The sequence below is a fragment of the Equus caballus genome, chromosome 10, assembly GCF_041296265.1.
Source record: "Equus caballus isolate H_3958 breed thoroughbred chromosome 10, TB-T2T, whole genome shotgun sequence".
NCBI lineage: Eukaryota > Metazoa > Chordata > Mammalia > Perissodactyla > Equidae > Equus > Equus caballus.
Genome location: NC_091693.1, coordinates 43,447,687 through 43,591,865, shown reverse-complemented (window position 1 = coordinate 43,591,865; position 144,179 = coordinate 43,447,687). Strand labels below are relative to the sequence as shown.

Below are 144,179 nucleotides of genomic sequence, written 5' to 3'. Positions count from 1 at the left end.
ATCCATTTTGAGTTAATTTTTGTATATGCTATAACATAAGAGTCCAGCTGCAATCTTTTGCATGTGAATATCCAGTTTTCCCAGCACCATTTATTGAAGAGACTGTTTCGCATTGAGTATTCTTGATACTTTTTGTCAAAGATCATTTTACCATATATTCAAGGGTTTATTTCTGGGCTCCAGTTTATTTTTGAATGAACTCAAGTTTACCATGATCAGGCTACTTTTTGTATATAGATTAAATGCATGGCTTCTTGTATCAGTCTGCATGAGCACAAGTACTCCACCATTACTAACTGTGTGGTATCAGACAATTTATCTTTCTGTGCCTCATTTTCCATCAAATCTTCAGATCATAGCAATTCCCTCTAGATGCCAACCCTGTTCATGCCTACTAACCACTCCCATTAATGTTTCAACACCTGGGGAGTTATTTTTCATCTTGTCTTAACCCCACAAGACCACTTAGCTTTCCATATTCAAAGATCATCCCACACTTTCCCTAATTGTAGGAAATAAAGAATGATCAATATTTTGGAAAATATAAAGGAAGATAAAGCTCTTTGTAGTTTCTCAAGGTTAGTGTTTAGTATGTATTGATCCATGCACCTAAAATAGATTTGAAAAAGATCAACGACTTTCCTCCCTTTTCTGTGGCCAATTGTGAAGTGACTGAGGTCAGGTGGAAAAGGTGAGGGGGTTGAGGAAAACTAAGCTCTTTGGTACAGCTTAGTTTGAAATTGGCAGGCAGCTGTCGCAAAAGTCTACCTGGTAGATTTAAAGAGCTGCACTGCCCAGTTCCTTACCTGACTGATACTCCTGCTCGAACAAGGATAGAAGAAACTTATGGTAAACAAAAATGAGTGTGTTAACCATCCTAGCAGCAGAATAAATTAGAGCAACTAGGAAAGTTGCATACATCTAAGCAAAGGGGAGAGTTAGCATTTGTTCTAACCAATGTGGTTTGGTGCAGCTGGGGTTAACCACGTCTCTGTACTTTCAGTCCTTTTCAGATGAATTCTTTCTGACAGAACTCATGCTCTTTCCATCACTTTTTGACCTCCTTCTCTTTCCATATTAAAAGACCTCTGGAAAACCAGAAGTATAAGTGTTGTTTATAAAAAGTTTTTTTGTCCCAATATTAATGTAAATTAACCACCTATGCCTGAAATATCAATGTCCAAGTAATCTCAATATAAAAAAACTCAGCCATAGTGCAATTTTAATTAAATTGATAGCTATCCTTAGTTCACATTATTTCATCTCAGAAAAGACAAAAATGTCAAAAGTGGATATTAAACATGAAGAAAGCTTTTATTCTTAATATACTTAATACAGTATATATCAGTATATAATTATCAAATATAGAAGGTTAATAACTTTTAAGAACCTTGGAACATAATGATTGCAATGTCAGAGAAAACTTTCATGGAAATTCTTAAAGGCAAAGACTCTAAATATAATTGAATATTGCTTTTGAAATGAACAAAACTTCCAAAATTATTCTAGAGACCAGAAGGCTGAGATGTTTCCTTCACCTTTCAAAAGTTCTTCTTATAGAAATAAAGAACATGTATTCTATGGTATTGAATCAAAATCTATAATCTTAGTTATAGGCTTCCTTTGTTTCTCTGATTAAAATGAATTCAAAAGTAGGAGAATCGCATGTTATTTCAAATCAAATTCTTATGCGCATGTGTGTGTGTGTGAGACATCATAATTCACTTTTGGGTTTCCTTGCATTTGCTAAATCCAATTCTCGGTCATACAGCCAGCAAGATGCATGGTGAGCATATCTAAGAGACTTCTTAAATATTTAAATAAGTGAATTATTTTGTTTGAATGTGTTTTCTGGAAAAAAAGTTTTCCTATTCTTTTTTCGTTTTAAGATTGTCTTTAGATTGGATCTAGTAAACATGTCACATAGTCATTGATCCAAGGATGTCAGTTTTAAAGTTTTATTTTTATATGCAATAAGGATAATATTTTACTGCTGTTTGGTCCTCAGTTTCCTGTTTCCAAGTTACAACAAGGCTCCCATAATAAGAGATATACTTGGCCCACTCAAATCAGAGTTTCTTTCAAGGCTTGGAAAGGACAACTCATCTGCAATTAGGGCTGAGCCGCTGTGCTTAGTGCTATGAGGAAAAGGAAGGATACGATGCAGAGGAAGTCCCTTCTAGGGAGGAAGAAAAAGAAATAAGTCTCCTCCTTTCCAGAGGAAGATACTCAAGTTGGATGTGCAACTCTTGCGGTGGAGCTTTGTGGGAGGATGCTGGTGGAAACAGCTAGAGAGCACAATGGACTTTCTAGGAATATTTTGTGGATGCTAGTCCAGAGACTACTTCAGACTATCCACCAGGTGGCGAAGACCAGTAGAAAATAATTCATGAATGCCAAGTACCCACATTGTCAAGAATACTTTCCCCTACGGACACTATCTTGAGTAGAAAAACAAAGAAGGAAGAACATCCCCAATAGGGAGCTAACCTTTAAATTGACAAAATATTTACCTGAACACAACTGTTCAATACAGAAGTTATTTTAATGGGCAAGTTAAAGTGTCTCTTGTTCTGCCACTGAATTGTACGCTTAAAAAATAGTTAAAATATTATGTGTATTTCACCACAATTGTTAAAAATCAAAAATTAAATTCAAAAAGAATGTCTCTTGTTCCTTTACCTACTTCCCACCCCAGTTATAGGAAGTAAAGAAGCTATATTTCTTTGCATATCTAATTACAACACAACTAAAATTTAACCCTGAATACTAGCCCCCCCACACACAGAAGCATATGCTTTCTATTAAAATTTATAAGGCGTTCAGTCTTTAAAAGACTGACCCTTTCACACACTCCCTTATTTTAAGGGTTTTCCTTTTCATAAGTGGAATTCCTCTGTGGTTTTGGGTTCCAGGTGTGATCTGAGACTGTTTTTTTTTTTCTTTTGAGTCCCTACAGATCACATAATCATATTCACTCATATCTCACTAATAAATATAAAAAGCAAAATTAGGCTCAGGCCTGTACACTAGCCTGTCATCCCTATAAATCTCAAAATCGAGAGTATTTGAGGAAGTGAGAGCTTTGGAGAAATCATGCCTACATATTACATTCCAAAGGGAATTTTGGGGGTGGTTGGTTCCACAACTCTTTTAATAATAATATGTACCCTTCTCAGTACTTCCTATCCCTCTGCATCTCTAATATATACTGGGAGCTCTTTTTCCCAGCTCCTGCTTTCTCCGTCTGTGGTACTATCACTGTGCATGTCAGAATGGATGAACGCAAGTCAAATGAAATGGAATGTGAAGCCAGAGTGGACTATACCACTCATGAACTATGTGACTTTGGGAATTACTTAATCTCTCTGACCTGTAATTTTCTCCTTCATACAATGGGGATAATTCAAACTTCATGAGGTTTGTTGTGAGAATTAAATGAAACAATGAATACAGAGTGCTTACTCAAAAATCTCTTTCTATTATGAGTATCTCCACTTTAACTTTACCCCTCTCATTTCTATTTCTGTCTTAGGAAACACTTGTGAAAAAACTCTTCTGTACTTTCAACATTTTCTTTTATTCCTTGATTGAGCACCTTCTATGGACCAGATGCCATACTAGCCTCTAGTAACCCCAAAATAAATAAGATACAGATAGTTCAAGATGCCCTCTGAGTAGCAGAGAAGACAAACAAATGCCATAGAAGCCCAGATTGGGAAGCCACTGAGTCTCCCCAGAGTGGGAGGAGGGTGAAAGAAGGCTTTTTGAAAAAGAAAACAGTGGAGTTTCACAAAAGAGAGAGTGAGCAGCTCGTGGCGTTCTCCTTGGGCCTCTCCCTTATGAAGAGGATGCCAGAGTTATCCATGAGTCTCTGAGTTGCAGTTGAAACCGTGCTTTCTTCTGATGGCCTATATCTCTGAAAACCCTCTACAATAGGATTGAGACACAGAAAAGATAAGTTTCTCCTCCTCGTGGAGAAATAAAGAGAATTATTGTTGTCCCTTCCTTCTCCTTCACGCATATATTCCTCTATTCTTTTATGCTCTCAACAAACACTTATAGAATATCAATTAAGTACCAGGCGCTCTGCTAGATGCTAGGTATACAGAGAGACAAGAAACTCAGTTTAGTAAGAGAGACAAACAAGAAAATCAAAGATTATTTTTAAATTTTATTATAAATTTATTACTTTATATTTTAACATCTCATAAATATTAATTTATTTTTGAGAGCTGTATCAGAAGTATACTTGGGGGATTGGGAGAGCAGCATTAGGGTAACCAACCATCCCTGTGTACCTGCTACTGTCCCCATTTTAGCACTGAAAATCTTGCATCTTAGGAACCCCCTCAGTCCTGCACAAACTAGAGTGGTGGCTCACCCTAGCTCCAGGCACAGAGCAGGCTCTCCTAATGCAGCCTGGGATGGAGGTGGGAGCATGGTCATGTTAGAATTGATGTCCACTATAAACTTAATGAAATGCTATTTGGACGAGGACATCGGACATTTATTAAGCGGATGAATTTAGCACATGGGAACTAGATTACGTTGAATGCTTAGGAAAATCCCAGCAAGGTGCCCATGGTTCATGTTCAACGCTATTCCTAGAGCTGTCTGGAGATGAGGTGATTTAAATATTTTTGAGCATCCATTATCTGAAAAGATAATTCTGACAAAGTCACAGCTTGCAAGAAGCTAACAGTTCAGTAAAGGATAAAGCTATATATGCAAATCGTGATAAAATAAGCTAGAAAAATTACATGAAACTTTATCTGAAATTCAGTGAGTGTCTTAGAGGGCTCAAGGATGACTTCCTGGAATGACAGGGTAGGAGAACAAAGGAGAATCGCAGAGAGGATGGGAGAGAAGGCTCTCCGGTGGAGAAGCGAGAGCTCCTCCGTAGAAGCAAAGCAAAAGATCCACCTGACACCTCGGGCACAACTGAATGTGTGGGACAGAGGCTCATCCCACAGTTTCTTTCAAGCTTGATTTTCTTGCCCTCGAAATGTCACTCCTGCAAAAGATTTCCCAGGAACTCCACAAAAATGTGCTCATTTGGAGTTAGCTCGACCATGGTTATGCTTTTTTTTGTAGAGTCAATATACCAATATTTTGTCACCCGAAAGCCTCTGTCAGAGCGCTAATGGGAGCTCAGATGAGCAGGCTGTGGACTCTCTACTAAGTGTTCCCAGCGTGTGTTTATTAACTACAGAGTTTACTTTTCAAGCAAACTCTGAATGATAATTGATGGCAAAATCCAAGTTTTGGGATTTGTTTTTCCCAGTTGCTGGTGCCTCCCACTTTCTTGCTCTGAACTCCCGTAAATCTGACCATACTGTTCATCCTGTTCCTCTCTCTCCTCCCCTCCTCCCACTTTGCTACCATAAAACACAGTGCTCACCATCTCATTTCTCAGCAAAATTATGAGATGTGTTGAGTGAATTCACATTAATAATATTTTAGCTAACAACACTTGGAAGGGTCTACGGACTGTGTACCAAGGAAACTAAATTATTTCAAGTAGTTGTGTCAAAGGAAATGAACCAAGTTTTTCCTGATGGAGTGGCCTAACATTTTATTGTGGCTATAAACACAACTTCCAGATCTCCAAAATTCAGTACTCCTTTGTAGGTTCTTTCTTCATTAGCGAGGGTAAAAAATGTTCCCCTATAGATTTTTCCATAACTTTTAGTGGTGAAATAGGGCATTTCTTTCCTAAAGTAATTCAAACTAATATGAAACTCTTTTCTAATATAAAAGTGTCTTTAGAACACCTTAAAGTTATTGCAAACGATAAGTAGAATTTATTAAGGTCATGAATCAAAGAGGAATGTTGTATGTTCTTATTGTCGTTTAAAAAAAAATTAGAGGTTAATCTTTTCCCCATTTTTGGGCTTAGCAATGAGTCTCTTTTCTGGTGGTTTTTTTTCTCTCCTAATATGTTCACTTTGGTTCCAAAGTATTCCCCGCTGCTGGGAGTCACAAATTCTGTCTGAATGGCAGGGTGACCTTTTCAGAGAGGAGCTAATGTTTGTAAGCTAAAATACAAAGGAAGAAGAAAAGTTTACTGAATGTGTGCTGGAAGACGAGAGCTCATTCAGAGCCGCCCTCCTCCACCCTCACTACGGCCACCAGTGTTCCAGCTCCTTCATCTCTCTGTTCCACCCGACCTTACCGGACTAGTAGAACTGCCCGCTACAAACATGGTAGTCCACTCAGGCTCTCTGATGTCTTTAAAATTCTGCCTCAGTGTCCGCTTGTCTCTTGCAGGGAGGAAGCAGCATCTGACATCTCAGTTCTGTGGGACATAGCTGACTGCTCCTGGGAAGGGGAGTCAAGCCACAGCCGACCTGCCTTAGGAAGGCAGGTGACCTGGGTTACTCCTACCCACTGCCAGTCACACAGATTACATTTTGTCTGGATATGACCAGATGTCGTCAATTCCCCAGGCCTGAATACGCTTAACCTTGCTTCTCCAAACTGCTTTGCATTCCTTACCCACCTCCTCCTCACCTCTATTCTGAGCTCTTAAAAAAATATCACAGACACTGCAGTTATCACTCGTCTTCTGACTCTTCATCATAGCTTTTCATACACCTTTCAAATATTTTTTTCCTTTCTCTCTCTTCTTTTTAACCTCATAATGTTGCTTTTTAGCAGCAAGCCAAAGATTTCTCCGTGTGACTTAAAAGAACTATTACAAGACAAACCCTCTCCTGGTACAACAACTACAGAATTATTTGCATATATAATCTCTTCCTATGCCTCCTGCTAGCATGGGCCTTTTTGTCTCCAATAGTCATGGTGTAACAAAAGAATAAATTATGGTACTACCGATAGAACATTAAACTGACAATCTTCTGAGGCACTAGCAGTTTTAATGGAAATCAAAGAAAACTCAAGATTACACATTTTCTTGTAAATGTATTTCTTTTCCTGTCTCTCCTCTCGCATATTATCAATTTCCTTGCCGCCTTATTATTCTGTTTCCTTGCCGCCTTATTGTTCCGTTTCCTATCTGCCGAGTAACAAACCTAAAGCTGTCTTGGAGCCAATCTCTCATCAATGGAACTGCACTTGCTGATAGAGAATTAAAGTATTGGCAAATTGATTACAATGTGTTTAGGCTTATAATTTAAAGATTTAGTTAAATTAACAAACTATAGCAATTTAAAAAAGACTAAATGGGTTACCTTGTCTAGTATTTTGCCTAACTACTTTGGGAAAAAGTGAAAGTAAAGGTGTTTATATAGTGCCATCTAGTGGCAGATACGTTGAAAGCTCTGTTTCATTTAGGTTCGGTTTAGATAAGCCCGGAAAAAAATCGCTGCTCTTAGGGTCTGGTTTGGAATCTCCAGGTTTAATTCCAGTTTTGTTTTACCTCCTATGGGGATAATCCATTCTGGGGGCTGTTTTTGGTGTCATTGAGAGTTTTAAGCTTTAATATGCTTTGTGGAGAACCAAAAAAGATGAAAATCCAGAGGAATTACTGCTTTGGTATTTTAACAAACTTAGACTTTTCCTTGCCACTCCACCTCCGTCTTGCTAAAATAAAATGCTAATTCTGCTGAGAATAGAAAAATGTTAATAATCTAAGAAAACTGCAATGATCATGCCGCTTAAAAAGTAACCCTGCTCCCCTCTTTCAACTCTTCCCACTTAAATCTATTGTTCTTGAGTTTTAAATATGTGAATATGCAGAAAGAAAGGTTTCTTAAATTATATTTATTAAAGAGACATATGTCTGTGAGGACAGGGCCAGAGTTTTAGAAGTAGGCCCACTGTTAGCAAAGTTTGAAATCAACAAATAGCCCTCCCCCTACACATATAGAAGGAAAAAAATGAGAAAAATAAGAGCCAAATCAGAAACTGCTGTCTAATTTGTTCGTGTTTCCAAGGATCAGCTTGCCCTTTCAAAGACTCATCTCTCACCCGTAGCGGAGCAGGCTTTGCTTTGACTGTGAGATGCTGCTGGGACCGAGTATCCATCCTGACCCCTGCTGACCAGCTCCTGCTTCCAAAGCACTTCCTCCTTTCTCAGCAGGGCTCTCCTCCCACACCAGCACTGAGAGGCTGATCAAATCTTCATGCATCCATCACCGCCTGCTTCCCAGCTGGCAACAGAAATGAGTTCTTACCATGTTTGCCTCGAGTTTCTCAGGACCTATTCCTGTTGTGCAGTCTTTCATTCCGTCGTGATCTTGTGGATAAACTAATAGACTGAAAGTGAATTGAAATATAAAACACACTGGGCAAGTCTAAAATGCTTTGAATAATAAGTGATAGTTAAAAGGATGACTCTCAGACCTCATATGATGCTTGCTGAGACATATCTGCTAAGTCAGGAGGCCAGAGCCCTAATTCCCCAGCACAACCCATCATCTGGAAATTTCTCCTTAAATAAATTTGATCTTCCTCCCATGGTTCCCTGACACTTGTGAAAGGGTTTCTTTGACCTTAATTTTTTCTTCATTAAGATACTCATAGTTGTGAAATGAACATAATTTTTCAGGCTGGCAGATTTTAGGATACTGTACTTTTATTGTGTTAATTAGAATGAAAGTAACCGAATGAGGTACATCTGTCTAAATCAGTTTCAATTAAAAAAACTCAAAATCTCTGTTCTGAATTTCAGCTAAACTACTGTAGAATTTTTCTTTCAGAAACAGGATAGTGATCTCTTGATCTCTGTGGCCTCAGTCTCCCCCACCCTGCTAATTCAGATGTTCCCACTTTATTGATGGCATTACCAGCGATTTCATCATTGGCATTAGAATTGACACGCAGTGAAGTTTAAATGGTTGTTGGGATCTTTATTGATTAAAGATTTTTAATTAAATACCAGTTTAGTATCTGGTGTTTTTTGAAAGGGCCAATCTTCCACAGCAGGAATCTTAGTGGAAGAATGCCAGAGCATGCTCGCTTCCCGTCTCACTTCCAACCCTCTCTAGTGGTGCCAAGTTTATTATGGGTTAGAAACTGGACAGGATCAGGGGGCCCGTCTCTAAAATGTAATCATTTAAGTTTCATAGAATTTTATGAAGGCAGTTTAATTATTTTATAATTATATAACCAGAACATGAAGTGATGCAAAATCATGATGAATATACTATCTTGAAACCGTAAATACAGCCCCCAAAAAATTTTAATCAAATCATATATCGAGATTCAATTAAAGTAATACATAGTCTGTGTTGGTATCTCTTTCTTTTCTTTCGTGGTGACATTAACTCAGAGTTTTTCTGGGGGTATAGTAAGAAAAGCTTTCCTTCTGTGTTATCTGTTTTCTCTTAGATCATGAGCTTTCTAGTAAGCTATAGGACACTATTTTGTGCTCTTCTTAAAAGTAGAATAATGAGACCCAATAATAAGATAGAATAGCAACCACACATGAGGGGACCCTCCTCTCACACTCTGCCTGCTCCTCTCTGCTCCACCCTCGTCAACAACGTGCAAATAGAGCAGCACAGATGCTGGGCCATGGGCTTCATGCCCTCATTTCAAAATGACCAATAAAGCACGTCTGTGATTTCAAAAAATATTTCCAGAACATCTAGTTTTCTTATGAAAATTTTATGGGGTTTCTGGACATAATTAAGAGGCAAAAGGACATTTCATCTTATGAGACAAACTCATACTCTGAGAACTCTAAGTTACCAATGACCCCTTGTATTACAGCTCTTCTTATCCTTAGAGGGATTCTTATGCTTCAGGTAGTAAGGAGAAGGTGACTGATAGGGATGAATGTAAACAAATATTTGTATCTTTATGGTCTAGAATCCACACTAAAGAGGCAATATAACTATATATTCCAAAAAAAGGGACAGGTGATTCCCATGTGTTAAAGAAGAGGCCTCCATGGGAGAGGCAGTGGAAGCGCGGCTGACAGCCTGGGCACCAGGGCTGTGGCACCAGGAGTCTACCTGAGGTGTCTGCGCTGAACACAGGTAGTGGGGAGGGGCTATACACCGACAGCAGACAGATTTGCATGTCTATGAACAGGAGTTAGCTGTGTTGCTTCTAGTTACCTACAAATTATAGAGTTGTAAAATAGTTCAAAGACAATGAAAGGCCCAGTGACCCTACAAAATCAGCTAATTCACCTAGTTTTCCATTGAAGTCACCCAGTAATCTTTTTGATCTATTTCAAAGTCTTTCACAATTTTTCCCTACGTTGGCAATCATGAAAAGATAGATTGCTTTCAGATGCTCCACAAAATCCTATTCATCCCCAAATTCCTTCACAAATAACTCTATTTAGAAGTTTTTTCTGATCCCCTCAACCAATCTCTCTCTTGTGTAGCTCCATGATTCCCTTGTCTCTCTTCTGTGGCACTATTTCGTTTTACCATCAGTAGGAATTCTGTATCTATCTTGTTCCCCAAACTGGATTTCAAGTTTCTTTTTCTTTTAATCCTCTGCAGTAGCTACCAGAGTGCCTATATATGTAGTGTGCTCATAGATTCGTTTCACTGAATTTAATGTAATTCTTACATCCATTCAGCTAGTCCTGATTAACTTTGCTTCTAGGTAAAGATGGAGTCTTCCTGCAAAGATCCAAGGAGCTGATCTTTACATGGAGTCATCTTCCACAGCATTAAGACAAATTGAATAACTCCACACCTTGCTTGCTTTAGATCCAGTCTATTCCTAACTCTCTCCCTCTTGAACTGCTATGAGTGCCTAAAAACATTTCCACCATTGGGTTTACTAGTGAATTTATGAATTAAAGCATCACCTCTAAAAGTCTATTTCAGTGCCCCACTAACCATTAGCTCCCATTAATAGGTCAGCCCGGAGTAGTTTACCAACTTGACAGGTCTCAAAAGAATGGTAAAGAAAAAGAAGGGTTTTCCCCCCTTCCTTTTAAATGGTAAATGAAGAAATAGAGTACTTAGAAGTGGGCATATGCTAGGTCTACACTTATTGAAGATGAACAGATGTCCTTCCTGGTCATCCTTATGAGAACACTTTAACGCTATTTTCTCCAGTGAGATTAGAAGTTTAGAGAAATATTTTCATGAAAAGTGTGAATAAATTTTTTTTTTAACATTTTGAAGGATACCTCTTATTTTTTGAAGTGCAGGTTAGATCATGATCACCAGCTAATATTTGTGGGTTATTATTACACTGAAATCTTCTTTATGTCAGATTGAGGAAGTTTAAAACACTGCCTTCAAAACTAGAAATGATTGCATTGGGACCCAGAAAGAGTTGGCATCCTTGCATAAAAGACACTTGGGGGGCCAGTCCGGTGGCACAGTGGTTAAGTGAGCACATTCCACTTCTCAGCGGCCCGGGATTCGCCGGTTTGGATCCTGGGTACGGACATGGCACCGCTTGACACGCCATGCTGTGGTAGGTGTCCCACATATAAAGTAGAGGAAGATGGGCATGGATGTTAGCTCAGGGCCAGTCTTCCTCAGCAAAAAGAGGAGGATATGGCAGTAGTTAGCTCAGGGCTCATCTTCCTCAAAAAAAAAAAAAAAAAAAAAAACACTTGGTACCAATTATTTATCCACTAAATGAGTCCAGAACCTCAGATTAAATTACCTACAGTTTTGATTCAATTACCTTTTGATTCAGTGCCTATGTCTTTAATGACAAAGTTATTCCAGGAAAAGTTGAGCCCTGAAAAAGTTTTACCCAGCTGAGAGTCCCCTGAAGGGAGGATGTGAGTCACACAGTACTTACACTGGCAGATAAAACCACAGTGCATGTCTGCTCCCTGTGGATTTTAATTTGCAGCAACAATAAACTCAAAGTAATGGGCCTTAGGTTAAATGGTTGACTACAAAGTTCAAATCAGAATTGGGAGGTGTTGTCTTGAAAAGGTGAGATAAATGTCATAGGTCAAACGGTCTGAGAAGCCTTACATAAATGCCTCCCCTCTCACACCTAGCCTGGTTTTATCTCCCACTGCAGATATCTTCATATGAATATATTAGTTGTTTCAACTCAGGTTGCACCTTGCACTCACAACCCCAGGAGAAAGGGACACTGCATATGACTAGGAGAAAATTTTAAGCTGTCAAAGAATGAATTTCCCAATCAATACCTGCCCCTCAGGCACACTTTCATCTCCAAATATAAGGCTCACTGCTTTTGTCCCTTTTCATTTATTCATTAATTTATTCTTTCATTTTTACATTATTTTACTTATTCATTCATGTTTATTTATTTATCCCTTCAATAAACAAATACCTATTGAGAACCTATGGTGTTTCTCAATGGAGATGCTATTGGCATTTGGGGGAGATAATTCTTTGTGCAGTACTCTCCAGTATATTGCAAAAGACTTATTACCTCTAGGCCCCATCCACAAAGCAGTTCTCAATCTCTGAACAACCTAACTCCACTCTTCACTTCCATTTCCAAACATTACAGGAGAAGAACCCTGGGTATCACCCACTGCCAGACGATATCAGGATGAATGAGACAAGGTTGTGGACCTCAGGAAGTTGGTAGCCTCATAAAGAAAACAGGTAAGTAAATACAGTACCATGTGATATGTGCTATGAGAGAAATAAACACAAACTAATGACACCCGGAGATACTCAAGAAGGCTTCTCAGAGGACCAAATGCTTGAGCTAAGTCTTTAAGAACAAGTAAAAATTAATTAGATGAAGAAGATTTCCAGGCATCGGAAGAGGTCCAAAGGCCATGCCAGAGTTCCAAAAAATACTTTGGAAGAGCAGCAAGCACATTCATCAAGGCTGGCACATGGAATTGGAGTTGGGGAGGTGGTGACTAATAAGACAGGAGGTCTGACTGTAAGGCTAGGCTAAGATATTTAGACTTTATTTTTACAAATAGGGAGGCATGGAAGTGACGTGAGCAGATCTGAATTTTAAAAAGATCACTCTGGAAAGGACCCTGGGATGTAGATTAGAGGAAATAAGACTGAGGACAGGGAAAACCATTTTTGAGGATGTTGAAGTAATTCAGAAGAGAAATGAAGGATGCTTCAACGGATACAGTAAGGACTGCTAACACTGTCCAGCCAAAGACCACCAGGAATACAGCTTTAGTGGAACAAGTTGGTTTTATTACTCATTGCAAGGGCCTTGAGGAACTGAGGAGTGTTTCCCTAAGACGGTGTTAGGAAGAAGCTATTTACTGAATTTGAGCTTTACTTGGGCAATTTTGGGGAGAGATAGGGAAACAGGATTTACTCATGATGAGAAAGTGACAGCAATTGTATAATTGGGCATCTCAATAAATCTTATATAAAGGGAGGGCAGACTAGATGGAGGATTGGTAAAGAAGTAGTAATCTTTCATATTAGCTAAGTGAGGGTCAGGGTTGATATTTTCTGGTTTGCAGTGACCCTGTTTTTGTCACTTAATTATGGTTTACATTGTGTGTAGACTTCAAGTACTTGGCTATGAGGGAAGATAAAGAAGGTAATAACTAAGTGGCATTGGTTTGAGCGAGCTTTGTTCATTTTTATGAAGAGAAATATTTGATCAACTTAATAAACTGAGGAAAAGCATTTAGTAGAGAGTGAAATATAAGAGGGGAGAATAATTAATGTGACAAGAATCCTGCAGACATTGGAGATCACAAATTTTCATTTGTGCATTATACATGGTTTTTTAAAATTTCTTCTATTATTGCCCCTCAGCCAAGATAAAGGAAAGTAGAGAACATGTGTTAGTTATTTCTATAATACCTATTTCCTTCTTTCCAGTAGCTACTAATTTCCTTTTGAGATCCATTTGATCCCAGAGAAATTGATTTCATTTCCAGTTCTAATATGAGAACACAGAACAAAATTTAAGCTTATGAGTTTATCCAATTTACCTGCCCAGAGTGATTGGTTCAATGGTGGGCACATGACCTAGGACTTTTATTGTGAATACTGGAACATATGTTTGCTTTTCACTACTGGATATGAATGAAAAAGGATTATTTTGAAATTTTAGAACTCTAAGTTTTCTAAGAGAGAAAAATAGGTCACATACCAAGGACTGAGAATGAGAATGGCATCAGAATTCTCAATAGCGCTGCTGAAAAGCAGAAGGCGATGGAGCGATGCCTGGCCTGAGCATGAAGCCAACCTTGAGGAAGGCAGAGTAAAAAGACAAAAAGAAACAGTCTTGTTCACATCATTTGAGCTGCAAGATCAAGTCTCATTTGAAATCAGTTTTCACCTTTGGGTTTTTCAGTCCAAATCCACTTTATTATTTAAGCAAGTGTATGTTAATCTTTCTGTTGCTTGAAACCTGTGTCTAGCCTAACCAAGGTAAGGAGAGAAGAAGGCTGACTTGTAGGTTGATCCAGGGTTATGATTGAGGTGGGCACGTACAACCGCAAGGTCAAGGGAATTAAATGTCTTGGCAAAAGAATGATTAAAATGATGGTGATGGATGAAAGTACCTGGTCTACCTCCACTAAAATTTTCCTTTTCTCTATCTTATCTTCTTAATGTCAACGTCTGTATTTTCCATCCTGGCTATTATCTAATCTAATTAAATTCAAATAAAAAAATTTCTAAGCATTGCACTGTGCTAAATTTTGTGAGAATACAAAATTCTAGGTTCCTGTTTCTAATACTTATACTATATAATTAGAAAATTAAAACACACACACACACCATTCACCTATTCACTTATTAAACTCTTAAAAGTGAGACAAGGCAAAATATAAGGAGGAGCTCCAGCAAGTTTTACAGATGGCAAGTGCAATGGGATTTGAGAGGAAGTAAAAGGCAATCTGTGCTATTCAGCTAATGTGGGGTGATTAAAGGAAATTCCCCAGGGCTCTCCTTTCTCTCTTTTAATCTGTGAGCAACAGAGAAGGCAGTGGGCTTACTCTCTGTTTCTGATGTGAGTGGGGAGGGATCTTTTTACTTAGCTCTGTAAACTTGAGCAAGTCACTTAACCTCTTTGAGCATCATCTTCTTCAATTTAAACGTTTTTATAATAATTTAAGTCCCTATGTCTTCTCAGAATTGTTGTAGAGATTCAGAATCATAATGGGAAATGAAGGATGTTAAAGTACCTTCCAAACTGGAAACCACCAAAGAAAAGTAGACAATAATAATGGTAATATATGGTGGCCCTTGGTAGACCCAGAACTACTCCATCTTCCTTGTTTTTTGTCAAAAATCGAAATATCTAATGGTGGGAATTTTAGAAGCCGTAGAAAGAGCAATCCAACAAAGCTGTGAAGAAGAAGTTGTTACACAAGTCATCGCATATGTACCTCTGATGATCTTCTCTATCGTCTCCATTTTGGGGCAGCCCCATTGGGCAATTACATAAAATTTTGGAAAGTGCTATTCAACTACATTTTACCCACAAACATAAAATTGGGATCAAGAGGCAGATGTACTTTAAGACTGGCCTTTTCTCTTTGGGACCAAAGAAAAATTGCATTCAAATGTAGTTGTTCATGTGGTTCTGCTCTTGTACACTTTGTAAAATAATTACTTCATATTTAAACCTGAGGAAATTAGGTACAAAGTCCCAACACCAGCAAGGATCCAAACCCACATACACATTTAATAAAAAGCAGTAATAAGGGTAACGGGAACTATTGACTATAGGGTCTTTCAAGACCCTGCCCTGGCTTTTCCTCCTTCTTCTTTTACTCAGGCCGAGATAATTTCTGTGAGCCTTCGTCCTTTTTTCTGAACTACATGTTTCATTCTTTTCTCTTACTTTCTTCTCTAGTCCTTTGCCTGTCCTCTTGGCCAGTCCTGATCTTCTCACAATCTCGGGTAATTGTAAAGCTCTCAACATCCCCCTTTCAGAGCCCTCATTTAAGCTGTACTGAAAAGCAGGAGGATTTTCCAGATACAGTCTTCCCTCCGTCAAGGACCCAGGGTGGGCCACCCTTGGGGGTTTAGGGAGAGCAGTGTTGCATATCGTTAGTGAGGTGCAGAAGAAAAATCCATGTTCTGGGCACAGAACGACACACAAGAGTTCTGGTTTTGCAGGGATTTCAAAATATCAAAAACCTCAGGAAGTGAGGGCCATCTGTAATCGCAGAGCGGCATCAGCTCCAGCTCTCCCTGCTTTTAGAGGTAACCAAGCAGCTACAATCAGGCTCATAACAAAGAAATTCTTCAGGAGTATTGCTTATCTATTTATTACTTTCTAGCCTGATATCAATTTCTCAGTGGCTTCAGTGTGTAGAGTTATGTTTTAGGTTTACTCATCACTCCTTAAAATCCCTCAGAAAATTAAGATATGCAATTGAAACTATCAGAATAAATATCAGCCAGCATTCAAAGCTGCAAACAACAGAGCCCACATTCTCTAGTTTAAGCAGAAAAGAAGGAATGTATTAAGATGTTGGGCACCTTACCAATCTCTGAAAGGACCTTATAATCAGGATTACTGGCTTCATGGCCTGTAATAACTAGGCTCCTGGGATTTCCAGGGAAGACCCTATCCCTCTCACTTCTGGATGGAGGAACAGAAGCTTGAACTTCTGCATGGTCAGCACTGGATATGGGACTCAACTGCTAGGACCTTCACCCTAGCTAACTTTGAAATCTGCAGGCCTTTTTATTTTTAACATTATTTCCATTTCTTTACTCTTTAGAAAAACTTATTTTGCAATAATTATAGATTCCCAGGAAGTTACAAAAATAGTTGAGAGATACCTTGCACCCTACACCCAGTTTTCCTTAATAGTTTCATGTTACATAACTATAGCACAAATTCAAAACAAGGAAATTGATATTGGTACAATCCATAGACCTTATTCAGATTTCACTACTTTCACAAGAACTCATCTGTGTGTGTGCGTGTGTATCAGTGTGTACAGGTCTATGCAAATGTATAGATTCATGTAACTGCCATTACAATCAAGATACAAAACTGGTCCAGCACCACAAAGATCTTCTTTGTGCTACCCTTTTATAGTTATACCACTTCCTCCTGTCGCTAATCCCTGGCAACCATTAATCTATCTCCATTTCTATACTTTTGTCATTTCAAGAATGTTCTATGAATGGAATCATATATGATCTTTTGAGATCGGCTTTTTCACTCAGTATATTGTCCTTCAGATCCATCCAGGTTATCATGTGTATCAATAGTTAGTCCCTTTTCACTGTTGAGTAGTATTCCAAGGTATGGATATACCATAGCTGTTTAACTGTTCACCCATGGAAGGACATTCTGGTTGTTTCTAGTTTTGCTCTATTACAAATAAAGTTGATATGAATATTCATGTGCAGTTTCTCTTGTCAACTTTTAAACCAATGTCTCCCTCAGGTAGGTCTGCTTGACAGAGCCCAGGCCAGAGTTTGTGCCCAAGCCTCCTAACAGATCTCCTTTTATCATCGTTAGCCCCTACAGGTCATTTTCAGTATAATTTCTAATGTATACAAAGTAGACAGAAGTGTATAATGAACATGCATGTCCATCACTGAGCTTTAGCAATTATCATCATTCTGCCATTTTTTTCACCCATACCTCCACCTACACTCCCTCCCAACACTTAATTATTTTGAAACAAATTTTAGCCAGGCGATATAACTTTATTGGTGGATATTTGAATATGTATCTCTAAAAATTAAGAACTTTAAAAAAAAGACATAATTAAAATGCCATTATCCCAATGTCGTACTTTGTATTCCTCCAGAAGCTGATACTAAAACAAAGACTTGAATGAAAATATTCTATTTGACAGGGAAGACACCAATAGGGAAGTGGGAGGAGTGAGACAGAAAAGGGAAGGTTGTTAGTTAGACGTTGGCAGAAGGCTGCTCTGGCAAGCATTAACTCCTCAGCACTTGCAGATAAGCACATGAGCAGGAATTTCTGCAGGCAGAGAAAGCCCTTAGGCAAAGAAATGCAGGTGCTGGCAGCTGAATTCTGGGTAGCATGCCCTGAAGTGGTAGAGGTGAGGGACTATGGGGCGTGGGAACTGACAGCATCTCCTACACAGGCCTGAAAACAATTAACAAGTAAACAGTGCTCAGATTTCTCCTAGTGTCTCATAATGTTTTTTCATTTTTACAGTTTATGTGTCCAAACGTGATCCAAATAAAGTTCATACCTTGTAATTGATTTGTGTATTTTTTGTTGTTGTTGTTTGCTGAGGAAGATTCACCCTGAACTAATATCTGTGCCCAGTCTTCCTCTGTTGTGTATGTGGGTCACCGCCACAGCATGGCTGGTGAGTGGGGTAGGTCTATGCTTGGGGACTGAACTTGGGCCACTGAAGCAGAGCACACTGAACTTAACCACTAGCCCACTGGCCCCTTGAATTATACGTTTTTTAAGTCTCTTTTTCCTCCAACTTTTTATTTTGAAAATTTTAAACATACAACACATTTCGAAGAATTTTACTATGAATAATTATATATCCACCAAGATTATATCATTAACATTTTTAATATACTTGCTTCATCACATATCTACTATTCATCTATCCAAATTATGTTTCTTGATGAATTTCATAGTAAATTGCAGGTATCAATTTACACAAACACTGCAGCATAAAAATCATTGCTAAACTCGTATTGTTTACTGTTTTTTTTCTTTTGAGGTAATTCACATACAACAAAATACACAAATTTTGAGTGTACATTTGTTAAGTTTTGACAATGCATACACCTATGTAACCCATGCCCCTGTCAAGATACAAAATATTTGTACCACCTCAGAAAGTTTCCTCATACCCTTTCCCAGTCAATCCCTATCCCCAACTCCTCAAAGGCAACCCACTGTTCTGATTTTTTAACCTGATGTTGTTTACAACGTTCTCTTATTTTTCCTTCTAATGTCTGTAGGATCTGTAGTGATGACTACTCTTTCATTCCTGATATTGGTAATTGAGGTTCTCAACATTACCAATTGAGGTAATTGAGAGACAATTTTCCATGAGTCTCTTCATATTTCCGCACATCTTGTGAGCAGGCAACTGACAGCCTTTGTCCTCAACTATTTCTCAAGGATGTTGGTACAACAAATAGCTTTGGTATAGATAGTGGCTCCCTCCAGAGTAGAGGACAGGTTTGGTCATTGTCTAGCATAATAGATAATTTCTACCTCAGGGGTAAAAGTCAGACAAATTTGATTGCAGACTATTTTAAAATGTTAAGTTTCCTTAAGCTTGGTGTTCCTTAGCTGGGATGCCAACCCACTACATCTATAACACCTACCTGGTGACTCTGTCATTCTTGAGGGACTTTGGGGCCAAAAGGAAGTGATGCAAATGTAAAGCTCATGCTGCTTGCTGTGTCATGAGTAATAAAGTCCTGTCTCTGACCCAGGAATCTCATTTAGTCTGCCAGCATCCAAGAAACTGTGGCAGGCTGACTTGTTAGCTTTGCAAGTCGGGTATAATGTCAAACTCTTGAAACTCGTGACAAGTCTCAATTTTTATTTTTTTCTTGACAACTTACTCTATCAATTATAGTTTATCAGTTTTGTTGATCTTTTCAAAGAACAACTTTCAGCCTTGCTAATTTTCTTTATTGTTTGTCTATATTTGATTCAATTGATTTTTGCTCATCTTTATTATTTTCTCCCTTCTGCCCATTTTGAATTTACTTTGCTTTTTTTCCCTAACTTCTTAATGTGGAACTTTAAGTCATTGATTTTAGATCTCTCTTCTTTACTAACATAAGTATTTAAAGCTATAAATTTCTGTATATACGCACTGCTTTAGCTGCATCATACAAATGTTGATATGCTATATTTTAATTTTCATTCAGCATGAAATACTAACTTCCTTTGTGATTGCAATTTATTAAAACTTGTTTTAAGATCATATATGGTCTATCTTGCTGAATAGACCATGTGCACTTGAAAAGAATATGTATTCTGCAGTCATTGGATGTGGGGACCTATAAACATTAGTGAGGTTGTATTAGTGTTCTCTAGAGAAACAACCAGTAGAACAGAATATATATATATATGTATGTATTTAGAATATATATAATTTATTTTTATATATATGTATTTAGAATATATATATATAACTTATTTATATATATATATTTATTTATTATGAGGAATTGGCTCATGTGATTATTGAGGCTGATAAGTCCCAACATCTGCAACCAGCAAGCTGGAGACCCAGGAAAGCCAGTGGTATAGTTCCAGGTTCAGGCCCTGTCTGAAGGCCTAAGAATCAGGAGAGCAGATGGTGTAAGTTTAGATTGAAAGGAAGTAGGCCTGAGACTCAGGAAGAGCTGATGTTTCAGTTCAAGTCCAAAGGCAGGAAAAAAATCAATACCCCAGCTGTAAGGCAGTCAGGCAGGAGGAGTTCCCTCTTACTCAGCCTTTTTTGTTTTAGTCCTCCCTTCAAAGGATTAAATGAGGCCCACCCACATTAGAGATGACAATCTTTACTCAGTCTACTGGTCCAAATATTAATCTCATCCGGAAACACCCTCATAAACACACCCACAACGTTTGACCAAATGTCTGGGCACCCTATGGCCCAGTCAAGTTGACATGAAGTTAACCATCACAGAAGTCAAGGTGGTTGATTGTACTGTTCAAATCACCTAGGGGTTTCCTAATTTTTTTCTTTAATTGTTCAATCTATTGCTGAGAGATGGGTGTTAAAATCTCCTGCTATGATTATAAAACTGTCTATTTCTTCTTTTAGTGCTGTCAATTGTTTTTCATATCTTTTCAAGTTCTGTTATCAGGCACATAATATACATGATTAGGCACATATACATTCTTCCTGATAAATTGACCCTTTTATCATTGATAAATATCCTTCTTTATCTCTGATAATACTCTTTGTCTCAAAGTCTATTTGTTTGCTGTTACAGTAGCCACTCCTGCTTTATTATGCTTACAGTTTATCTTTTCCCATCCATTTCCTTTCAATCTGCCTCTTTATATTTAAAGTGAGTCTATTTTAGACAACATTTACTTGGGTCTTTTTTAAAATTAATTCTGAGAATCTCTGCCTTTCGGTTGGAGTGTTTAGTACTTAATCATTTAACGTAATTATTGATAAGGTTGGACTTATTTCTATCATTTTATTATTTATTTTCTATTTGATTTTTGTTATACTGTTTCTAGTTTCTTGCCCTTTTTTGATTATTTGAATATTTTTATGATTCCATTTTAATTCATGTATGGCTTTTTAGCTATACTTCTTTGCATTATTATTTATTTTTTTAAAAGCTGATTTAGAGATTACAATATGCATCACTAACTTTCCATGATCTACTTAAGTTTGTATTATACCAACTCATATGAAATGTAGAAAATTTGGCTTTGATTAGGTCCATGTACCTCCTTCATCCTGTCCTTTAAGCTATAGTTGTCATTTGTACTATGTCTACATACATAGTTTGTAGACATACAATGCAATATCATAGTTTTGCTTTGAAGCCATATGTATTTAAAGGCATTGGTAGGAAAATATAAACTTTTATATGCAGTGATTCTCATTATTTACAGTAGTTATAGTCTACAAAGTTGCCACAAACACAAAATTAGTGAATACTGAACCACCACTCCTCGGGGAAGTACAGGGTTAGTTTCCTGGGAGCCTGTGGTCACAGTATTTTTGGCAACTAATCAATATACAACCTTGTTTTATGTATATTTCTGTTTAAAGACAGCTTATTTAATGTATGTTGTTGATTCATTAACATTGAACTGATGGCCAATAGCACTGTAACTGATGCTTGAACTAAACTTATGTAACACACGTATTTTTCTCCATAAAGCATATTATAGCCTTCTCGGACTTCGGAACATAGACAGCACTTCAGCACTACATTTGGGGGCCATTTTAAAGAGTGAAATCATCAAGAAAAAGCACAAAAATAAAAAACTTTGGCAATAGATAGACCATGAAAAGACACCTGTTTGCATTATGAGAGCTGAAACAAGAAGGCAGAGCATTGCCTTGTTTGTACTCAGCTGGGAGCATGCTGGGGATATGTGTACTGGGCGACTCAAATTTTTCGCTGTTCTGCATACGTCCCTGAATGACTGTGAAAGCACTCTGAGTACTGATTTTGGGGTTACCAATACATTTTAGTGAGTAGGCAAATTCACAACAATGGAATCTGTGAATAATGAGAACTGACTGTATTTCCTTGAATGTTTTCCATTTCTTGTGTTCCTCCTTCCCTCCTGAAATTTTGAGTTTCCATCTGGCAGCATTTCCTTCAGGCTGAAGAACTTTCTTTAGCATTTCTTGTGAGGTAGTTCTGATGGCGACCTCTTCTCTTAGTTTTCGTTTCTCTGAAAATGTCTTCATGTGCCTTTATTATTGAGGGATATTTTCTGAGTTGACAGTTTCTTCTGCTCTTTAAAGATAGTGACCTACTATCATCTTCAGTCTCTGATGTGAAATCCATGGTGATTCAAATCATTCTTCCTTTTATGTAATATTCCATTTTTCTCTGAATGCTTTTATATTCTCCTTATCTTTGGTTTTCAGCAATTTTCCTATGATGTTTTCAAGCATAGTTATCTTTGTATTTATCCTGCCTGGGGTTTACTGATTCTCTTTGGATCTGTAAATTTATGTCTCTCAAGATATAGGCTTTCCTCAAATATTTGTTGATTCTTGGTTTTGTGCTCGTGTGTGTACTTGAGATTCTTTTCTTAAAATTGTTTATGCAAGAGGCTGTGTTTGTTGTATACTCACCCTGGGGGGGAGAAATAAGACCTGTGGCCACTGCCTGAATACCTCTTTCTTCAGGGGCATGAGGAAGTGGTGGGCATGCTGCTGAACAGGAAGAGCTAGTAGCGAGTGTTCTGAGTGTAGGAGTTTCCTGATTGTTCTAGGTTTCACCAGTCACATGGACACTGTCCTATCTATTAAACCAAAAGTCCATATTCCACCTAGAGACAGATACCCCTATTGCTATCATGCATACTGTAATCTCTAAAGCACCTGGTAAAAAAAAAAAAAATAATGCAAAGAAGTATAGCTAAAAAGCCATACATAAATTAAAATGGAGTCATAAAAAATATTCAAATAATAAAAAAAAGAAGGCAAGAAACCAGAAACAGTGCATGCATCTTTAACTTTCCACATTCTACTTAAGTTTGTATTATACCAACTCACCTGCTCCTGTTGTGATACTCCAATAATTACTTCATGATTTAGTCTGGACTCCTCCCTGCTGCTGATAGCCAACTCCAGATGTGCAACACTTTTGGTGCTGTTACTACCTTCTGCAGCAGCCCTGTCTTCTTGTTGTTTGGGGCTGTCACTCCTTTCTTCTGTCCAATCCAGCCTCCTATCCATCTTTCAGGGAATCCTCATGAGTTCTGGACCATCAATAGCTAAACTTCTTGTTTTCCAACGCATTTGTGAATTTGATTATTTTAAATATGTCTTTTCTGCCAGGTCTAGGGATTTGTGGCATTAAGAGAAGGCTGAAGTATGTGCCCAAGCTGCCATTTTAAATCAAACTTGCTTTTCTTCTTCTTCTTCATTTTTTTTTTAAGGAAGTATTGGTGACAACAGCCTACATTAATTATGTAGTTAGGTAAAGAAGGAACACAAGCAATTCTAAGTAAGATGGTCTGAGAAAGGAGCACCACAAATTCTCAGTCATAGTAAAGGGGAGAGAGAGTTTGGGAAGTTCAGATTGTTCTGATTATAAAACAACGCTAAGCTTGCAAAATTCATAGGTTTGATTTCTCACAAGTTTTGCTTGTTTCATGTAGGCTTTGAATTTGCCGTGAATGTCTCCAGCATTTTCCTTGAATATTTAGAATTGTTGGTAGCTTCTGCTTTCCAGCTTATCCGATTCTAAAGTTATATTCAAACACTATCTTGTGGGTCATTCCTTGCGTCTCCCCATCCCACCCCTCAAACTCTCTCATGGAAATATACCCATCCAGAAGAGTTCCAGTATGTTAACTTTTATTAAGCGCTAACAGCTGTACTAAGAGTTTTACATATATCATCTCTCTTAAACTTCATAAGGACTTGAAGGAAGTACTATTAATTCTGTGTTAGAGATGAGTAAAACTGAGGCCTAGAGGGTTTATAGAACTTGGTCTGAGGTCTCACTAGTAAGAATAGGAGTAAATTTTTATATCCCAAAAGGTTGCCTTCAGAGCCCTTGCTTTAACTGCATCCACATGTAAAACTAATAAATCTGAAAACAATACAGTGTGACACAAAGTCTGAATAAGTCACAGAAGCAGTAGAGAAGAGGGGATAACTGTTAGGAAAGGGCATTAGGGAAGGCTTCACAGATATGTGAGAAAGTGGTCTCCTCTGACTGAGGATTTGAAGGATAATCATTCCATAAGACAAATGCAGCTGGGACCGTATGCCCGAATCTAATAGTATAGGAACAACCTATAGTTGTCTATTGTTTGCCCGGCACCCTACCTTCTTTTGCGGAGCTACTCATCACTCTGCTGCAACCATATGACTCTAATAGAGGTTATCAATCATGGTGCCCTTGACTCCTCACCTACTCTAAGCCAATACGAGCACATGGGGGCCCCTGGAATTTTTGTGCTTGAAGCAGAGGGCTCAGTGCTATCTTCCCTAATGACAAAGCTGAGGTGTATATCCGAATGCTGCTTCTAGCCACTTGTTCTCACCTGGAAGACAGTTTGGAGTAGAAGAGAATAAGGCCAAACAATGAGGTTCCAGTCCTCTCTAGGCCAGCTGCACTGCTGATCTTCTTGTAGTCATAACCATTCTTGCAGAGCTTGCAGGTTTGGGTTTTAACCCATTGCAATCACACAAGTTCTAATATTCTCTCTTCTGTCACCAACTGAAGAAGGGGCAGCACTGGCCTTCCTTATCTCTACACAACTTGAACGACAGCATGATACATTTTCATTACGAAGGATAGCACTATTAATTTATTTTGGAAAAATGGCATCTAGGGGGTTTATTGCAAATAGTGTGGCTTAAAAACCTTTCTGCAGTGTTCTCTTCTTACTTCATCTTAAACTCTATTCCTGATGTCTAGTCTATTCTCCTATATCCCCTCATTTAAATCACTGCAGTCTTCTAAAGCAATCTCTAGATTTATTTCTTCCTTTAAGTTTACTTGAGGAATCCAGTCAATTATTTTTCTGAACTTTGATTTTTTTAATCAATCAAGTAACTTTTAATTATTGCAAAGGAAAAAAAAGGACAAAATTCAAAATGATAGAAATTAAGAATCACCCATAATCTCACTACACAGAGAGTATCATTGTTATTGATATATTTCTATCTCTTCTTTCTTGTATGTGCAAACACAAAATTTTTTAAAAAACCAAACAAAATGGCTTATTTGACCTCTTCCTCTCCCAGCCGTATCTACAATGCCTTTTTCATTTAATTGTATTTCATTTGTACTATTTCCTAATCACTTCAATATTCTGTCCTGCAAATAACCAGTATCTTCGAAGCTGCCTAATTTTCCAGTGAAATGGGGAGCAATTCCACATCCCTTGGCCTGGAATGTTCTTTCTGTCCTGGTTCATCTACTTATCTCCTACCATTCTTTCGATCTTAGTTCAAGAGTCACCTCTTTGGGAAATTAGATTAAATTTGTGGTAGTATTATTTGCAGTAGTTGTAAAAGTTATAATCCCTTCCTATGTTTGGGATAATCTGAGTCTATATGTGTTTTTGTTTACTACTGGATTCCCACTACTTACCTGAAGTGCCTGGCACTTAGCAATTGTTAAAATGAATGAATGACTACTTGGAATAATTCTGCTGCTTAGAAAATACTTCCTTAATTATAAAAAGTAACATCTACTATTTAAGAAGTATTATTGCATGCTAGGCACTCTGCTAAGTGCTATATATCTCTATATAATTACATTTTCACAATCCTAAAATGCATTATTGCTCCTATTTTACAAATAAGGAAACTGAGGCTTCAGAAAAGCTAATTAACTTGTCCAGAGACAGAAAAAAGATTTGAACTCAGGTCAGTGCACTCATTTCCATTATTAGCTTCACTTGCGATTCCTGTCTTCTTTGTTCATGAATATAAAAGTCATCATATATAGTTTATTTTCACAATCACTCAAGTTTTACATTACAAACTTCTTTTTGTTACTACTTTTTCTCAAAGTAGGAAGCAGAGCACCTAGAATAAGGGGCAAAGAGACAGCATATTCTATTGGGAAGGGCAGCAGGAAAGGTAGGTATTCTCCCTTCCCCCTTCACTGACCAGCTGTGTGGCTCTGGGCTTCCACAAGGAAGGCTACAAAAAAAAAGAGTGAAGCTGAAGGGACCGCCCTTAAGAAAACATCTAGTCCAACTCTGGTTTCATAGCTGAGAGAGACTGAGTGGCTTGTATAACTGACAACGTGGCAGAGCTGCACAGCCAACTCCTGACTGCTCCTGTTGTTTGTTCTGAGTCACACGACCTCTCCTTGAACAAACATTTACTGAATGCCTGCTGTAGTAGGCATTCATCAGCAGCATGTTTCCCATTTGGTATTCTAGCATCGATTATCGGCTACTTTCGTTCCTCCCTAATTTTTTTCACTTGATCTCTTTTAAAACGGCCCTTGGATGAAGAGTTAAAAGGGGAAAAAGCGTAGTGCAAGCCTGGCATCAGGCACTGAGTGGCGTGACCTGGTGAGTGGCGTGACCGGCCGGCAGCTGGTCCCACAGTAGCGACCTAAGAAGGCAGTGACACCTTCCCAGGAAGGGAGGGACTCCCAGATAATCCGGGTGCAGGGGGCAGGGGAAGGGTGAGGCTGCGTCTCCGCGAGACAACGCCTGTGCCTTTCCAGTGACCCTACTGGTAGGGCGACGGGAGGAAACTCTCTTCTGTGCGAGTAGCCTAAGCATTTGGCTTCTGCTGCGTGGTGACCGGCTGCCCAAGGCATCCGGCCAGGTCTCCTGAGCTCTGTCTCGGCACCCGGGTTTATCCTGAATTCGTCTCCTGCTGCCAGGAGAGCGACGTTTCTACCTGGGCCACGGCTGACGCCAAAAGGGGCATTTCCACCACAGCTGGTGGCCTACAGTCCCCGGCCTCTGCCTTTCCCCGCCCCCGGCTCGCGCAGCCTGCCCCAAGGCCGGCAGGGTCGTGCTCCCTTCGTGCGCCAGGCTAACGCCACAGTTTAGGCGCTGCCACGCGAGGCCCGCTGGGCAGACAGCAGCCAATCGTCGTGAGGCATACACGAGCCCCAGCCAATCCACGCCCGCCTTCTTCCTGGGTACCGCCCGGGCCGGCCTCTCTCCAGCCCCTCTCCGGCGCGCATAGTCGCGGCTGTCGCTGCAGCCGCCTCCGGAGCTGACCCGTGTCTGGGGACCGGCCCCTCGTGGCGCCGCTCGTTTTCTCCTGTGGCCTTCACTAAGGATGAGTCCCTGCGCGCCTGTGTGCCCACCCCGCGGAGACTACTGGCGCACTTTCATCTAGCGACTGGTGAGGGAGGGCTCGGCGCGGCGGACCGTGCGGAGCGGGCGGAGACGACAGCGTCCCTTCAGCCCGGGGGCGACCGGACCGAATTCGCTTTCTGGAGGGTGCGGGTGACCGCGGCCGCCGGTGGCGCGTGTGGACGGCCCGGCGGCGCCTAGGCTGCCAGGCTTCGCGCGGGGCGGCGCGGGCCGGCCGAGTGGCCAGGTCCCCGCGGCCGCCTGCCCGCTGCCTCCCTCCGCTAATGAATGGTCTGTGCAGGCGACGTGCTGCGTCGCGGTCCTGCCTGACACGCCCTCCAGCGATGGCTCAGCTACTTTCAGAGTTGCCGGGTGTCGCTTCCCTTCGAGCCTTGAATCTGAAACCGTTTCTCGAGGCGTTATCCCCTTCGTGGGGTCACATAGTTTTAGTTCACTCCGGAGATGCTAACTGTGAAGTTTAGCGTGAATTGACTATTATGTGAAAAGGGACCGCTTCGTTTTGGGGGGATGGGGGAGATAGAAAGGATAGAGGACTTTTGTTCTTGCATCATGTCAGGTTCTAAAAAAGTTTAGTTCAGCAGTGAAATGGGTAAGCCTGGACATCCTTGACTCCTGTTTAAAGACGTACTTAAGAAAACTTAGTGTGTTAGTCAGACAAGAGGTTTTTCAGGAAGTAGAGACTGAAGAGGCATCTTTATTTTTTTCCTTCTCTCGAAGTAGGGTGTTGAAAATTGAAATTTATCAGAAATGCTGAAAGACTGTGACTTTTATGACTAGTAGTGTTTCTGGGCCCATGATGTATAAATTCACATCCTTGCATAGCCCCTTCTTGATTTTTTCACTTCTTTTACTATTTTGAGTTTCTTGATTTTTATTGGTTTTAGAAACTGATACTAGGGTAGATGAGAGCAGAAGGAGCTGTTTTCTAAAAATAATTTATTGCACACATTTGCAGGAACTTTAGTCAAAGTGGAGTTTACTTCAAGAAGTTTTAAAAAATGGCTGTTCCATTATTTAAAAAAATGTTTGAAAAACTTTTACTGAGGGCTTTCGGTATGCTAAATTCTATATAAGGAATTTATTACGTCTTTAACTGTCATTACGCTTCAGGACGGTGAATTTCAATAGACCGTGAATGAAGGTACCTGTTACATAAAGGAGCTCAGGATTACTTGGTTAATTACTATAAATGATATCAGAGTTAGTTTACTGTCCTTGGTAGGGCAATAATTCTCTGCTCCATCTAGAGATGTGCTTGCCCCCTAAAATTTGGGAAATTTTTCTATTGTGAAACTGGGTATTGTACCCATTAAGTTTTGAATTGAAGATTCTGTCTCTTATACCAAGAGAATATTTGAGGAGACATTAGAATAGCATACAGTATTGACAAAGGCTAAATCATTAATTTTCTAAAGTAGTAAGTGCTATGCTTATGTTTTAAAATTATGTGAACTATTTTTAAGACTTACAGAAGGAATTTAAAATTTTTAAAAATTCTTTCATTACGAGTCACTATAATTTGTAGCTTTGTAACAGTTATTGAATTTAATATAGATACAAATTTATAGGGAAGATATTTTGGTTTTAGAGAGCACTTAAAAAAAAAAACCTACTTATTGGATACATGTTATATTTTGTGAGAAATATGAAGCAGTATAGAATTCACCCCTCTCTTGTCCCTTAAAGAGCTTGCAATCTTTATGTGTAGGCAAGGTACACACTTGCAAGGCAGGTTATCATTTTGTAGATGAAGAAATTGAAGATTAGGGAAATTAAGTTACTTGGCCAAAGTTTTGGATAGTAGGAACCCAATTCTTATGACTACAAATAAGGGTGCTTTTTTTTTTTCTACTACACTATTCTACTTCTTGTTGAAGATTTCCCCACTGCATTTTGAGAGAGCAGTTTGGGCAGAGTAGACTGGGTAGAATCTAGAGTACACTTTTCTATCTGTGTGGTTTTGGATAGGCTAAACTTGCACATCAGCTTCCTTGTGTAAATTGAAGGTAGTGGTATATACAGGGGCAATAATGAGGCTGAAAAGAGGATTAAATTAGTTAATTTATGTAAAGCACTTTACTTATTCATATGAAAGTTCAAAAGATGGTAGATATTATGGTTGTAAGTGCTGGACAAGTTAGCCGCCTTGTAAAGTTTTAGGTGAAAAGCATTCCAAGCAGAAAGGACTCTAATACAGTTATACCATTCTCTGATCTTTATACCAGTATGTCCCTTTTCCTCCCTTTTTAACATTTGTTGGATGCTTACATATGAATGAATTGTCTCACTTATTTTTTAGAACTATTCAGGAGATAAATAGTTGTTATCCCCTTTGTACAAGTGAGGGAATTGAAGCTTAGGAAATTAAATGATATGTCCAGGGTCATTTAGTTGTTAGTGGTGTACCTGGGTTACTAGCTCAGGTGTTCTGAATTTAGAGTCTGAATTTGATATGCCACATGGTCACCAGGCCTAACTGGCATCCTTTTCCTGAGGTCACAAAGCTATTCTTAACACATGAAATATAGATACTGGTTCATTTTGGGCTTGGATATGTCAGAGAATAGCACGATCAGATTTGTGTTTAGGAAGAAAACTCTTAACCAAGGATAAGTAGAAGGATTTGAGCCATTTTTGAGGTTTGCACTCTACTGGCTGACACCTTTGTGGTGGGCCAGTTTTCAAGGTTGAACAGTTGCCACTCTAGCTACACTCCTGCAAATCAGTTTCCCATTATCACTTAATATAGTCATCACATAAAACAAATTTTCACCTTTAATTTTTATTTGTTCCTTAAAGTTTGTTTTGCTTTTTGTGATTTTCAAATTGTTTACCCCTTATTCTTCTTCCCAGCTGCCCTATCTGTAATCAAGCCAAAAACCTGGGAGTTACCACCACATCTTGTCCATTCAAGATTCTAGATAGAACTCTGAATTGCCCACTTTCTTTATCCCTAAAGGACGACACGTAAGACTGTCAATAATCTAGTCTGTCCTTCCGTATCTATTAGGCTTCACTCATTTCCGTCTTCTGAATTACTTGGAATTTTCAAAATAGACCAAGATGATTTTAGCACTTTTATATTTACCGTTCCTTCTGCCGCGAATCCCCACCTACCCTGAATTTGTCGGGCAAACATATACTCATCTTAAGTCTTAGTTTATACATCTCCTGTGGGAAATCTTCCCTATATCCCTCTTTTCATTCTCCATTCCTGTAAGTCACTTGTTCTATCTTTTCCATTGGTTTATAATCATGATATGTTTTTATTACTTGCTTAGATAAAATCAGTCTCCTGTACCTAATTGTGACCCTTTGATGGTAAAGACTGTGTAATAGATAAGTTTTTTTTCATTCAATACAGTTGATAAACATGCTATTTTTTCACTTAAGTATTATCCATGAACTTTTACTTTATCCTTTTATCTAAAATCTTTAAGTCCTGTTTATTTTTGTATCTCCAGCATCTTATGACCTATTGTGGATGCACTGGAGAGGCAGTGTAGTATAGTAGACATAGCTTGGACTTTGCTGTTAAACAGATTTGTGTTTGAATTCTAACTCCTCTTTTATTGGTGCTATGATTTGGGTGGCTTACTTAACCCTCTCTATGATGTAAAATATACAGTATGTACTATGTGCTTAATAAATATTTATTTCCTTTGCTTTCTTTGCCTTCAGTAAGCATTAGTTGAATGCATAAATAAGGTTTACACTGGGCATTGGAAATATGGGTCTGGAATTTGGGAGAGATGTGGGGGCAAGAGACAGATTTGGGTATTATGAGCATGTAGGTTAAAGTTAAAAACATGCAAGAGATTGAAATTATCTGGGGAGAATATGAAGTAGAGAAGAAAAGAAGACTGAAGATGGACTGAGGGAAGCCCAACATTTGAATGTCAGGAGAAGGGATAATGTCTTTGGAAGAAGGGGTGGGAGAGAGAGCCCATGCTTAAATGCTTCAGTAGCTCCCTACTCTTCTTTTTTTCTTTTAGATTCCTTAGGAGAATGTGGTGTTAATGACTCAAAAGCAGGGAAGTCAAGTAAGATAAGAACTGGCAATTTGGAAGTTATTGGTAACAGTATATGTAGTTTAATTGGAGAAGTATGTATGGAAACTAGGGAGCAGAGACTTTGAAGCTCAACTTGAATTTTGGGATAAAAGTTTGTTACGTTTTTTGTTAACTGAAAAATAATAGTAATAAAAGCTGGTATTTGTTGAATGTGTATTTGCTGCCAGGCACCATGCTAAGCAGTTTCGTTTTATTGTTACAGTAATCCTGTGAGGTTGGTGGGATTGTCTCCATTTTCAGATGAAGAAATGAGAGTTTGGAGAGATTATGTAATTTTTAGAGTTACGTAACTGGTAACAGCTGGCATTGCTATATTTGAATCCAAATATGTAGGACTCTAAAAAACACTAGCTTCTAGTCACTTCAATATTTATGTTCAGTATTCCCTTGTGCTTCTCCATATATTATAGTGTGGTATCACTTTTATATTTAATATTGCCTTTTTTTCTCTTTAAATGTTTAAATATAGTAACAAATTAGAGAATTCTATTGTACCTTAATTCTTTCATGAATAGTTTGAGTGAGTCACCAGTAAGCAGTTCCTTTCAGGTATTATGAATACATTGAAAATACAAAGGTGGCAAAATTTTAGAGCCTCAAAAGAATGAAATTTACTGCATGTGACTATTTTGCCATATATCATGTTTTCCAGTTTTAACATTTTAAACTACTTGCGGCTTTGGTACCTTTTTCTTTGTGTCAGCTAATTACCAAACTCTTTGTTTGTTTTTTGGTTCAAATCAGTATTTTAAGGTGGGGATGATTTTTGTAAGGACTGTATCAAATCATAAAATGTATAGACTAGTAGAAACAGAACTGGAGCTAGAAAAGATTAGGAATCATCTAGTTCTGTGCTTCATTTCCAGATGGGGAAATCAGAATAGTTAAGAACTAGTTTAGGTTTAGGACTTCTGACTCTTAATGTGTTTGAAATGGAAGTGGAAAATGCAGATTTGGAATGTTTCATGTCTAGGTCTGGTGCCCAGAAGTTTCCCCTATGTATAATAAACTCATGTATGTTCCTCTGAATAGTTTTCTTATAACTGTTTTTATCTATCATTCAAAGTATATATTTTAAAAATGAAATTAAAAAATATTTTGGGGAATTTAAATATTTTAAAAAAATTTATTCAATTTACTTAAAGCAAGGAAAACAAACAGTTCACCCATTCCCCGCACCCCCCTTCTACCTCTGGCAACTACTAATCTGTTCTCTGTATCTGTGAGCTTGGTTTTTCTTTTAGATTCCACATATAAGAGAGATCATACGGTATTTGTCTTTCTCTGTCTGACTTATTTCACTTAGCATAATGCCCTCAAGGTCTATCCATGTTGTTGCAAATGGCAGGATTTCCTTCTTTTTTATGGTTGAATAATATTTCATTGTATATATATACCACCATTTCTTTATCCATTCATCCCTCGATGGGCACTTAGGTTGTTTCCACATCTGGGCTCTTGTAAGTAATGCTGCAAAGAACATAGGGGTACATATATCTTTTTGAATTAGTGTTTTCATTTTCTTTGGATAAATACCCAGAAGTGGAATTGCTGGATGTGGTAGTTCTATTTTTAATTTTTTGAGGAACTTCCATATTGTTTTCCATAGTGGCTGCACCAGTTTACATTCCCAGCAACAGTGCACAAGGATTCCCTTTTCTCCCATGTGCTTGCCAATGCTCATGTGTTGTCTTTTTAGTAATGGCCGTTCTAACAGATGTAAGGTGATATCTCATTGTGGTTTTGATTTGCGTTTCCCTGATGGTTAATGATGTAGAGCATCTTTTCATGTACCTGTTGCCCATCTGTAAGTCTTTTTTGGAAAAATGTCTATTTGGATCTTCTGCCCTTTTTTTTTTTTGAGGAAGATTATACTTGAGCTAACATCTGCTGCCAATCCTCCTCTTTTTGCTAAGGAAGACTGGCCCTGAGCTAACATCCGTGCCCATGTTCCCCTACTTTATATGTAGGGCACCTGCCACAACATGGCTTGACAAGTGGTGCGTAGGTCTGCACCTGGGATCCAAACCGGCGATCCTTGGGCTGCTGAACCGGAACGTGTGAACTTAACTGCTGTGCCACCAGGGTGGCCCCTGCCCATTTTTTGATTGTGGTTTTTTTTGTTATTGTGTGAGTTCTTTATATATTTTGGATGTTAGCCCCTTATCGTATATATGATTTGCAAATATTTTCTTCCATTCAGTAGGCTGCCTTTTCATTTTCTTGTTTGTTTCTTTTGCTGTGCTGAGGCTTTTTAGTTTGATATAATCCCACTTGTTTTTGCATTTGTTGCCTTTGCTTTTGGTGTCAGATTCAAAAAGTCATTGCTAACACCTGTGTTAAGGAGCTTACTGCCTGTGTTTTTTTCTAGGATTTTTATGGTTTCTGGTCTTACATTCAAGTCTTTAATCCATTTTGAATTAATTTTTGTGTATGGTGTAAGAGAGTGGTCCAGTTTCCTTCTTTTGTATATGGCTGTCCAATTTTCCCAGCACCATGTATTGAAGAGGCTGTCCTTTCCCCATTATATATTCTTGGCTCCTTTGTCATAAATTAATTGACCACATCTATGTGGGTTTATTTCTGGAATCTCTCTTCTGTTCCATTGTTCTATGTATCTGTTTTTATGCCAATACATACTGTTATAGTTATGTAGCTTTGTAATATAGTTTGAAGTCAGGGAGCATGATGCCTCCAGTTTTGTTCTTCTTTCTCAAGATTCCTTTGGCTATTCAGGGTCTTTTGTGGTTCCATATAAATTTTAGGATTATTTGTTCTATTAAGTATTTGTGATAGTTTGATACCTGGGAGAAGGGAATTTACGTAGAATGTCTACTATAATAAAAGCTTTAGAATCTAGATATTATGAATGGATTGACTACTCATTTTAAATCCAGAGGACAAAAATACTGAAGGAAGATAAATAATTAGGAGACAGTAAATAAAAAGATGATGGAGAAATGCTTGGTGTAAAGTAGTCTGCTCTAGATGTAAGATTTCGAATATATTGGTGGTTAGTTTTCTAACAGGAGGTGAAAAAACAGAAGAATAGTAGCTGATCAAATAGTTGACAAATGATATTTCATTTCTCTAGATCTGAATGCGGCAAAGCAGACAAGGTAGCCTATTGGAAAAAAGGAAGCTAGAGGCTCATATATAATGGTTGCATTTTCTATATTTTCTTACAGCCTCTCTAATAAATGTTAGTATTTATTTATAGTTTTTAGACATTTATTTTTGAATAGGTATGCATGCACATGGTAAAGCATGCAGAAGGGGTTTGTAGTAAAAAGTAAGTCTGCCTTCCATTCCTGTCTCCAACTATTGGTGCCCTTCCTCAGAGCAACCACTGTTAACCATTTTCTTGTGTATTATTCTAGAATCTTTCATGCATAGTCAAGCATAAACCTGTACATACATATGTATTTTTCTCAAATTGTATTACAAATGCATCTCATTTTAAAAGACATTTTATAATATATCTTGCAGATTATTTCCAATCAGAAAATATATAGCTATTTTATTCCTTTTGATACATGAATAATATTCTGTTGCATGGACATACCATAATTACTTTTAACTAGATTTTTTCCATTCTTTACTTTTGCAAACAGTGATGCAGTGAATGTTCTTGTACTTATGCTGTTTCACACATAGATTTATTTTTACAGGATAAATTCCCAGAAGTAAAATTGGGTCTTAAAGGAATGTGTATTTTACATTTTGATAAATACTACTAAATTGCTCTCCATGGAGGTTGTACTAATTTATACTCTCACCACCGATGGAGTAGAGTTCCTATTTCCCTACAACCTTGTCCATATATAATAATATCAACCTTTTTGCTATTCTGATAGATAAAAAATGGTATCTCATTATAGTTATAATTTGCATTTCTTTTGAGTGATGTGAGCCCCCTTTCTTTTCAAAAGTCCAATTTCATTTTCTTACTTTTTGAGAAATGTCATATTCTTTGACTTTTATTTTGTCGATCTCTTAATGATTTGTAGAGACTTTATTAAGGAAGATTTTTCTCCTTTTTTGTCTTTGAAATTTTTTTTCATGTAGGTTTTAAACTGATTGAATTTATTATTCTTTTATAACTTTCGGATTTCAGATCATACTTAGAAAGAAAGGCCTTTTGTGCTTTGAGATTATAAAAGAGTCTTCTGTGTTTTCATTTAGTGCTTTTATGGTGTCATTTTTATGTTTGTCCTTGACTCATCTGGAATTTATATTGATGTAAGGTATAAAATAAGTATTTAAAGTTATTATTTTCCAGACAGCTGTCTAGTTGTTTTGATACCTGTTGTTTAATTATCATCTCCTCCTATGGTGAAGGACTGTCCAGACAGAGAGAACAATGTTAGCATAGTGCCTGGCTCTTAGTGAAAACTAAATGGTGAGAGTGTTGGTTACTGTGGTGGTCGTGGTGGGTGGTGGTCATGATGATGACGATGTAGTTTTAAGGAGTAAAGATTTGGGATGGGATTCCTGTAAATACGATAGATTTAAGTGTGTCTATAGTTTGTGGGGACATAGCTAGCAGAGTGTAAAAATACAGGGGGGAAGGAATGAAGGCTCTGGAAGGAAAGGTGGATTCCAGAGTACAGACACAGAGGTTACCCTTAAACATGAGACTGGAAAAAAAGAGGTGAGGATAACTAATGTAGATATAGAAAACTATAGATGTGAAGGTAAAAAGTTGACAGACTTTTTTTTGAAATAGGAATTGAGGAGACTTAAATATGGAGGTAGTTGTCTTCTAAGGTACTTGAGGAGAGTGAGAGATAAATTTTGTATTTTTTACTTTGTCTTCCTTTCCCCTTCTTTTGTAGGTCACCCTTGCAATTATGGATATTTAAAAGGAGCAGACAGTGTGGAGGGGGAGTTCCCCTCCTCACTCCCCCTTGGTGCTTGACTCCAGGAATAATTTATAAACTGTGGATAGTTTTTTTTTTTAAATAAAGAACTTGTATTTGATATAGACTTTATAGAGCTATTTATAATTTTTTGATTTAAGTGCCAAAATAAATTGTACAAAGATATATAGTTTTATATTATTGCCGTGAGGATTTAAATTATAATCCTAAACAGGCCATTTATTCTCTATAAATCTTTCTGAATAGCACCTTTGTGTCCTGGCTTTTTCATTTTTTAAAATTAGTCTTAACTGACTCTTCTGAAGAAGTAAGCGTATAAAAACAATCAGGATGAATTCTTCCATCCCTGACTGCACATCGAAGTGTCAATCCCTGAAGCATGCTTTGGATGTCCTTTCTGTGGTAACAAAGGGGAGTGAAAACCAAATTAAGGCCTTTCTCTCCAGTCACTGTTACAATGCTGCAACTATCAAGGATGCCTTTGGCAGAAATGCCCTCCACCTTGTTTCCTCCTGTGGAAAGAAAGGAGTCTTAGATTGGCTTATTGAGAAGGGAGTGGATCTGTTGGTGAAAGACAAGGAGTCAGGATGGACAGCTTTGCACAGAAGCATTTTTTATGGACACATTGATTGTGTTTGGTCTCTATTGAAGGTAAGTGTCATATGTTTGTCTAAAACTATTTGGTCTGAGAAACATATGTTTCTCTTAATCTTTTTCATACACCTCACTTAACTTGCCAAAAAAGGTTTGACTTTGTTCTTATCGATTGATACGTTTTACTATTGTAACTCATCTTTAGAATTCAAATCCTGTATTTTCTTTATGATGTAAAATTTTATACGTATACCAGTTTACAATATATGATGAATTATTAACCAGTTTTGTGTTATGTGTGTCCCCACTGACTTTCTCCATCTCTTATTATTTTGAAGTAAATCCTAGACATTTTATCATTTAATGAGCACTATGTATCTTTTAGTATTTTTAAGAAATATGGTTTACTTTTATGTAACTGTTATTAGCTACTTTAGAAGGACCCTTGTTATTGAAATACATCACTTAGGGACTATGTTTTTGAGTAGTGTGTTTATTTCTTGTTTGGCTAGGATAAAGTGTTTGTAGTTCTAAAAAAATTTATTAATTAGAATCAGCTTAATTTATTTGAAATTTCCCCATCAAGTAGATTAAATCTAGGTTTGTTGTACTGTATAGCCAAATAATGAAGTGTTTTGAGATATGCCCCAATGTCATTTCACTAATGAATGCAAATTAAAAACTCACTGTCAGAAGTCATGAGTTTTAAACTGAACAATTTTCTTTTGTATAGGCATTTTGTCATGTTTGTGGAGGACCCAGAAAAGAAGAAAATAGTTCCCATCTTCAAGGAACTTGTGGTCACATTAGGGAGCTTATCTTTGGTGTCTTCATCTATTTTTGACTTTTAAAAATTATTTACATAGTGGTCTTTACATAGTAATATTAACTGATGAAAATAATTTTCAATATATGTTAATGTAAAATATCCTTTTTGGAACTAAACTAGGTTTGTTGCTTAATGAGTTGTCTTGGACAAGTTGTTAAATCTTGAACCTCGGTTTCATTGATAAAAAGAGAATAATAATAGTACCTTCCTCATTTTTTTTTAGGGAGTTTCAGTGAAGAAAAAGCTTTTCTTAAGTTTAGTAGTTGTACTAGTAGTTCCTCTTATATCTAAAACCTTTGGGTATTGGTTTAATTCCCTGACTGTAATCTTTTTTATAGAGAAAGCTTGGTTAGCATAAGTTAAAGCATTTATCAGCTCTCACCCTTTCCCACCTCTAAAACTTCAGCTTTTTTCCAGTTTCCTGGAAAATTAGATGGCTGCCAATCCTGTCAAGCTTGAGAGGGTCCTTGGATTTTCTGCTATCCTAGGGGTTGCCATTCTGGTGTCAGGATTTGGGGCTTCAGTTTGAAATAGGGTCTGGCCTGAATTTTGGACCTTCTCTCACTTCTGAGTTTCATTTCCCTTTAGAAATCCTCAAGCATTCTTACCACTTTGACTAAGAGAAGCCAGGAAATTGTGCCTTGGGCCACCTTGCCCTTGGCTTGACTGTGTTTTATTACCATCAGAGTCCTACTGATTAATGAAAGATACCTAACATTGGATGTATTCCACTGATAAAATTTTCCCGCAGGAACCTCTTTGGTCCATTTAGTATTCACTTGTCATAAGCTATCTTCATTTGTTTGGCACATCCTTTTGTCCTTTGGCCTTTCAACACTCCTTTAATTGGAAGGGCTGCAGTGATAGAGGTGTTCATGTCAGTTCTACTTCTCATGAGAACTATAGCACTTAAAGTATTATGGATTGGCAGGAAGAGACCATACACAAATACACATTTTAAATGAATTGCATTTGATAAAAACTTTATAGCTATAACATTTTTAATTAAGTGCCAAAATATACACTAAATATGCACCCAAACTATCAGTTCCTGATAGCTAAAGATGAAAAAACCTTAACAGAAACTTGTTGTCTACCAAAAGCTGGAGTAGAGACAACATATCTTATGCAGCTTCTTTTTGGCTCCTTGATTCCATGACTGTGCATGCCTGGCAAAGACTTTTTATGCTTGTAGGGTCTTGCTGTATCTGTTATCACTATATCATTTTTTTTATTTTTGAGGAAGATTAGCCCTGAGCTAACTCTGCCAATCCTCCTCTTTTTGCTGAGGAAGACTGGCCCTGAGCTAACATCTGTGCCCATCTTCCTCTACTTTATATGTGGGATGCCTACCACAGCATGGCTTGCCAAGCGGTGCCATGTCCGCACCCAGGATCCAAACTGATGAAACCCGGGCTGTCGAAGCGGAATGTGCTCACTTAACCATTGTGCCACTGGGCCGGCCCCTATACCATTGTTCTTTAATACTGGTTTACTCACGTTAGTATTCTGGAAGAACTTACTTTCATTTTCCTCATTCCTTTAGAGTTTAAGGTGAGCATATTAGAAGGCATCTGAACCCACCATATCCAGGGAGCTCTAAAGGGAAAAAAAATGTCCATAGTCCTTTATGGAGTTGTGGCTACCTAGGATGATGCAAATGAATGTAGTCTTACTAGGGTCTAGTTGGTATATATAAAGTTTAGGGACAAATTTATAAAACTGGCAAAATAAACTTTCCAGGGATCTAAATTTCTGGGATCTCGTTTGTCAAATTTATAGCTTGGAACACTCTGCCCTGGGATCTGCCCTTCTTATTTCTTCTTATAAATGCCAAGTTCAGGTCTTCCCACATAGATTTATTATATCTAACTTTTTAAAAGTAGTAGGCAACATACAATTTTAAATTTGTTAAGATCTTAGATCACTTTAGATTTTTGTTTTACTTGGTAGCTCACTAAGTTGAGCATTTTTTGTCCTTTGACAGTCCTTGTGAAATCAAGTATTATAACCATGTGGAACATACTGAAGTTAGAATTGATTTTAGTTTATTAGGAATCCATTGTTACAAGATAAGAGGAGATTTCTCTTTCCTGAGTAACCCAAAACAGAGTATTCCAGCATATCACAGTTAGAATTTAAACTTTATGGTCCATCTCAGCCTGTAACTACTTAGGTAAAATATGTGTCGAGACAGGCAGTGATGACTTGTGCCAGTTAAAATAGAGATAAATATAAATAATTGTTGAGTGTCTTATTAAACTATCAGCAAATACTAAAAGTTATTCTTGAAAAGGAGTACATTTTGTATTTAAAAAACTTTAGTGAAGTAACAATAATATGAATTGAATATTGCTCTCTGTCCACCCCTGCACCCCATTATATTTTAAAAAACAAAAAATGTGGTGGTAGGGGTAGGGTGTGCGCACTGCCTTCAATAAATGAGACATGTCTGAATTTAAATTGTGGAGATATAAAATTACAGATGACTTTAAATTCATCCTTGAAATAGACATACACACATTCTCAGATTTTTTTAAGATAACTATATGTGATTTATAAGAGGCCACAATTACACAGTGCTATAAAAATTTAAAGATGAAAAAAATATATATCACAAATAGAAATAAAAGAATAGGGACCTGGCCCCATGGCTGAGTGATTAAGTTTGCGTACTCTGCTTTGGCGGCCCAGGGTTTCGCCAGGTCAGATCCTGGGCATGGACATGGCACCGCTCATCAGGCCATGCTGAGGTGGCAGCCCACATAGCACAACCAGAAGGACCTACAGCTGGAATATATAGCTATGTACTGGCGGGCTTTGGGGAGAAGAAGTAAAAGAAAAAAAAAATAAAAGAATATAATTGTCTTAATATCAGTAATAGGTATAATAAAATTCAAGTCAGAAAGTGATGGGGCATAGGTGATCACATTATATTCATAAACAGTAAATCCCAGTAAAAGTTTTGTTTTGCCCTTGCCTTGAAATCTTTATGGCCCTTACCTGGACATGGAGTATGGCTCTTTAAATACAAAGAGTGTGTGGGTGTACACACGCACAATGTACACAGAACCAGAGCTAGGGCCTTCTAGGCAACCAGACCTGCCTTACCATGGAGAACTTTCACATCTAATTCATTTTGATTTTTTTAAAATTTTTTTTTATTAAGGTTATGAAAGTTAACATCCTTGTGAAATTACAGTTGTACGTCATTATTAGTTATGTTGTAGGTACACCACTTCGCCCCTAGTGCCCTCCCCCCACCCCCCTTTCCCCTGGCAACCACCGATCAGTTCTCTTTGTCCATATGTTAACTACCACCTATGAGTGGAATCATACAGAGTTCGTCTTTCTCTGTCTGGCTTATTTCACTCAACATAATACCCTCAAGGTCTATCCATGTTGTTGTGAATGGGACGACTTTGTCCTTTTTTATGGCTGAATAGTATTCCATTGTGTGTATGTATATATATATATATATATATATACACCACATCTTCTTTATCCAGTCATCAGTTGCTGGGCACTTAGGTTGGTTCCATGACTTGGCTGTTGTGAATAATGCTGCGATGAACATAGGGGTGCATGGAACTTTTGGAATTGCTGATTTCAGGTTCTTAGGATAGATACCCAGTAGTGGGATGGCTGGGTCATAAGGTATTTCTATTCTTAACTTTTTGAGGAATTTCCATACTGTTTTCCATAGTGGCTGCACCAGTTTGCATTCCCACCAACAGTGTATGAGGGTTCCCTTTTCTCCACAGCCTCTCCAACATTTGTCACTTTTGGTTTTGGATATTTTTGCCATTCTAACAGGTGTAAGGGTGTATCTTACTGTGGTTTTGATTTGTGTTTCCCTGATGATTAATGATGATGAGCATCTTTTCATGTGTCTATTGGCCATCCGTATATCTTCTTTGGAGAAATGTCTATTCATGTCCCCTGCCCATTTTGTAATTGGGTTGTTTGATTTTTTATTGTTGTGTGACTTCTTTGTATATTATGGAGATTAACCCTTTGTCAGATAAATAACTTGTGGATATTTTTTCCCAATTAGTGGGCTGTTTTTTTGTTTCAATCCTGTTTTCCCTTGCCTTGAGGAAGCTCTTTAGTCTGATGAAGTCCCATTTGTTTATTCTTTCTGTTGTTTCCCTCATGTGAGGGGTTATGGTGTCCAAAAAGATTCTTTTGAAGCTGATGTCAAAGAGTGTGCTGCCGATATTCTCTTCTAGAAGACTTATTGTTTCAGGCCTAATCTTTAGGTCTTTGATCCATTTTGAGTTTATTTTAGTAAATGGTGAAAAAGAATGGTTGATTTTCATTCTTTTACATGTGGCTGTCCAGTTTTCCCAGCACCATTTGTTGAAGAGACTTTCTTTCCTTCATTGTAGGCCCTCAGCTCCTTTGTCAAAGATTAGCTGTCCATAGATGTGTGGTTTTATTTCTGGGCTTTCAATTCTGTTCCATTGATCTGTGCACCTGTTTTTGTACCAGTACCATGCTGTTTTGATTACTGTAGCTTTATAGTATGTTTTGAAGACAGGGATTGTGATGCCTCCAGCTTTCTTCTTCTTTCTCAGGATTGCTTTAGCAATTCGGGGTCTTTTATTGCCCCATATGAATTTAGGATTCTTTGTTCAATTTCTGTAAAGAATGACATTGGAATTCTGATTGGGATAGCGTTGAATCTGTAGATTGCTTTAGGTAGTATGGACATTTTAACTATGTTTATTCTTCCAATCCATGTGCATGGAATGTCTTTCCATCTCTTTATGTTGTCTATTTCTTTCAAGAAGGTCTTGTAGTTTTCGTTGTATAGATCTTTCACTTCCTTGGTTAAATTTATCCCAAGGTATTTTATTCTTTTTGTTGTGATCGTGAATGGGATTGAGTTCTTGAGATCTTTTTCTGTTAGTTCATTGTTAGCATATAGAAATGCTACTGATTTATGTATGTTGATTTTATATTCTGCAACTTTGCTGTAGTTGTTGGTTGTTTCTAATAGTTTTTCTATGGATTCTTTGGGGTTTTCTATATATAAGATCATGTCATCTGCAAACACCAAGAGTTTTACTTCTTCGTTGCCTATTTGGATTCCTTTTATTTCTTTTTCCTGCCAAATTGCTCTGGCCAAAACCTCCAGTACTATGTTGAATAAGAGTGGTGAAAGTGGGCACCCTTGTCTTGTTCTGTTCTGAGAGGGATGGGTTTCAGCTTTTGTCTGTTGAGTATGATGTTGGCTGTGGGTTTGTCATATATGGCCTTTATTATGTTGAGGTACTTTCCTATTTTATTGTGGGTTTTTATCATAAATGGATGTTGGATCTTGTTGCATGCTTTCTCTGCATTTATTGAGGTGATCATGTGGTTTTTGTTTCTCATTTTGTTAATGTAGTGAATCACGTTGATTGACTTGCGGATGTTGAACCATCCCTGTGTCCCTGGTATAAATCCCACTTGATCATGGTGTATAGTCTTTTTGATATATTGCTGTGTTCGGTTTGCCAAAATTTTGTTGAAGATTTTTGCATCTATGTTTAATTCATTTTGATTTTAAATGTTATTTATTTTATTTTCTTATATTTTCTGGTCCTTCCTTATTCCACCAAGAATTGGATATTTGATTTCTCTTATTTGTTCTCTTCTGTCTGTGAGCATGGGAGATAATTATTATTAAATGTTTATTTTTTTTAATGTGTGTATTGGCTTGATCATCTGACTTTTTGATATATAAAAATAAGAAATTACTGATTATAGGTATATGGTTAAAATACACATGTATACACATACATGTTTTGTTTTTCTTTCTTTTTTTTTTTAGCATGGTGTTAGTCTGTATATTCAAGATAAAGAAGGCTTGACAGCTTTAGATCTTGTAATGAAGGATAGACCAACTCATGTAGTATTCAAAAATACTGGTAAGAAAATTCCACAAATATATTCCATTAAGGTACAGCTTAGAAAGTTTTAATGAAGTTTCATTCTTATTAAAATACCTGAGAAAATTTATTTGTGTGTGAATATCTGCAAATAACTTTTATTTTCGTATATGTTGGTTGATAATTTTGGTTTTCTATTCAGAACACTTTATTTTGTATTTTTCAGTTTCAATCTATAGTGTGTCTATAAGAGTAAATACACAGCCTAGGGAAGGCAGTTAGAATTGTACCTACTGTAAAGTAATTAGTGTGCATCCAGAAAGTAACATCAGCATTTGAGGTAGAGGGATAGAGGAAGTGATTCTTCTACCCACACATTCCTCTAATTTCACTTATCCCTCCAATTTGTTTGCCCTTTGGACTTTGGAAATGGAAATTGGTTAAAAGTAGAAGAGATTTAAATGGGGGCACTGTATAATTTGAGTTTACCTAGTGAGCAAGCTAAGTAAGGACACATTCTTCATTGTTATTTCTAATTTGGACCCTGTATTGCAGGTTACCATTATAATTCCATTCAAGAACTTTATAAGCCTTCCAAAATAAAAATGAAAATTTATATCATAGACTTAGCTGTGATTAAGTTTTATCCCAGTTTAGTGGGTGTTACCCTAATCACTAGTGTGATTTGCATCTATAGTTTGCAAGAGTGAACTATTGAAAGTTAACGTTTCTATAAGAACAGTAACCAATATCATGTTTGCTTCATTTAGAACTTTTATATGTATATATTAATAACATATTTAAATAACTATATTATTTTCATGAAAACTAAGAGGATATGGCTGGTGGTATTTACTCATTTGGCAGTTAAACTTTAGCTGCTAAAGAAACAAGGGACAAATGTTAGATTGCTTACATTGAGACAGGTGCTAATTTGGATTTTCTGATTTCTATTCCTAGAATTATGTAATATATTAATAGATTCATAATTTAAAAAACAACGTTGGTCTTAAACCAATAGACAGCCAGTTATTTCCCCAGCAAAATTGGTTTATTTGGGATTAGTAAAGAATTGCAGTTTGGGGGCTCTACAACCATGGTAAGCCACGTGTGTGAGTCCCCCACAACACAAGGAGGAGAAACTTTTATAGAGGAGGAGAGGAAGTTGAGAGGGCATTTGTAAACAAAGAGTTTGAGGTGTAGTGACTTTTTATTGGCTGAGTTGTGACAGTCTCTCATTGGCCAAGCTTTTTGCCAGTCAAGAAGAGGAAGTCTTTCTTTTTCCTGTTGGGATGTACTGTTGACTTGGGGCATGAGATCTACCCTGTTTGGCCCCCTGACTCCAGTTCATCAAAGTTTCTGTTTATTAATTTTCACGTTTTCCCTTTTTGATTGAGATCTTTCTCTGAAAATATCACTGATCAAGAGTCAGATTTTTCTTATTTCAGCAGCCTTTTGTCCCTCGATGCCAGGAAGGACCATTCTTGGGTGTTGTGTCTCACATTGGAGGGAAAGTGCACAGATTGGAAACCTGTTGTGGCCACATTTGAGTAACAAGGAGGGGTAGGCGGGAGAAGTCTCAGGCACTTTTTATGTAAATTCCATATGTTATCAAGATCATAGGCAGTAGAGATCATCTGGGGTGTTATATCATTAAAGGTTTGGCAGACAAACTTCCAATAGGCCTGGTCTGAACAGCTTAGGAAAGCTGTCTCAGCAGATATCTTCTGCTTCAGTTTTGGGAAATCTCTGCTTTCAGGTCACCAGATGATGTGCATGTCCAGTCAGGGTTTGGTGCTTTCCTTAAGTGTGTCACATGAATCCAAGAAACTATTCCCTGGAGTTTTGCGGCACAAGAGTTGGTTAACAGTACATGATAGGGGCCTTTTCAGTGAGGTTGAAGAGTCCTTCTGGAGGTGTCTTTTCCAATAGCTGAAATCTCCAGGTTGCAAAGTCTGATGCTTAAGGTCTTTGTCTTCCTGGAGCACACTGAGAAGATTGTTCTACCAAAACATGGTTATTTTTAATTGAAGCACTTGGGCCTTTGCAATTTTGGAATATATCTCCTTTTATCAGCTGTAGATCAGAAGAGGCAGGAGCCAAGTGCACTGGGCATCCTGTGACTGTCTCAGAGGGTGAGAGTTTGTGAATTCCAAAGGGAGTGGATGTGAGGTTTGGTAGGACTGATAGTAATGCTTTTGGCCAAGGTATTTGAAGGGTCTCTACAAATTTTCCCAATTGAGTATTAATAATGCCATTAATGCATTCGACTAAACCAGAGGATTAAGGGTGGTAAGCACAGTGAAAATGTTGTAAAACTGGCCAGACAGTGCAGACTTGTCAAAGTCCCTGACCAGTAAAATGGATTCTTTGATCACTGTCAAGTTTGAGAGGAGTTTCCCAGGTAGGGATAGTCCTTCCCAAAAGGACTTCAGCCACGGTGAGGCAGTAGCCTGTCTGCAAGAGAAGGCTTCAGTTGAGTGAAAAAACATACAAACCACGACTAAAACATATTTTTATCCATGAGATGGGGGAAGTTGTATGAAATTCATTTACCAAACCTTGAATGGTCCATTGGGCAGTTAAAATGTTCAGGAGCAATACAAACAGGCTTCCCTGGATTGTATTTTGGACAAGTGAAGTAGGTACTTTTTGTGGCCTTGTTAATAATTCCCCACCAGTATTGATTCATGAATGTTATCATTTTGTCAGTAGATGAATGGTTAAATGCATGTACCGTGGTTAAGAGTGGAAATTTTAGAGTCTCTGGTAGGACTGGGTTATTTGGTCCATACCAGAGCTTTCGTTTTTTATCAAACCAACAATTGTTGAATTTCCAGTCTTGTTTTTCCTTTTCTGAGGCCCATTGTTGGGCTTCTTTAGTCAGTTTTTCTAAGTTATCGTCTGGAGAAATATCCCTTTGGAGCATGACAGAGGCTTGGCTGTTGTTGGTTGCTTTAAGGGCTGCATTTCTTGCGGAAATGTCAGCAAGGTGATTTTCTTGAGCTTCCTGAGAGTCAAGTTTAGAATGCCCCAGAATCTTAATAATAGCTAAAGCAACAGGTAAAAGTATAGCATCCAGGGGGCCAGCCCAGTTACATAGTGGTTAAGTTTGTGCGCTTTGCTTCTATGGCCTAGGGTTCACTGGTTCGGATCCTGGGTGCAGACCTATGTGCCACTCATCAAGCCCTGCTGTGGCAGGCATCCCACATATAAAATAGAGGAAGTTTTGCATGGATGTTAGCTCTGGGCTGATCTTGCTTAAAAAAAAAAAAAGAAAAGAAAAAAGAAGAAAGTATGGCATCCAATAATTCCTGGATACAGGACTCATTTTTGATTTTATTTCTGCTGGAAGTAAGGAAGTCATGTTGCTTCCACAGCATTCCAAAATCATGAGCAATTCCTAAAGCATATCTACTATCAGTATTGGCAGTTTTGCCCTTGGCTAAAGTACAAGCCTGTGTAAGAGTGTACAGTTTATCGGTTGGGCTGAAGTAGCCGTAGGTAAAAAGTGCTGCCTCAGTGACATCAAAAGCAATTGTAATAGCACACACAATATAGATTTGCCATGGTCACTTTTTATATAAGGACCATCAGTGAACCATAAAAGTTGCCATTAGCCAGAGGAGTTTCCTGCAGATCATCATGAGGAGTCAGGAGGTGATCTCTCCTTAAGCAGTCATGAGGGACTTCGTCAGTAACAGAGGGAAGAAGAATAGCAGGGTTATGGTTATTATAACATAAAAGAGTTATGTGAGTAGCAGTTAACAAAAGGATTTTGTAGGAGGCGAAGTGGCTGGCTGAAATATATTGAGTAGGATGAGAATTCAGGAGGGCTTCCACTGCATAAGGTACAAAAATGGTTAAAGGGAATCCCACAGTGATTTTCTCGGTGGGCTTAACCAAAAAGGCAGTAATGGCTCTAAGGCAAGGGGGTATCCCTGTGCCACAGGGTCCAGCTGCTGACTGTAATTGTGGGTCAATGGTGGTCCCCGTGTTTTTGGATGAGTACCCCAAAGGCATTCTTTTCCTTTTCATATACAAAAAGGAAAAAGGGAATCTGATAATTGGGATGTCGAAGGGCATGTGGGTTCATCAAACTCTCGTTTAAGGCCTTAAAGGCTGTGTTGTCTGGTTCTTCCCGTAAAGTTGGGTCAGGGTTATTGTTCTTTAGTAAAATGTAGAGGTTTGGCTATAAGAGAGAAATTTGGAATCCAGTTTAGGCAATAATCAGCTAGCCCGAGAAAACCTGGCAGCTGGCACTTAGTTTTGGGTTTTGGGAAACTTAGGATACCATGAAGCCTATCTGGATCTAGGTATAGCCGTTGTTGTGATATCAGATCCCCTAAATATTGAAGCTGGGTTTGGGCAAACTTCAGTTTTCTTTGGCGACCTTATGTCCCTTTAAGGCTAAAAGTTTTAGAAAGTGGATGCTGTCTTCCTGTGAGGAGGCTTGGGAAAGAGAGCAAAGAAGCAAATTGTCCACAAGTTGCAACAAAGTAGAACCTCTAGGAAACTTTATATCATCCAGAGCCACCTTCAGGACTTGTGAAAAATAAGGGCTCTGAGTAAAACCTGGAGGCATTACTGTCCAGGTGAGTTGTTTTCTTTCCCAAGTGAAAGCAAAAAGGTATTGACTAGCTTCTTCAACTGGAATGCTAAAGAATGTACTGCATATATCAATTACTGTAAAGAATTTGCTTCCAATGGGAATTGATGCTAGTAGCACATGAGGGATAGGAACCAACAGGGTGTTGAGGGATAACAATGTTGTTTATTGCTTGGAGGTCCTGGACAGTCCTCTACCCTCGGCCCTTGGGTTTTCTCACAGGTAAAATAGGAATATTTCAGGGACTAGTACAAAGGATAATGAGGCCTTGAGCCTTGTAATCCTCTACTATGGGCTTTATACCTTGAAGGACTTCTTTATTTGTAGGGTATTGACTAATTCTGGGGAGGGGTTTTGAAGGATCTATTTGAATCTTGGTGAGAGGTGTGCTGTGAATTTTACCAGCATCAGTTGAAGATTTTGCCTAGAAGGAAGGTGGTAGTTGATTCAGTAGGGACAAATGATCAGTGTTTAGAGAATCAGCTCTAGTACCGTCAGAGACTGAGCAAATAAAAAGTGTAAGAGAGTCATTTAGTTCATCTGGTTGGCTGTTTTGATGGCTACTGTCAAATTCTAGAAGTGTTTTCCCTTTCAGGAGAAAGAAATTCAGGCATGATAGTTTTCCAAGCAGTCTTGGCCTAATAAGTGAATAGTGGCGGAGGAACTGAGGAGAAAAGGGTATGTGTCTCTCAAAGGGCCTAAACAAAAGGGAGTAGGTTCAGAGACAGGAACCTTTCGAGGTTTATTAGAAATCCCCACTATTTGAACTGTTTTAGTACTCCAGGGTAGGGGCTGCTTTATAGTAGTGGAGTTGAGTACTGAGTGTGTGGCTCCGGTGTCAATTAGGACAGAAAAAGATTCATCTTCAATCTAGAGAAATGTTTCTCCGAGCCAACAGAGAGGATTGGGTAAAGCTCGTGTAGTTTCTCAGAGCCCCGTCATTGAGAATTTGGAGGACATTTGGAAAGGCTGGTTACAGGGCTGAAGGTGCTTGAATTGCCTAAATTTTTAGCAGTCTCTTCTCCAATGTCCTGGCTTTTTGCAGTAACAGCAGAAACCAGGAGTTTTTTGGTTTCGTTTAGGGCCTTCATATGCTAGAGTTGAAGATTAAGAATTTTAGCGGTCTTTCTTTTAGGTGACTCGTCTGGAATGCGAGAGCGTTGGTTTGCCAGATTAACTAAATCTGGAGTGGATATACTTTTCCATTCCATCCTTATCCTTTTTACTAGAAGGGAAAGGTCCTGGTTCAGCCCATTAATAAACATAAGGTTAAAAGATATCTGGGTGGAATCAACATCTGAAAGAAGACCAGAATTTTTTTTTAAAAAAATCAGAAGTAAATTATAATAGTCATGAACAGGTTCATTGGGTTTTTGTGTACAAGCCCGAATTTTGTTCCAATTGACAGATTTTGGGAAATCCCTGTGGAATTGCCCAGGGAAGTCATCTGGTGATTGCCCAAGCCTGATCATACAGCAGGTCTGCAGCTTGGTCTCCTAGTTGTAATTCTAGAGACCTTTTAGGATTATCTCAGTTAGCAGTTTTTATCCAATGCTGGGTCTGGCCTTCACTGACAAGCATATGAACTAGTTGATATAAGTCAGAAACCAGGTTGATAAGTTTGAATCACTATGTTAAATTCTTGAGCAAATCTGTGAGGATCTTTGGTTTCTTTGGGGCAGTCTTTGACTGTGGCTCAAAGTTCAACTTTAGACCAGAGAGTATAAGAAATTAAGGGTTTAGCCTGCGGATCCTCAGAAGGCTTAATTTAAAGGGACAGGTTCTGATAGGTTCAGAGGAAGTGGGAGTGGGGAAAGGTTCAGGGAAAAGGGAGAAGTTTGGCAAGAAAGTTAGAACGGGGGAACTGAGAATATAGAGGAGGTGTAGGCAGTACAGGAAGGAAGGAGGAAGATGGTGCTGGAGGTAGGGCCTGAGCATGAGGAGCTGAGAGAGGAACACGATGGCGCCAGAGGCTGAGCCTGAGGCAAAGCCGGTAAAGAGGGACAGGAGGCTTCAGAAGCCATTTTATCTTTCTTTACTTCTTTGCCTCAGTTAACCTTAAAATTTTACTTTGCAAAGAAGCAATTTTAGACTCCTGATAACCTTTGGGAGCCTCAAAATACCAATTGAAATAGGTGTTCCATTCAGTTTTGGAAATTACAGAGTTATGGTTGTCCAATTTGGTTTTAAGAAAAGTTCCCCACAATGGCCATGATATTTTAAATTATTTTTGGTTAAATAGGTCCATTTATTTAAAAATGAGCATCAGGAATAACCTTGATTTTCAAACATAAAGTCAACTGGGGTCCCTGTAGGGGGGGCACTCTCAAAATATTTAGATAACTGGGATTCCATTTCTTAGAGATTTTTTCCTAGAGCGAAAGAATCCTCCTCAAATATCCTAAACAGCTCAAACAGCTTAAACAGCTTGAATAGCTCAAACAGCTAGCCCACAGGTGTAATACCAGCCAGTTCCAATAGAACAGTCCTATTTCAGCAAGGTGGACCGCAGGTTGACAACGTAGTTCCAAGGAACAGTGTGCTCCCGTGGGAGTCAGGCCAAAGGCTGGACCAGCACAGTTCCATCGAAAGAGTCCACAAGTTGGACCAAAACCTAGCACAGTTTCAGTAGAAACAGTCTGGTTCCAAAAAGAATCAGACCGAAGGCTAGCGCAGTTCCAAGAAACAGCCTGATTCAAAAAATCAGGCTGAAGTCCCGCCTGAGTACTTGCAGACAAACAAGACCTTAACTAGAAAAGGATGAAGCCTTAACATAGTGAATAAAGCCTGGAGAGCTTCAAAACACAAAGAGGGTGGAAGCTCCTCTGGCAGAAGCTTGGATTCAGGAGAAAGACTTAACCCTTAAAGTCCAGGGTTGGCGAGAAAAATAGCTAGCTCAATGGGCTCTGCTATGGGTCCTGTGCCTGTTTTGCTCACCAGCCTTGGAGTTGTTAGGGGTTTTTTCTGGATTCCCATATGGGCCACCAAAATGTTCATGTTAAGTAGACAGCCAGTTATTTCTCCCACAAAAATGGGTTTATTTGGAATCAGCAAAGAATTGCAATTTGAGGTCTGTAACCATGGCAAGCCCCCACAACAAAGAGAGGAGAAACTCTTTTATGGAGGGCAACAGGAAGTTGGGAGGGCTACTGTAAACGAAGAGTTGGAGGTGTAGTGGCTTTCCATTGGCTGAGTTGTGACAGTCTGTCATTGGCTGAGCTTCTTGCCAGTCAAGAAGAGGAAGTCTTTCTTTTTCCTGTTGGATTCTGCTATAGATATAGGCTCTGAAACCTCCCCCTTTTTGGTCTCCCAACTCTGATTTAATGAGGTTTGTGTTTATTAACTCTTCACAAGGGTGTTGGCATTATCTTTCTACATATGATAGTTAAATTAGTTCCAGTAAAGAGTTATATTTGAGGTAAACTACTTTATGGAGTATATCTGTAATTGATCTAAGCTGATATTTGTTTTAAAATATAAGAGTCTAAAAACTAATTTTCATTTTAGATCCTACAGATGTCTACACTTGGGGAGATAATACAAATTTCACCCTGGGTCATGGAAGCCAGAATAGCAAACATCATCCAGAGTTGGTGGATCTGTTCTCCAGGAGTGGGGTTTATATCAAGCAGGTATTTTGAAAGTACAATCTGAGTACTTTTAGAGATTAAAAAGAACTTTTGTGTTTAATAGCTCGTCTTTTCATTTGGATTATGTTAACTTTGTTGAAGGTATGATAACATATTTTAGTGAAGAAATTGATCAACAGAACTTTACTAATTTTGTTTTAGATTTTGTTAGCCTTAGTCATATTTAGATTGTGTAAAATACCATAAAAATATGAGGTATTTGTTTGCAAATAGAAATTAGAGGCACTATACAGATACTAAGTTAATTTTTGAAAGGTAGAACTTCTTTTGATTTTCTAGCTTTTGTTGCCATTTAACAAAAATTAGAGTTCTTCAGATTGTTTCTCAAGTGAATTTGTTTTGAAACTCAGTATTCTTAGTTTTAGGTAAGTAAACTTGAGCTCTTAAGTATAAGTAATTGTAAAATTTTAATTTATGTAATTGTAAAGGTTTGGTCTTTGGTCTTATATCATTATGCTGGATGATTATCTTCCACTGTCATGGATTTTGCTATTGTTGACCTACTCATATTTCTCTGTAATGCTTTGTGTGTGTGTGTATAATTTATATCTCTAGCCTCAGCCTTTCTCTTGAGCTTCCTTACAGTTGTACTCTGGACGTTCTTTCAAAGTATTTAAATTTAACATGTCTGAAGTGTTATTTTTGCCATTTGTAAACTTTCTTTACTTAATTTTTAAAGCTATAAATCTCAGTTTGTGACTCCTGAGAATGATACCTCAGAACACATCTTCTGAGTTCATCTTTGTCTGATTATTTTCCTGGTATAATGGTTAATATCATTTCCTTTCATTTCCAAAAATATTTCGATGATATTATATGGCCACTGTATTTAAGGCCTTGTAGAACACTATTTTTCCCACAAAAAGGTCATTACTAATGGATCACAACTAGCAGTTTTTAAAAAGTGAAATAAAAGAGTTAAACTCTAGAGAATATTCCATTTTGAGAGGCCAGGAACAAGAGCCCACATGGGAATGAAGAGTGACTAGAGAAGTAGGGAGTAGAGTGATGTGAAAGCCAGGAATCTGGTGGGCCATTTACACAGACCTGGAGGGAACTCAGGATAATGGAAGGACTTGGGATGGACAGGAGTCTCTAGCCCGATCTCCGAGTCTCTAGTACATGTAAGGGAGATGAGCAGCATGGTAAGCAGTTAGAGCAGGATGGCAAACATATGTGCTGCTCCTGCCCTCACCTAGTGCAGAGACGTTCATAGATATTGCTAATCAATCACAGCATGCTCACACACTCAGTTGTTCTTTCTTTCTCTCTGTATGTGTGTTTGTGGATGTGTGTTTTAAACTGAGCTTGAACAGGTCCTCAAAATCCTCCTTAAAGTGGTATTCTACCCATCGGCAGCCACTAATGATTGATTAGAGTTGGGGCACTTAAGAAAGATACCTCTTTTTCTTTTCTGAGTTAGTACTTGATATAGTCAGATTTCATGAGCTGAGATTTTTCAGGAGCAAGGATTTTTACACAAGAGTGAAGGAATAAATGGTGACATTAGGAAACAAGCGGCTGATTATACTTTTGGATCCTAAGATATAAGTGCTATAGAAGAATAGAGCTTATTTCACTTAGTAGGGTTATAGATGAAACAATACCCTCAAAGAGAAAGGTATATTTCAGTTAAGGCAAGAAAGTGAGTGTATTTTGTGAAGAGATTAAGGATGAAGGATTTTATGTACTACCCAATGAAGGTTGAAGCTAGCACTGTGTACAGGTTTGAGAGGAAGGAAATCAGTGTAAATTTGAGTCAGAAAAGAGGAAGCAAATTTATGGGAATATTTACTGAGCACCAGTTATAGAGAGTGCCTCATTAGTCACTGAAAAAGGGCTGATTTAGTACCAAATGAATTTACTACAGGACAGAGATTATTAATATTAGCATAATATATTCCAAAGAACTAAGATGAAAATCCATGATCAGTTATCTCCTTAAAAAATTCAGAGATTTCAAGTTGGTGGACTTAAACTATGGTGTTGGTTGTTTTATAGTAGAAGTCAGAAATTGTAGAGTGGTATTTTAGTATTGAATATAAAATTGAACAAAGTATATTATTTCTGGTTTTATAAAATGATTGTTCCCTTATAGATTCTTACTTTGTATTACAAACTAGAATATAATTTTGAGGGTTATTTTTGAGTTTTCAGGTATTTGTGGTACAGCTAAATGAGATAATGGCTTCTTGCATTACTTATGATAGGCACATGTATTCGCAGGACTTGGCAAGTGGTTTAAGGATATGTATAAATAGAGCTTGCAGTTCAACTTATAATTGTCTTATTTTCCAAAGGACCTCGACTTTCTGGAAAATAACTCTAGGATTTCTTTATTTCTTAATCATCTTTTTATATCCTAAGTTAGAAATATTCGTAGATGACATAAGAAATATAAATGCAAATAATGTTTAAAAGTAAGAAAAAAGAATTTTTAAGTAGTACAAGGGTAAAATGATATATTGAATGTTAGATGCATTGAAAAATAGCAAAATGTGGCCTGGGGATTTGGTATATAAATACATGTATAATTAAAACTGCTCTTCATTTCCTGTTATTGTCTTCTGCTGATGCAGTGAACCGTTTCAGTACCTTTGTCTTCTGGTAAGAGTCTATATGTGGCAGAAGGCAAGGAGGTAGTTGGGAAGGAGGCAGATAAGAAAGGAAGTGGGGAAGAGAAAAAAACTTGATAATAAATATGAAACTATTTAAAGACATATCATGATATTAAAGATGTATTAGGTAAATTCAGATTTATAAAAAGGACATACTATCTACCCCTCACTCCTCATGGATAGGTGATGTTATTTTTAAAAAATACTTGTAAGGCATTTCCACTATTTTCTTTAATAACATATCACTATTTTTAATCTTTATGTTTCATATTGCACTCTACTCAATTCTTGCTATTTGGATTTTGTGAAATTAGAAAACAACTGGCTACTACTTTTTGCAGTTGAAGACTTAAGATTTGCATTTTCTTTTCTTTACTCTTTTCTGTGGTAACACATACTTAATTCTTTCTTTGTTCTTTTTCCCACAGGTCAGTGTTTTTAGATATACTTTTAAAATAAAGCATAAATAGTTTTAATTTTTATTACAGAAAACTTCAAACATGTACAGTGTAGAGAGAATAGTATAATGAATCCCCATGTAAACATCATTCAGCTTAGACACTTGGCAATATCCTGTTATTTCTTTTTATAAAACAGGGTATTTTATTCAGAGCACTTTAATGATATTCTCTTCTTTCCTTTAGGTGGTGCTCTGTAAATTTCACTCAGTGTTCCTGTCTCAGAAAGGGCAGGTTTATACGTGTGGTCATGGTCTTGGAGGACGTTTAGGCCATGGAGATGAACAGACATGCTTGGTAATTGAAATGTCATTGCATAGTTTAGGTAACTGCAGTAAACTTTTGATGAACTGGAAGCTTCAGTTGACTAAAAGAAAAATTTTTTAACTAACTATAAAGAGAAAATAATATACTAATTAATAATAGATTTTAAAAAATTGATTTCTTTTGTGGTATATCATGTTTAAAGAATTTAGATATGCAAAATTCTGAAGCATCAAAGAAAAGTTATTTTTGCTTATATCAAATATTGAGTCAGGAGGGTCTATAAATAAACTTTAAAATATTTCCATAGTTGAAATAAAAAAAGTCAGACTAATTGTAAAACCCTTTTGCTGAGGCAGTCTAGGTTTTTATTTGCTTTTAATTTTTTGTTAAAGTATTTGTGGTCTAAAAATTGAGCCAGTGTTTTCATAGTATAATCACAAAATTAACTCTCATGCTGCTGAAAGCTAGTGCTAATTGGAAGAAACCTAGTAATCAATACATATAAGAAAATTGCCTCACTAGGTTATTTTTAAAGTAATTTTTCTTTGAAGGGACTACTGGTATATTTATCTTCTATTGAAAGATGCTTTAAAAAGGAGAGAGAGCTATGAAAATAGCTTCCATTTTCTGAGGGTTTATTATGTTCTAGGCTTTGTTCATGCTTTTCATGCAATATCATTACCTTATTTTAAGCCTCACAACAGCCCTAGGAGGTTAGAGGCATTACTATCCTCATTTTATACACAGTGACTAGTAATATCAGCAATCAGTTATTGATTGCTTACTCTGTGCTGGAGACTATGTTTTATACTTACCAGCTCATTTACTCCTTACACCAATCCTGTTATCATCTAAAATACTATTATTATTTTGTATTTAGGTGAAGAAAATGAGGTACAGAGAGGTTAAGAAGTTTGATTGAGATCAAATAGCTAGTAAGTGGCAGAATTAAGATTTGAACTCAGGACAGGTGACTCCAAAGGAATATGATATCATATGTTGGGTTATTCACTGAAGGATACATCGATTTCTGTATTTTTATTTATTTCTTCATTACACCAATGAATGCTTTGGCTGAAGAGTTTCCTTTATTCATACCAAACAACTTTATACTTGGTATTTGATAAGGACTCAGAAATCATTTGAATTGAGTTATTTTATTGCAATGTCTTATGTTTTTGTTATTTTACTCATAAACCAGAGTCCATATGCTATTAAACTCATTTGCCCCTTGCTGAATTGTAGAGTTTAGATGTGACACATACAGCCATATGTCAGTCATGTCATATTGGGTGTAGCATCATCAGATTCTATTTGCATTTCTAGGTAGATGGTAAATATATTATACTAAAGTTAATTTTATTTTGTAGGTCCCTAGGCTTGTGGAAGGACTGAGTGGTCATAATTGTTCCCAAGTGGCAGCTGCTAAGGATCATACTGTTGTATTAACTGAAGATGGATGTGTTTATACGTTTGGTCTAAATATTTTTCATCAATTAGGAATTGTTCCTCCACCTTCCAGTTGTAATGTACCCAGACAGGTAAACTTTGCTTTTTTAAACAATGAGGTTACTGTTTTCTATAAAACCTGTATGGACAAAGAGATAGAAAGTATTAACAGCAACTTATTTTACTTATATTCAGTGGTATGTATTTATTCATTGGTATATGCTTTATTTTTCACAGGAGAAATTAAGCATAGTACAAATGAACATTTGTTTGGAGTAAGAAAGAAAGCGTTTGGGAAATGAGGCACCAAACTGCCTTAGATCCAACTTTTAAGCATTCATAACCAGAGAGGAGGGATCCAGATTTTTTAGGTTTAGAACTTAAATGATTTTGAGGCCCTCCTTAAGAAAACGTATGAAGTTTATAAACACAAAATGGACCATGCAGGTGAGGTACCCAGAAGCCTAAACGTATTAACTTCATGGTAAATCTGCCTCTACACAGAAATCACACCTGGTGAGTTGATGTGAGGGGACATAGGTCCAAAAGCCACTGTTCTTTGTTCTACTTTCCCCCTTCCATTTGCACAGCTACCATCACAAGGTACCCTTTCCTCAATATCAGGGACCTAGTACACAGAACTGAGACTGGTGCTCTAAATTAATATATTAGGATCATTACCCATAACAAATGTGTTTTCAGCTCATAAAGTTTTACATTTCAGATACTAAATTTCTTCACTGGTTTAATCCTCTGCATTTAAAATTATTGTTAGATGTATGCTTTTTATTAATAAGCTTTTAAATCCAATGCTTTTCCATTATGGATGACTAATGAATCAATAGGAATTACCCAAAAATGATTAGAGGTAGTCTCCAGTCTGTGGTGCTTTTTAGAAGAGCTGTGTTCTCCAACCAACTGTGGAATCTGTGAATATTTAATCATTTTGTAGACTTCTATAGGAATGGTAGATTTTACTCGTGTTTTTATTCTCACAGGGTGGCTACCTTGGAGCTCTGGGTTGTTGTGGACATACCCAGTATTCTCAACTAGGGATCGTTTTGCCCTCCTCCCTCCCCCCCTGAACTATTTTGCAATGTGCAGAGACATTTTTAGTTGTCACAACTGAGGGTAGGAGTGGGAATGGTGCTATTGACATCTGGTGGATAGAGTTCAGGGATGCTGCTAGACCTCCTACAGTGTACGAGACAATCCCTCACATCAAAGAATCATCTGGCCCAAAATGTCAATAGTGCCAGTGTTGGGAGACTCTGGATATATCAAACTTAAAAGTACCATATTTTATAGTAAGAATGAGAATGCCTGTTTTGCATATTGCTTGTTAACAAAAGTTTAATGGTTTGGTTTTTATACTGTGTCAGTTTTTTATATGTTAAAATTTAATTTAAAGTGGCTGTGTCAAAATGTCTTGTGTCCTGAGAAGAGGCGGAGTCTCAGTATTAGTGCTGAGATCTGTTAGTGATGACTGGCATTAGCACTTGAGGAGGCCCTGCCGGCAAGTGTGCCATGTATTTGCTACCCTGGTCTACTGGATCTTTGTAAAATTGTACTAGTTCGTAGATTTATAATAAACTGCAGTCTTATTTGTGTGTTTTAATAGATGCAAGCAAAATATCTGAAAGGAAGGACAGTCATTGGAGTAGCAGCAGGCAGGTTTCATACAGTGCTATGGACTAGAGAAGCTGTTTACACTATGGGACTAAATGGTGGACAACTGGGTAAGAAATCTTTGATGACAATATCTGAAAAATAAATTGGATTCTTTAAACAGATATTTTGTGGTTTGCTTATTTGTGTAATCTTTTAGGTTATTTACTAGATCCCAATGGAGAAAAGTTTGTAACTGCTCCTCGTCAAGTCTCTGCTCTTCATCATAAGGACATCACTCTGTCTTTGGTTGCTGCAAGTGATGGGGCCACAGTCTGTGTTACCACAAGGGGAGATATTTACTTACTTGCAGACTATCAGTGCAAGAAGATGGCTTCAAAGTATGTGTATTTCTGAGAAAGAAACATAACTTTAATAATGGTTTAACTCTTCCAGCAAATATCTGAGTATCAGCTTTATGCTATGCTCTGAAATGTCAAAGGGAGAAAACTGAATGGAGGGGAAGGTCAGAAGTTTTTGCCTTTGATGATCTTAGTCTTTTGGCAAGCATCCAGTGGAATATATGTGAAAGTTCTTTGTAAGTTGTAAAGCAATATTTCTGAATTATGTTTAGCATATAGTTAAATATAGCTTGTATGTTTCCTTATTTTGTGCTTCAGGTGCACAGAACCAAATTAATCATAATTCTTGGTTTGTGACACAATCATCATTGGTTCATGTGTAGCCTTTTTTATATTATGCACTTATGTATTTAAAAAAATAGTTACTCATGTACTGTGGACTCTCTACTCAGTCCACGTTTTCATACCTACTGGTAATTTTTTAATCTTTGTGTTTGTGTAGCCTGTTGTTATCTGAAACATGTTAAAGTAGCATGCAGTAAACTGGCAGTTGGTTGGCTAATCAAAAAGTCACTTAAAACTGGGAATCATAAAACTAAACTTTAACTATGGTTAAGTCCACCAGTTGGAGTTCCCTGTCTTGCGTATAATCTCTACTCATAGTGTGTCACCTATGATTTCATTTTGAATGATTTAAGGAGCAAGTGCTTAAAAATAATTGTGAAGTGTGGAATCCTATATTTTTCATATTTTCAATCTTTTATAGTTAATCCATATCTGATTTGATAGCAATTTTTTTTTCTGCTTTATCTCCCCAAACCCCCCGTGTACACAATTGTATATCTTAGTTGCAGCTCCTTCTAATTGTGGGGATAGCAATTTTTTGCTACTCGTGTTTATTGTGTCATTCCAAAGTATTCGACTTTTATAGAAAAACATTCTTTTTAGACTAATATTTCATTGGTTATTTCATTATATAATATAATTATGGTAATGAATACAAGTAGAGAAATAGACCTTTGAACAAATACCGTGATTCCTCATTTAGAGGAAGCAGTAGTATGTAGGAATTTTTGAGAGTGCCATCCAACTTTTAAAGCAATCAAGGATTTAAATTGAAATGCAATGGATGTGCATTTGCAAATGTGGGACTTAAGTAACTTCATGAACAAGTACCATCCATGAGGTTAGCTCATGAGCAGAAAATGTCAACCATCAATTTGTCACAACTTATCTTTTGTGTGTAGCAGTTGTGAGGTTATCAGTCGTAGGTCATCTTTCAGTTTTAAACATATGAAAATGTGAACATGTTTCTTAGACCTGACTAAATAGGGTTTTTACTGAGTATGAGGTGATTTCTAGGATGTTAGGTTTTATTTTTAGTTATTTGTAAAACTTGCTGTGATAACATTGTTACATAAATATCAATTACATCCAAGTTTTCACTAAGAAAATTCTTTTGTTACAGTTTGTTACAACATAGTTTTGAAAAGGAAAACGATTTTTTTTTTTTAATGCGGGCAAAATCTCTGAAGGGGAGTATCATTGGAATATCAGCGAGCAGGTTTCACATAATGCTATAGGCGAATCACATACGCAGATATAATGAAATGTGTAATGAAATGGGTAGTGGATGAGTTATTAGCAATACTGGTCATTTTCGTGGTAGCTATCTATTTAGGGTTGTCCCTATTTGAAATTAAGGATTTCTATTTCATTTACAGATTTAAAATTTTTCTTTTCTGTTAAAATGCAAATACACTTAGGAGGTTTTAGCCTTATCAGTTGTTTAAACTAGAGTGAACGTATGCATTAGCAAGTGGGGCTTTAGGTATTTAATGTGTGTGTCTGTGTGGGTAGAGACATTTGGGAGTGATGGACTTGCCGTAGAAAGAAACAGCCATCATGTAGGGGGAACTTATGGAAAGGGATTATGGATACCAAAGACCAAATCTTCTTACTTCGTCTTTCACAGTAATTGCCCTGGGTTATTGTTTGAATAGTAATTTCTTTAAAATTGAGCATGTGTATTTTAGAGAACATATTAATCTAGAATTTTTTTTCACTCAGACAACTAAACTTGAAAAAGGTTCTTGTATCTGGGGGGCGTATGGATTACAAGGTTTATCCTGAACATTTGAAAGAAAATGGGGGTCGAAATATTTGCATTCTTGCAATGGATGGAGCTGGAAGGGTGAGTACATGTTTATGCAAAATTGTAGTAATCTTGTTGTAGGGGACCTAATAACATGAAAATGCTGTGATAGTGACGATTCTTAGTGACTTTGTTTTCCTACTTATTTTAGACATCTAATACTAACTTGTATGGAGCTATTGTTTCAAAGAAAGTATGATGACATTTAACTGATGTTGCACAGTACTGCTTTGTGAAACTGTGGTTTAAAATTGCATTTACTCTGCTTAAAATAGAAATAAGTAAGGGATTGTGATGGGTTATTTGATATGTACAGCTAGTACTGATTGAATCGCTTAGATATGAGATATCTTATATAACCACTCTTAAAAAAAGTAAAAGCTGTGCAGGCAATGTTAAAAATTTGATGCGTAATTGGAAAAATTTCCCCAAATTTAGTTTTAAACAAATGTACACATAATATATACATGCAGAGATGATAGCTATCATATATGAGAGAATGTATTTCCAGATCGCTGCATAAAGAATCCTTTACCTCTTTTCATTTAAGTAAATCGATTTCTAATTTTAGTTCCCTCTGCAAACATACATTTCGCTAATAAAATTGTCAATTTAAAAATACACATTAGTAGCACTGAAAAATTTTACACTGGCTAGAAAATTTTACTCTGTGCTTTTTACCTTTTGCTTATAAAATAAAAACAGTAAGAATATTTTCTGAGGTTTATAAAGTGCTATAAAATTTCATGTTTTAGAAATAGAAGAATTAATCATAAAGCTCCCCCTACTGGTATATTATGGGGTAAATCTACTGTAGTTCATCATTTTAACACAGGGAGCTATATTTAAGAATTAGAGCTGGAATTTGTACTAATGGAAGGAAACAGAAGCGTAGGATTGCATAAAAAAGTTGAGTATAAAAAACTTATCTGACTTTGGGATGTATTTCATTTATCTTAATATGGACCTCGCTTATATCTCTAGTTATTTACAGCCCACAAAATTAGAATCTTAAATGTGAAAACCAAGCTCTGAAGGAAACAATCAGTACAGTCTTTTTTTTGTTTACATTAACTTTTGAGTGACTTTGACAGATACCCTTTTGTGCTTTAGTTTTCTTAATTATAAGGGGATTGAACTTTTGAAAATCAACAGTATTAATTTTTCAAGTGAAATCTTACTTGAAATGCCGATATGTGAAGGAGACAAAAGGGATTCTGCTCCAGATAAGGTGGATTGGGAAACCTAGCACCCCATGTGTCATTCTCTCCATCCCAGAGCAGCAGCCCCGAGCCATTTCCCAGAACACTAAGGTTTGCAGACCCACTTGGAAGCCTTTGAACTCTCTGATGATCCTTCTATCTCGAAGCCTTTGTTTTAGTTATATAATAGAGTTATGCATAGATCTTGTTTTTTTCTTTAGAGTAAAATTTGGATTTTCCTAGAGTGATTTTCATTCTCTTCTAAGTAAGTGGTACTACAACAAATCTAACGTCTAAGTTTTAGCTTTCACATTTTTGGTTTTTTGTAGTGTTGTAGCAAATCTATTTGCCCAAAACAAGTAGTATTGAAAATAACTTTTTCTTAAGAGGAGTGTCTTTGGAGCATTTTTAATGCTTCATGTTTGCTTGATGTACTTTTTCTGAAAGATAGTTATTTAAAACCAAATTGACTTTTATGATTATCAGTCTTTTTCTGTGGAAGAATAAACATTGAAGCATAATCAGAGCTTTTATTTTAGAGACATTATCTCGATTTCAGTTTTTGGTTGCTCAGATGCCATAAGCTTTATATTCCAATGTAATTTGATTTTATTTTAGGTATTTTGCTGGAGATCAGTAAGCAGTTCTCTGAAGCAGTGTCGATGGGCCTATCCACGCCAAGTCTTTATTTCTGACATTGCTTTAAACAGAAATGAAATTTTATTTGTCTCACAAGATGGAGAAGGATTTAGAGGGAAATGGTTTGAAGAGAAAAGAAAGAGTTCTGAAAAGAAAGGTCAGTTCATATATGTAAATGGCTTATCAAAGTACTTTTCGGTTAACCTTTAATTTCACAAGTGTTTATTATTAGGTTTAATTGACATGTTTAGTTTACATCTCTTCTTTTGATTTTGGTTTGTGTATGTGCAGGTAAACAGGGAGTTCAACCTGCTTAAATCTGAAGTTTTCAACCTTTTGTCTGTCTTAATATACCCTGAGGTCATGGTACCTTTCCATCAGTAAAGATGGCTCTCTATTAATGCTAGCCTTGATTCTATGGAATAGTAAAGTTTAAAAAAAAAAATCCTCCCAGATGGTTTTGAACCATCTTCCAAGCTCCCGTTTTCTTTTTGTCCTTCAAATGGGTAATTGAGTGGCTTATGCTATATTTTTGTTTTATTTTTTACATACTTATGTTTATAAAATTAAAGTTTTAAAAGGTACGTCTCATGACTTAAAGAAAAAAATCACAGGAAGAATAAAGTTGTGTTCATTGAGAATATTAAAAAATACAAGTAGTTTTATTAAACAATTGCTGGTAATTGGAGAAGATTTCATTCCTTGATGAATATAAAGGATAGCTTTCATTAAAATGCCACCAGTAAAAATAGAAGTTATTTATTATTTACTTCATTCTTAATTATCTGATTATAAATTTATAAACTTGTGTATTACTTACCTTGTTTTTTGACTTGGGTTAGTGACTTTTTTCTTTCATTCATAATTAGTAATCTGTTTATTTTTTTCCAGAAAAACTAGAATTCCCTTACCTCTACATCTCATTGCTCCCACTTTAGCTCAAATCACATAGACTGCAATAAAAAAGGTTTTCTTATTTCCACTGTTGTTTCTTTTTATCTATTCACCACTGATTACCAGAGTGAGCTTTTAAGACCTCATTCTAATATTTCATGTTTAAAAACTCTTTAATGATTTCCTCCCTTCCTAAACAAAGCCTGTGAGGCCTTTCTCTGAGCCCTGTCTATGTCTTGGAATTCATCCTGAGTTCTCTTCCTTTCACTTACCACTCTCCAGTCACGTTGACCTTCAGGTTTTTCGACCTTGTCTAGCTGTGATTAGTCCCAGGGCCTTTCCTAACTTTTCACATCTCAGCTTAATTTATACTTCATCAGAGGTGTTTTCACTGATCCCTCATTCTAAACTGAGTTACCCTGTTTCACTTCTAATATTCCCTTTGTATTTCATCATGTAACTTATTTTTACTTATCTTTGTGATTTTTTTATTGCTTGTTTCCTATTAGACTATAAGATGGCGAGGCCCATGACTGTTCACTATATCCTTAGCTTTCAGCATGTTTCCTGGCTCATAGTAGTCCTTCATGAAGTCATTGGTTGAATGAATTAAATCAGTTATTTTATGCTAAAAATATATAAAAATTTATAATTACTCAAAAAATTATAAACATATTCTTCAAAATCATGAAGCCCACAAAGGAATGATTTTTGCATAATTGATTTGTTGTATTTCTTTCATTTCTTTATAGATTATTCAAGTCTGTAAACATTGAAGGTATATTTACTGTGTGCCAGATGTAGGGTTAGGTTATAATACAAAAATATATAAGATGGGCCTCTGTTCTCAGACACTCAGAAGTCTGTAGGGGAAATAGACATGTATTTAAATATTTGTAGTTCATCAAGACAAATACTAGTAAGCACGTAGTAAGTTTTTTGAGAGCACAGCAGTTGGAATAACTGTCAGAGGAGGATTAGCAAAGCTCCCTAAGACTGAAATAGAGTAAATTTGAGACAGTAACCAGAATGCAGGTTCAACTTGTAAATATTGTAAGTCCTCAGAATTGTGTCTTAGTCATATTTAGTGCTCTAAAATTGAATTCATGATGTCATGCTCCCACATCTGCTTTTAGTGTTTTCCATCGAAATAAATGGTTATCTTTGACACTCCGCATTTTCTCACCCCCTACATCCAATCAGCCACCAAGTTTTGTCACATCTGTCTCAAGTATTTCTGAAATCTTTCCATTTTTCTCCAGTTTCATTGCTACAGCCTCAATCTATGTTATTTATTCTTTTTCTGGACTATTAAAGTAGTTTCCTAGATGATCTCTTTGTCATTATTTTTATTTAAGCATTCTTTGTATAGGGGCCAGAATTATTTCTTTGCATGCAAATTTTATACGTTTCTTTTGTGGCCTTGATCTGACTTGTAAAGATATAATCATTTGTTTAACGTATCTCTTCTCTGTTAGATTTGGTACTCCAAGATGGTAGAGACATGCCTATCTTGTTCACTATGGTATCACTAGGAATAGACTGGTGATCACTATCACAGCACAGTGTGGTCACTCAGATATTTTCTGTGTAAATGGAAGAAAGGGGGAGGGGGGGCAGGGAGTAAATAAACAAGCAAGCAGATTATGAAGATGCTCAGTTTATATATTTTTAATGCAAGTTGAGGAATTTTAGAAGCTAGTATAAAACTAGATTTGGTTTTCAGAAACATAACTTCGGTTGTAGTGTAGAGGATGTGTTTGTTGAAAGGGATAAAATGACGGATGATTGAGAATTTATCCACCAAAATTTCCTGTATAATACAACCAATATTTAGTGTGCATATTGTCTTGAAGAGAGAGAGGATGTAGTTCTTCAAAAGGACTTAATACTTACGAAAGATATTTCCATATTCTCCTAATTGTTTTTCTATTCCATTTACTCCTAAATCATTTTAATAGCTTCAGTAAAGCCTTGAATAATGGAAGTTTATTTTTTTCTTTTTAGCAGAGATTTTATCAAACCTTCATAATTCCTCATCAGATGTGTCTTGTGTCTCTGATATAAATAGTGTATATGAAAGAATTCGACTTGAGAAACTTACTTTTGCCCATAGAGCCGTTAGTGTCAGCACAGATCCAAGTGGATGTAACTTTGCAATCCTGCAGTCAGATCCTAAAACAAGGTACATTTGTATGTATTAAATTTTATTTTTAGAAGGAACAATCACTGGGTTTTCTTTTGTTTTCATAAGCTCCTGGAGCAAATTTAATTGAGCTGTTGCCAAGTCTTGTAGAGACTTTAGACATGTTATCATGTTACGTGGATAACTCAAGGTGGAATTTGTTGTACTTAAATGATGACTGTTCCTTTTAGTTTGTAAACTGATATTTATTGAAAATACTGAAGATATATCTGTATCTCTACGCACACAGACAAAATGTATTTATATCTTTAGTACTTTATGATGTACTCTAAGTTCTCAGATTCTGAGAAATGTAAATGTTTGTTATGTAGTTTGCAAAAATTTCTGACCCTTGAATATGATGAGAATTGACAAAAAACAAGGTAGTATAGTCTGTACCATAGTGTGAATCTCAGTGCAAATCTTCTAAGTCATATTAGTAGAGAGATCACAGGTTAAGATAAACATCAAGGGTTGTATTGAAGAGGAAAGAAGTCATAGAAACAGGGTGACCATCCATCCTGGTTTGCCCAGGTCTGTCTCATATTTAGCACTAAAAGTCTCACCTCCTGGGAAACCCCTCAGTCCCAGCCAAACCAGGAGGGTTGGTCTCTCTACCTGGTAGGATGAAATGTAGGTTGGTGAAAGAACCATAGTTACAGACTGTTTGTATATCTTTGTATGTATTTATTTTTACTTCCTTAAGTTTCTGACCTATTCTGGGATCTGACTCGAAGTATTTGTGCAGTTTTCTGTGTGTTTGTTTTTCTGTACTTGTAAAATAAAAGGATATAAAAGAGAAAAAAGTTGAGTACTGTACTCTTTTTTGAATGTTTTTACTTATACGTTTAGTCATTTAAAAAATTTCTATGAAACAGTCGTTTGAATTTATGTTCTGGTGTTTCCTTAGAGAAATAGAAAACTGATTTCAAAGGAAAACTTAATTCTTGTCATTTTAGTTTAGGAGAAAAGACAAATATAAAAAGGAATACAAAAAATGCAAAGGGTAATACAGTATCCAAGACTGTGCAGTATTTTTATATTTTAAGAAATGCCAAATTTAAAATGTTCTACGTTTAATAAATAAAAAAGAAATTGCACTTTAAAAGAAGAATTGGCTAGGGATGCTTTTGTTTTTTTTGTCATTTTCTTGAAAGTAAAAATGATCTTTTTCATTTCTAGCCTTTATGAAATTCCAACTGTGTCCTCCTCATCTTTTTTTGAAGAGTTTGGGAAATTGTTGAGGGAAACGGATGAAATGGACAATATTCATGATGTGACATTTCAAGTTGGCAATAGAATCTTCCCTGCACATAAATACATTTTGGCAGTGCGTTCTGACTTTTTTCAGAAATTGTTTCTTTCAAACGGTACTACTTTAGACTTTACAGATGTTTACCGGAAAGATGAAGATTCTGCAGGATGCCATCTCTTTGTGTTAGAGAAGGTTCATCCTGACTTGTTTGAATACCTTTTACAATTTATATACACAGATACTTGTGACTTTTTAACTCATGGCTTCAAACCAAGAATAAACTTAAACAAAAAACCAGAAGAATATCAGGGCACTCTGAATTCTCATTTGAATAAAATGAATTGCCATGAAGATAATCAGAAGTCAGCATTTGAAGTTTACAAAAGTAATCAAGCTCATACAATTAATGAAAAGCAGAAAAGCAAACCCAAATCTTCCAAAAAAGGAAAAAGTGTTGGAGAAGATGATCCTGTAAAAATGTTGCAAAATATTGCAAAGAAATTTGGTTTCAGTAATTTGAGTAGTAGGTATGCAGTAGGTATCCTCCTTAATATCTATTCTCCTACCTTATTAGTGTTCTCCTTTTAAAAATTCTTCTTGTTTCTGTTCCTTTGCGTGGCTGCTCCTCCCCTCCCCTCCCATCCTCTCTGTCTGACGCTCCCCCTCTTTGGGCAGGGAGGTACATGGATACATTCTTCCTCCATTTTCTGCTAAAGCTATCTCTGTGGTACTCTCAGGATTAAAACATTAAAGGGTGGGAAGGCTGTTAGTGTATTTGAACTCTATGGTATTTCTGTAACAGGGATCTGAAATGGCAGGCAGTATGGTATGCTAGAAAGAGTACTATCTTTGAAGTTAGAAAGACCTGTTTATGCCTCTTTGCTCTAATATGACTAGCTGGTGCAAATTTCTTAGTTTTCTTGAACCTCAGTTTTTCAATATATAAAATGAGAGGGGTAATATTGATCTCATATTGTTGGTGTAGTTTTGTCATATAGCATATATAAAAATGCCTAACAATATTTGTCATATTATAAATCAGATTCTTTGGAATTTTCTCTTTTTATAGGGTATTTATATTGCTTGTGGCGGTATAACTTTAGTTGTAGGTTGGGAGCAGAGGAGGGTGTGTCATGTTTTCTAATTAAAAACAATGAAGGGCTTTATGTCATGGCTTTGATTTGCTTTTGTCAGTAATGATTTTTAATATATTTTGAATTCTAGGTAAAATGGAAGGCGAATGTATGGTGTTTCTTTATCACAGAGTGAGGGGTTTGTCAAGATACTTTTCTAGATGATATAAATAATATAATTATGTTCAGATGTAAGCTGATTTGTTGGAGTTTTGTTGTTATTTGTCTGTTGGTTTTGGTAGGGGAATATATCCACCAATTGTTAATTTTTTTTTCTCTCCTTGATAGGTTAGATGGAGTCAGATTTGAAAATGAAGAAATTAATGTTATTGCCAAGAATACTGGTAATAAACAAAAGCTAAATCAGAAAAAATGGTAAGTTAGGAAATGACGATAAATGTTTTATCTTTAGATTATGTGCCTTGTGTGGAAATGGAGCTCTTTTACTCACATCTGAAGCAAAATGTGTAGATAGATACCCTCTTACCTTTACTAGTCTTCATTTCTGGAAATGTTGGAGAGCTCTTCAGGTAAATGGATAAAATAATAATTGCTCAATAAGACACTGAAACAGTTCATTTTTTTCTGATTCCTTTCTAATCAAGAAAGGAATTTTTAATTTTTATTTTTCTCTGACTGAATTTTGTATTTTTTTAAGTAGGAAATGATGTTAACCCAGAAGCCAAACTAATTATACCTCTTCATCATGATGATTATTTAGTATAAATTTTTTCAATAATAACTATGCTATTCTAAATATGTTATTAAAAGTTTTACTTTTAGATATTTGCTTTGTAGGTGAAATGTTTTGGAGAAAGAGACTGTGGAGGTGTCTAGACTGTGCTTAGCACAGGATAGATTGTACAAATAAGTAAATTAAAGACCTTCGAATATAATGTCACTTACTTTATATTACTAACACCTGGCCTGTAATGAAAAAGGAAAATTAGAAGAAAGATTTTCTTTTCAAGATTGGCACCTGAGCTAACATCCGTTGCCAATCTCTTTTACTTTTTTCTTCTTCTCCCCAAAGTCCCCCAGTACATACCTCTACACTCTAGCTGTGAGTGCCTCTAGTTGTGCTCTGTGGGACGCTGCCTCAGCATGGCTTGATGAGTGGTGCTTGGTCCGTGCCCAGGATCTGAACCGGCGAAACCCTAGGCCACTGAAGTGGCGTGTGTGAACCCAACCACTGGGCCACCAGGCTGGCCCCAAGAAAGACTTTTTTTGAATATTTATCTGTATTCAGTTCCCTTTTCAAATACTATCTTTGTGGTAAGGCCCTTATTTAATTTTCCTTAGAGTGGGAGGAAATGAAGTACTTTATTTGTGTGTATATTTTCAATTTGTTTATTCTCTGCTACCTTTAAGAAAAATCAAAAGTTAAGCAATCCTATAATGTATTTTCTTACTTGCTAAACACTTTTTTTTTTTTCTTTTTTCAGTTCTTTTCTATGTGATGTGACCATGAAATCAGTGGATGGAAAGGAATTTCCTTGTCATAAATGTGTTCTTTGTGCTAGACTTGGTATGTACACTTTGCGTTAGTTCCTGATTTATTTGTGTTTAGTATTGTTTCGCTATTTGTACTAAACTGAACTTTTTTCTTTCAGAATACTTTCGTAGTATGCTGAGTAGCTCATGGATTGAGGTAAGATTTAAGTAGAAACCGTGTAGGCTAGTAACCATACTTTCTGTTTTTGGGAAATTATAGACTAAAGAAATTCAAAATGAGAACCTGATATTTTAACTCAGTTTTTCTTTTGTATTGAACTTTATTTATGCTTAAGCCTGTTGGAAAATAGCAATATTCAGAAATCAAAATCGTTGCAAAATCCTACTTAAATCAAAATATCCCCAGTATTATTTGGACATGTATTTAGAATACCAATGTGTTTCATTTTTCATCAAGTTTTCTTGATCCCTTTTCATGTTATAAGATGTATTAAAATTAATGTATGTCATTTTAGCTTTGTGTTTTGTAAATGTTAGGTTCTTTTGCATTTGATGTGATTTCTGTTCAGAGTTTTTTGTACCAATAACCTAAACTATAATACAGTAGTATTTTATAGTTTAAAATTATTTTGCTTTATTTCATTTTATTAAGGCTACCAGTTGTGCAGCTCTGGAGATGCCAATACATTCTGACATATTGAAAGTTATTTTGGACTACCTCTATACTGATGAAGCTGTGGTGATAAAAGGTATTAATAAGAGGATACTTTAGATATAATTGAATAATGGTAAAATCAACATGAATTTTAATTTCTGTTCTAATTTTAATAAGCCATAAACAGGCTTAATTTGGAATAAGTGATAGGGATAATTACTAACAATAAAGGAGTGGAAAATTTTCATTACCTATTGAAAAATGAATTGTGTATAATGGTTAAGATTAGATTTAACAGTTTCGTACTCATCTGCTTCTGTGATTGAGATGAAGAATTGACAGCAAGGAATATAGTTTTGACAAATACTCTGCAAAAATTCTTTCTTATCTATTTTTACGCTTGTGATAACATATCTAAAATGAAAGAAATAGATTAAGAATTGGACCAAAATTTATGAAGAGTATGCATTAATATACTTGTCAGACAGCATACCCATGTGTTAGTTACCAATTGTCTTTAGTTAAGGGAGTGGTGTATTTCCATGTTCCATTGTATGTATACACCACATTTTTTTTATCCATTTGTCTTACAATGGACTTTTAAGCTGTTTCCATATCTTGACTATTATGAATAATCCTGCAGTGAACATGGGAGTGGAAGTATGTCTTCAAGATCCTTATTTCAGTTCCTTTGACAAAATACCCAGAAGTGGGATTGCTGTATCAAATGGTGGTTTTATTTTTAATTTTTTGAGGCATCTCCATGCTGTTTTCCATAGTTAGTATATCAATTTACGCTTCCACTGGCAAGGCACAAGGGTTCCCTTTCTTCACATCCTTGCCAACACTTGTTATCTTGTTTTTTTGATAGTAGTCATTCTAACAAGTCTAAGGTGACATCCCATTGTGGTTTTGATTTGCATTTCCCTGCTGATTAGTGACATTGAGCACTTTTTTGTATACCTAGGAGTTTTAGGGTTTCAGGTCTGTCTTTCAAGTGTTTTATCCATTTTGAGTTAATTTTTGTGTGTGGCAAAAGATAATGGTCTACTTTCATTCTTTTGTATGTGGCTGTCCAGTTTTGCTAACACCATTTATTGAAGAGACTTTCCTTTGTTTATTGTATGTTCTTAGCTCCTTTATTGAAGATTAGCTGTCCATAGGTGTGTGGTTTTATTTCTGGGCTTTCAGTTCTGTTCCATTGATCTGTCTGTTTTTGTACCAGTACCATGCTGTTTTGCTTACTTCAGCTTTGTAGTATATTTTGAAGTCAGGAATTGTGATGCCTCCAGCTTTGTTCTTTTTCCTCTGGATTGCCTTAGCTATTCGGGGTCTCTTCTTACCCCATGTGAATTTTAGGGTTCTTTGTTCTATTTCTGTGAAGAATGTCATTGGGATTCTGATTGGGACTGCCTTGAATCTGTAGATTGCTTTAGGTAGTATGGACATTTTAATTATATTTATTCTTCCAATCCATGTGCATGGAATATCTTTCCATTTCTTTATGTCATCATCGATTTCTTTCAGTAATGTCTTAGAGTTTTCATTGTATAGGTCTTTCACCTCCTTGGTTAAATTTATTCCTGAATATTTTATTTTTGTTGCAATTATAAATGGGATTATATTTTTGAGTTCTCTTTCTGTTAGTTCGTTATTAGAGTATAGAAATCAACTTACAAAGTTGCATTTTGTACCCTGCAACTTTGCTGTAGTTGTTGATTATTTCTAATAGTTTTCTGATGGATTCTGATGCAGTTTGTGTCTGCAAACAATGAGAGTTTTGTTTCTTCATTACCTATTTGGAATCCTTTTGTTTCTTTTTTCTTGCCTAATTGCTCTGGCCAAAACCTCCAGTACTATGTTGAATAAGAGTAGTGAGAGTGGGCCACCCTTGTCATGTTCTTGTTCTCAGAGGAATGTCTTTCAGTTTTTCCCCATTGAGTATGATGTTAGCTGTAGGTTTGTCATATATGGCCTTTACTATGTTGAGATACTTTCCTTCTATACCCATTTTACTGAGAGTTTTTATCATAAATGGATGTTGGATCCTGTCAAATGCTCTCTGCCTCTATTGAGATGATCATGTGGTTTTTATTCCACATTTTATTAATGTCGTGCATCACATTGATTGATTTGTGGATGTTGAACCATCCCTTGTGTCCCTGGTATAAATCCCATTTGATCATGATGCATGATCTTTTTAATCTATTGCTGTATTCGCTTTGCCAATATTTTCTTGAGGATTTTTGTATCTACATTCATCAGCAATATTGGCTGGTAATTTACCTTCTTTGTGTTGTCCTTATTTGGCTTTGCTATCAAGGTTATGTTGGCCTCCTAGAATGTGTTGGGAAGTGTTCTGCCTTTCTTAACTTTTTGGAATATTTGAGAAGGATGGGCATTGTATCTTCTTTGAATGTTCTTTGAATTCTCCAGAGAAGCCATCTGGTCCTGGACTTTTATTGTTTGGGAGGTTTTTGATTACTGTTTGAATCTCTTTACTTGTGATTAGTCTGTTCAGATTCTTTGTTTCTTCTTGGTTCAGTTTTGTGAGGCTGTATGAATCTAAGAATTTATCCATTTCTTGTAGATTGTCCAATTTGTTGGCATATAATTTTTCATAGTATTCTCTTATAATCCTTTGTATATTTCTCCTGGTTCATTGCTAATTTTATTTATTTAAGCCTTCTCTTTTTTTTCTTAGTCTGGCTAAGAGTTTGTCAGTTTTGTTTATCTTTTCAAAGAACCAGCTCTTTGTTTCATTGATCCTTTCTACTGTTTTTTTTAAATTTCAATTTCATTTATTTCTGCTCTAATTTTTATTATTCTCTCCTTCTGCTGACTTTGGGCTGTATTTTTGTTTTGCTAATTCTGTTAGGTGTAGTTTAAGATTGCTTATTTGAGATTTTTCTTGTTAGCATGCACCTGTATTGCTATGAATTTCCTTCTTATGACCATTGTAGCTGCATCCCATATGAGTTGGTATGGTGTATTTTCATTCTCCTTTGTCTCCAGATATTTTTTGATATCTCGTTTAATTTCTTCAGTGATCCATTGGTTGTTCAGTAGCATGTTATTTAGTCCCCACATGTTTGTCACTTTCCCAGCTTTTTTTTGTAGTTGATCTAGTTTCATAGCATTATGGTGAGAAAAGCTATTTGATATGATTTCAATCTTCTTAAATTTATTGAGGCTTGCCTTGTTTCCAAACATATGGTCTATCCTTGAGAATGTTCCATGTGCACTTGAGAAGAATGTGTATTGTGTTGTTTTTGGAGGGAGTGTTCTATATATATTAAGTCCATCTGGTCTAGTTTTTTGTTTAAATCCAGTATTTCCTTGTTGACTTTTTGTGTGGATGATCTATCCATTGATGTAAGTGGTATGTTAAGGTCCCCTACTATTATTGTATTGTTAGTATCACCTTTTAGGTTTGTTAGTAGTTGCTTTATGTACTTTGGTGCTCTTGTGTTGGATGCATATGTATTTATAAGTGTTATGTCTTCTTGGTGGAGTGTCCCTTTTATCATTATTTATTGCCTGTCTTTGTCTCTCATTATCTGTTTTGTCTTGAAGTCTCCTTTGTCTGATATCAAAGTATGGCAATACCTGCTTTCTTTTGTTTGCCATTAACTTGCAGTATCATCTTCCATCCCTTCACCCTGAACCTGTGTTTGTCTTTAGAGTTGAGGTGTGTTTCCTGCAGGCAGCATATTGTTGGCTCTTGTTTTTTAAAAATCTGTCCCACCACTCTGTCTCTTTTGATTGGAGAATTCAATCCATTTACGTTTACAGTGATTATTGATGTATGAGGGCTTAATGTTGCCATTTTATTACTCATTTTCTGGTTCTTCTACATTTCCCTTGTTTCTCATCCCGTGTACTTCAGACTACCCATTCAATTTGTTAGTTCTCTGATGGTTTTCTTAGTTTTCTCTATTGTTTGTGTCTCTGTTCTGATGATTTGTTTAGTGGTTACCATGAGGCTTGTATAAAAAAATCCCGTAGATGAGATAAGTCCATTTTCTGATAGCCTTTTATTTCCTTAGACTGAGCTGATTCCATCCCTTGCCTCTTCCCCTTTTAAGTCATTATTTTTCCAACTTATTCCACCTTGTAGTGTAAGTTCGTGGTTAAAATGATGAGATTATATTTTTGATGTTTTACTTCACTTTATCTTTAGTGTTATAACTGTTTGCTAACATGTTCTGATAAAGAGCTGTAATTTTCTGATTTTGTCTACGTATTTATCTCTTTGCTCAAGACTTTATAACCCCCTTTTTTTTTTTCAGATATGAGGGCCTGCTTGAGTGTTTCTTGTAGTGGGGGTCTTGTGGCATTGAACTCCCTTAGTTTTTGTTTATTTTGGAAGGTTTTTATTTCTCCATCATATTTGAAGGATGATTTCTCTGGATACAGTATTCTTGGCTGAAAATTTTTGTCTTTCAGAATTTTGAATATATCATTCCTCTCTTTCCTAGCCTGTAAGGTTTCTGCTGAGAAATCTGCTGAAAGCTTGATGGGGGTTCCTTTGTAAGTTATTTTCTTCTGCCTTGCTGCCCTTAATATTGTTTCTTTGTCATTGACTTCTGTCAGCTTTCCTACTGAAAGGCTTGGAGAATGTCTTTTTACATTTGTATTAATTAGGAGATCTTTTAGCTTCTTTCACTTGTATGTTTAGCTTCTTACCCAGGTTTGGGAATTTCTCAGCTATTATTTCTTTGGACAAGCTTTCTGCTCCATTCTCCTTCTCTTCTTCCTCTGGAATACCTATAGTCCTTATGATACATTTCCTAATGGAGTCGGAAATTTCTCGGAGAATTTCTTCATTTCTTTTAAGTCGTAGTTCTCTCTCCTCCTCCATCTGAAGCACTTCTATAGAAAAGTTCTCTAGACTGCTGATTCTCTCCTCCATAATATCAGCTCTGTTGTGCAGGAAGTACAGATTTTTCTTATCATTGTGTTTTTTATCTCTAACATTTCTGATTGTTTTTTCTTTATAGTTTCTGTCTCTTTTTTGAAGAAGTTCCTGATATTGATTGAACTATCTGTTTTTTCTTGTAACTTGTTTGAGTTTTTTTATGATAGCTATTTTGAATTCTCTGTCATTTAGATTATAAATGTCTGTGTCTGCAGGATTGAATTCTGGGTGCTTGTTGTTTTCCTTCTGGTCTAGAGTATTAAAATATTTTTTCATATTGTTTGATGGCGTGGATTTGTGCCTCTGCATAGTGATATTATTTGGTCACAGGGTCCACCTGCTGCCACTGGCTGGGGGTCAAGACCTATATATTCTGAGCCCGCTGCAACCCTGGCTTGCTGGCTTGTAGCTGCTACTCTTCTACCCTAGGCACAGGTGCTCTGGCTGACTGGCAGAGCTGGGAGCACTGGATGGGAGGAGGGGCACTTTCTTTTGCCTGTGCTGTCCTGGGGGCATTTTCCCTCTGCCCTCACTATCTGCTCTCCTGGGGTGCTGGCTTGATGAAGACACCCTGGAAATAGCTTAGCCACCTCCGTATGGGGTTTTCCCACAGTCTATGAGGGAACTTGGAGAGCAAAGATGTTCCTGTGGAGGGCCTCCCCTACCCCCTCTCCTCTCAGAGCTGTGCCTGGTTCTGTGCCCTGGTTTGCTGCCATTCCGGGAGGGAGAAGAGATCCACTTACCTCCTTCCACTTCCTGTGGGATGTTCAGCACCTTCACCTGCAGACGTATGGCAGCCTAAGTCTCTGAGACGTCTTTTGTGTTGTGTGAAAGTTCTCTGTTGGTATATGAGTGTCCTTTCCGTTATATCTTAGGAGGGAGAGTCTAAGGTAATGAATCACTGCCACGATGCAGACGTCACTCGTCTCCTGTTTTCTCTTAGGAGTTTTACGGTTTTAGGTCTTAATGTTTAAGTTGTTAATCTATTTTGAGTTGATTTTTGTGTATGGTGTAAGATATGAATCTAGTTTCATTCTCCTGCATGTAGATATTCAGTTTTGCTAACATCTTTGTTGAAGAGGCTGTCCTTTCCCCATTTTGTATTCTTGACGCTATTGCTGAAGATTAATTGACTGAGAGTTTATTTCTGGATTCTCTATTCCATTTCATTGGTCTCTGTGTCCTTTTCATGCAAATATGTTAGTATTTTCATTACCTGTAGTTTTGTAACATTGTTCAAAATCAGAAACTGTGATGCCTCCCCCTTTGTTCTTCTTTGTCAAGATTTCTTTGACTATTCACTCCTTTTGTGGTTCCATATGAATTTTAGGATTACTTTTTCTATTTCCGTGTAAAATGTTGTTGGAATTTTGATAAGATTTCCCTTAAACTGTAGATTGCTTGGGTAAAATGGTCATTTTAACAATATCGCTTCTTCCAGTCCATGAACATGGAATATCTTTCCATTTATTTGGGCCCTCAATTTCTTTCAGCCACGTTATATAGTTTTCAGTGTACATATCTTTCATCGACTTGTTTAAATTTATTCCTAAGTGTTTTATTCTTTTTGATGCAGTTGTAAATAGGATTCTTTTCTTAATTTTTTTTTGGATAGTTCATTGTTGATGCATAGAAAAACAACTGATTTTTGGTTTTGGTTTTGTATCCTGCAACTTTATTGAATTTGTTTATTACTTCTAATAGTTTTTTGGTGGAGTCTTTAGTGTTTTCTATGTATAAGATCTGTCATCTGCAAACAGACAATTTTACTTCTTCCTTTCCAATTTGGATGCTGTTTATTTCTCTTTCTTGCCTAATTGCTCTGGCTAGAACTTCTTGTACTATGTTGAATAAAAGTGGTGAGAGGACACATCCTTGTCTTGTTCCTGATCTTAGATGAACAGCTTTGAGGTTTTTAATGTTGAGTTTGATGGTAGCTGTGGGCTTGTCATATATAGCTTTTGTTATGTTGAGGTACTTTCCTTCTGTACCTAGTTTGTTGAGAGTTTTTATCATGAATGGATGTTGAATTTTATTATATGCTCCTTCTGCATCTCTTGAAATGATCGTATGATTTTTATTCTTCGTTCTGTTAATGTGATGTGTCATGTTTATTTATTTGCATATATGAACCATCCTTGCATCCTAGTCGTAAATTCTACTTGATTGTGGGGTATATATGATGTTGAATATAAACTTCCTTGTTAGAACTTCTTTTGCTGCATCCCATAAATTTTGATAATTTGTGTTTCTAGTTTTATTTGTCTCAAGATGTTTTTTTCTTTCTGTTTGATTTCTTTGACTTTTTGGTTGTTCAGGACTATGTTGTTTAATTTCCACTTATTTGTGAATTTTCCAATTTTCTGCATGTTATTCTAGGTTTATACCATTGTAGTTGTAGAATATATTTTGTATCATTTCAGTCCTCTTAGATTGTTAAGACTTGTTTGGTGGCCTAACATTTGATCTTTCCTGGAGAATGTTTTTCATGCGCTTGAGAAGAATGTGTATTTTGCTGCTGTTGGATGGAATGTCCTATATTTGTCTGTTAGGTCCATTTGGTCTATAGTGTTGGTCAAGTCTGATGTTTCCTTACTGATTTTTCTGTCTGAATGATTTATCCCTATTTGAATATGGGTTATTGAAGTCTTGCATTATTATTATATTGTTGTCTGTTTCTGCTTTCAGTTATGTTAACATTTCCTTTATATATGCGAGTGCTTTGGTACTGTATGCATATATGTTTATGATTTTTATATCCTATTGATATATTGACCCCTTTATTATTATATAATGACATCGTTGTCTCTTGAGACTGATTTTGACTTAAAGCTTATTTTGTCTGATATAAGGATAGCCACTCCTGCTCTTCTTTGGTTACCATTTGCATGGAATATCCTTTTCCATCCTTTCACTTTCAGACTGTATGTGTCTGTAAACGTAAAATGAGGCTTTTGTAGGCAGCATATAGTTGGATCTTATTTTTTATCTGTTTAGCCACTTTTTCTGATTGTTGAATTTAATCCATTTACATTTAATTATTGATAGGTAAGGACTTACTATTGTCATTTTTTTCAGTTGTTTTCTGATTGTTTTGTGGTTTCTTTGTTCCTTTCTTCCTATCTTGCTGTCTTCCTTTGTGATTTAATGATCTTTTGTAGTGGTATGCTTTGATTATTTTCTGTTTATCTTTTGTGTATCTACTATAGGTTTTTCTTTTGTGGATACCATGAGGCTTACATACAGCATCTTCTATATAGTCATGCATTAGTTAACGATGGGGATACATTCTGAGAAATGTGTCGTTAGGCAATTTTATCATTCTTTGAATATTGTAGTGTGTCCTTACACAAATCTAGAAGGTATAGCTTATTACATACCTATACTCTATGGTGCTAGTCTTATGGGACCACTGTCATATTTGCTGTCTGTTCTTGACCAAAATATCATTCTGTGTCACATGACTGTAGTTCTAACAGTCTATTTTAAACTAATCACAACTCAACTTCAATTGCATACAAAAACCTCTACACTTTTACATCACCTCTCCCTGCCATTATTTCTTCAAATATTCTTTGTGCCTTTTCTTCTTTTTCTTCTTCTGGGACTCTCATTTGTATCTTGTTATGCTTGATGGTGTTCCACAGGTCTCATTGCTCTGTTTATTTTTTATTCTTTTTTCTTTCTGTTCTTCAGATTGGATAGTCTCTATTGACCTATAATTTTTGTCTTTTTATTGATATTCTTAATTTTATGAGACATTATCCTCATACTTTCTTTCAGTTCTTTAGGAATGATTTCCTGTAGTTCTTTGGACATATTTATTTATTTTTTTTTTGTGAGGAATATTTGCCCTGAGCTAACATCTGTGCCAATCTTCCCCTATTTTGTATGTTGGTCGCCACCTCAGCATGGCTGACAAGTGGTATAGGTCCACGCCTGGGAACTGTACCGGCAAACCTGGGCCACTGAAGTGGAGTGCACTAGACTTAACCACTGCCTCTTTGGACATATTTAAAATAACTGTCTGATAGTTCAGCAACTTGGCTTCCTCAGGGACAATTTCTCTTACCTGTTTTTTTCCTGTATTTGGGCCAGACTTCTTTCTTTGCATCTTTTATATTTTTTTTTTGGTTCAAAACTGGATATTTTAAATAGTATAATATGGCAGCTCTTCAAATTTGACTCTCCTCTCTCCCCAGGGTTTGTTATTTTTGCTGTTTGTTATTGACTTTTCTGAACTAATTCTGTAAAATCTGTATTCTTTGTCATATGTGACCAGTGAAGTCTCTGCTTGGTTAGCTTAATCATCAGCTAGTAATTAGACAGAAATTTCCTTAAATGCTTAAAGCCAGTAAATCTCTCAGCCTTTGCAGGAGCTCTTTGCGTATTTTGAGGCATGCCTTAATTTTTAGGCAGGCAGTTTACAACTCTTCCTTAGATTTTATTTCCTGCTTTTGCAGAGCTTCATCTTCAGCCAGAGGTAAGTGTTTTGGGCCTTCTTAAGTTTTTCCTGGGCATGTGTACAGCCCTCCATGTGTGTGGCCTTTTAGAGTCACAGGAATTGTTGGAACTTTTCATAACTCCTGTGGATATCTGTATTAGTCTGCTCAGGCTGCCATAACAAAATACCATGTACTGGGTGACTTAAACAACAGAAATCTATTTTTTTACGTTTCTGGAGTCTAGAAATCCCAGATCAGGGTCTGGTAAGGCTGGTTTCTGGTGAGGATTCTCTTTCTGGCTTGTACATGGCTGCCTCCTTCTTCTGTCCTCACATGGCCTTCCCTCCATGCTTGTGTAGTTGTATGTGTGTGGAGAGAGTGAAGGAGAGAGAGATATCTCTCTTTGATGTCTCTTAGAAGGACACTAATTCTGTTGGATCAGGGCCCTACCCTTATGACTTGATTTATCCTTAATTACTTCCTTACAGGCCCCATCTCCAAATACACAGACACCAAAAATAAGGGCTTCAACATGTAAATTTTCAGGGTTCATTAACATTCAGTCATAAAACCCTCTCTTTCCTCACTTATTTTTTTTGTTTTTTTTCCATCTACTTTTTTACCCCATCTGTTATCATTGTCTCAGTCAGTTTCAGTGTTAAACAATTGCTCCTGATCATTTTTAACAAATTCCCCTAGCATAGAGGCTGTTCACACTCGGCAAGCTTTGAGTCAGGTCAAAAAAAGACAAGCCATGCTAGTGGTGTTTCCAGGGAACTGCCAGACATGACAAATAATGACAGTTCTTTGCTAATGTTGCTCCACAACTGCTCTGTCTCCTGCAGTGGCTGTAGCTGCTTGTTTCCACTGTGATTGCAGAGTAGTTGTTTTCTAAGATTCCTATGGAGGAAGGGAGAGGAGGATCTAAATAAGAAAAACTACAGTGTCCCAAAGCTCTGTGTTCTTATCAAGATTCATCTGTTTTTCTTGAGTCAACACTCCCCAGATTGTTGTAAGTCTTTGGTTAATTTCTAGAATACCAAAAAAGTTGATTTTGACAATTTTTTGTAGTATTCTCATTGCTTTTGTGGAGGAGAGGAATTTTGGAATAGTCTTTATTCTGCCATTCCCAGTGACTTCACCTGTCTTTATTTTTTTCCTCCCCAAAGCCCCAATACATGGTTGTATATCCTAGTTGTAATTCATTCTAGTTCTTCTATGTGGGATACTGCCACACCATGGCTTGGTGAGCAATGTGTAGGTCTGTGCCCAGGATCCAAATCGGCATACCCCCAGGCCACCAAAGTGGAACATGCACACTTAACCACTCAGCCACAGGGCCAGCCCCCTCTCTCACTTTTTAAAATGTTTTTTCTATTTCATTTTTTCTTCTTAACTGTCTTTTCTTTCTTTCTTCTTATGGTGGTGTTATTTTATTTTTTGTGTGTTATTGTTCTGGCAGTGGCTCAGAGGCATTGCTTAATAGGCCATTAGTAGTACTCAGGACCAAGAAGCTTATTTTAAATCAAAGAACTTTTGTGATTAAAAAACAAAAATGTAGTCTTAGATGACTAATTTTGTTTTAAATAAGGAAGCCTAGGAGCATTATTCACCCCTCCATCCCTTTCTCTATGTTCTTAACATATATATGTTTTATGTATTTAACATATACTTATGTATTGTTTGGTTATGAGATTTGACTTTCTATTTATTAGTTTGAGAAATGTTTGTCTAACAACATGGGAGATTCTAAATAAGTCAGGCATTCTTGTAGCCCTCTAGACTAAAAGTATCAACTCAAGTTCCTTTTTTATTGTCCTAGTGTGAACCAGGGTATTTTGGTGTGTTTCTTTCCATACCAGATAGTGGTACCTTTCTAACCTAAAGGTAGAAATATTTTCATGTTATTACTATTTTTCCTAGTTGCCATTCTAACATCAAAAAAATAATCATTATAATTTTCTCTTTTAATTAGTTGAACTTTTCCCCTTAGGTATAATGTTTATCAAGTAATAAAGAGAGATACTTGTTTTTCTTCTTTTTAGAATCTCAAAATGTGGACTTTGTTTGTAGTGTTCTTGTGGTGGCTGATCAGCTTCTCATAACTCGACTGAAAGAGATTTGTGAAGTAGCATTAACTGAAAAACGTGAGTATTTTTGAATTAGAATATTAGTATTTTTTCACGTTGATCCAGGATCACTGTGTTTTATTGACTGTGATGCCATTTATAGTAAAATGCACCATTATTTTTTTGTATCATGAAAAATGTCAAAACATTTCAATTATTTTGTGTCATCATTTGTAAGCATATTCTTATTTCCGAGATGTTAATATGTAAAAATACATCTTAGAATTGAAATATTTTAATTTTTTTGAAATGTCAAGACTGAATAATAGAGATGGTGTGAAATTTATTTTGGAATTTCAAGGATGAGTGTTTGAAAGCATGAGGTGTTTGAAAGATGAGAGTTTTTTTACCCTTGCCAAGGGCTTGGCTGTAAATCTGTGTTTAGCTACCCATTCCTAATAGTTGCTGGAATTTTTTTTTTCCCCTGAGCAAGATTTGCCCTGAGCTAACATCCATTGCCAGTCTTCCTCTTCTTTTCTTTCATGTAAGCCACGGCCACAGGTTGGCCACTAACTTAGTGGTGTAGGTCTGTGCCTGGGATCTGAACCTGGGCTGCCAAAGTGGAGTGTGCCGAACTTAACCATTAGGCCACCAGGGCTGGCCCTGAAATTTTTATGTAACTGTTCCATTAATATGTTTGATCAAAACATCTCCCTTCTCAAACTCTGCTTTCTTTCTCTGTTCTTCATTTCAGTTAATTGTATGGCTGTCCTCCTGAACATTCAACTTTTTGAAACCCAGTTATTTTTTATTCGTTATTTTGTTCCTTATACCCACATTCCTTCAGTTGTCAAAATGGGTTCATCTAAGCTATGTTGGTCACATTTCCCCCACCTTTCTATTCTGTGACTATGCTAGTTGAGATACCTGTTTTCCATCCCTTCTGTGTAACATGACAGTAGTCTTTTAAGTCCTCTTTCTTTTCTTCTTCTCTTTTTTTAATCTTTCTATAGGAGAAGTAACTATGTTTTCCCCTGTTTAGCTATTTTTAATTGTTTACTCTCGGGTAAATGTTAAATTTCTTTAGTCTGTTATAAAAGTTTCTTTCTAATCTTACCTTTGTTCTCCTTCATTGCTACATTGCTGCTTCAGGAACTGTGAAGGCATTTCCTATCAATTTTTTCTTATTTGTACTTGCAAGTAGTTTGTCTTAGCTCTAGTGTCTTATTTAGTTACTTTTCTTGAGCTCTGTGGATATCTTCTCCTTGGTTTTCAAAAAGAACAACAGCTCTGATCTTTTAAGCAAGAAAAGGGAAATACATTAAAATAAAGGACATAACATATATAGGTATAAAGTATACGTATAGGTAATGTTTTCAGTTGTTTACGTGACTCTTCTGGCATTCCTTGGATTTTCTTTCTTGGCCCCTGCCTTTATTAATGAATTTCTTGTTCTTCCTAGAACATAGCAGGAGAAGGGTTCAACAGAAGTGTGGCCTCTGATTATTCGGCAATCCTTGTTCCCAGCTGAACACCTCTAAAGCTTTTATATGATCCATTTTTCTTTCTTTATAATGGGAGACTTTGGGTTCATCATTAGTTGAAACTCCAGGTTAGTCAGGAGTGAGGCAGAGACCATTATTGGCTGCAGTTCTAACTTTTGACAGAGTTACAAGGGAGAGAAAAAAAAAAGAAATGAAGGAAGCCACATGTAGAAAACAGTTGTATTTGTCTGTTGGTTGTAAATAAGAAGTAGAGTAAATAAGAAGAAGAACGGAGGGGTTCAGGAAGCCAAAGTTATATGCTAATTAGATAGTATACTCTGGGACGGTCTCTAGCAAAACAGTGCACTTTATATATAAAGTTACTGAGATTCTAACAAAACCCAGAATCTTTTGTATAGTATACCAGATTCTGCACTGGCATGAACAATAATATGGTAAGATTTAGATCCACTTATTTTCTAAATATATAGCGTGTGTATGTATTTATATATATAAATATACACACATAAATTCTGATACATTACTCAACATGTTTTATAGAATGGTTTCATCAGTTCTGTTAGCCTTAGTGTTTAGTTCTATAGTCCTTTTAGTTTTTTAATCTTATAGAAGTCTTTGTCTATTAGTTTTATAGAAGAGAGAATGACTATTCTGTGCTGTGTGTAAATGAAAAGTTGTTTCTCACTTAAAGTTAGAAATATTCCAAAAATATTAGGTGGAAGATTGTTGATTATGTGTTTGCTTTTAGGTGACACTGTAATACATCTTCTGTATTTTCTTTTTTCCTTTTTTGAGGAAGATTAGCCCAGAGCTAACATCTGCTACCAATCCTCCTCTTTTTGCCGAGGAAGACTGGCCCTGAGCTAACATCGTACCCATCTTCCTCTACTTTATGTGTGGGATGCCTGCCACAACATGGCTTGACAAGTGGTGCCATGTCCACACCCAGGATCCAAACTGGCAAACCTGGGCCTCCAAAGCGGAATCTGTGAACTTAGCGCTGCACCACCGGGCCTGACCCTGTATTTTCTTTTGACTAAAATTCTTTTGTGTGTGCTTTTTTTTCCCTATAACCAATCATTTAAAATTACTTTGGCATATTATATGGGATGGAAAATGAGTTCTATATTTGCCCTAATATAACTCATTTTTGGCAAGAAACTACTTTGTTGTCTTTGTTCTAAATGTTCAAACCTGACACCTTTAGAAATAAGTATATTTTATTTGCTGTAGGAACATGGCTTTCATCTCATTTTGCATATCTTCCTTTGTAGTTACGCTTAAGAATGCTGCTACACTACTGGAATTTGCAGCAGTGTATAATGCTGAACAATTGAAACTGTCTTGTTTACAGTTTATAGGACTGAATATGGCAGCTTTACTTGAAGCAAGGTGGGTTGGGTGCATTCATTATATGACTGTTGCAGAAGCAATTATTTATAATAGCAGCTATGTTAGTAATTTAAATGAGAATAATGATAAATTCTAACTTTGTAGAGATGAAAATGTAATGAGATTCAATCATTCCATCAATATTTGAGTGCCTAATATATGCCAGCCATTGCCAAAGTACAGCAGTGAACAAAACAGACAAAATCCTTGCCCTTAAGGAAACTCACATTTCTGGTTAGAAAGTTGGGGAACAATATTATAAGTATATTTTTTATATGTATGCATATCTGTTTATTTAGGCTGATTTGCAACTGTGTAATTGTTACCTTGGCTTTTGGAAACTAACTGTAATACTAATTAAGTCAGCATTTAATTACTTCACACGTAAGCATGCATAAAATTTGTTACTGGTTCACTTCTGTTTTCTTTTTCTATTTATTCTCTTTAAGATATTTCCTATACTACTTATTGATTCTTTGGTTAAACTTAGGCTACAGCAGAAAGCTGAAAAATTTAGTTGCTCTAGTTTGTTGCAAGCTGATATGTGTGTTGAAGGCTTTCTGTGGAAATCAGTGAGTAATGAAATGTTACTTATGAAAAATGACACGTTTTTTATAAAAAAAATTGACTAAATATATATACCCTGTTTTATAAGCTAATATTTCATATTAGCGATGTTTACCTGGATGGAAAGAATTTGATAAATGCTAATAATTTAGGAGTTATAGACATGTTAGAATTAGAAAGATCTTGGAAATTTCATCCCAATTTTTCCAACTGTTTTAGCAGTGGAATTTTTAGTGAAATAAATTTACAGATTTATTTTTAATGTAAGTCAAAATTTTATTACATTTACTCACTATGAAGTCAGTGGTGGGGAAAATAAGGTGCTTTTGTTAAACGTAGGAATTTGAGATTAGAGTTCTTGGTGTCATTTTGCATTTTTAAAGCTTCAATATCTAGTTTATTTCTGTATTTTGTTTTAATCATAGTAGTAATAACTAATACTTCCATAATAATAGTTACTAATATTAATAACTAATAATAATAGTGGTAATAATGGTAACTAATACTATGTGCCAGGTAGCATTCTAAAAGCGTTACATAGATTCAGTTGATTTTCATGAAAAACTTACAAAGTAGGTTTCTGTTTATATCCTCATACTACAGATGAGAAAACCCAGGAACCTTTTTTGTTTTTTTTGCAAAGAATCAAGAAAATCTTGATCTATATCATTTTTTATAAATGGTAATTTTTTTTGATAACTCACCTTTCAAAGTCAGGATGATCTATAATGAAACTAATTCCAAAACATGATTGAAATAAAAGTGTTCTACTAACAGATTGTTAATAATTGTCACGTAGAGTTCAATTTAGAGCAAATTCTTTTGGCAGTTTAATGCCTTGTTATTTTGTCAGAAAAGCTTTTTAAATGCAAATTAACATTATAGGATATTAGACAATGTCATTTTAAAATGCCTCTGGTATTTTAGTGTCAGAACTTGGCTAGGGTTTCAAAATAAATTTAATGTCTTTGCTGACATTACATTAGTAATTCTAATCATAGCAATTGTTTTTTACTTTGTATTGCCAAATTAAGCTCATTCAGTTTGTCAGTTAAGAATCAACCAAAATATAAAATAAGCACCAAATCTATCTAAAATATGATATTGGAAAATGATGTGTCACACTATTATTGTTCAATTATTATATTGTGACAAGTCTGTTAGCTGAATTAAGAATGGCTCATGTGCTGTGGTGATGTCTCTACTTGTATAACTTTACATAAGTAGATATACATAACTTGCATTAAAACAAAGATTTGTATAAATTTAACCATTCCTAACCGAATATGTGTTTGCGAGAAGTGTAAATAAATATATGCAGAGATGTTAAGAAAAGGAGGGCTGCACCAGAATTGACCTACATCACAAGTTAATTATCCTCAAAATGTTAATAACTGGTATGGTACAGCTTTGAATTTGCAAGTTGTTTTGTATTCATCGTAAAAATAGTTTAAAATATAAACTTTGATTTAAATTTTCACTGATACGTTAAAGTACCTCTTTGGAACCTGGGCGTTCTTTGAAATCTACTTTGAATACAGCTGATGTAATCCAGATAGCATTTTACACATGAAAATACTAAAGCCCAGGGAGGTAGTGAGTTGCTTAAGGTCATGCAGGTAATTGGTAGCATAATTCTAGAGAGAATTCAGGTATCCTGATAGTTTGGTCATTGTTCTATCAATATGGTAGTGCTTTTGTAATTAAAGATTATAATTTGTGGAAAACGAGGTTTGGAAAATGAATATTGCTATTTCGTTATGATAGAAAAAGGTTTTCTATCACTTATTTGTAAGAGTTGCGTGAGTTTTATTCAAGATATTTTGTCTATATATCTTGCTGTTTATTTGAAATATATACATACACATAATTACAAAAAGAATTTGTAGCAGTGGCATATTAATACTTTAAAAAACAACTTATTCAGCAATATAAAATGTCTCTACATATTTGAAAATCTTGACAGGTATTGGGTTCTTGAGTCTTAAGATAGAATTTTGTGTCTTATTTTTTAGGTCTCTTGATGTTTTAAGTGATGGTGTTTTGAAAGATCTTTCTGTGTTTTATAGAAAAATGGTAAGTTTTATGTTTTTTTCCTGATATTATCAACTAAAGCACTATATTAGGTCTGACTTCTCAGTGGAATAATTTCCTAGTGAATTCTAATACATTAGGATCTTTAAAAATGAGAACAGAGGGCAGTCCGGTGGCGTAAGTGGTTAAGTTCGCATACTCTACTTTGACCGACCCACGCTCGTGGGTTTGGATCCCAGGTGCAGACCTACACACCACTTGTCAAGCCATGCTGTGGTGACATCCTGCATACAAAATAGAAGAAGATTGGCAAAGATGTTAGCTCGACAATCTTCCTCAAGCAAAAAGAGGAAAATTGGCAATAGATGTTAGCTCAGGGCCAATTTTCTTCACCAAAAGAAAAAAAGAGGACATAAGATTTCTTTACTGATCTCACAGTTAAGTATGATAATCAAAATTGAAAATATTTAATGAGAAAGTTATCTGTTTTAATTCCTTTATAAATGAAAGTTACTGGAAGCTTCAGAGTCTTTCATTGTTTGTTATTTACCAAAGGACAGGACAGTGCAAAAACATGGACTCACATGATCTCTAAGAAATGAATTACTTTGTATTTGATAGTAAAGTGGAGTTTTTTTGTCTAGTTTTTTATTTTCTTTTTTGAGTTTTATGGAATAAACTGTTTAATGAATCCAATCAATTTTTTACCCTGGTGTAAATTTAGGAAGTCATTAGACCTTCTAGACTTTTTTTCTAGTTAATGTCACCACATATTAAGACAAATGGGATATCGTAACTTTTAAAAAAAAAAAACTTTACAAATTTTGTATTTAAAAAGTGACATCTTTTTTTCTATAGGTTCCGGGAATGGATAGAAGAGTTATTACACCATATCAAGATGGACCAGATATTAGCTATTTGGAAGTAGAAGATGGAGATATCTTTTTGAAAGAAGAAATAAATATGGAACAAAATTATTTGTAAGCTCTGTTTCCGTTTTTTTCTTTTACTCCCTTCCTTCCTTCCTTCTCCCCTGACACCCCTGATCTTGGACACTACTGATACATTTGTATTGATATTGAAAGAAAATAATTGAGAAACCTGACATAAGAAGTATGTATTTATGTTCATTCTTAGCCTTGATAGAATACAAAGTAAATGCATAATTAATATTTGAGATATAGCAAAATTATGTATAAATGTGAAGGGAATGTAGCCTTCACGTTAAACATACTGAGCTGAATAAGTGCATTTGTCCTGGCTACCTTCCCAAACACTGCTGAGATTTTAATAAAGAAATAAAAAAGGTAAATTGTGCTAGAGCAAAGAGAACAGGAAAGGAGAAAACAACAGTCAGGAGATGTTAATAGTTTTGGAAGTTGGAAAGTGGTTGCTGAGCAGTAGTGACTTAGAACAGAAAAAACTAAAACAGAATTCTGGAAAGGCTTAATTAAGAATCAGAGATACCAGGTGTTTGAAGATCAGGGTGACTGGTTAGATTTGGAAAAGAACATTTTTTGAGATTCTTTCGAAGAACATTGATCTCTTCCTGAAGCCCCTTCAACCAAATGATTGTCCCTCCTCCATCTTGGCAGAAGACTAGAAATTTGCCCTCTGGAGAGGCTGAACCAGAGAGGAGTGTATCAGCCATTTCTCTAGATTATTCTCTATAGAGAGCCTGGCTTGTTGAAGAGATATGACCTTCAGTGACTGACATTTCAGAGTCCTCCAACAAAACATCCCAGGTTTTATGCAGTCTCCCTGTAGTGGGGCCGACCATTTGTCAAGAGCTGCTCAGAATTTCCAATCCCTGTTTAAGGCTTACTAAGCAGCTTACAGAATTACTTTCCTTCTACTTGGTAAATGACCTGTTAAAATCTTTGGGTTTTCAAGTCATTTACTATATATATAGTAACCAACTATGTAGCTCACTGAAAAGCTGCTCTTGGGTTCCAGAGATGTTCTTTTTCTTAACCCTTTTTCTAGAATTTAGTAGCATTTGGAATACTTGAAGTTTGTAGTTATCTGGCATAGTTTTTAATATAATGCATGTCATACATCTATAATAAAATTATTAACATAAGTGTTATCCTTTACAAAGTAATAGTATTCACAGCTGGCCTGTGTAACTGCAGATGAATTATATAATGAGATCTATAATTTTTAGGTGAAACAAGACAGTTGTAGTACTCATAGATACTTTTATTTTCCCTTTCCTGATTAATAATACTCAATTCAGGGAATTAAGCATTCCCTGAAATGCTTTAAAAAGTTTCGCCAAATATTTCTAGTTTAAGATCATAGTTTGTAATAGCTTGTGTGTGAACATGTGCAGTATTTTACTTTTCAAAGTATTCCTATATACCGTCTTGTTTCTAACTTTCACAGACATGCTAGGGGTAGAACAAGGAATTGTATCACACAGAAGTTCAGTAAAATTGAGTGATTTGCTCTAGGCCACATAGATAAATGTGACTAGAACATGTATATCTTTTGTATTTTCTGTTTGACCAAAATGTTAAATACTGTTGCTTAAAATGCATAGTTCTGCTGTTTCATCTCTAACTTAATTTATTTTTAGGAAGTGACTTTTATGTTTGCTTTTTCTTAGGGAAAGTATATTCAAGAAGGCAAAAACGAAAGCAAAAAAGAAGCCACGTAAGCGTTCGGATAGTTCTGGAGGTTATAATCTTTCAGATATTATTCAGAGTCCACCATCTACAGGTTAGTGGAAAGTGTTTTAGGATATATTTCCGATCTAATCTTTCATGTCTCTATTCGTTATCTGATTCATTTAACATGTATTAAATACTATTATGTGCCATGTGCTGGGGCTACTGAAATAGAAAATAGTCCTTGTCTTAGGCAGGCTACAGAAAATGATAGTATATTGTGATACGTACTCTGACTGAAGTTTGCTCTAGGAGCACAAAAGAGGCACCCAAACTAGTCTGAGCAGATCAGGGAAGAACTCTTAAAGGAAAGTGATACCTGAGTTGGATCTTGAAGAATGAGGAGAAATTAGCCAAGAAAAGGAGGCCAATATGTTCCCAAACCTTGAGGCAGTAGCAAGAACTGTACATTTCTTGTGCATAAAGTTCAACATGGCTCGGCTGTACAGGGTATGTGCAGATAGGAGATAAGTTGGAGACGGTCAGATTTTGGAGGATATTGTATGCTTAACTAAGGAATTTGGATTTTATTTTGAACGCTATGGGTAGCTATTGATGGATTTTAAGATGGAGTGTAACTGTATAAGATTTATGTTTTTAGAAAGCCTGCTCTGTCCAGGAGCATAGAGGGTTAGAAGTGGGCAAAACATGACAGAGATACTATTATCACGTGGATTCAAATCCTAAATATCAGTACTCCAAGTGAGATGCCAAGTAAGATGCCATTCATGTGCAGAAGGAGACTATAATTCAGTAGAAGAATGCAAAACATTTTACATCTAGGCAGAATGTGAGCCTGTTTGAAAGTAATGGTTATGTAGTTTTTCTAAAATTTTTTTCCCAATTTTTTGTTTTGAAAATCTTTAACTTACTAAAAAGATGAAAGAAAAATGCCATGAACACCTATTTACCTTTCATCCAGATTTACAGTTAACCTCTTGCCACATTTGCTTTTCTTGCAGGCTTTCTAAAAAGTTGCCTGTTCTCTTCCCTCATCCTCCACACACTTTTTACTGATCCACTTGGAAGTAAGTTATAGACATGACATTTTGGCCTCAACTTTAATATGAATCTCCTAAGAATAAGGATATTCTTCTACACAACCACAATACCATTATCACACCTAGGACAGTTAACATTAATTCATTAGTATTATCTAGTATTACAGTCTATATCTAGATTTCCTAATTGTCCAAAAATGTTTTTATAGCCTTTTTTTAACCTTAAAAAATACCTAGTATCCTATCGAGACTGACATTGCCTTTGCTTATTAATGTCTCTTTGGTCTCTTTTAACTAAAGCAGCACCCCTCACACCTTTTTATTTTGTTTTCAAAAGTTCAGGCCAGTAGTATTATAGACTATCCCACATTCTGGATTCATCTGATTAGATCCAGATTAAACTATCTAAATTTTAGTAGTTTCTTTAGCGAAAAATATGAAGTGAGACTATAAAATAATGAGAATACAGTATGGGTTTTAGAAATGGTAGGTGTGTCTGTAGCATAAGACATAAACTAGTACAATTTCTATCAGCAGTATTTTTATAGTCAGCCTTATACAAGCAACTTTGAAAAATACAAGTGCACATTGATTTGTGTCCCTGTGGAAAAAATAGCTATTATTCAGGGCAAAGAAGGAATACGTTTTTGTTTAATATATGAGGTATTTGACTTGTTTGATAAAGTTCAAAGGAGTAAATAATTTCAAGATTAATTGTTTTAGATAACACAAAAGATGTAAAAAAGATGGATAATATACCTAAATTGATTGAGGAAGCACTGAAGATAGGTCTTTTCTGTTTAGTACATCTCCTGACTTCTGTTCTAGGACCTTTCAAAATGTAAAATTCTGTGATTTTGTGTTTTCTGTGCTGTGTGAATTACCTCTACTCCTTGGAAGGAGGCATGGATGGACGGACAGAAGGATGAATAAACGGGTAGACAGACAGTCGTGAAACTAGGGATTTTCAGTCACTTAAAAGGTTTATGGAAAAAGCAGATATTTGGTTTGTTTTAACTAATGTTATTGTTAGCCCATGTGTTAGAGTCTTAGCATTTCAGAGCTGGAAGAGACGTTAGTAATGAACTAATAAACCTGAGGAAACAAACTCAGAAAACTTAAGTGATTGGAGGTAGTTTCAGATAGAAATAGAATTTATTTTCTTGATTCCAGTTCTGTATTCTTCCTTCTGTTCCACTCTTTCTGTGGCCAAAGTGGATAATGATTAAATGATTAAATTTAATTAGGAGCCAAAAAGACCTTTTCTGGAAGAAAATTTGAATGTGAGATAAATTTCATCAAAGATAGTTGTGTGGGGCCGGCCTGGTGACGCAGCAGTTAAGTTCGCATGTTCCACTTTGGCAACACGGGGTTCGCTGGTTCAGATCCCGGGTGCAGACATGGAACCACTTGGTAAGCCATGCTGTGGTAGGCATCCCACACATAAAGTAGAGGAAGAAGGTACGTATGTTAGCTCAGGGCCAGTCTTCCTCAGCAAAGAGAGGAGGATTGGCAGCAGTGAGCTCAGGGCTAATCTTCCTCAAAAAAACAAAAGATAGTTGTGTGAAGGCTTAACATTTATTTGTGTTGATCCTTAAAGTAAAGTTAGATGAAGGACGTTTGGTGAATATATTTTTTACCAAAAGTAATTGTTGGCCACTTTAATCATCCTCTTTATTCATTAGATTGATTTCTGATTGACTTTAGGGAGCATTCTAGTATTAAATATACTCTCTTAGGTAAAAATTTATTACTCTTAAAAATATTTTGAAAGATTGTGTGGGGAAAAAAAGTTTGAATGTTATTTTGAAATATATTTTAGCAGTGTTAACAAAAGAGGCATATATCTTGTCAAGGTGATTTATTATCTGTATAATAATAAATATAAGAGATGGTATGTTTTATTTATTTATGTATTTATTTTTTGGTCAGGAAGATTGGCCCGGAGCTGAAGTCTATTGCCAATCTTCCACTTTTTGCTTGAGGAAGATTGGCCCTGGGCTAACAGCTGTGTCAGTCTTCCTCTATTTTGTATGTGGGATGCTGCTACAGCATGGCTTGATGAATGATGTGTAGGTCCAGGCTCCGGATCTGAACCCGCAAACCCTGGTCCGCTGAAGCGGAGTGCACGAACTTAATGACTATGTCACTGGGCCAGCCCCTGTTTTATTTATTTTTAAATCAGTTGTACAACTTTTAGTTACAGCTCGTATAATGTGTTTATTTTGTTTATTTTGCTACTTCATTTAGATTCTACTGAATTTGAAATATGTGAAAATAAACACATGAACCTAAGCAAAAGTTTACTTTTTACTCTGTTTGTATTTGAAATCATTCTGGTCTGCTAGTGCACCTGGATACCAGGTGTGGCAGAGACAGGTATTTAGCTTGTCTAAGGGAAGAAATGGTATACACATTTTATAACAACTCTTTTGCTTTAGGTGACAAGCTAATTAAAAATAGCTCTGAATCCACAGATATTTTGCAGAAGGAACAATCCTCAAATAGGCTACAGTTGGCTTCAGCAAAGCCTCTGCTTACTGGGTTAATATCTTGACTAGATTAGAGGCAGAAAGGCTACCATGCTCCTCCCACACAGAGTGGGGCCATTCCTCTTCTGCGTGAGAACAGAGGTGCAGGGAGAAAGGTGGGAAAGGGGTCTGGAGTTTATTAATTTTGTCTTCCTTCTTTATGGGGAAAAAAGTTCTGAATCACTTCTTAAAGCAGATCCCAAAGAACTGTCTTCCTCAGGTTTATTGAATAATTGGTGTAATTGAAATGAATAAAACTGTTGTTTTAAAATCTCCTCCATTTCAGTTTTTCAGCTGATTTCTTTCTTCACTTAGCTTGAATTGCTAAGATTTTGGTACTGTGACTATAATTTAACGTTCTTAAACCTGGATAAATGGAAGCTTTTAGCTCTGGTTTGGTTTGGTGAATGTAATACATGTATGTTTGCTGTATATATGTTTAAATATTTTTAAAAATTTTGCATTTTAGGATTATTAAAGTCTGGTAAGACCACTTCTGTGGAATCTCTTCCAGAACTATTGACATCAGACTCTGAAGGAAGCTATGTAGGAGTGGGTAGTCCTAGAGATTTACAGTCCCCTGATTTCACAACAGGATTTCATTCAGATAAGATGGAGGTTTGTTTTTATTTGTTTATTAATGTACTGTTTTTTTTTAATTTCAAATTTTAGGTTTATAGACAGTTTATCTTTAGTTTTTCATCAGTTTTACTCTTACCTTTAAAACATTCTCCTGGCTGGTTTATAAGAAAATATAATTAATGACATGTATAGTATTAGTTTTCTGAAATTTGCTTAATGTTTCTGGTTTTAAAGATTTTAATGGCAGTTTTGAGCCCTTTACGACATTGTATTTCTGTTCTTTCTGCAACTAAAGTGTAGTGTTAATGTAAAATATAGCAACACTGTATAGACACATTGAAAAATATATTTTTAGCTAAATTACTTGAAATTATTTTGTGAAATGTCAGTTAATAGCAGCTAAAAATTGTCAAAGGAAAATTGTTTTGAAAGTAAGCCTAATTTCAAATTCTGCATAGTGTCTTTCCTCCATGGTGTAAACTGGAGCAGTACAATCTCGAATGGAGTTCTTCTCCTATTCTAGCACAGTCGACATTAAGGTACAGGATTCCTAGTCTGGTCAACTCTGAGGAGGCCTTTTTTTAGACATTTCTTAACATTTTATTCCATAATTGTTAATCTATAGGGAAGGAAAATGTCTAACCTATTAGATATAGAGTCATTTTTTCCTAACTCTGTACATCCACAAAACAGAACTTCTAGAAATTTGTGAGACAATGGAAAATTTACCCTCTCTTCTTCTAGGCCTCAAAGATTGATTAAAAAAAAAATTTTTTTAATGTAGGGTAGAAATTTAGGGGCAATTCATACTAAATCTAAGGTTGGTCTGGAAGACAGTTGAGGTTTAAAGGAAGGTTGGAGGCATGCTGTGAATGTCCAGCAGTAGTAGAAGAATCTCTTGTGGCAGTTGAAAGACTATTTTAGTAACTTTCTTGACCTATTGTAATAGCGATAGTTTGAGGGTTCCTTTTGAAGTGTCACTATTATTTGACTAATTTTATTCAAATTGAATTATATGACTTTTATAACAAACTTTCATTTTGTTTCATATTAAAGTCATGGACATTAATTTTAGTTACTGTTTCATATCTTATTTGAACAACTTTTATTTGTTAACTTTCTTTTTTTGAGGAAGATTAGCCCTGAGCTAACTGCTGCCAGTCCTCCTCTTTTTGCTGAGGAAGACAGGCCCTGAGCTAACATCCATGCTCATCTTTCTCTACTTTATAACTGGGACGCCTACCACAGCACGGCTTTTGCCAAGTGGTGCCATGTCCACACCTGGGATCAGAACCAGCGAACCCCGGGCCGCCAAAGTGGAACATGCGAACTTAACCACTGTGCCACTGGGCCGGCCCCCGTTTACGTTTTTAATGCCTACGTAAATAGGGATTTAATATGCAAACTTATTTCCCTAAACATTATTCCCAAAGCTCACAGTAATTGAGTTATAGTTACTGATATGGTCTGTGAATTGGTTAAGGTACTAAACTTTAGAAGAACTGAATTGAAAATGCTAGATGATGACTGTCATAAGATTTTACTCTTTGGTATAATTTAACCAATATTTATTAAGTACCAACTATGTGTTAGCTGTTGTGCTAGGTGCCTGCTATTACTCACTTTTTGTTTTTTATTTTTTTTACCCCCAGGGGAAAATTAAACCATATGTTAATGGTACACCTCCTGCATATTTTAGGGATGATTTAAAACCCTGGGAAAAATCACCAGTATTTAAAATATCTGCTCCACAGTCCATTCCCAGTAACAGAATTGATACTACAGGCTCTTCTAGTTGGGTTGCTGGTTATTTCAGGTAGGATTTTCATTTTGTTCTGTACCTGAGAAATATTCATTTTTAGTCAAATGAAAATTTTAAGGAAGCACAATTAAAAAACATTAATGTGAATGTCTAATACACAGAAAATTACCTAAGTGCGTACAAATTACTGCTACATACATACAAATTACAAACCTAAGAGCTAAAATAGGCTCTTTTTCCTAGATAAAAATTTAGTTATCTTTGTGTTGTCATCAGTGAATACTAGCAAATACTATTTAACACATGTGTGCATGCACATACACACACATATATAGTCACTTGATAGCAGCTTTTTTTTTGGTAGTATATATTACTCCCATTTGGTAGTATATAAAACTCCCATGCGGGAAGACCATTTCATCATCTGTAGGATTACTTTATCTTTTTTTTTAGCATATTAAGGGGTATTTAAGATCTCACAAAATATTGTTATTTACAGTAAATTTTCAGAGGATATTCACTTAATGTTATACTGTGCTGTTTTTTTTAAAGATTGGTACCTGAGTTAACTGTTGCCAATCTTCTTTTTTTTTTTTTTTTCCTGCTGTTTCTCCCCAAAACCCCCAGGACATAGTTGTATATTCTAGTTGTAGGTCCCTCTGGTTGTGCTGTGTGGGATGCCACCTCAACATGGCCTAAGGAGCAGTGGCATGTCTGTGCCCAGGATCCAAACTGGTGAAACCCTGGACTGCCAAAGCTGAGCGCTCAAACTTAACCACTTGGCCTCAGGGCCGGCCCCCTATACTGTGCATTTAACTTACCTATATTTTATTCATATTTTTTTTATTTAGAAAAATCAGTTTTTAAAACTGGAGGAGTAGATATAATTAGAATGCAGTATTCTTTCAGCATGCTTATTGAATTTGTGCTTCATCTTTATATATCTACTCTGGTTTATAATAGGGTAAAACTCTTAATTGACTGACCAGTTATATTATCATCTGGACCATTTGTGTAATTATTTTGAAATATGCTGTATTTTGCACAGTTTGAATAAAGATTATGATGTCCCAGTTTATGTAGCTTCATGGTCTAAAGGTGGTTCAGAAGTTAATTTCAATATTTTTGGCCTTTTTAAGTAAACATATTTGTGGGAACAGACGGAAACATCTTCTAATTATTAATGTTAGACTATTTTATTAAACATATTTTAAGAATAGCTGGGTGTAAAGTCAGCAGGATAGATTGGCTATTTCTAAAGATTGTAGAATTTTTTTCTCATTATGCTACAGCTCCCTTTGGTAGATCTCTAATTGTTGAGCATTCCTAAGTTTTTCCATTAAATCTTTCCTTTGTTAACATTAGGCAGTAGTAAGAATTTTGTTTGTTAAAAAAGAAAGAATGTAATTTTCAAGTTCCATTCATCTTAAAGGATAAGAATTTAAACAGAACTTTGAGTTCTTTTGCCTAAGTTAGATAAGATAAAAATCTTTCTGTTGCTTGGCTTTTTTTTCTTTAAGAGTTTCACTTATATCACTTGACATTATGACTTGGGATGCATTTTAGTTGTTAAGTATGTATGCGTATGTAACAGCAGCTTTCATTCAAAACGTCATTTTTGCAGTTTGCCACAGCTGACGAAATCGATCTAAATTATCCTCTCGTTATCGATCTTTATATACAATTTACAGTTTCAGTGAAGTTTGGGGGTTGGACTTTATGGATAAATAGCATTGTAAAGTAACTTTTGTGTGTCTTTTAGTCCCGTCAGCCCTCCTGTCGTGGATCTCAGAACCATCATGCAAATTGAAGAAAATAGACAAAAATGTGGAGCTACACCAAAAACAAATTTGGGGTTGGTTAAAAAAAATCATAAAAATGGAAAGACCCTGTTGTGTTTTGGTTCTACCCTAAAGAACTGGAAAGACCTACTGGACCTTTCGTATTATTTTTATGCATTTGATGTTAAAGTTAATTATAAGGGCTTTCCTAGATAAGTTAGCATCTGTAACATTATTTCTTAAATATACGCTAAAGATTAAGTTGGGTTGCCCAGCTCTTGTGGAATACAGTATTACATGCCAGAAACTTGCCTCTAAAATGATCATTGTGGACTATTTCTGATGCAAGTGTGATATATAAGTGTATTTTAGCAGGAGGGCTCATATGTAACTATTACTTGACCATTGATAGTATAAACTGATATTGTCACTGTTGAAACTTGTGGCCATTTTGATGCCACAGGTAATAGTAAAATCACATCAGAGAAACATAAAGCAATGTAATTACCTGTAACCTTCATTAAACAGTAATTAATGCTAATTGGTTTAATTTCTAGCAAAGTGATTTCTCATGGAATTAGACTTTCTCAGAAGCAGTGCAACTAATTGGTTTAACTTAATTTCTAGCAAAATGATTTCTCATGGAGTTAAACTTTCTCAGAAGCAACGAAAAATGATTGCACTGACTACCAAAGAAAATAATTCAGGAATGAATAGCATGGAAACTGTTTTAACTACTCCTTCCAAAACTCCAAAACCAGCGAATGCATGGTATGCTCTAATTTTTATTAAAATAAGCATAGATCTGTGCATTAGTTTTTAAGGTAGTTATTGGCTTCTGGGGTTGTTTCCCACCTGTCTCTTCACATACTTCATTTCCCTCTTTGCTTTTAAGTTAAATATTGGACCTTTGGAAATACTTTATTTTTTTTTTTGTTTTGACAAGTGCATCATGGTTTTCAAAAACTTTCTATATGTAGATATAATTTCTTCTTGGTATTCTAATTGGTGTTTATTGCTTAAGCAATTTAAAGGAGCGTTCTTATGTTTTCATTTTTTGTAAGAAATAATATGTATCATAGAAATATTTGATAAAAGCAAGCATTAATTTTTTTTACCACCCTAATTTCTTTGTCTTTCTGTATGCATCATTAATATCTTTGTGTTGCTATAATCATAGCTTGTTATTGTCATGTTTTTAAGCAGGGCTATTTACTTAACATTATATCATGTAAGTTTTCTCCATTAGAATTTACTAATAATGGCAGCATTGGTAGGAATAATCTCCAAAGAAGTCAGATAGCAATTCTGAGATGTGTAAAATAGCTTGTATTTTCTGCTCCCCTCCCATCTTCCCTTTTCTTTATGACTGATGTCATAAGAATTGGAAACCAGTTGTAGAGGAAAAGTTCGTGGATGGTGTGAAGGGCAAGGAAGGGATCAGTAGGATCCCGTTTCTCTTACAAGCACTGAGGAGGGTTTTGGAGGCTTCCTTTGCCTTGGGGGAATCCCTTCATGGCTTCTAATGCCTCACTTTTCTGTTTGTACGAGGGAATATTTTTCCAAATTAACAGGTAAATTGTTTTAAGAGAGTGGCAACTCATTTTATTTTGAGTGCTATCATTGGGACTAAATCAATGTCTGTCAGAGCCATTAGTACATCTAAAGCATGATCACAGATAAAGTAAAACAAGAGATGGGAAAACCCAAGAGAAAAAGAAAATAGTGTGAAACTTGAGAGAATGGGTTTAGTAGAATGTTTTAATTCATCAGTATTTGTTGTGTACCTTCTACGTGCAAGGTTCTCTTCCAGTCCTGGTGGTAAGGCAATATACAAGACTGATTTGAACATGGCCTCTGTAGGGTTTATGGAGTTGCTATTACAACAATGAGTTGTGTTTTCCCTAAATAAAAGTATGGCAAAGACTAAAAAAGCTCTTGGAATAGCTCTAAGGTACTAAATATATTGCAGTTTGCGAGAATTAACTAAGCTCATCAGGAAGCTTTGGGCTTAGTAATGTAGTTTTAGCTAGCCGTAGCATAGTCAGTTTCCTTATTTAAAAATGAAAAGTAAATGAACAAAAGAAGAAACAAAACAACGATTATCCAAATTAGGGAATCCAATTAATGGACAAATAGTGAATTTCTTGGTTCAGAATCTCTTTCAAACATAGTTCTTTCCAGCTCCAATAGAAAATGCTTTTTAATCAAATTAAAACCCAAACATAGTTTAAGAAATTTAATAGCATGGTGATAACTCCAAGGCTTTTAATAAAAGACAGCAGTCCCTGTCCCAAATCTGTCTCTTTTGTGACTTGTTAATTAAGATCACCACAGTCATATCTTATGATTTATTTCCTTTTTTTTACGCCTTTCTGGGTTTTTTTCCTAGAACAACTAATTCCCTCAATTTTTACCCTGCTACCTATGTGCTCATTACTAATTTTTCCCCCGAAACTCAACTAAAACATAGTTCTTTCCAATATCGTAAAGCATGCTAAGTAGTCTGTTTTGTTTTCTTGGAGGCATCTTCCTTAGAGCCCTGCCTTCTCTGCTCTGAACTGAGTCTTTTCCAGGCCTGCCGAATAGGTCATCTTGAGACTTCCCTTAGCTATCATCCTGGGAATTCCCTTTAGTTCCCTCCAGTGTTCGATCCCCAGTTTCCTAGGTCCTATGTTTTTCTATTTCTTGGTTTACCCCTTGTTTTGATATAGCACAACTCCAGTGGTTTTCTGAGAAAGGATGTATAAGACATAGATTTTTGGAGCTCTTAGATCTATCAAAATGTTTTTGTTCTCCCCTTCATTCTTAACTGATAGTTAGATTGGAACAGAATCCTAAATTGGAAACCATTTGTAGAATTTGTTTCTTTTTCTTGTTCATTGCTGTTGAGAATTCTAATGCCTTTCCAATTCCTGACTCTTTATGTTACCAGTTTCTCCCTCTCCCCCCCTTTGTTTTCTTGAAACTTAAAGGGCCTTTTATTTTCTTTCTTTTTTCTTTCTTTTTTTTTTTTGCTAGAGGAAGATTAGCCCTGATCTAACGTCTGTCCCAGTCTTCCTCTGCTTTGTATCTAGGATGCCTCTAGAGCATCCACACCCAGGAGCCAAACCCACAAACCTGGGCCGCCAAAGCAGAGTGTGCAGGACTTTAACCACTTAGCCATGGGGCCAGCCCCGAAAGGGTCTTTTCTTTATCCCCGTTGTGCTGTAATTTCACTGTGATGTGCCTTGTATGAGTTCTTGATACATTGTACTTGATGGGCTCTTTTAATTGGGAAAAGCATGTCTTTAAATTTTAGGGGCATCTTATGTACTATTTGATACCTTCTTCCTCACTGTTTTCTCTAGAATTCACGTCAGTTGGATGTTGCTCTTCCTGGACTTCTCTAATTTTCTTACTTTTGCTCCTCTATTGTCCATATAATTCTCTTTCTATTCTACTTTCTGGAACATTTTTCAGACTTTATTTTACAGCCCTTCTATTCAGTGTTTTATTTCATCTACTAAACTGTTTAATTGCCAAGAGCTCTTTCTTGTTTGCTGATATAGTGCCCTTTTTATAGTATCCTATTCAATATTCAAGTGTTAAGATACCTGTACTCTTTAAAGTTTTTCACTCTTTAATATATACCCAGCAAAAATATATGCCCTTGTGTACCAGGCAGCATTTATCAGAATGTTCATATCATCGTTACTTGTAAAAGCCAAAAACTGGAAACTAAATGCTAAGTGGAAACTATTGCTAAATGTCTGTAGCAGTAAATGGATAGATTATAGTTTATTTCTATTTTTATGGTAAAATACTGCACAATGAAAAAATGAATTATGACTAAATACGACTGCGTGGATGAGTTTCATCAATATAATATTGAGCAAAAGAAGCCAATTAGCAAAAAGAAAAAATCAAGTCTCTGATTCCATTTATGAAAGTTAAAAATAGTCAGTGATTTACCTTCATGTTTATTCACTCTTTCCTATGTATGTTTACTTCATTTTAACTATGGTTTGTTTTATTTGATTGTTTTAAATTTTGATTGGAAGCTCTGTGTGCGCGTGTGGTTGGACTATAGGATGACCTGGCAGTATCCTTAGAAGACCCCCCGTATGTCTGTGTCTCCTTGGTCTGTCAGTATCTCTAAAGAGGAAACTTTTAATTTTTCTATTTGCTTGCCAGCATTCTGGAAGCTGATTAGGCTAAGGAGATTAGGACTGGGACTGAGATTCTCAACATTTGGTATATATTTTCACATACCTCACCGGGAAGAAAAATGCCATAAAATTAGGCCAAAAATATTATCAGGGTATTTTTCTTTGAAAAATAATTTGGCGGCTATGAAATATAGTGATGTTTATTATACATGCATTTTATGAAAGGGTGATTTGAACATTTAAATACAAACAAATGAATAATGGGTTTTATGTATTTTAGGACACCAAGGAAATTTATCTAAGTGACCAATTATAGATAGTTTTATTCTGAATTATCGAAGTGAGATGTATCTGAATTGTCATACAGTTAATCTTTTATGCCCATTTTATGACTTCACAGATTTTATTGATAACTGAAGGATCTTTTAAAGTTCATTTCTGCTAAATTCTTTTGAATTTAGGTACTTACTTTTATTTGCACTCATTAAGCTGTGGGCTGAGGTAACTTAGTAATACGTATGTTATATATGTCAATATTTTATAATTACACATATATATAAAATAAGCATAATATAAAAATATATACATATAATTTGCTGTTTGGTTATGGAAATTTTATCCTAAATTAATGGATCAGAAAACATTTGTTAGAAATTTTAAGAACACATTTGCCTAAAATAGTTGATGCTTGGTATTCCTGAATTTTGATGCATGTTTAGTATAAATGGAAATTATTATTATTATTATTAGGTTGTTGAATAATTTTCTTTCTTGAATCCTTAGAAGGCTACAAGTTTAGTATATCATTTGATTTTTAACCAGATATACATACGGTGTAAATACATATAGTATATACTTGACGAAATTAAAAATGGAATAGATTTGTTTTCCTGAGAGTAGCCTTTGTAAATGTTGCTCTACAGAAAGTTGGTAGAATTTAAACTTTTCTCTGCTTTGAGAAAAATAGAAAATTGATCTGAAATTAGATTTTAATCTGATTTACAGATTGTATTTATAGAATGTATTCGTTACTATTGTTGAAATAAAAAAGAGACCAATCTTGAAAATCCCCTGAGCAGACAAAACCAGTTTAGTTATACAAGCAAAGCTTAATTTAGCTTATTTTCCAAAAACTAACTTGACTTAGGGTCATTTCTTGCTTATGTCTCTGGAAATCATAAGCAAACTTGAACTGTTTCCCCAAGGTTGATAAGAGGTAACCACTGACCAATTCCATGTCATTTAAGAAAAATCTAATGTAACCAAACACTGTGAAGAATAAACACTGCTTTCTCAGTAATTAAGCTGCTTTATGACAGTATACCCCTGAGCCTCATTCCATGTTTTGATTTGAGTGCTCCTGGTTTGGAAACTATCTTTTTGTGTACGCACAAAATTTTACTCATTACTACTTCGGTAATTCATTGGTTTTACTTCTGTTATTTATGAACTTTTGACATTTCATGGCATCAGAAATGGCATCCAAAGAAGACCCCCAATGACTCCAAGGCCGGTGAGCAACCAGGTGCTGGTACCCACAGAGCCCATTGAGCTAACTGCTTTCTCACCAACCCTGGAATTTGAGGATGTCTGTCTTGGATCCTAGCTCTGCTCTCTTTGCTTTTTGAGCTCTCCAACTTTATTGTGTATTGTGTTTGTTGAAGCATCTTGGTAAGTCACCCTCTTCTGTTCAAAAGGGGAGAAAACACGTGATTCCTTGTGTTTTGGAACAGCTGTTGGAAAACAGGGCTCCTAATAGTTGAGACATCTTAGGGAATCGAAAGGCAGAGATGGTTCCATCTGGTCTATGAACCAGGATCTTGTGCCTTTTTGGAAAATGGGTGAACTTTGGGGATTGTAGTGGCCACTTCAAGGAACTTTTTTAACTTAGATAAGTCCATGTTAAGGGGCACTCTTAGAAGAGAGAATCTCAAACTTCTCAGAGACAATGGAATGCATTCTTTGATTGGTATGCAGAAGCTTCTAAAAGACAAAATGACCCCAGAAATAGTTCTAAAAGCATCTTACGACATGCACATAAAAAATCTTTAGAAAAAGCTTTGGCTATCTGAGCAGGTAACCTTAATTTAGTTCATCTGCTAGAAACACAGTTTGGATCCAACTATTCTTTTGAGTTTTCTACTTGAGAAATGGCTAAAATTTTTAAAATAAACTGTAAGTTCTCTATGTCTGTATGTTTATATGGCTATGACTGTATGTTATAGACACATGATATTTTTTTATCTCTGGAGGGCATTGCCAAAATTAATTTGTAAAGAGCTCTACTTAATTGGCTTAAAGAAAATTAAGTGTTTATATAAATCAAGTATACTCTCAGAAATATAGGAACTAACCCAGATGTTTTTTCAAGTTCACATGATCTGGGATAATCTTTGATAAGTAAAAGTTAGTTTTAAGTTTATTAGTTTAATAAAAATAGGCATGTCTTCAGAGTTATCAATATTAAATGTAATAAATTTATTAGTTTAATAAAAATAGGCATGTCTTCAGAGTTATCAATATTAAATGTAATACATACTTGCAACTTTTTCTGTCTGGGTTTACCAATCAAATAAGCTCATGCTATCTCTGTGTTACAAAATTTGTCAACAAGTAAAATAACTTATGATGGTTAGCTGTTTAATGTCTGATTCAAACATAATTGTTTAAAGCAAGGAATTTAAATAAATGTAAACAAGATAGAAGTTTATACTAAATTAAACTAAGTAATGGATATTCACTGAATAGCTAAATCATTTCCGCATAAGATAAACAGTAAATGCTAAACATAAATAAATTTACCTACTTTTGGCTTTTTAACTTTTTAAAGAGAGAAAATATATTTAGGTCTGTTAATAAACATTTGTGCCCGGTGGCATAGTGGTTGGGTTTGCATGCTTCTTGTCAGCAGCCTGGGGTTTGCTGGTTCAGATCTCAGGCATCGATCTAGCATCGCTCATCAAGCCGCACTGTGGTGGCATCCTACATAAAATAGAGGAAGATTCACACAGATGTTAGCTTAGTGACAGTCTTCCTCAAGCAAAAAAGAGGAAGATTGGCAACAGATGTTAGCTCAGGGCCAATGTTCCTTACAAAAAAAACCCAAACAAACATGTTTTGTGCCATGTTGAAGATTTACTATGAGGAAGAATATAGTAGACATTATGAAATGTATTTCTAAATTGCTAATCTGCTAAAGGATGCTGACTTTCGAAGCATCACAATGGTCTGCTTCCTCGTTTTTAGGACTGGAAAGGAAAGATTACAAATAGTTAAAATTTATAATCAATATATAAAAATAAAACTACTAGAAATAATAAGGATGAGAGAGGACAAGTGTATATGAAAAAAAGATAATGAAAATAGGATGTGTTCTTTGAATAAGGAAAGATATTCAGGACATGGGTTTTTGTTTTTTGGGTTTTTTTTGATAAGGGAAAAAAGAAAGTAATTTTGTCCTAAATTAAAATATTTTTCCAGAGTAAGAAAGGAAAAAGATAGGACAAAACCTAAGTGGATATAGAAAGTTGTAGAAGATTTGTGGAAATGGAATCTTGAGAAAGGAATTTTATGTGTGGTTAAGCTGACTAAGATTGGAATGGATTTACTTAAAAAACAAAAAAAAGAGTTCTGATATCAAAAGTGTACTGGTACAAAATCAGAATTTGGTTATCTCTGTTAAAATCACAAAATTTTGTAGATTGTTGATTTGCTCTTAATAAGGAATTATAAACAAGGGTTTTTCTTTACTTTTAATGTAAACTGCTTAGGAAACAGATTCTGTGTCTTATAGAAATATTTCCTGTGCTGTACTTCATCAGGTCTTTGGTTACTTAGAAAAAAAGAAAAACAAAACTCTTCTCTATTAAAAGAGCTAGGGTTTTTCTGTACCACTATATAACTTTCTTTATTGGCAGAAGCAGCTAGTAAAGGAAATGGGGAATTATTCTTTAGTATTTGTAATTAATTTTTTTATGTTCTGTGTATGTATTTTGGGGAAAATTTTATGATAAAGTCAAAGGTAGGTTCCTTTTGAAGAATTATTTTTAACATGAATGCCTTAGTAGCTCATGTTTTTGATACAAATTTATAAAGAAAATTTTTCTCATACGATTTAAGATTTAGGATAAATGACTTTTCAATGTAGACACAGTAGTATAGTGATTAAGCCTGGGTTCTAGAGTGATCCTTTCCTGAGTTTAAATCGTGGATCTGATACTTGGTAGCAATGTGACCTTAGATCAGTTATTTAAGATTTCTCTGTCTTACTTTCTTTGTCTATAAATAGAGCTAAAAACAGTACCTCTTTCACAGGGGTATTGTGACAATTAAACTGAGTTAAATGGAACACATTTAGCATGGCACCTTCAACATTGTATAATCAAATACGTAAATATTAGCCATTATCATTTACTTAAATAAATTGTAACTTAATTTGTAATATGTTCACATGATTAACTGATTTCCTTAACATGTATTAAGTTTTTGGTGAATTTTTTTTAAGAAAAATCTTATGTAAAGTAGTTTGTCTTGATTTAACCTTTATTGTAAATAGGAATTTGGTAAAAATTTTTAGTTGATTTTATTATGAATGGATGCTTAGCTCATTTGCTAAGAAAATAAAGTGTGAATCATCATTATTTTCCTCTCGTCTGTGTTATCTTTGACACTTCATAAGGAGTGTTGTTGTCTTGATTTCCTATTGAAGGAAGTGGTAGAGTAGACGGCAAAGCATTGTGATCATTAAGAATTGGATTTGGATCTCAGTTCTGCGTTTTCTTTGGTGATTCTGTAGTCATTGAGATCCCTGAACTTTGCTTGGACTCTCCTTTTAAACATAGCTAGTGATGAAAATACTTATCTTTCAGGATTGATGTTGTAGGGATAAAACGAGATGATGCATGTAAAAGTGTTTTTTGCAAATATGGTATGGTGGTTAGGTCAGAGTCAGGTACAAATGAGCTATTCACACAAGATACAGTATTTTAGAAGGCCTTGCTTTTTTATGGGATACTCCAAATAGCTTATGAACTTAATCTGGGTGTGGATTTTATGGTTTCTTCAAAGTATGAATTTAACTTTTTGAGAAATTACCAGTTAGCATTTGTGTTCACTTAGTAACATGGCCACTTTATTTCTGAGTAAATAATTAAAATTGGATTAGGAAATTTTTACATTATTATTGTTCATAATTTTGACTGTTAAGGATTCTGAAAGCGATGCTAAGGATACAGTACAGATCTAGTGTACAAAATATTAACTAAAGGCTATCTTTTTGAATTAATTTTTCTAAATCAGTCAGACTTTACCTATTACTTGATTATATTTCTTCATATCAGAACTTCTATGTTCTCACTGTCTTCTTTTTCTCTTAAAATAAGTTAGTTTTGTTAAATGCTGTGAAAATAGTGGATAGTAGCCGACTTAGCTAGTATTTCTATGTATCAGATACTGTTTTAGATACTTTACTGTAAATTAACATTTCATCCTCATGACAGCTGTTATGATGAACAAGATGGTATTAGTATCTCCATGTTATTGATGAGGAAACTGAAGTATAGAGGCTGAGTAACTTGAACCCAAATGGTCTAGCAACAGAATCTGTATGCCTGACCCTGACTACTATCCTGTGAATCCTTTTTTCGTTCTTAATGGTAAAGTAAAATACTGATTGTTAAATCAAAAGATTCTGATACCATCAAAATCTTAGTATGAAATCTTTGGAAGCTAAATTAATCTTTATAGGTGATTTTTAATTTCTTGCTGTTTTTTGATTGATATTATTCTATAATACATTCCACTCTTAACTAATTCTCAAAGTATTACACCTATGTTGAGTATGATTCATTTTATGTGCTTTTAATTATTTAGATCAATTTAATTTTTGTTTCCTCTATTCTGTCCAGGTTAGGTTTAAATTTCACTAGGTTTAAATTTTAAATGTTTTTATTGAATTGGAATGTGTAGGTTGTTGAATTTTCACAAATTGAACATGTCTTGTGCAACCAGCACTCAAATCAAGAAGTAACATTACCAGCATCTCAGAAGTCCCCTGATGCTACCCTTCCTTCCCCCGTCCACCGCACCAATCCACTATCCTGACTTCTGTCATCCACTATTCTAACTTCTATTTCCACTGATTAATGTCTCCTTTTTTTTTTTTTTGCTGAGGAAGATTCGCCCTGAGCTAACATCTGTGCCAGTCTTCCTCTATTTTTTAGTAGGAGGGCCACCAGCACAGCATGGCCGCTAACAGAGGGGTGTTGGTCTGTACCCAGGAACTGAATCCAGGACACTGAAGCGGAGCACGCTGAACTTATTAACCCCTTGGCCACTGGGGCTGGCCCTAATTTTTCCTTTTTTAATGTATATATAAATAGAATCATACAATGTTTCTGGCTTCTTTTGCTCAACATTATATTTATGAAATTCATTCATATTTTAAAGAGTACTAATATTCCATTTTAGAAATATACCGCAGTTATCATCCAGTTCATGTTGGCATTTGAATGGCTTCACTGTTTTACTCTTAGGATTAGGACATTCTAGTTCATGTTCTTGGTGAACATATATTTGCATGTCTCTTGGATTTATAGCTAGGAATAGAATTACTGGGTTGTAGGCTATGCATGTATTCATTTTAGTAGCTACCACTAAACATTCTCTCCAGCAATATATGAGAGTTGCACTTTCTCCACCTCCTTACCAAAACTTGGCATTTTTCATCTTATTTTAGTCATTTGGGAAGGGGTACAGATTTTACTGTGTGTTCTGTTTGTTTGAAATACCTTAATAAAGTTACAATTTACATATAGTAAATGCACTAATTTTAAGTCTAGAGTTGGAGTTTTGACAAATGTATATACCTGCATAATCACTACCCCAATGAAGATAAAGAAAATATTTCCATTATCTAGCACCTTTTCTCAATCAGTCCCCACCCTCCACCCATGCCGCACACCATCATTGATGAAATTTCTAATAGTGTAGCTTAGTTTTTGTCTTTCCTATAACTTCATATGAATGGCATGTAAATACAGTATGCTTTCTTTTGTGTGTGGCTTCCTTCCTTCAACATAAAGTTTTGGAGCTTAATCCATGTTGTTACATGTATCATTAATTTCTTCCTTTTTTATTGTTGAGAAATACTGGGTTCTTTCCAGTTTATTTCTATGAAAAACGTTAAGATTTATGTACAAGTCTTTTAATAAACATATGTCTTTATTTCGCTTGAGTAAATACTTAGGAGTGGAATTGCTGGGTCATATGTTAAGTGAACGTTTGACTTTATAAGAATAGTACCAAACAGTTTTCCAAAATGGTCCTATCATTTTACACTTGGTTTAGATAATGTTTTTAATTTTAGCTATTCTATTAGATGTGGCTTATTTTGCATTTCTCAGGGGCTTATTGGCCATTTTTATATCTTTGGAATGTCTTTTCAGATCTTTTGCCTTTTTATTGGGCTGTTTATTTTCTTAATGTAGAATTGTAAGAGTTATAGTCTGGAAATAAGACCTTTGTTGGATATATGTTTTGTGAATATTCTCTTCCTTTGTAGTTTGGCTTTTCATTTTCTTAACATTGTCTTGAGGAGCAGAAGTTTTTAATTTTGATAAAATCCATTACGTCAATTTTTTGTTTTCGTTTAAAGTTAGAGCTTTTTGTGTCTTCAACTACTCTAAGGTTACAAAAATTTTGCTTTTGTTTTGATCTAGATGTTTTATAAGTTTAGCTTTTATGATTGGGTTTGTGATTCAGGTTTCTTTTTATATTCAGGGTAAGAAAGAGGTCAAGGTTTTAATTTCTTCTTTTTTCTCATACAGATACCTAGTTGTTCCAGCACAGTTTGTTGAAAAGATTGTTCTTTCCCCATTTTATTACTTGGCACTTTTGCTGGAAATCAGTTGACCATGTATGCGTGGGTCTAATTCTAAACTCTTCTCACTTCCATTTGTCCTCCATGTGTATGCTTATGCTGTACCATACTGACTTGATGATGATAGCTTTTATAGTTATTGAAATCAGATAGTATAATTTCTGACTTTATTTTTTTATTCAAAATTGTTTTTTGCATTTTAGGCTTTTTCCATGTTTATATAAATCTTAGATTTGACTTGTAAAAAAAAAAAAAACCTGCTATAATTTGTTTGGTGTTGCTTTGACTCTGTAGATGAATTGAAGAGGATTGACAGCTTATCAATATTGAGAGTCTCCCAATCATGAACATGGCATAAAGATCTTTTAGATCTTTAATTTCTCTCAGCAGTGTTTTGTATTTTTCAGTATATAAATCACACCCGTCCATGCTTTGTTAAATTTATCCCTAAATACTTCATATTTTTGATGCATCTATTGACTTGATCATAAGACTTTTCCATAGGATTTTTGTCCTTTATACTGTGAATGTGATGAATTGTATTGATTGAGTTTTTGAGTGGTAGACCAACCTTTCATTCCTGGAATAAACCCCACCTAGTCATTATTTATTATCTTTTTAATGATTTGCTGGGCATTATCACTATCCCAGAAAGTTTTCTTCAAAAAGTTCTCTTTAATCTTTGTCCCCATCTCACTCCAATGTCAATCACTGTTGTGAATTTTCCTTTTTTGACCATAGATTAGTTTTGCCTGTTTTAGAACTTTATATAATTAGAATGAAACATAATGTACTTTTTTCTGTCTGGCTTCTTTCGCTCAACATGTTTTTCACATTTATCTGGATTGTGAATACCAATAGTTTATTCCTTCCATTAGTATTTTTTATTCCTACTCAGTAGTTTATTCCTAAGTGTTCCTAAGTAGTTTATTCCTACCCAGTAGTATTCTAAGGTAAGAATATGTACCACAATTTGTGTTTACTTCTGTTGATAGACAGTTGGACTCTTTCCACCTAGACTCTTTTCCTTTTGGCTATTATAACTACATCTGTTATGAACATTCTTATTTAGGGCTTTTTATAGACATATATTTTAACTTCTCTTGGGTAAATACTACAGAGTAGAATTGCTGAGTTATACAGAAGATGTATATTTACTTTTTAAGAAACTGCCAGACCTTTACCCACAGCATTTGTACCATTTTATCCTCTCCCCCCAACAATGTATGAGAGTGTTGGTTGTTTTACATCCTTGCCAACATTTGGTACTGTCAGTTAATTTTACTCATTCTTCTGTGCATGTGGTGGTCTCTGATTATGGTTTTAATTTGTTTCTGGATGAATAATGAGCACGTTTTCATGTGCCTACTGAGTATTAGCATATCTTCCTTTGTGAATGTCTTTTCAGATCCTTTTTGCTTGCTTTTTGAAATTGCTTTGTCTTTTATTATTTATGATTTTTATTTTTGAGTTCTAGGAATTCTTTTTAGAGTCTGGATCCAACCGAGTCCTTTGTCAGATACATGTTCTGCAAATGTTTTCTCTGTTTTCTTAAGAATGTCTTCTGATGAACAGAAGTTTTAAATTTTGGTTAAGTCTAATATATCATTTCTTTATTTGATGGTTATTGTTGTATATGTCCTGAGACACCTGTGCCTAGCACCGGGTTATGAAGATAGTTTTCTGTTTCCTTCTGGGATACTTAACTTTTAAATTAGATCTATGATCCATCTGGAATTAATTTTGGGATGTGGTGTGAGATAAAGGTTATTTTTTTCTTCTATAAACCATTTGTTTATTATAGAAAACACTTTTCTCACTGAAATGCTTTGGAAATTCAGTTGTTGAAAGTAAAATGCCAGTATACATGAGGATCTATTTCTGAGCTCTCTCTTCTCTTCCCTTGGTCTGTTAATCCTTATGTCAGTACCGTACTGTCTTTCACTGTTACTTGTTTTATCTTCTTCCAACTTTTGTTTTCTTTTTTAAGAATACTTTGGCTAACGTAGGCTTTTTGTATTCCCATATAAATTTTAGAATCAATTTGTCAATTTCTATAATAAAAAAACTGGTGGGATTAATTCAGTTTTTAAAATAAATATAGGTCTATAGATTTTTCTGTTTCATTTTTTATCATCTTTAGTAAATTGTTTTTTCAAGATATCAGTTCATTTCATGTAAATTGTCAAATTTATTCACATAGAGCTATTTATAATATTTATTATCCTTTTAAGTCCTCTGGTATCTCGTATTAGGTTATCTATTGTTTTGTAACAAATTATCCCTAAACAGTGGCTTAAAACAACCAATGTTTATTGTCTCACTGTTCCTTTGGGTCAGGAATCTGGGTATAGCTTAGCTGGGTTATTTCTTAGGTGGGTTTCTCTGGTTCAAGGTCTCCCACATTACTGCCATCAAGGTTCCACTAGGACTGTAGTCATTTCAAAGCTTGAGTTGTAGAGGATACTTGTCCAAGCTCACTCATATGGATATAGAATTCTGGACTGACAGTTTTTTCCTCCTTTTTACTACATTAAAGATGTCATTACACTGTCTTTTGGCCTTCCTTGTTTCTATCAATAAGCTAGGAGTTTTCATACTGTGTTATATTTCTGGACTGCTTTCAAAGTTTTTTTTAATCTTTCTTTTTTAGCAGTTTGCCCATTATGTGCCAATGTGGTATTGTTTTGTATTTATCTTCTTTGGGGTTTGCAAAAATTCTTGAATCTTTAAATTTATGTCTTCCACCACATTTGGGGAATGTTTGCCATTGTTTCTTTGAATATTTTTGTCTGTCATATGCCTCTCCTCTCCTTCTGGGACTCCAATTACACTTATGGTAGACCTTTTGATATTATCTAGTAAGTCACACCATGGCTGACTTAAATCTTTTTCAGTCTTTTCCCTCTATTCTTCAGATTCAGAAATTTCTATTGATTTATCTTCAAGTTTACTGACTCTTTTCCAGTCTGCTGTTACATCCATCAAGTGAATTTTGTTTTTTAAATATTGTATTAAAAGTTTTGAATTTCTATTTTTTTCTTTTTCATAGTTTCTTGTCTTCTCCTGAGCTTAACTTATTCTTTAATTTATTCTGAGCATATTTTATTGTTGTTGTTACTTGAGGCATAAAAACAATAGCTGTTTTTAATATCATTGTTGCCAGTTTCAACATTTGGATTATTTCCAGTGTTGATCTCCATTGATTGTTTTTTTAATCACATAGTTTAGACTAATTCACAATTGACAGCAAGAATCCAACATCACATTGAAAACTGTAATTATATAATATCATTCTAAAATTTTTGTATACATTCTCTGTATTTTGCCCTGTGACTTCCAGCAACAAAATGGATGTTTTAACATGGTCTTTGTTGTCTTTTATAGGGCATCTTCACTACATTCAGTTTCATCCAAGTCATTCCGGGATTTCTCAGTAGAAGAAAAAAAATATATTACTGGCCATAGTTCAGGAGATCATGTTAAAAAAGTTTGTTTTAAAGGAACTGAAAATTCCCAGGCTCCAAAAGTTGTAAGGTAATGAAATAAGCATATATATTTCCTGCCTTAGAATGTTCTATGGTGGTTTTACTTTATCAAATAATCTTTAAAAATTTGAAGGTGATTTTTATACAGTCTTTTACATTCGCAATTAGCATGTGTATTTTTTTAAGCTTTATTTTGGTATAATTGGCTTACAACAAACTGTATATATTTAAAGTATACAGTTTGAAGTTTTGGCATATGTATATTCCTGTGTAACTATCATCACTAACCACATTCAAGACAGTGAATATATAGTTTCCTCATGCCCCTTCATAATCCTTTCCTTCCTTCCTCATCCTGCTCCCCATGCAACTACTAACCTGCTTCTGTCAGTTTAGACTAGCTTGTATATTTATATACAATGGAATACCATTTTATATCAATGGAATCATTTACTATGTCTTTTTTGTTTTGCTGAGGAAGATTTGCCCTGAGCTAACATCCACTGCCAATCCTCCTCTTTTTGTATGTCAGCCACCACCACAGCATGGCCTCTGACAGACGAATGGTGTAGTTCTGCACCTGGGAATTGAACCCGGGCCCCTGAAGCAGAGCATGCCCCAACTTAACCACTAGGCATCCGGGGCTGGCAGTGTACTTTTTTTTTTATCTTTTACTCAGCATTTATTTTGGGATTCATCCAAGTTGTTTCTGTATATGAATAGTTCATTCTATTTTATTGCTGAGTAGTATTTCATTGTATGGGTATGAAATAATCTATTTATCTGCATCTGTTGATGGACCTTTGATGTTTCCAGTTTTTTCTCTAGCTATTTTTGATACTGGTTTTTAAAGTGCAATATATTTTAAAGAGATGTTTCATATTTTAAATGCCTATGTGAAACGTGAAAATCTAAACATAATTTAAAAGCAATATTTTAATAAAAATAGCTTCCCCACCATGGTATGTAAATTCTCTTAATCATTGTTCAAAAGGGAGCATTCTTGGACATTAGATAGGTAAATGTTGGAACAAAAAGCCGTGTTTCAAGTTGGTTGATTAAATGGAGATTTTTTTCCTTATTTCTGCTAGTATCACATCTCCCAAAGATACTAATCCCTAGAGTGTTTTAGGCAAAACAAAAATGTAATTAAAAATGTCATTTGTGACTAGATTTATATTTTATTTTACATAACAATAAACCCTTTTTCAGTGGTTATCAAACCTGGTTTTTTTTTTCCCTAAACCTTTTTAAAAATGGAATTGTATATCCAATTTCAGTATATCAAACAGACAATATAAATTTCTCTGATTGAAGCATGGAGAGGAGTTTAGGAGCTATACTAGTTTAACCTCACCTTACCTGCCCCCCCGCCAGGCAGCTCCTGAGGAACTGTCAGAGTCTTCTAACACCATTGGAAATTGCTGGTTTAGATGAACTGTTTAAACATATTTTTATTGTTGATATTGTGACTGGCTTCCTTATTACAGACTGTACATTTGTGACCAAAGTTCTTGAGCCATTTACTTATAATACAAAAAATCAGAGATCAGAAAGGATCTGAAGAAGTCATCTGGTCTCTCTGACTTTTCAAATACTTTTAGCAGTGGAGTGATACTTTAAAATAAAAATCTTAAATGAAACTCAACCTATAAAGCAGATAAACCTTTTTATGTAATGTTTACTTATAATAAAGTGATAATATTAAGCCCATTCTGATAGGCTCATAAATACAAAATTGGGTGTAAGACATTTGTAGTCTTAAAATTGACATTTGCTTTGTATCAGACATTAACGCTAGGTACTATAAAACCTATCATTAGGTTTTTCTATTCCAGACAAATCTTTTTGAATTATAAAATTTTTTAAATTGGTTGTTATCCTCTGTAATGACCCTACATCTATTACAGTATTCTTAAAAACTTAATATAGTATAGTCTTTTTGATGTAAGAATACCATTGGTTTTCTAAGTTGTATGATGAGAGATGTCCCATAGAACGTGCTTTTAAATAGAAAGATATGTAAGTTCTTTATTTTCGTACTATGAGAAACACAAATCTGCCTCTGTTTGTATTCATCTTATCATCCTTTCTTGTTCTGCAATAGAAGAGTTATCCTTCGTATCTAAAGCTAGTATTTATACCTGTGCTTATATCTTAACTCCTTTCCAATTCAGAAACCTTAAACTATTAATTATCCCTCTCTTTTCTTGTGGATATTCAGTGTTTTTCTTTAAAGTAGATTCTTCTCATCTGGTTTTGAATATATTCAGGTCTCTCTCATGCAGCCTAGGTGGGGTGATCAGTCCCTTACTCAACACCCACACTTTCTTCTAGCACATGTCCTATCATTACCCATTCCCTACTCCCTTCACTTCCAGATTTCTCAAACGAGCTGTCAGTTCCCACTCGTTTCTTAATCCGTTTTGCCTTCCAGTCCCATTACTAAACTGAAGCAGTTCAGGCTAAGTTCAGCAGTGACCTCCATATTGCTAACACTGTGGACTTTTTATTTTTATTTTATTTTATTTTTATTATTACTTGAAGTTCAATTATAAGTCAGCTGCTCATTTCACTTTATATTCTTTCTATGCTGTCCATTTCATGAGCGTCTATGTCCAATTATCAGCCATACAGTGAAGACTCAAAGTTTATATTGCCTGCCCACATCTCTCTTGAGCTTCAGACTGGATTACCCAACTGCCTGCTTGATATCGCCATCCTATTTGGATGTTCGGAAACACCTTAAACTTTATGTCCAAAACCAAACTTAGTGTTTACCTCATACTCTTCTCATAAAACCAAAGTCAAACAATCATACAGACAAAACATAAAACAGCCCGGGGGCTGGCCCCGTGGCTGAGTGGTTAAGTTCGCGTGCTCCGCTGCAAGCGGCCCAGTGTTTCGTTGGTTCGAATCCTGGGCGCGGACATGGCGCTGCTCATCAAACCACGCTGAGGCAGCGTCCCACATGCCACAACTAGAAGGACCCACAACAAAGAATATACAACTATGTACTGGGGGGCTTTGGGGAGAAAAAGGAAAAAATAAAATCTTTAAAAAAAAAGCAAAACAAAACATAAAACAGCCCATTCTTCCTGATTTTTCTTCCTTGGTAAATGGCATTTACAAGTCTTTGACACATCCATCTTCCTCTCCAATACCCAGTCTGTCATCAGGACATGCCAGTTTTATCTGTTAAATATTTCTCAAATCCAAATACTAAACTTGATCTTCACTGCCATCACCCTCCTCAGACTACTGTGATCTTTCACCTGGGCCACCTGAGTAAGCCTCCTGACTGGTCTCACCATAGCCTTTCTTGCTTTCCTCCAGTATATTGAGCTGATATGTTGTGTTCTTTTTAAAATGCAGATCTTACTGCTTTTAGGATAAAAGGTAGAATTCTTTATGGCCTGCAAGGCCTACCTAGTCTGGCTCTTTCCAACCTCTTTAGGTTTATCTTTTAACATGATATCTATATTCTAGCTATTTTGGCCTTCTCTTCATTTCTCAGATGCCTTTTACTTCTTCTATCCACCTATCCTTTGACTAGTTGACTCTGACTCTTCTTTCAGTCTCTGTTCAGTCATCTTCTTGAACTCTGACTTCCCTTACTGGGTCAGTTTCCTGTTAACATGTTCTCATAGCACTTCTCACTCATTGTACTTTTCACAGCTATTATTAATGTGGTTCTTTGTTTAATATTTTCGACTACAAGTATTTTAATGTCTGTTTATTCAGTTATATGTTCAATGAGAGCAAGGCAGATTGATCTCTGCTCATCACTGCATCACCAATGCTTAAGATGTTTCCTAGCATGTAGTAGGTGCCCAGGGGGCTTTTGGTGAATGCTGGGATGCATAAATAAAATAAAATTGTAGCTTTGTTTCAAGTAACATTTATTTCTAATGTAGTAAGTTATATTGTATGCCTTAGATGTAATTTTAAGGTATGAAAATTAAGTTCATTTAAAAAATATTTTTATATTTTAAATATTAACACTATACATTGAAATTTTCTTATGTTCTTTGGATAAATATTTTTATTTGTCAAGGAACTCTTAAAATATTAAGGATCTGTGGTTTCATAGTTGATCACTAGAGTGTGCTATAACATCAGGACTCTTAATTGTGAAAAGTGTTCTGTGCTATTATACTGCTTTGGAAATTTTAGTTAAAGCAGTGTATGATAGTATAATATCATTCATAGCTAGAGTGGTAGGTGGAAGTTAATGTTTTAAATAGCTGTGTGTTATCACCTGATCACTGAGAAAGAAGACAGCTTGAATTTCATTTTTTGATTTCATCATAGAAAATATGTAATCATAAGAGAGCTTTTTTTTAAAGTAAATAAAACATAACAGATAATGTAAAATATTTATTAATTCACCAAATATATGGGACGCCTGATATATGCACAACATTCTGCTGGCCTCTCTTGGGTATATATAAAAATATAATACACAGGCCTAGTCTTAAAGGTGTTTTGAAATCTAGTTGCTAAGTCTAAATATGCGCACATTGAAGTAAAATGACAGAACAAGAATGAAATTACAGTACAACATAAGAGTATTAAAGAAGTCACAAAGCAATATGAGATCAAGTGCCAGATAAGTGGTTCAGAGAAGGGAAAAATGACCATGGCTAGAGTCGTCAGGGAAAACTTCATTGAAGAAGAAGGGCTTGAGTATTAGTTCATAAACATTTTTCATATCCAATCCCAAATATTTGGTCATTATATTAATGGCCATATGAATAATATTAGAAAAAATACTAATCCATTTCATTACTACAAGCTTTTGAACATAGGATGAGATTTATAAAAGAAGAGAAGAGCAAGGGCAGTTGTTTTAAACAAAGGAAATAGTAGGAATTAAAGCAAGAAGATAGGAATGTTTATGGTCCTTTAGGGAATTGAGGTGGTAGGAGTTGGGGGTCTCATCTCAAGAAATTCCACAAACTATACATTCATTATTTAATTGTAGAAAATGTGATATTCTTTTTACCCCAGCGCTAGGGAAATCCAAGAATGGCAGTATTATTTGGGGATGTTAAGATGTAGAAAAGAGGGATTTATGCAATTTCTGTTTGTTTATCGTTACTTATGCGTTCTTCTTCATTTTAATGTGTTTACTTTCATTTTCCTTTTGCTTAAATACCCCCTTATATAATACTGGGCAGAAAATGTAATCTTGTGTTTCTGATTAGTAAGAAAAACTACGTGAGGCAAAATCGTTATATCAGTTCTAATCTTATATAAAAATCTTTGTAATTAAGCTAATACAAAATCCTTTTAAAAAATAAAAAGCCAACTCTGAGCAAAAAGTAATTTAGTTGTTCTCTTAAGTCTAAATTCAGCAAGATTAATGTTTTTCAGTTTGAACAGATATCCTTGAAAGAAGATTTTAGCCAACCTTTCTATGTTGTTTTTATTTTCAGAAGGCTAAATTTTATACAGATTGTCTGTTGGGATGTCTATTTCTGTATTGCAAATATCGAAAGCTTAATGATGTTATATTTATTATCTGAAAGCTTAGAATGTTTTCGATATTTGTTTAATCATAGTTCTAATTTATTTAACAATTTTGCTTCATTATAAGATGAAGTTTTGACAGACTTTGAGTTATTTGAGTAAATTTTTAATTAATGAGATTATCCATTGACAAATCATTAGTGGAAAAAATTCTAGGATTATAATCCTGTGAAACAGATTTGAGTTTCAGGCTCATGCTTATAGTAGCCCTCTGTGAACCTTTCTGAACCTCAGTTTCATCATATACGAAATGAGAACAGTAATGCCTATCATACAGGTTTATTATAAGGCTTATATCAGATAATGTATATCAAAGTACTTTATAAACAGTAAAATGTTACATAGAAAAGTTGTTATACTTAAGCTTCAGTTGCTTAACTTTGATTTCACAAGGCCTGTATAAGGTACTTTAATTCTAATATTCTATTCTGTTAACCAATGACATGCCATTTTTGAAGACAGAGCTTTTAGCTGCTGCTTCTTACTTAGCAATTAAATAATAATTGGTTCTACATAATTTTGCATTTCTTGAAAGTGTCAGAACACTTTAGCTGATCCCCAGGATGATTTTGAGTGCGACTTAAGTTATTTGTGTTTGTTCTGTGTTACGCTTGAATGCCCTAGAAGGCCTCTAATCTCTAGCCTTGGACTGACTTTAGGACCTTTCAAGGAACTTACCTAAGGGAATTTGCCTTTACTCTCTGTCTAAATTACCTTATTCCAGCAGAATGTAGAATTTTTCCATTTATTTTATAGTCATTCCAGTCTAGATTCTCATCATCTCATAACAGGTTAACAGGTTTATCCCGACAGTTTTCTAGTTCATCTCCTTGGCTTCCTTTTTGTCCTGACCAGAAGCCTTCTTTTACTTCATCCTGGAGATTTCTCTTATTTTGGATGTCACAGGTCAGGTATCCAGCAGATTTCAAGTCATAGAACTTCATTAAAGCCGATAACCTTACAACTATACCTATTTTCATTTTATTTTGTCTATCAGTACCTACATCTGGAAGAAAAAAGTTACCAGTAATTCAAAGGAATAAGGAATTTTTAAAAAACCTCTGCTTTTATTTTATCCCATACTTAAAATCCTTTGGCTTTCTGCTTCAGTTATTTATTCTCTAATTATTTTTTCACAAACAGCTATGTACCAGGTGTTCTGCTGGACACTGAGATACAGAAATGAAGGAAACATAGTCCTGTACGTTGAGAGACTAGTATATCGATTAAGATAGATGTGTAAACAATGAGAACACGGTGTGTAAATCTCTATAATAGAAATTGAAGTGCTATAGGAGCAGGGAGAAGGTGATATTTGAGCTAGCCCTTAAAGAATGAGAAGACATTTGTAGTGAAATGTATTCTAGACTAAGGGGAATAGTAGAAATAAAGGCAGCTTTGTGATAATGGAAAAATACTGCACTCTGAATTAAAAAGGCCTGTATTTGAGTTCTCTCTCTGCTGCTTACTCAGTTTGTGAATCAAACAAATTAGGTAATATTCTTTGTGTCTTAGTTTCCTAATCAGTATAATGGAAATAATAAATGTTTTCTTCACAGACTATTACAAAGGTGAAATGAGATAATGTATATGAAAATACTCAGTAAATTTGTTTACCCACACGTCAGGTCTAACCATTTTAGCTTTCACTGCATTTTGTACTCTGGCCCTACTGTTTCATTTTAACTTTATTTCCCCATTTAATCTCTTCCATATTCTTAATCCAGTCATTCTGTTTATTGAAGAGAACAGCCTCCTTTGACTTAAGCCACCAAAATCTTTTACCATTCCATGTATTTGTATAACCACAACCCTATCTCAGTGCCACTCTCCTGAGCTTTAATGTCGTTCCTCAGTGAAACCAACAGCAAAGGTCCTCTTCCATATTATGTTAGTTTCTCCTGTGACTCCATAGTACTATTTACAGATTGGTATAGATATCAGTTATAGTACTCTCACATTGTTTTATCACTGCTTAAATAGGTTTTTAAATCTCTCCTACCAGAGTTTCTTGAGGAGAGGGAACTGAGTTTTATAGCATGAGAATGCTGACACATATCCAATAAATATGAATAAATGAATTGGGATGTCAATGTTTTAGGCCCTTTCTGTTCACTCTCTGACTTTCTGTTGTTAACCCTGGCTAGGTCTGAATTTGCTCATTGCTGAGAGGGCACTGGATTACTCTAGATAATCTCTAGGTTCTTTCTAACTCTAAAATTCCACCGTTAGGCCAGTCTCTAGAGTATCTTAGTTAATTTTTCCCCTTACAAGAATGCATCCAACCCCCTCATCCTATGCCCCTTTTATTGTCCTTCCATGAGGCCCTCTCAAAAGACCAAATCTTTTTGATTTTTTTAGTCCTTACAGTCACTAGACCTCAGTTTGTCAGCTACTGTCTTGAAATTCTTTTCTGTCACATTCTATGTCATTTTGTATGTTGTTTCCACATCTAGTTTGTGCGTTCTTAGAAGATAGAGATCATGTTTTATATTTCTGTCCTATCTGTAATCCCTGGCTTATCAAAATATTCATTATATTTTAGTCACTCACAAAATTTGGCTGCTAATTATCTGGTTTCTACATATTTTGAAACTTAATACTAATTTGTCACTTTTATTCATAAAATATTATTAATGTAAAACATTCTTCACAAAATTGTATTTCCTAGTGTATGTTTGATTATAATATATGGTTATATGAATATTACTAGAAAACAATAGATCATTTATTGCAAGATCTTCCCCCGTGGTATTTTATACACAAGATTTTATAACTACCTATAGATTTTTTTATTTACTTGTAATTTTAATGGTAAGTCTGACTGCACACATTAATTTGTCTCCTCAGTCAGGGACTTAAAATTTCTTTTCTGTATTTCTATTAATAAGCAATTTTACTAACATTACTAGAAGCCTTAATCACCAATTTTGGCATTTGTTTTTCAGATGCTCTACTTATGGTACCCCAGGACCAGAAGGCAACCATATTTCAGATGTACCACTTCTGGACAGTCCCAAGTAAGATTAATTGATTAACTTTGGGGCCTCCAAAGTTGGGCTGTTGCTTAGCACTGAAAGGAGAAATTTTTTTTATATATAAATTTTTTTAATTAATTAGTTTTTTTATTGCACTAACATTGGATGATAACATTATATAACTTTCAGGTGTACATCATAATATATTTTGAATTCTCTCTAGATTACATCATGTTTACCACCCAAAAACTAATTATAATTCATCACCACACATGTGTGCCTAATCACCCCTTTGCCCTCCTCCTTCCCCTTGAAAGGAGAATATTAAGAAATTGGGAATAGTATGATATTGAATAAGATGTATTATCTGAATCCTCTCTGCTCCACAGTTTGAGTTACTGTTCTGTTTAGAAATATTGCTTTTGCTCCATCCCACTTTTTGGTGTTTTCCCTACAACACTGATCCAAATAAAATATTAATTCTCCTTTTTTCTGTTTCTCACCACGTCATTATGTAAATGGAGCACAAAAGCTTCCAAGTCCCCTTATATTAAAGGTCACTGGGAAAAAATGTAACACTGTTAAAGAGTATTTCAGAGAAGATTTTGTGTGCAAAAATTTGAGAAGATCAATGAAAACTCATTATTACTATCCTTTCAGTCCCTGGCTATCTTCTTCATTGACTGCTCCTTCCCTGGTAGCCCCCGTCACTTTCGCGTCTATCGTAGAGGAAGAACTACAACAGGAAGCAGCTCTTATCAGAAGTCGGGAAAAACCCTTGGCTTTGATTCAGGTAAATTAACATGCCTTAAGAAAATTATGTTTGTTTGCTCTGCATAGGTACATATATTTATCACGTTAAAATGTAAATGCAATATGAAAGTAAACTGAGGCATTCAGCAGTTGAAGTATTGAAGGTATTCAGGATAATTAATTTAGAACTAATAAATTGTGATGAAGCTAATATTTTTAGCTCTGGTGATGCTTTGGACTGTTTTAGTTTTTAAAAGTGACCAGAAGAGCCAAAGCAATCTTGAGAAAGGAGAACAAAGCTGGAGGCATCACGCTTCCTGATTTCAAACTATATTACAAAGCTCTAGTAATCAAAACACTATGGTATTGGCATAAAACAGATACATAGACCAATGGAATAGAGTAGAGAGCCCAGAAATACCCTACACATATATAGTCAATTAATTTATGACAAAGGAGCCAAGAAATATACAATGGGGAAAGGACAGTCTCTTCAGTAAATGGGTTTTTGGAAAATTGGACAGCCACGTACAAAAGAATGAAACTTGACCACTATCTTATACCATAAAAATTAACTCAAAATGTATTAAAGGCTTGAATGTAAGACCGGAAACCATAAAAATTCTAGAAGAAAACATAGGCGGTAAGCTCCTTGACGTAGGCCTTGGCGATGGTTTTTTTAATCTAACAAAAAAAGCAAAAATAAACAATTGGGATTACATCAAACTAAAAACTTTCTGCACAGCAAAGGAAACCATCAACAAAATGAAAAGTCAACCTACTGAATGGGAGAATATATTTGCAGATTATTTGTCTGATAAGCTATATGCAAATCATATATATCCAAAATATATAAAGAATTCATACAACTCAATAGCAAAAAAACCAAACAGTTCTATTAAAAAATGGACGGAAGATCTGAATAGACATTTTTTCCAAAGAAGAAATACAGATGGCCAACAAGTACATGAAAAGAAGCTCTAAATCGTTAATCATCAGGGAGATGCAAATCAAAACCACAATGAGATAATCACCTCATACCTTTTAGAATGACTGTTATCAAAAAGACAAGAAATAACAAGGGTTGGTAAGGATGTGGAGAAAAGGGAACCCTTGGGGTGCACTTTTGGTGGGAATGTAAATTGGTACAGCCACTATGGAAGAGTTTGGAGGTTTCTCAAAAAATTAAAAATAGAGCTACCTTATGATCCAGGAATTCCACTTCTGGGTATTTATCCAAAGAAAACAGAAACACTAACTTGAAAAGATATGTGCACCCCCATGTTCCTTATAGCAGTATTTAAAATAACCAAGATATGGAAACAACTTAAGTGTCCATTAAGTAAATTTAAAAAAACCAAGCTTCTAGATACAGAGAACAGATTGGTGGTTGCCGGAGGTGGAGTGTAAGGGGTGGGAGAAATGGGTGAACTGCTTTTGTTTTTTTCAGTTGAGATAAAGTCAATAAAAACAAAAAAAACAAGTAAATAGATCTTTCAAGATGCCTGACTAATAGCCATAGAAGAACTGGGTATGTCCTAGTGGGTGTTGATTGAAAGAGAAACTATTTTAAAGCAAGGGAACGAAAAAGCTAAGTGGCCAGTAGAGAACTTCACATTATCTAGTACTACATTGGGCTTCTGTATCAGTAAGAGTTCTTAAGTTGTGAGCAACAGACACGAACTCTGGCTAACTTAAAGAAAAGAGAATTTATTAGAGGGATGTTAAGATTTCACAGACTTAGCTGAAAGACCGGAGAGCCAGGCTTGGAAACAGACAAGACCCATAGTTGCCCTGGAGAGCTTAGAAACAAGAGTTAAAAGACTTGTACAATAACAGAAAGTATCTCACAGAGTGAGGCTATAGGAATGAATGGATTCCAACAACTATTTTCAGTTTCTTTTTCCTTCTGCTCAGAATTAAAATTCAAGAGAAAGTGGCTATGATTATTGTAGCTTAGGCCTCAAGCCTTCTCCTTGCCAAGAGGGTAGCATGATACTTAATTTAATTCTGCTGTATTGTATTCATAGAAAGTGGTAGTTCTACAAAAGGAAATTGGAACGCTGATATAATTCTGCTTAGTTTGTAATTAAAAGAGTAAAGCAAGTCTTCTTGTTTTTCCTCCCTCCTTTCAGATTGAGGAGCACGCGATACAAGATTTATTGGTTTTCTATGAGGCATTCGGCAACCCTGATGAGTTTGTCATTGTTGAAAGGACACCGCAGGGACCACTGGCAGTACCTATGTGGAATAAGCATGGATGCTAGTTCGCCGTGGACTTGAGATGTATTTTTTATAAATCATGAAAGAAAAGCTGTGGAAAAGAGTTCTTACAAATTTGGTAACAGATCACTATAGATAGAATAAGAAAGGATCTAATTTCTTTGCTGCAGTTTAAGCATATAATGTTTGATTAAACAGAAATTCTTCAGAATTATGATTTTAGTAACTTTTTATGTAAAAATGTGTGAGAGGAAAAACTGACTAGGTTAAGTTTAAATAGAATTATTTCTTCTGAATAGTCTTAAAAGGAAATCATGAGTGATTGAAGTGTACAATTTAAGAGTGATCAATTAAAAATAACTTTCCATTTGAGAATGGGGATAAATAATTTAGAAAATTTTGCCAAATATGTGGCAAAATCTTGCTTTTTAATGTGACATTGATAAGCTTAAAGTAGGTGCATTAGCTATTATTTCTGATCCATTAATGGCCAAAATTCTGTATTTGCTTCAATAGTTATGTCTCCATTCTTGTGTGTTTTTTCATCAGGCTATGAATGTTCTAGGTCTGTTTAAAGCTTGAACTGCCATATTATTTCAGTTTGGACAGCACATTCTCCATTTTACATTAAACTGGAGTACAGTGGAAAGGAAATATGAACACCATTCTGAACAGCTTAGTCCAAGATAATAGTTCCTTTATAAGATTTGGAGTCATTGTTGGTGGTATTTTTGGTGAGGAAGGGAGACCGTATAAAAGCCTAATTGTGAGAGAATCAATATCTGAAAGTGTTAAAAGTTTTCTAAAATAAATGCTTAATTATACATACAGTAATGGAATAGTTTGGAAGAAGGTTGGGTTATAGTTACCTTTACAATATTATATAGTCAGTAATTCTCTGAGCCTGGGTTATCTGAATAGACATAATGTTTTCTTTACAGTATGCTGTTCAGTTTGTTTTGGAGTCATTAAATTCTTTAAAAATAAATGTTAAAATCCGTGCTCAGTACCTAGACAAATTGGGAAGGTTAATGTTCTAGTTTCTGGAACATAAGCCTAGGGGAACATACACGCAATTCATTGCTATAATTCAGTTGATGGAAATGTGGCTGAAACTAACTCAATACTTGAGGTTTAGCTCTACTCAAAAGGAGCAAACTTGTAAGCAAATGTGCAATAAAAAATAATCTTGATCCATTTCACTGCTAATGTCTTTTTGATATCTTGTAGTATGTCAACATCTATTATAGGAGGAATTACTGATTATTCCTCCTCGTATTATATACTATAGCCAGTGTTTAAGTTGATGCTGTATCTATTCTTTGCTTAAGAAAGGGCAGTTTTCCTAAAATGCATTTGTGAAAAGTTTAATATTCTATGTGTTTGAGTAAATTGAGAAGAAATTAACTTTATAATGTTTTACTGATGTTGCAGTAAAGAGGCCTTCTGCAGTAATTGATTTATTTCATTTGAAGCTTTGATTCTTCCATGCATATTGGCATCTTTAATATTTAAAGATGCTACAAAAGTGATGATTTTCATGGTGTACCCCATGCTGCCTGGGAAGCACCCAAAGGGCCTTTTTTTGGATGGGATGTGAAGGAGGGACAATGGCTGACTGAGTCTGTGGGGCTTTAGGTCATTACAAGCCTCAATCAGAGCAGTTGCACTTTATGACCTGTTTTATATAGTGAATATTATATAAAATTTCATTTGGAAAAAAATAATTATTTTGCTGGTAAGATGAAAAATAAGCACTGCTATAAACTATAATTCATAAATGATTCCATGAAGATAGCAAACTGATACATTGCCACCAAAAAGCCCAGGAAAGTGATGGGTTTTTTTCCTTAACAATACCATTATCCTGCCTGCAATAATTAATTCATCTTTAATCCTATGACTTCCAGAAAGACTTAATAGAATTGAAGAAAATCTATAAATGGCCACTTTAAAGGATTAGTGGGATGGAGATATTTTTAAGATTGACCAAAACAATTGTAGAACTCTTTAGCCTGGAAAGGTGATGGGTAGATGGAGAATTGGGGGCGGGGGGGGCAGTATGCAGGTGTCAGAGCTGAATATGCTTAAAATTGGAAAATCAAGAAGTCTACCAGTCAGGGTAAAGTCAAATTTGCTGACGAACTACTAGGATCCAGGACTTCTCTTAAAGTTTTAAAGAGGGGGCTTTTAAAATAAATTTAAGACGATCTTACTTTATATAGGAACAACAATGTCGATACACTCAGTTGAGAAAGGCATTGCTGGTTAATATCTGGGTTGATTCTGTAACTCTTTTGGAGATTGGAGAATATGTGTTCATGGTAAGGGGGTTGATAGCCATTTCGTAAAATTTTGGATCTGAGGAATCATTATAGATTAACCTCACATATTCTCTTCATTTTATAAATTGGAGAGAGTGTACTCCAGAGAAAGTGACTAATGAGAGTGAAGTCTTCTGTCTTTTCAGTATGGTTCCCCCACAACTTCACCAGGCTGCCTCTTAGAAATTTCTAATTGTCTGTAGCAATTTAGTCAAGACTAAGAAAGTATAAAAATCACTTAGTAAAAATAAATGTAACCCAGAAGCTTCCCGAATTGGCAGTATAAGAGATGTTTTCAGAAGACACTGCAACAGCCTTCCACCAAGGAACTGGGGGCAAGTGATTGACGATATATTACCATGAGGTAATGCTTAGATACATCTTTTTTGCTTGAGATGATGCTCAGTTATCTCAGATACCAAAACAACCTGGTCTTTCCTACAACATGAGCATCAAACTGTATCCTAACCCTTATATATTTCATTTTCTTATTTATCTCTACTTTGCTTGGCTGACATTTCATTTGTGTCAAAACTGAATTCTTGTCACCTCCAAACTCTGATCTTTTTGGTTTCCTTATCTCTTAATCTGTCATTCTCCCAAGTCCTTTAGGTTGAACTTTTGGATTCCTCTTTGTCTATTTCTGCATTTTGCCCCCACATTTATTGGTTGTCCACCTCCCATCAATTTTGTCTCTGCAATATCTTCTTTTAATCTTTTCCATCTCATTCTTATTACTACCACTGTTTTTTGTCCTTTCCAAAAATTCTCAAACTTTTTGGTCTCAGGATCCCTTTATACTAATGAAAATTATTGTGGACCCCAAAAGAGCTTTTGTTTATATGGATTGCATCTATCCGTATTTAGTGTATTCAAAATTGCAACAAACTTTAAAAATTTAATTTAAAAATGATAAACCATCACATTGCTAACATAAGTAACATTTTTAATGAAAATGTAACTATTTTGCAAAACAATTAGAAGAGTGAGATTGTTTTATATTTTTATATATAAAGATAAATAACAATATTTCCAGTTTAGGTCATTGCTGTCTGGTTTAATAGAGAATTCCTAGATTCTCTTATCTGCATCTGCATTCAGTCAGTTGCAACATCACATGTTATACAACATCTGGAACTTTGAAAGAGTGAGACTGAAAAAGGCAAATAACATGTTGTGAAAATGGTTTTGATCTCACTAACTCCTAAAAGGTTGAGAAACCTTTGGAAGGTAACACATTTAAAGGAGAATTAATGCCTATCCTTCTCAAACTGTTGCAAAAAGTAGAAGAGGTGGAAACACTCCACATCATTTTATGAGGCCAGTACTACCTGGATACCAAAACCAGACAAGGATGCCACAAAAAAACAAAACTACAGGCCAATATCCCTGGTGAACATAGATGTAAAAATCCTCAACAAAATATAGCAAACCAAATTTAACAATACATTAAAAAGGTCATACACCACGATCAAGTAGGATTTATTCCAGGGATGCAAGGAATTCAACATCCATAGATCAATCAAGGTGACACATCACATTAACAAAATGGATAAAAATCTTAGGAGCATCTCAATAGATGCGGAAAAAGCATTTGACGAAATTCAACATCCATTCATGATACAAACTCTTAACAGTGTGTATAGACGGAACATATCTCAACATAATAAAGGCCATATATGGGAAGCCTACAGCTAACATCATACTCAACGGTGAAAAGCTAAAATCTCTTCCTCTAAGATCAGGAACAAGACAAGGATGCTCACTCTCACCACTTGTGTTCACTATAGTATTCGAAGTCCTACCCAGAGCAATTAGGGAAGAAAAAGAAAGAAAAAGGCATTCAAATTGGAAAAGATGTAAAACTGTCACTGTTTGTAGATAGGATGATACTATATATAGAAAACCCTAAAGACTCCACCAAAGAACTGTTGGAACTAATAAACGAATTCAGTAAAGTTGAAGGATACAAAATCAATATCCAAAAATTTATTGTTTCTATACACTAATAATGAATTATCAGAAAGAGAAATTAAGAAAACAATCCCATTTGCAACTGCATCTAAAAGAAATATCTCCAAGAACACATTTAACCAAGGAGGTGAAAGACCTGTACACTGAAAACTATAAAACACTGATGAAAGAAATTGATGAGGACAAACGGAAAGAGATTCCATGTTTGTGGATTGGATGAATTAATATTAAATTAATGTTCATACTGCCCAAAGCAATCTACAGATTTGATTCAATCTCTATCAAAATTCTAATGGCATTTTTCACAGAAATAGAACAAACAATCCTAAAATTTCTATGGAACCACAACAGACCTTGAATGGCCAAAGCAATCGAGAAAGAAGAACAAAGCTGGAGGCCTCACACTTTGTGATTTCAAACTATACTACAAAGCGATAGTAATCAAAACAGTATGATATTAGCATAAAAACTGATACATAGACCAATGGAACAGAATTGAGAGCCCAGAAATAAACTCACACAGATATGGAAAATTTACAACAAAGGAGCTAAGATTATACAATGGAGAAAGGACGGTCTCTTTGATGAATGGTTCTGGGAAAGTTGGACAGCCACATGCAAAAAAATGAAAGTGGACTATCTTACACCATACACAAAAATAACTCAAAGTGGATTAAAGATTTGAACATAAGACTTGAAACCATAAAAATTCTAGAAGAAAACATAAGCAGTGAGCACCTTGACATTGGTCTTGGCAATGATTTTTTTGGATTTGACACCAAAAGCAAAGGTGGCAAAGGCAAAAATAAACAAGTGGGACTACTTCAAACTAAAAAGTTCCTGCAAAGCAAAGGAAACCATCAACGAAATGAAAAGGCAACCTGCAGAATGGGAGAAAATATTTCCCAATCATGTATCTGATAGGGGGTTAACATCCAAAATATATAAAGAACTCATACAACTCAATAGCACAAAAACAAAAGCAAAGCAGCAAACAAACCAACCCCAAACAATTCAGTTAAAAAATGAGTAGAGGATCTAAATAGACATTTTTCCAAAGAAGACATACAGATGGGCAACAGGTACATGAAAAGATGCTCAGTATCACTAATCATAAAGGAAATACAAATCAAAACCACAATGAGATATTACCTCACCTATTAGAATGGCTATTATCAAAAAAATAAGAAATAAGTGTTGGCAAGGATGTGGAGAAAAGGGAACCCTTGTGTGCTATTGGTGGGGGGGTGTAAATTGGTGCAACTACTGTGGAAAACAGTATGGAGTTTCTTGAAAAAAGTAAAACTAGAACTAACATATCCATCAATCCCACTTCTGGATATATATCCAGAAATGAAATGAAAACAAGATGTTGAAGAGATATCTACACTCCCATGTTCATTGCAGCGTTATTCACAATAGCCAGGATATGGAAACAACCTAAATGTCTTGTCAGTGGATGAATGCATAAAGAAATGGTGGTATATACACACAATGGAATATTATTCAGCCATAAAAAAGGAAATCTTGCCATTTGTGATAAAATGGATGGAGCTTGAAGGGATTATGCTAAGTGAAATAAGTCAGTGAGAGAAAGATGAATACCTTATGATCTCACTTATATGTGGAATCTAAAAAAACAAACAAAATGAAACACTGAGCTCATGGATACAGAGAACAGATTGGTGATTGCTGGGGTGGAGGGGAGGGTAATATAGGTGCATGGGTTCAAAAGATACAAACTTAGGGTTATAAGTGGGTCATGGGTTCATAATGTACAGCAGTGTTGTAAAAATTTTGTGACTATGGTGACATGTTAACTAGACTTATTGTGGTAATCATTTTGTAATATATACAAGTATTGAATCGTTATATACCTCAAATTAATGTTATATATCAATTATACCTCAGTTTTAAAAAAAGACAGTTTTCCTGTTCTCTGAAAACAAAAGTTAAGTGCCTCAGTCTAAGACTGTGGGAAAAATTATAGGGCCAAACTAATTTTCACATACTCAAGGCAGACCATCACTTCCCAAGTAATCAAGTATTTTGTTTTACAATCTCTCTCTTTAGCCATCCTTTACACATTTAATTATGTGCATATGGGCATTTTAGATCCCATACGTAATTATCTTTAAATTTGAGTTTAATTTGCATATAAAATGAAGAATTGCATACATTTTTAAATTGTGAATGTGCATTTATAATGCGAATATGTTACAAAATACTTAGAATTCTTCTTTAGCTTTGGAGCTCAATTTAGGTTGTATTTGGAGCTCCTAAAAAATAATATCCTATAAATATACTCTTTTTAAAATGACATTTAAAGTAGATGGCAAATTTGTAGTACCCTTTTAAAAACTAAGCTAAAAAACATTAAGGAACCTCCAAACCCTTCATCTGCACATGAGATGATGAAAGAAAGATTTGGAGGTGATGTAACTTTTTTTCTTTTTTGCTTATAGAGACTTTGGAGGCACAATTTAGTATGCGGTAGAACAATTTTAAGATGGAGAAAAGACATCCTCAGCTTTCTCTTGAAAATCACTAAGTAACAAGAAAAACAAGAAGCAAACACAAAATTCACCTTTGATTAAACCAGGAGATATCTGTAAGACTGAACCACAGTCTAAGAAGACAGAATGTGTGTGGATGCCACCAAAGTTCACGCAGAATGGCCCCTACTCTTATTAGTTGATAATAAAAGTCCTAGTTCTTTATGTATTTTCCTCTTTGGCTGGTTCTGATTTGAGCTCTTCAGCATCCAATACATCTATCCTGAGTTTCTCAAAATTTTCTCAGACCTTAGAATAGTGTTTGGTCATCCACTTTGGTGAGATTCAGGAATTGTGGGTCAACCAGTGAAATCAGCTTGTAGTAGACTTCAGCATGCTGCATTGCTCTCATGGCCCAAGCCATCTGAATATCGGGTTGACCCCAGAGCGGCATCTCCTTGGCTCATCCGTTCTACTAGTCACCTCCATGTTGCAGTCCAAAGCACTGCCTCACTTCTCTGTAGTCATTTTTTGTGTGTGCTCTGTCCCCAGTTGGCTTACTTACGTTGCATAATAAGTTCTGGAGATCTACACAGCATAATACCTATAGCTAAGAGTACATTGTATACTTAGAATTTACCAAGAGAGTAGATCATGTGTTGTTACCACACGCACGCACACGTGCGTGTCCAAAATAATATACTAATAAAGGAGGTGGGAGGAAACTTTGGGAAGAGATGGATGTGTCTATGGCCTTGATGGTGGTGATGGTTTCACGAGGGTATACTTATTCTCAAACTCATCAAGTTGTATATATTAAATAGACACAGCTTTTTACATGTCAATCATATCTCAATAAAGTGGCTTAAAAGAAATAAAAAAAGAGCTGAAAGTGATTGCTTCTGAGCTGGGGTCAGGGATCGACTATTTTGGCACAGATCTTTTTCAGCAGGGTTTGGCTTCTAAGCTCTCCAAGTGTATTACTTTTAAAATAATTTAAAAATTGTGAAATTGACTATAAACTCGGAAATGTAGTAAGTAGATAGATGGCTTTATACAAAAGAGAAGCAGACATAATTCTTGCTCAGTATAAATGTTGATTGTATTTAGTCTTAAAATTTGAGACTGTGTAAAACAAGTACCTTGAACTCGATTAACATGAAAGCTTTAATTATTAAGCCAAGTTTATTTCATAAAATAATCCCCAGTTTCAGAAAATGTACAAGTGTAAAGCATTTATCTTCACTCTCTGCTCTGTTAGATATTTTAAGAGATGATCTGTGGTGGAATGTAACATAAGCATTTAGATTATTTACATATATTAAATTTTGTTTCCTAGCCCTGAGTATTTTTTAGACTTGTAAAAGTAAACTTTTGAATCTTATTATGCTGTGTTAATTATATGAAGAGACAAGTAAATTGTGTATTCTGATAAATTGCCAGTGTATACCATATAGTTATAGCAATAGAGAAGCAGATTTGAAAAAACCCTTTTTTAATAAACATATTAATTGCTGGGTCTTCCTATATGAACTATTACTCAGTAAAGAAAATAAATTCAAAGCAGGAAGTTAACAAAATCAGTTAAAATTTATGAATGCTTGGGGTTGATTTCTATTAAAGTTAAGCACTTTTAAAATTTGTTTTAGTTTTGTGTTCCATTTGAGCCTCAGATCCTTCTTTGGAATCACTATTCTGAGGCTTATATTTTCAGAATGTGTAAATCCTAAAGGTATTCCAAAGTTAGAAACTAGAGCTTTTTTACAGGTTACTGGCAGTTCAGAAGTCCAAATTTTTATGCTTTAATATAATAAAAGTCTCCAAATGAGGCACTATCTTTCAGATTCACAGCAACAGATGGCATGTTAGTTTAGAATTTTCAGTTGTGAATTGTACCACAATTGTTAGCTTAAGTCTTGGAAAGGTAACAGAGTTTTTTGTATTCTATTTGAAAACATCTAAAGAAGCTAGATGGATAAATGTTTAAACAGAATATACAAAGTGCATTTACCAACTTATTTATCTATTTTCATTTTATTGTGAGCCACATAAGCTTAAAAGTCGGAAGGCAAAATAAAGTTTTTGTTGTTCAAATCAAGTCATGAACTTCAAATCAAGCTAAATTTGCTCCCCTCCAATAAATTTATACTAAATTTATTTAACCAGTGAACTCTCTTTTGAGCAATATTCCTAGGGACTGGAGAATATTCTATGGAGAATATTCTGGATCACACTGGCAGCAAAGTTGGATATAATAGCCCTGAAATTAGACAAACTAACAAGTCATTCTATGTCTCTGAGCCCTGCGACCTCACCTATACGTTAAGAAGAAGAATTCCTACCTAGTGAGAGTATTAGAGATTGCTAGTTCATGTAAAGAATATAGCTTACTATAAGCGCTAAAAAATGCATACTTATCAAAACAGCATTAATTACAGAAGCAGAGATCACAAATGCAGCCACTGTAAACCTTAGCGGAGTGTAACAAGGCTAGAAAAACTGAGCAGTATGAAAAAACAGAGAGCTGTGAAGCAATAGGAAAAATTTGAGCTATTTTATACTATAATATAAATTTTGCTTTGGTTTATGATTCATAATTTGATCCCATAATTTATTCACTTTATTAAGTATTTTCACATACTTTATCTCATTTAATCTTCATTAAAAACTGAACAATTATGTCTATTTTTACCTTTACTTTTACAGATGAGAAAACTGAAGTAATAAATAATTAACTTTCCCAAACTCCAACAAATAATCTGTGGAGGCTGTACTGAAACTCTGATCTGAGTCCAAAGCCCATGCTCTAGTTTTTGTTGTCTTGAGGAAGATTTGCCCTGAGCTAACATCTGTTGCCAATTGTCTTCTTTTTATACTTGAGGAAGATTCACCCTGAGCTAACATCTTTGCCAATCTTCCTCAATTTTGCACATGGGTCACTGGCACAGCATGGCCTCTGATGAGTGGTGTAGGTCTATACCCAGGAACTGAACCTTAGCCGCTGAAGCAGAGCATGCCAAACTTAACCACTAGGTCAGGAGGCCAGCCCCACACTCTATTTTTTAAATTAACATATTCATATAGTTGAAAGCTCGAATAATATAAAAAGATGAAAAGCCACACCTCCTACCCTGCCCATATCCCCTTGTTCTTGCCACAGATTACCCACACAATTATTAGATTAGGTGTCCTTCCACTTGCTTTATGCAGATTCAAGCACACAAATACACGTTCTTAGTTTCTCTATAGATGCAGAATCCTTAGACATGACATCAAAAGCATGATCTGTAAAAGAAAAATGGATTTAAAAAATTTTGTGCTGTGAAGGACCCTATTAAGAGAATGAGAGACAAGCTACAGACTATATCTAGAATATATAAAGAACAAGATTTAAAAGAACAATCCAATTATAAAATGGGCAGAAGATATACAGTATTTCACTATAGAGGAGACACTGATGGCAAATAAGCACGTGAAACCATGTTCGACATCATTAACCATTAGAAAAATGCAGATGGAAATTATGATGCGATATCCTTATAAACCTACCAGAATGGCTAAAATGAAAAGTAGTGATAGATAATACTAAATGCTAGTGAAGGAGGATGTGGAAAACCTGGGTCTCTCATTTGCTGGTGGAAATGTAAAATGGTACAGCAGGTCTGGAAAATAGTTTCACAGTTTCTTGTAAAACTAAACATGCACTTATATGACCCAGGAGTTGTGCACTTGGGCATTTATCCTAGAGAAATGAAAACTTATGTTCACACAAAACCTGCATACAAATGTTCATAATAGCTTTAACTATAATAGCAAAATACTGGAAGCAAGTTCAATTTCTTTCAACCCAAATCTACATTATGGGTGAATAGTTCTTAGTCTTTGTGCCGCTATTTACTCACTTAACTGGAGGATTGTGTAACTTGTCTCCAGGATGGTGGCAATAATCCCTCCTATCCTTCATTCAACTGAACAAACTCTGACACATCTATACAATGCAATACTACTCGTCAATAAAAAGGAGTGAGCTGTTGATACAAGCTACAGCCTGGATGGACCTCAAGGGTCTTATGCTTAGTGAAGAAAATCAATCTCAAAAGATTATATACTGTATGATTTCATTTTTATAGCATTCTGAAAATGACAAAAGTATACAGATGGAGAACAGATTAGTGGTCGGCAGAGGATGGTGACTTGCAATGGGGAGGGGGGTGTAGGGAGAGAGGGGCACAGATACAAAGAGGCAGCATGAAGGACTTCTCTTGTGGTGACGAAACAGTTCTGTATCTTCACTGTGGTGGTGGTTACATGAATATATAGATGGTATAAAATTGTATGGAATTATACACGCACAAATGAATACGGGTTAAAGTCTAATGAAAACTGAATAAGGTCTCTAGTTAACAGGAATATATTAATTTCAATTTCCTGGTTTTGACACTGTACTATAATCACTATATATTGTCCTATAATATTGTACTATAGCTATACTTTTGATATCACTATTTGGGGAAGTTGATTGAAGGCTACATGGGACTCTTTGTACCATTTTCAACTTCCTGTGAGTCTATAATTATTTCAAAATAAAAAGTTTTAAAAAAAGTGCATGTGGGATGGAAGAGATCATTGCCACCATCTTGGAGACAAGTTACACAGTCCTCCAGCAAAGTGAGTAAATAGTGACACAGAAACCAAGAATTTGGGCTCTTGGAGCCAGCCCACAAGAGTCATGATTCTGATGATCCGCCTGTGTTTGGTTGAGAGGACAGGAGGCAGGAGCCAGCTCCAGACATGGTTTGGCGAGAACAAGCAGGGTTCCATCTCCATTAACTCAGGCTCAGATGTAGAGTCTGTCTTTGAGGGTGAAGAGTCTACTACACAGGGCCTCTAACTGGCAAAAACTAAAGGGAAAGGTAGGCAAAGACCTAATCCTGCAAACAGGACTAAATTGGAGAAAGGAACAGGCAATTAATCCTGGGGATTGGGCAGACACAAGGAGTTTTGGCAGCAGGGGATCTGAGCCAGTGTGTCCTGTGCCAGCAGTGCGACTGACCTCCAAACCCTACAGTGTGTGTGCAGAGGCAGGTGGGGTGCACAGACTGGCGACCAAGCTCTGTAAGTGGGAAGAGCCGAGCTCACAGTGTATATCATGGTGAGGGCTAGAGAACGCAGACAGTGGAAATCAAGCAAGGGTCAAAGTACAAAAAAGAGAAAAGAGGCACTTTGATTTTCCAAGAGACCCTAAATTTTACCTTCTTTCCTTTACCACTGCATTTCTTGCACATATTTTCAATTAGGAAATGACTGCAAAGTACTATACTTCTTTTTGTAGTAATGAAGATACTGATTTACCAAGAATTGGTAAGGTTAGACTTAGACGCAATCAAACCACTTATGGTGACTGAAGTCATTCTATATCTTTGGCGTGGGGGTGGGGTTCTGAATGGCAATGTGCTTTATGGACACTGTCCCTGCTTTTTTTCTTTGAACAAGAAAGAAGAGCTTTTAAAATAATCTCAATGTAATCCCACAACAAAGCTATGTCAATATGTTTAAATATTTGGGCTTAAAATTTTCCCTGACAAGGAAGCTCTCCTGGTTACTTTCTAAGAGAGTAAAGAGGTGAGTTGCCTTCTCCTTTGTTCCATTCCTGCACCCCAGGATACTGGGAGTACACGTTCTCATTAATTGTGAATGCTCATGTGAATAAACACTGATTGTCTTATTCACAGTCCCTGCCTTTCCCCCCATCCCCGAGAAGAATGTTCTGTATGGAACTAACTTCATGGCCCTGCAGTTACCCCATTTCCATGCTCCTTATGCCCGCCCATACACGGCTGTGACTCAGTCCCCTAATGGAATGTTAGAAATGTCAGGGACTGGGCACACAATCCAATGCTTTCGTGGGACCTAATTTGATTTCAGAATGCTTGGCTTTAAACAGAGCACATTAAAAAAATCAATTTGATAGTCAATTATTCCACACAGATGGGAGGCCTGTTTTCACTGGCTACTGAATAAACAGTACTTCAAAGTCTTGGATTAGTGCGGGATACTATTTAAATGCATGCTCTTAGTTAAACAGAACACTTGGAATAACAAAACCTGAAGCACTTGTGAACAATTGTTTTAGTAACAAATGCACTTGCTCAGTTGGCCTTTGACTTTTAAATTCGGCATTTATTTCGTATAGATTGTTCCAGTAGACCATAATTCCAAGTCGTACCAAACATCACAATGACTGTATTTTAACAATGACAGCAGTGGCTATAAAGGTCAAGATTTCAATTAGCAGAAGTTTTATATACTAATTTAATAGGAAGATGATTCTGAATTTAGTTTCATATATTGAATAATTGTGTTGCATGAAAGCATGAAGTGATGCTTCAGCAGGAAGCCAGGCTGGTGGCATATAGACTGGAAATTAGTGTAAAGGTGTTTAACCCAGTGGTTTGATTGTGCTACAGTCTGCTTGCTAGCATATTGAGCCTTTCCCTGCCTAGGATTTCCATCCTCCAATAAGAATCTGGTTAACACCTGTTCCTTATCTCAGTGGGTTGCCATCAAAGGTAGTTTTTTAAAATCGCAAAGCTCTTTGAGCTTCTCTGACATAAGTGGGAGTTGCCTTTCATTTTCTGTTCTAAAATAGGCTATTCTTGGGAAAGCAAGACCTGGAATTCTGGGCCCAGGCCCTAGGGAATAGGTCTTAGTCCCTCTCACACACTGTCAATGGCCATGAGGTTATCCTCATTCCTCTGTAGAAAGCACAGCCCAGCCTTGACCAGGAGCACTGGAAACCCTCAAGGGACAACCAGGATTATACACTGCTATCAGAAGAACCAAAACGATTTACTATGTCAAAAGGAGAGAGCTGCAAATATTTTTCATTAGAAAAGGAATATACTAAAAGTTGTGCCTAGTTTTATGTTTGACTCTGAGTCTTGGTTTCATGACTCTTGCCTATGAAGCATGTCGTGATACTTTCAAAAAAGTTTTGAGTGACTGAGTATGTACTGCCGGGCTCTGCTAATCACTGCCTGTTTTAATCAAAGAGAAAATATGGATTCTGTGTGTGTCCTGAAAGTCAACAGGAAATCAGTCAAACTTTGTTCCAATCATTGAGTAAAGATTTTAGTAACCGAGCAGGGGTGGAGTAGCCTGCATTAACACACTTTCAGGGAGGTAAGTTTTACTTTGGGCTAACTCCACCCAGAGCATGTTTGTAGCCGGGAGTCCAATTTGTAGAGTGGAGCCAGTGTAAAAATTTTGGCTTGATAATATGGCAATGTCATCTTTGTCACTATGGAGGTGTTTACATTCTGTAGATGACTTTGCAATTGATCTTGTGGTGACTTCACACAAGGTAATATGGCAAGTGATACAAAACAGTAATTTGCATTCACTAGTATATACTGATATACACTAGGTTGTCGATAATGACTTGACTTTCCAGAAAACATGCTCTTGATGGCCAGTCCCTCATTAAGAAATGTGTAAGGAGGTTAGGTGTTTCAGCAATACCTACATGGATGAAAAACATGGCAGAATCCCAGGAAGGCTGAAGCTCTTAGCTGTGGCAGCGAGGACTGCAGGTGGTTTTCCTTGCATTAATTGAGGCCAGAAGCATTCTTGAAGTGTCTTAAGCAGAGTATGCTCTCACACCTGAAGTGATGTATGATGTGGGACTTTGGGACTTCCTATGAAGAACCATCTTCTTCCCCAGTGGCTTTACGCCACATCTGTTAAAATGACGAGTAGAAGCTTTCAGCCACGTTAACTGTTTGAGCACTGGACTCTTATAATGCATAGAGGCCACAGCAGTTTTGGCAAAAGGCCCTGATAGAAAACCCTGGAAACTCAAGAGACCAAGCAACTCAGATGGTCTGGACTCTGTAAGGAAGTCTGCAGAGGTTCTATTGTCTTGGGCATAGAGCAGCCAAAGACCTTTGCCAGTTCTCAGTGAACCACTGTTAAGGGCTCATGGTAGCCTGCCTGTCTGCTCACCTTAAGAAAGGGCCATAGAAGCCTGCACTTAGTTGCATGCTCTTTCTGAGCCACACCGCGGGCAAGGAGGAGGTTACTCAGACAAAACAAGGCTTGCCAACCCTTTCTTGCACTTATGGACATTTATGAGCATTGCTACACATTGGCAGGATCCTCAGCCTCTTTCCTGGCCCCCTTGCAATAGCATCCAGTTCTTTGGCTAATTAATTCCAGGCGAAGTGAAGAACTGTGATAAGCAGTAGCATCGTCACCATGCAAAACCAAGACATATGGGAAAAGTTAAAGATGTGGTGTTCTTATGACTGTGGTTATATCGTCAGTGATGTGAGCAAGGCCCTTATTTACCAAAAGCAAAGAGCCTTTGTGTTTGGATTTCAAACTCTTACTGGGATCTACTTAAACTTAGTTTTCAATTTCTTGAAATAGTTTCAGAATCTACAATTGATATAAGGATATTAACATTCACATGTTGATTTTGCTTTTAAATTGCATCCAAGAAATATTGGAAGGTTTTAAAACTTACTTTAATATTCCAGCATAGAATAGGATAGACTTGGACTATGTAAACTTTCCCATTGAATCTTGAATCTCCTCTGTGTGTGTGTGCATGCTGAATGTTTTCTGTTAGGTTTTTAGCTATGTAGGTCACATCAGCTTATTTACCCCCTTAGCATGGCGAGCTGCAGGGAAAGCTGCGGTTCCCTTGGATCCAGTGAGGCTGTGATTCTGTGGGAACATTTATAGTATCGCATTTTCCGTCTCTCTTCTCCTAAAGGGCTACTGAGGGAACCGATGCTCCCTCTGGGGCTTTTGCATGAGTCAGTCAGCTCTGCTGCTTGTGAGCTATTGGCAAGCAGCCGCCACTCCTCCCTCGCCTCCCCCCATCCTGGGAAGCACATCTTTATCACTTTCATGCATTCCTTATTCTGGTCTGAAATTTTTTTCTTAAAAGAGAGGGGGTGTGTGTGTGGATGTGTGTGTGTGTGTGTGTGTGTGTGTGTATAGGGAGAGAGAGGTAGAAGAACGGGTGATTTATATGCTTCAAATTCTCTTCTATTTTACAGGGAGGTCGCATGCTATTTCCAAGACAGAGACATCCTATGAGAAACAGATTTCATTAGGGAGTCTGAAATGACAGGAATGGTTTAAATTTAGCACTGGGGAGGGAATGCTGCCTCTAGGTACCACACATCTAAAATGATTCCAAATGTTTTATCTGATGCCAGCTGTGCAGCCTTCTGGATAAATCATTTCACATCATACACTTGAGAGCATTTAGTGCAGATGTATCTCTCAGTCACAAGGACACTTAACTGAAAACAAGCAGCCCCTGCGGTGCTACCCCCCAAAAGGAGCTGCTCCCTCACCCCACGCAGTTACATTTCCAGCACCAGCACCTCATCCCACCAGCTCCGTGGTGGAGCTCAGTGTGATGCAGACCAATAAATTCTGCCCATTGGGACTGAGTTTCCCTCTGTACACTAGCCGTTCACTCCTGTTTATTTTCTTTGGGACCTGGTGAATCGTCTTTTGTACTGTCCTATGTTGTCTGACTCATTTCAGGCTATTTTCTGCCCAGTCTCAGCCAAGTGGCTCCCTTCTGGAGAGGGCCCTTCCTTCCCTGTTAAATGTCATGAATCACAACACTGCGCTTCCTAGTGACTCCATGCTGGCTTCACGGGAGACGAGTGTAGTCACACAGGAAGAGCACAACAAAGAAACTGCCTTCTTCTGGGTGAGGGTACCCAGGCCTCTCCCAGGCTTATTGTAACACCATAATTTGCATATTGCTCTATGTGATGATAACGTTGGACTTTGTAATTTTGCTCCCTTTGCTTTTATCAGTGGGAGGCACATGTGTGTCAAACGCAGAATGTGAAATCAACATCTGCTTCAAGGAGTTTTCAGAGCAGACGTGACTGGTGGTCGTTTCCGCTTCCTAGTGGCCCCCTTGTGCTCCTTTCTTCCATTGTTATTCTCTCCATGAACATTTTGGAGTTAAAAAAAAAAAAATTTCTCCTTTCATGCCATTTCTAATTTATCACAAAACAGTTTTTGCAGAGGAAGCATTACTAGTTTAATCCGAAAAATAGTTTATTCAATATACCTAAAATTGATAAAGTTCATATTCTCTGGAGATTTGAGAACATTTTGGTGTCTCTCTTAATATTAAAGAAGCTAATAATAATCACTGCTTCCACTGAAGGGCCAAGAAGATGCAGAGACATCTGCTGTGAGGATCAGGTGCTCCGGGCAGGCTTGGCCGCCTATGCCCATTGGCTGCAACTTCCACTGGTCAGGGCTGCTGTGGCCCTGGAGCAGATGTTGAATCTTCTCAGCAGGACAAAGGAAATCTTTTCCCAATTGTTTTATTTAATTGCTTTCATTTTTTTCAGGGCACATTTTAGGTTTATACAAGGGTAAACTCAGCTTTTCCTGGATTAGAAAATGGATCGTAAAATATTTTGCTGGCTTGGGACACAAAATACCTCACCCCAAGACGAGCTCGGGATCCTGCTCAAGGCTCAGCTGCCTGGAAAGTTTACGTTCTGAAGAAAACGTGACAGGAAGCAGTTGCATCGCCATGCCAGACACTTACCTAGTGAGCCAAAGAGGTGCTATGTTATGGACGCCACAGTCCTGATGAGTGGCGAGTACCACTTTCATCAGGTTCCTGATCCAGCCATTGCTGGCTGAGAGCAGTGCAGCCGCTCCCACAGCTGCGGCCCAGAGAACGTAATGCATGGCATGCTTTTGCTATGTGTTTTAAATTAGCTTAGTCAAGCTATAAATATTTTTGGTAATTTCTGAAAAACGAAATGTTTCTGTCTAAGCCAGAAGACTGGGTTGTGCAATACAAATTAACTTCTTATGGCGGTGGGGTCTGGAAAACAGAATGGAAGTGTGTTTCCATCCCTGGCTGGTCCAATAGGGTTATAAATAATTGGTCAAATTTGCTCTGAGGATTTCTCAGTTACCTCAGGTATGAAATTCAAATTCCTGCCCGTGGACTCTCATAACCTCCATCGAATGTTAACACCAGCCTCATATATGCATCCCTGGCTCTTGATGCATACCTCCTCTTCAGCTGCTTCTAATCTGATTGGTTTTACCCCACTTTCCCTAACTAGAATAAGTTCTGTCTTCCTTTCTGCCATTCCCTGTCTCCATTTCCCTTGTCAACACCAATGGGGACCCTTTTATCCCAAGAACATTTCCTGAGGAAATTCAAACAATTCCTAGTCACTTACCTCTTTTCATTCTGTAAGTGACACTGATTCTATATACAGTAGACCCTTGGCACTCACTGAAGATCCCTTCTGATGGTCTTCGGAACAGGAAAATTCTTCAAATACCACACTGTAATAGAATGATGATAATTTTTGAGCGGATGGAAATGAGAGGACAGATACGTAACTTTTTCTTCTCCACTCTTTCTTCCTCTTTCCTTCTACTCCTTCTATGGCTTCATAGTATGAAAGAGACGAGCAGTGATCAAGGAAATACTGGGAAATGCTGGAGTTCTTAAACTGGACAAATCTGGGCTGGAAACACTGGGCTGCACTGGGTGATATTGAGATTTTTCAGACTTTGAAACTAGTCTTGATGTCTTAACTGGAGCTCCGGTTAACCAGACTGCTGCCAGGGCCCTGGCAACATTGTCTGTTGTCACCTCTCATTCCCGTGGTCAAGGAAACTAAATGTCAGTGAGGCAGATAACACCTAATAATTATTGTAATATGCAGAAAATAATGCTGGTACTAGGGTGTGTGGGAGGATACATAAAGGAAAGACTTAAACGAAACTTGGAAAATGCTACCATACTCCAGATCATCAAATCTCTATCATCTGTTGGGTTACGTCTTGTGCTATGATGGGTACCACCCAGCAGCAGTTACGCAACCATACTCCTTTGGTCCTAATGATTGGAGGAGGCATAGAGTAGTGGGAATTGTATTGAAGAGGTCAGGTTGGGTATCAGAACTCAGATTTGATAACAGGGTGGTGAAATGTAGAGAGCTTGAGCTGATTAGAGGAGGGATGGCTGACAGGGAAGAGGAAAGCCTGATTTGGGATGACATTCAGGTTTTCTCCATGGGATACAGGGTGGATGAGGAATATGTCAATCTAAGTGCAGCACTGGGACCTACAGTTTCTCCATTTACTTGGACTACTAAAGACATTGCAAAGTTAACATGGCCAAATCAGAACTCTTAATTTCCCATCCTCATCCCCAAATGTATTTCTTAACCATATTTCCCTTTCTCGGTCAATGGTATCCACCATCCACACATTTACTCAAAGGAAATACCTCAGGGAAATTCTTGGTTCTTTTTTTATTTGCTGATATCCCAACTGTCAATCTGCTTCCAAAATATATCCTAAAGACATTTCTTTCTATCTCCATTGCAGCTACTTGACTACACAAAAATGAAGGTTAACTCCATGAGTATTTTAATGGCATAATCTTAATTCTTTCTTCTCCTTTGAAAACAAAAATAGGACACTAACATCAAAGTGTGGGGTTATGAGGCCTGGGGCTCCGGGTACATTACAATGTCTAGTACCCCAAACTTCCAGTTAAAAATAAATTCTTTTTCTTTTTTTTTTTCTTTCTCTTTTTATTGTATCTATATGGGATGGAGGCTAACTGAACTTATAGAAGTAATCATTTCCCAGTATATGTAAGTCAAACCATTATGGTGTACGGCTTAAACTTACACAGTAATGTATGTCAATTATATCTCAATAAAACTGGGAAAAAAAGGACAAGTTGTTACAGGAATCAACATTGTCACAGAACTTGAGAGAGAATTTTTTTCAAATCAGAAGACTATTGAATGCCTATGTCATATTTTCTTTTACAGTGAAGACTAATAATTCACCCAGCAAAAAATATTCTCTAACTTCTTATCTTCTATCTACAAGTGAATGTTCCTGAATTAATTCTGCTTAAAGTCAATATACGATGA

General features: G+C 35.9%; 1 protein-coding gene across 12 annotated transcripts; it reads left to right on the top strand.

Annotated features, from left to right (window-relative positions):
- Positions 1–26,988: 26,988 nt before the first annotated feature.
- Positions 26,989–125,611, top strand: IBTK (inhibitor of Bruton tyrosine kinase). 12 transcript variants are annotated; one of them, XM_005596807.4, is made up of 30 exons: positions 26,989–27,316; positions 36,200–36,895; positions 43,489–43,585; positions 51,663–51,787; positions 55,068–55,178; positions 56,519–56,689; positions 58,219–58,336; positions 58,426–58,606; positions 60,638–60,761; positions 62,543–62,720; positions 65,468–65,642; positions 66,825–67,424; positions 68,319–68,405; positions 69,476–69,558; positions 69,644–69,681; positions 70,138–70,234; positions 81,552–81,653; positions 84,355–84,472; positions 87,055–87,115; positions 87,932–88,053; positions 89,685–89,797; positions 90,708–90,773; positions 93,747–93,895; positions 95,512–95,675; positions 97,384–97,476; positions 98,030–98,173; positions 112,820–112,969; positions 121,404–121,475; positions 122,094–122,226; positions 124,322–125,611. In XM_005596807.4, the coding sequence occupies exons 2-30, from the start codon at positions 36,575–36,577 to the stop codon at positions 124,451–124,453; spliced, it is 4,125 nt and encodes a 1,374-aa protein (XP_005596864.3). In that variant the 5' UTR covers positions 26,989–27,316; positions 36,200–36,574; the 3' UTR covers positions 124,454–125,611. The 12 variants fall into 12 exon arrangements, with proteins under 12 accessions (XP_005596864.3, XP_005596863.3, XP_001914988.3 ...); XM_005596806.4 differs by having other exon boundaries at positions 65,465–65,642; XM_001914953.6 differs by lacking the exon at positions 90,708–90,773.
- The last annotated feature ends 18,568 nt before the right edge of the window (positions 125,612–144,179 follow it).

Coding starts and splice junctions, on each gene's coding strand:
- IBTK (XM_005596806.4), top strand. CDS start 36,575: ATGAATTCTTCCATCCCTGACTGCACATCGAAGTGTCAATCCCTGAAG. Junction 60,762..62,542: donor CAATGGATGGAGCTGGAAGG/GTGAGTACATGT, acceptor ATTTTATTTTAG/GTATTTTGCTGGAGATCAGT. Junction 89,798..90,707: donor TCAGAGTCCACCATCTACAG/GTTAGTGGAAAG, acceptor CTTTTCTTGCAG/GCTTTCTAAAAAGTTGCCTG.